The following is a 121,896-nucleotide window of genomic DNA, read 5'->3' as shown; positions in this document are numbered from 1 at the left end:
GCAGCATTTTTTACTACCAGAATACAGGGGCTGTCATGACACATGTTTTGGTTGTAGCTCATCTGCTGACTAACACATCACATGTCCCAAGAACAAATCCATGTTTGACTCTGGTAAGGCAGCACAAGCTGCAAAGACATGTACTTTTTATGTACAGATCAAGTTTCTCCAAAACAGTGGCAACCACTATTGTAGCTGTCTCACACTGAGTCATCTGGAATATCAGGAGCATATTCACAAGAACAGGAGTCAGCTGCACACACACTCTGTGACTTTCTAAGAATATTTTGGGAATTAAAACTCCAAAGGCTATGCCTGAAAAATCATTTTAGTGCATTAATTCTGATAGTTCAGTTTGGTCACAGTCCCAGGTTTATTATTCTGCTAAGAAGCTGATGATTTCTTCTCAAAAGCTGGGAATAAAGTCTGTAAATAACAGAAAAATTTTTGAACATATAAAACTATATATGAAGACAAAAACTGTGTACCACTTCAGGTCATAGCATAACACCCATCCAACCCAATCTGGTAAGCATGAAATAATTGCAGGGAACACTTATTTGCTAATTATACTTAAAACCCCCCCCCACATTATTCTTGATTACCATATTTATTAACTCTAAGTGGAAAAAACCCAACAAGTCTTAATGGATTTGACTCATTACCATACATACTGTCTATATTCCCTGTTTACATAAATTTCAACTGAGAAAGAAAAATTATACATTTTAAAAGAGCAGTTTCTAAATTAATTTAATAAACAAACTTCCAATAAATTTTGAAAGTTGGAAGGAAAGCTTTTTCAAGAGTTATAGCTCATGTTTTCTGAAGTGAAAACACTTGATGGAAAGCACACCTGACATCTGACTTCATACACCTCAGAGGTTTTCTATGTAGTCTTCACTAAAGTGTACTTACTAAATGTTTCACAGTATCAGAGCATGAGCTCCTCCATCAGCTTTCAAACCTGTGAATTAGGTACTCACTATAAACAAGGCTTCTATAAAAGGACAGTTCAAATACAAATAAAAGAGGGCATTAGTAGCCAAGTTTCTTTGGGAGATAGACTGCATTTGGTTCTAACTTAAGAAAGAGCAGCAAGCAAAAAGCATGGTAATCCCTTCTATTATTTGAAGCTCTTCAGTTTTAAGAGCATTTGTAAAAACAGACCTGATTATAACAAACTGAGATTTGCATAATTAACTTTGAAACTAAGCATTCTTAGTGATAAATGCATTAAGAGCTGAAATAATGTTAAGACAAGCTACTGTTTGTCAGCTTGTCAGATATGTGTGCTGAAGCTTCCCTTCTAATTACAAGATGTTTAGTACAGCACAACAGATATTTTAAAACTAATACAGATGCTGGAATGTTTCTTCAATTGTAGTGCACTTTGTCTGAGAAGATTACCATGACAAAATATGAAAAGGAAAGAGGACAGAAAGCAAGGATTTACAGACGTTCTAATTTTTCACTAAGAAATTCTTCCACACTATCTGTATTCCACTTGAGGATGCTCAGCTCTTCTGCAATGTTCCCACTGTCGTCCAGCAGCTTTAGTACAGGGTCAGAACCACGCACGTACTGGGGGAAAAGAAGAAAAGTCAGTTACCTTGGTTGGCAAGTGCATTCTCCATACTAACACTGCCCCTGTTCTCAAGTGATTTACATCAGTTCAGACTTCTGACTTGCATTTAATGTCAGAGGCAGGAAAGTAGAGGAACAAGTCAAATGAAGGGCGGTGGGTGTCAGAAACACCTCCTTGCTCTCCATGGTGCACTGCAGCAGTTAATGCATGTGCAGAGGGCAATGCCATTGGCCTGGCTTTGAAGGAGGGTATTTACTCCAACTGTTTTAAGTTACCAAAGCTAGTTTGATAATGAATGACTTTTCTTATATGATCAACAGCCTTTTTACCATTTTAGAAATTCTGGGTCACTTTAACAGGTCAAAGTTCTACTGTCAATTTCTAATGTAATCACATTCTTTCTTGCTGTGTTGTATCTGCTGCTACTGTGCTTTGCTGGTAACATAATTCTTCAGTGCTTCTTAAACCCACTAAGTCCCAAAATAAGTAATGCAAATAAAAGCTTTTAACACTATCAGAAAGCTCTGACCATTTAAGTTTATGGAAAGATTTCCTCAGGAGTATTCCACTTTGCTCAGCTGAGCTAACCTAGTTGGTTTTACTTAATGAAGCTAGTGGAACCTCTATTGAGTTTTCCAAAAGTCTTGTGAAATAAACAGATTAATTTGCACTTTTTTTTTCTTTTAGTACTTGATACCAGTTGTAGTCTAGACTGCTTTGATGTTCAATAAATCTACAAAGTTAAAAAAAAAAGAAACAGTCAGACATACAGAAGGAGAGAAAGCTTTTGAAAGAAACTGGAGGACACGGAGACATGAATGCGTGAGACAGACAGAGGAAATCTGTTTTACACAGAATCTGCTGTTGAGAAGACAAATCACTTATTGCAGCCATGCATAGCTATAAAGTAATTCCAGATGGTGCCATGTGGGCAATAAGATGGGAGCACAAGATGTGAGAATCAAGATGTGCATCTTAGAAGTACACTTGAAGTTCACACAGGATTTTAAGAGAAAGGTGAAGTCTTAGATTAGATCTTGAAACCAAAGAATTGTTTCAACTTAAGGCAGTGCAGTTTATGCAACTTTGCATATATGCAAGTCATAAGAAACAACATTCAGTACATGCATTTCTATAAAGCTGGATATCTGAAGTATATAGAGAAAAATCAGCACAATAGAACACAGCAAGGGAATTCTAAGAAGGAGAAGAAAAATCCAAGAATCACTGAATATATCGAAATGGCAACTCTGCAAGAAAACTAAGGGAGAACAAAACAGGAGAAAAAGAAACTATGACAGAATAGCTTGAGTAAATCCAAGATATCTATAACGTAAGAACAGAATATAAACATTCCTCAGATTCTTTTCCCATCTGCTGTAATAATATTTTTTTCTTGGATTAAAACCAGCCAACCAATAACAAAATAACCCAAAACCTCATAATCACCAAACAATTAGTACAAGTTACTGAGCAGTAAACAAATCAATATTACTAGTAGGAACTTGCAGTGATTCACACTGGCAATGCAAATATATGTTCTCTACTAAAGGTTTATTCGATCAGCAAATAGGGAACAATCAACAGGATTGTCTCCACCAAAGCTAGTTCTTCTCAACATCACAAACAAAAAGTTAGGCTACTACTTACCTTGATTTGCAGTCCCCTGAAGAGTTTTGGCTTATCACTCCTGACAAAAGCTACAATTTGGAGAAAAGAAAGAAAATAAAATTCTTCTCTAATTGCATAAAGTAGATTTATGTCAAATTAGTATTCTCCAAATTATTTTTTTTAATTATGCTTTAGAAGATATTTTAATGTTAAAATCTTAATACCGTCACAAAATTAATACTACTAAACTTATTCTGCCAAAGGCACATCTACTTTTGCTGGTAATCCAAACAAGAATTCTATCTGCTCGGATTTCCCTTGAGCACTACTGCAACTGCATAAGGCAGTTTCTGTGCACACACAACTGACAGCCTTCAGCAGACTGGCCCATATGCTGCTGCTAGCAAATGTGAGGAAAAGCGTTGGAGCCATCCAAATCTGGCTGAGGATCAGCTCTGGGAGGGAGGCTGGATGTGACACCCATCTCATCAGCACACTCCACACACGCTGCAGCTCTGCGGGGGACAGGGCACACAGCAAGCTGTGGGGAGAGGTGTTGTTCTGGTGAACAGGATGGCCAATGTTGTCTTGCAGAGATGAAAACCAGCAGGAAAACAAAGCTAGAAAACAGGAAGAGAAGCTCGTATTTCCTCTTCTCTTGACAGTCCTGAAGGCAGTGGGTGCCAAGGCTCCCTGGGCTGTCAGGCAGCCACAGGAGAGAAGGCCAGGTCTGGGGTGAACTGCACCACTCTCACTTGCAGCAGGGCTAGAAGGCATTGACAGCATCAGGCCCTGTCTCCCTACAGCACAGCCCAGCCCTTGCATTAACCTCAGCTCTGAACAGACAACATGAAGTATTACAGGACTAAGTGTGAGCATAATCTCCTACTTCCAAGCACTTCACCCTAATGAATGTCTGAGTTCTAGAAATATTAAAAATTTATTTAGAAAATAACAGTCCTCATTCCTCCTTTTCACAGTCAGGCTGTGCTAAAAGCTGAATTTAGTATCTATATTGACATTAAGTGGATTCAGGATGCTCCTGTGGTACGTCAGTAGCATCTCCCCAAGGATGAACCCTGTCAGTACAGACTGACTCCTACAAAAGTACCAGCTGCATGGTAAAGTTGCTTTTTCAAGGTTAGACAACAATGAATCTCTCACAAATTGCAGTGCATCCAACTGGTGCATGGAGATGAGTGCAACCTCAGGACTAATGTTTCATACTGCTTGACAAAGTGTAGTGCTTTCCTCAGTAATTGCAGAGATATCCCTTGGCAACTTTATACCTATCTTTACATTACCTCAGACAGTTACCTTAACACTTTCTCAGCATGGTTATACAGAGTGCACTTATTTTCTTCCCTCTTTCACCAAGCTCCCAGTACAGATAAAAATCATACACACTGCTTGCTGCACCAACTACTACACAATATAAACAAGGTAAAAAAATACCAACAGCCCATGGAGCTGCCAGATGTACCAGGCCCCTGAAGAAAATGAGGCTTGTCTTTATTCCTTCTACAGGACTATGCAGTAATACCATATTGTAAGCTGTGTATAACAATTTCAAATAGCACAAAATCACCAGTACTTGCTCACATACTGCAGTTCGATTCTGATTTAAACTCAAAGACCTATTTTAAACTTCAGTGTTTCCCATGCCCTTGTGACATGTTGTCTTGGCTGTCATCAAAAGTAATGTGCAAAAGAGCAGCAAAGACATTTTTTTTCCTTTTTTAAGTCCACAGACTGTTGAAGTCTTTCTGGAGAAATTTTTCCACATTTTTCTTCGACTTAAATCTAAAGCTGAAATCAGTCTCTAGGGCTTTATAAGAAAAGAAGCTTGTAAGAAGCAGTCAGCACAGTGAGTAACTAATTGCAAAATTGTAAGAGAGCATAGTAAAATGGATAAAGTTTCTGAAGTAAATCTGAACTCTGGAACTTGACTGTAATAAAAAATTGCCTTTGGGAAGGACCTCAGGTTACAGCACTTTAAGCTTGTAACAGGTGTGAGGATTTGTTACTTGAGTGACAGATGAAAGCTTATTTGGACACAAGAGATTTCTCTGGCTGGATGAACAAGCTCACATAAAGTGGGAACAGCATTAGGTGGAAGGAGAAAGTATTCTGTAGGCAGCATTACATTCTGCCACATTAAAAGTAGCTATTACACACTTGTATCAATGTCAAATATCTAAATCTTCTGAAAGTTGAAGCACTACAGAACATTTTTTCTGAAATTTTAGACAGCTGGAACAAAATTAGTTTCTGTTATGGCATATTTATTTCTAATGCTGATCAGAGCAACTTTCTGCATCACTCACTTGAATTTGCAATGCAACAAAGAAAAACACTCAATGGACAAATAACTTAATTTGTATATTCTGAATTTTGGAAGCTAAAATGAGAAACTCAAATACTGACATGCATTAAAAACACAGATTATCCCATCAAACACTTTTTTTTTTCTTTCCACAAAAGCAGTCCTTGAGTTGAATTAGCAGCCTTTGAAATGATGGGGTTAGGGAAGTCAGATGCAGCTACAGTGCATATTTAGGGACATATGACAGCTTGTTTACCATGGGATGTGGTGCATGTGCTCCACCTTCACATTGCTCCAACAATTTCCCCTCTATACCCTGACATCAACATTACAGTCCTGTATTTAAATGGTACTTGCACATCATTTCTACACCATTATTTAGCAGTTTGGTGTTTAATATTAAATCCTATCCAAGCTATCTTCCCATTTTATTCTTTCTGTAGCAGCTTTAGAAATTTTATACCACAGAGAAATGAACCTTTCTCTAACCTATCTGTGGGTGAGCAGGAGAGACATTTTCCACCAAGACTTGTGTAAGATGAACTCTGAGCTCAGTGCCATGACATCAGGTTCTGGTGAATTCAACACTGGACCAGAAGTCAGAGCTGTTCTCAGACAGCTTTGCAAAATCACTTCACCTTGTACTCTGAAAAACCATGAGCAGTACCAAAGCAATTCTCTTGGAAGGCACTCCTGAAGTGTTCCTGAAGAGAAGGGAGGATTGCCTCACAATCAACTACAGCTACAAGGTCAGAGAAGGATCAAGTGTGTATGAGCCTGGCCCCCACTAAACGGTGCTTTTAAAGACCTAAAAGCAGCCCTTACCTATGAACACAGTGCAATGGAGAACTCACTGCTATTGTTAAAATGTCCATTTGTTTCCATACAAAACATAGAGCTGTAATAAGAAAGTCTGTGGAAACAAGTTTGTTGGAATCAAATCTCAGAGCCAGGAGTCAAAGAACTGTGGCCAAAAGGGCAAGTCTGTGTGTATGCACACACACGCGTGCACTATTCTGAGGTGCAGCAGGACACAGCATAAGGGAACTTCCTGACCCAAGATGGACACGAACATCTCCCCAAGCAGAACAAACACAGAACACAACTCTATTTATTCTGAGTTAACTTGAATAAACAGAAAGCAAGTGTAACAGTACTTCAGATAACCTAAAGGGTAATCTGCTTTCTTGGCTATGAATTACCAGACACAAGCTGTCTGAAAAGAAGGAATTTTACTGGAGACACGAGTTTGTGTGTAATGGTGCAAAATTTTACATTAAAAAAGGCACAAAGGACTTGACCATACAGACTTGACCATTTTGTACCTGAAATAAATTTGAATTGAAAAACATTTTACTGAGGCATTGCCAATTATCAAGTGTTAAATCCATGAAAAAGAAAAGACACCAAAACAAAAGGTAGAGTAAGAGAGGGACATTTTATGAAGATGGGAAATTCCACATTTAAATGCCACCAATAGCAGAGCATTGCTAAGACAATTGGCAATATTTGCTAGAAGTGTGAATATGTAAATCACTGGGCAAGACAAAAGCATTAATGCCTTCCCTCAGACATTTGTTTTGGGGACAAATACATGCTCTGCAATTTTGAAGATGGTATGAGTCTGCTTCAAAAGTTACCATGAAAGCTGAGCAAAAAGACTGAAATACAGCACACAACAAGCACTTATTTACATTTTAATGACTGTAGCTTTGCACCTTTTGGGGACTTCGGTTTGAGATAAAAACTTGAATTTAAGAATTCATATGGCACATCAATAACTACTATTTGTAGTCTCTTAATCAAGTTACAATGCAGCTGTTCATGATTTTATAAAAAGCACCACATGCTTTCAGAAATGAATCCAAGACAGAGATCTAATCAAGACTGAAGAAACTTCAAAAAATCCCAAAGACAGGGTATTTTGTCTAAGCAGTTGGGCAAGAGACATTTCTGAAACTGAAGGGAAGTATTGTTTTATTTTGTGTGTCATCTGTTCACCAAAGATTATGAGAAAGCAATGCATGTCTCCCACTACAGTATCTGTATTTCTTAGCTAGAGTTTTAGTAATGCTTTTGTCTGTGCAAGATTTAAGGTTAATATAATTTTCTAACTTTCTTTTGTCAATTTTTATGAATTACAGATTAAAATAACTAGGAAATGAGTGATCTTACCTCATACAATACAATCCCATAGGAAATTACATTTGAGTAGCTAAAAGACTCCCCTTAACACTTGGAGAATTTGTGATGTAAGAGTGCTGACTGACTGAAATCAGAGGATTTAATGTAGCTGCACATTGCATGAGTTCAAGGACCTTGTTTCTAGAACAGATTTGCTGGGAGCACATCCATTTCTTAACTCACAAGGAGAGGTGAAAATTATTTTATTTAAAAAAAAAAAGAAATGAGAGAAACATGAAAGGAATGTTCAATGAAAAAACACAGTCTAATTCAGTTTTTTAAACAAACTGGAAAGAATGTAGGAGTCTAAACACCAATCTCCTATCTCATGGTGAACAAAACACAGCTGCCACTGAAAAGTCAACTTAAAACAAATATGCTAGATTAATTACTGACCCAGCTAATTCATTATTCTATTCCAGAGCCTGTTTTATGGATATCAACCAAAAACCATCACTGTGTTACCTGGTATAAAGATATTACTTCATCTATGAATCTTGTCACTTAGGTTTTTAACATTCTACTTTGATGGAATGCTTTTAAATGACGAATATTTAAGAACAGTTTTATACAGAACAATTTCAAAATATATGTAATATATAGGAATTAATTTTACAGTCCAGCATTTATAATAAAGCAATTCATTTTTAAGGAAAACTTACCAGTAAGAATATTTCAGTACTGAATTTAAAAGGGGCATACAGAAATGTGGTCTGTTATCAGACTTCTCACAAGAAACTGTATCTGAGAAACCTAACAGGCATCCTTGGCCACATTCACAGAAGTCAAATTTAGTAGTTTGGTGTGACACTAAATAACATCCAGTGTGGTGTGATACAAACAACAACATCCAATTCAAGACTGATAATCTTGCTGAAGACTTTTCCAACCTTTTGCTGAGGACTAGATTTTTGTCATCACTTCTTACTCCTTTGCTTTCCTAATATATATACAAATATATATATATGCAAATATATTCTATATGTAATGATTCTCACATTTCAGACACATGGGTATATTGAACAACTGTTTATAGCTAAAGATTATATAACCAGTAATTTTAAAAGAAACTTTGATAGAGAAGAACTGAGCAACCACAGCTTCTTCCAATTGTGTAACTTTTACAAACCTTTATTAATTCAACTGATTTCAATCCTTAACTATTTTAATATGTGAATCTCATAATAAAAAAATCCAACCACAACAAAAAAACAACAAAACAACATTGTTAATCCTTTAGCCAAATAAAACATAATCCAGATGTAGCCTGAGACACATCAAGTCTGTGGGACCAGCCAAGTGACAAAACAATTTACACAGGTACTTAAAGGTCAAGATTTCCAATTACATAGAGGAGTAACATACACTAATCCATGTAATTCTAATATATACACAGCCCTGCAATTAACAATGCCATTTTGTGTGTACTCTGGGGAGAAAAACCAAACACATCTAAACAAACTCTAACAAAGCCCTCACAGAAGCTATGGGAAAGGATTCAGTTATTTGTGATGAGACATTGCCAGTGAGGCTACACAGTTCAATGAAGCCTTCAAAAGCAGCAGCGTGACCTTCAGGCAACCTAACTTCCATAGCAAATGTCCAAGTGAAAAGATGAAATAAAAACACTTCTTGAATGTAAATGTCGTAAGATAGAGACATTAAATACTGTTTCTGTTAAAAGTTAAAATATAGGACAAAATCTGGGTATTCTGAGATTAATATTAGTGTGAAAAAAAATACAGGCTGAAAGAATATACTCCAGTGCTTTTAAAAATTTCTATTCTTCTAATACATATCCCATCTTCCAACCTCTTCTAATACCCTAGCTGTAAATTTGGTTAAGCTTAGATTGAGTAACTGCAGAAATTGGTGATGAAACTGCAAAAGAGAAATTTAAGTTCACTACTCAGTCATTTTCAATTCTTACTGTACCAAATCAAAACTGGTGGTCAAAATAGAGAGCCTTTTTAAAAAACAATGAAATGTATCCAGCCACTTTAAAAAGTAAAGATATATGATTAATGGAATGGAAATATTTGAGGAGGTTTAGATAACCAAGAATTGAAAGGAAAAAAACTAGTCACAATTTTCAAGTTTTCCTTTTACACCATTCCAAGTCTTTGGAACATGTTTCAAAGTGTGCACACAGAAGGAATAGAGGGCCATTTCCTTCAAGACCTGCACATGAAGATAACTGAGGACACAATGCAGGCTGGAGTCAGGCTAAGAGGTTAATTTTTCCTTCAAACCTATGGCTCAAATGACATCTTAACTGAAATCCAGAACCATAAAGCAGCAGAGTGAGTGGGCAACAACAGTTGGGAATGTTTATGTTTGTTCATTTGAAAGTCATGGAGATAATATGGACTCCTGTGCTAAGGAAGTTAATCTCCTCAAGTAGGACAAATCATATAAAGAATTCTCATTTTGACATTTTATACAGTGGAAAAGAGGAAAGAGCTTTGCTCTGGCCTCGTAGTCATTCAACTCAGCTGTGAGGGCAGAGGTGGCAGGAAAGGATATAATGCAGGACAACACATGTAAATTGTAACCTGATTTAAAACCCCTTTTTTCCCACTGTTTGTCAGCCAGGCTTCAAACAGGGAGGTATTAATGCTTTCCACAATAGATAGAGACATGCAGTTTGTGCAATTTTAAATTCTAAAGCTAGATTAGTACTCATGTCCAGCTATGTCCAAAGTACAGTATTAGGGAGTATGGTATTAGGGTCCTCAATACAGGTAAAAAAAACCAAAATAACCATAGTACTGCTACCACCTTAGCACTTCCCTAATTTATAAGAAAGTAGAGTTTGAAATTTTTCACAGATTCTTTTCCTGCAGCTTCCTCCCACCAGACACTGATGGTACTGATTTTTCTTTCACACTACTGTATTCCATTCCTGCTAGTTGACTGTCATTATCCACTGATAAAACAACTATATGGCAGGATCTGTGAAAATAAAATCGTTCCATAAGTCCACAATATAATTTAATCTATCAATTACTGGAGACCAGTTTATGAGCCTCAGGTAAATGCAACTTTACTGATATACTATACTGAATTTATGACTACTTGTAATGTACTTAAAAGTATCTTTTGTCATTCAGCTGTGACAGTATGTCATATTTGAAGGAATACTAGAGGCTTTACTTACCCTGGACTTGAGGGAACCTTCCCAATTTTCATCCACATACTTCTAGGACAGCTCCTGCATAAAGCTGTAATAATAAACAGATGTCATTAATGACAAAAATAATCTAAATTACTAGTTTATTTATAGTGTCTTATCTGTTGAACTATTTTTCTTTGAGGAGACAATATGCTACTCAGTTGTGCTAATTACAAGTAAGATCCTAGACAGAATCACAGATCCAGACCTGTTTCTGATTATGCAACAACTGGCCATTCACTCAAGATACATGATAATTTTCATTCATTGTACTAAAAATGTAAAAACAAACCAAAAAAAAAGGATCACTTGAGATATACTGTTGGTGTATGCAAAGTTTCATTTAAAAAAATGCAATTGGACATTAAAATGGGAATTATGGATTAGTAACAGGAAAACTGTATCTTCCTTCCCAAAGATACTAACAAGATCTCATGAAATGAAATTTTAGTTTCCACTTTAAACCTAACTTGGACAGTGAAATACTTATAATAAAGATAAGGCAGTGACTTTAAAGTTCCTATTTGGGCTATTGGTTGATTTTAGTTAATTGTGTTTACAGAAAGAGGATAGATCACATTAACAGGCCTTAGGTGAAGTAATATGTACAGGATGGGCTAACTTGAATACTTGCACTTAGATATCAATCACTTCTATCAGCTAGGCAAGATACTCAGATTCAATCTTCTTAAAATACAAGTTAATTTCAATTTTATATAATATCTAAATTTAAAACCCCTTCATCTAATTATCTTGCATACTGTCATATTTTTAGACTATTCTGTGATTTTTTTTTGCAACATGCAAATGATTCTATAGTTTGCTGAATCTTAAATAAATTAACAACAGATTTTCCAGCTACTAAAATAGAACTTCATACTCCAAAGTTAGGCCTTTTAATATTGCACATAGTATATATACTATGTATATAACACTGTATACAAAATCACATCCTTCTAAGCCTTAAGCCCCCACTGTTTATAGATAAGCAAAGAGAATGAGCTTAATTTAAATTTTTTTATTTAATTCATTACCTTCCATAGACAATTAAAACCTCTGCTTTCATGTTCTTTTAGACAGTGTTTTCATAACAAATGTGCAAATCTGGGTATAGAAAAATATAACTTTACTGAAATTATATAAATTCGTACTTCACTTAAAATATGAACCGTGAACACAAATAATTTAAACTAACCTTCATGAACCACTCTGAAAAAGCAAACCACACATGATATGACACAAATCTTAAAGACAATTTTATTAATGTTCTGTCATCTATCTTATGGAGGCATTATAGACAGCCAGAAATATATGTTCATCTCTGAGGATTCAAATTCTGACTTGGGGCCAGCTCAGTATTTGCTGAAATACTATGAATTAGAACACAAGAAATACTTTAATCATTCACAGGGAAATTACAACTTCTCTCTTGGCGTTAACTAATCAATAATCATTACTTCCATGGGAAATTGAAAAGAGAATGTTACACTGCATTATCTGTTCAGAATAGTATCTCAGAAATTTGCTTAAGTACAGATATATTTTCAACTAAACATTGTATTTAAGATAAAAACCTAAGACTAGACTGCTAAAACCCAGAAATACTATGAAACAATACCCACGAGACCCTAAATACCAGACTTTTAAAAATCTTTTTCACCACCCAAATTAAGGTTTTAATTAAAAAAGGCAGTGATAAACAGCTCAGATACTAGCTTGCATAATTAAAATGCCTCTGGAATTAAAACATGAAGTAATTACAAAGATGGAGGAAACATGGTACAGGAGTTCATAAACTTCACTTACCTTGTCTCTTTGTGATTTAAAAACAAATGCTCAACAGTTCTATTGGTAATCCTACATTTAGATTTTTTTTGCACACTCACTAACCCACTGAACATTTATACTGATTTCTCTGATACACACAGTTATCTGCATTCTTCTATCAAGAAATCAGTATAAAGAAATAGACAAAGGAATAAACAGCCATCTAGCTAGTTAATTAGCTATTTTATGCAAGTCTATCATAAGCTAAGTACACTCACATTTAGGACAACAGTAAAAGTATTTTTGAGCATTTTTGAATTCTCATTACTGCAAATTATTCTTAGTAAATTTTCCTTCCAAACAAGAATTTGTATGGCACAAAATCACTGTAGGAATCTAAAACATGTAAGACATTTTGTAACTACTCACTACTCCTAGTTTGTAACTTCTGGCCAATTTCTGATAGAAATTTAACAAAGAAAACAGCTCAATCAGTGATGTCTCAATTTTGAGCTTGTAATTCTGCCATAATTGAAACCCAACTGTTCTGGTACAAAAAGGTTTAGATTCATGCTGGGACAAACAGCTGCTTTCTCAATGGCTAGACCACAAAAAAAGAAGAATCAACTGGCTTCATTTATAACTCTAAACAAAGGTGTCTTTTGCAAAAACACCCAGGTTTATTTGCATCACTTAGCCTACCACAAAAGCCTAGTTGTTAATATCTACCATCTCATTGTGTCCAAAACAGATGTTCTCCAAATTTCCTTGTGAAGGCAGTCACTGTGTTCAAGTATTAATAAGAATGACATGTATCATTCAGCATGGAGGCACACAAACATCTCGAGTCAGTTCATTACACAATGCTTAACTCATCAGCCAGTTCATTCTAAAGTAATGCTTCACTTGTTTTAGTGCTCATGAAAGTGAGTTTAGTACTAGAAGCAATGAAATAGACTTCCTAACTATTACTGGTGTCCATGTTAATATCCAAAACAAGTGCTGATTCATGTCTGCATCTATATAAAGACCTTAGCTTTTTGTACAACATTCTAATAGCATGTTTTCTAAGGTTACTGGGACAATATCTGAACTCTTCCCTCATCTTTTCCAAAGCACCAACTTGAGCTCAGTTTTATTCAAAGGTTTTTGGAAAGCATCTGAAACTCTTTAGCAGTTCATACTGATGAAATCAGGATGGCTCTTCACAATTAAAAAGAGACAAATTATTGGTCTGCTTTAATTATGAAGGAGGGTGCTAATTACAGCAGAGTAACACCTTTTTGCATAAGAATTGTGCTAGTTAAAAATATGCATTGTAAAAATAAGTAACTTTAACGTACACAAAAGAAAACATTTCACCTGCTATTAGGAAGAGAATTGAAGCAAGACACAATTCCAGCTGTGCTTCATTTATACATTGATATGGTATTGTTACCACAGTTACTCATGGTGAAGACTCCAGGAGAAAAGTGACATTCCTGCCACATAACCATGAATGTTTACAAACAAACAGGCATTCAGACCACATTGAATTGCAAGAAGTGGTATTGAACAGAGATTGCTCCTTGGCAATAAAATTATGTTAGATCAAAGGTCACAAAAAAAGTTTAATAAAATTCAGCAGTTATACCTAATTTTACTTCTATGACATATATTTTGTATGCTGCTTTCTTCTAACTATTGATTGGGGTGACCCTGCCTGACACAGGTTACAAGGTGTCATCCAGGCTGGATTTGTACAGCTGTTTGTAATCAGCTGTCAGTACCAGCATATCTTAAAACATGAAATAAAACAGGCTGTTAAGGCAGAGCCACAAAAGTCAACAGCTACTTTAGGGTACCTGGATTCTCTCTGATATAACTGTAATGTCCTCTCCAAATATCAAACAATTTATAAAATATCGTTAAGTTCTGAGAACAAGCAGAAAAGCAAACTTATGACTACAGCTAAACCTCTAAATTTCTCACTTGCCTCAGGTACAAGATTATCTTCCACTAAATCTTTAGTAACAACTCTCTCCAATGTAAACAGTGTTTTAATGAAATTCACTGCAATTTTAGTTTCATATTATGATATAAGCAGGTCTGCAGAAGACAGCTCCTCATCTCCTATTGACTTCAAAAACTTTCAGAAAAAATATGGATGTTTATTCTTAATGGCCAAAGTTCCTTGTTATATGCAAAATGGAAATACTGAAAAAACAGGTAAATTATCTATTTTATGAAGGCATGCATCTTCATTTTTTACTGTGTTCCATTGACACACTCAGAAAGCAAAACAGGTTAATTAATACTTGTTCGTCTGAGGAATTTACAATAAAAGAGATTTTGTTGAAAGTTTCTTTTGCATTTTTCCTAAACTGTTCTAACCAGCAGTTAATTTGTGACTTTTACTAGGAAACTAGTCTTCTAAACTAGAAAACTTTAGAAGAATATACACTGAGCTACAAACTATAAAATATTTTCTATGGGACAGAATGCACTTATATGGACAACTCAAGGTTTTCAAAATCACTCCTGTCTTTCCTTTCCCTGAAGGCATAATATGAGTAACAATCTGTGGGTTAACAGAGAGGAGTCAGAAAGCCTCACTGCCAGGAACATTTTGAATTACTGCTCTGTAATACAGAAAGCCAAGAAAGTCATTGCTACACACACACATCATTCTGAACTGATGTCATCAGTAAATTTAGCAACAAAGCAACTTCTACCACTGACAGCTCATTATCCTGTGAAGGGAGATACTAACTCTAAATAAGAGTGTGGAAACAGAGTCTAACAGTCAAAAACCCGTTTTGTGGATCAGTGCTACTCCTGTGATTAGTGGATATGTATTACAGGCAAGTTCCTCTGAACAAAGCTGAGCAGAATCTAAGTTCTCATTTATTTGTGGAGAAGGAAATTCTGACTGAGTATAAGGGTGAAAAAAAGTCACAATGATGGTGTTTAAGCACTAAAATAATTTACCAAGGATGACTGTATAGTCTGTGTTCTTGGAGATCCTCAGACCCTTGAGATTTGCTTTGAGTAGGACACTCAAAGAAGACTTTTTATTCTGTACATACAAAATATAGTTGTGCATTACTATTATATTCTTCAGTATATAGAAAATGTGTCATCCATCACTACTTCTGGTGTTAAATGACACCTGCCTTGCAGGATTCTATAAACATTTATGCTGTTTAAATCCAATAACCATCGAAAAGCTCCAAGCTAGCTTCTGCTCCTGGTAGCCTATTTTTATTAACTTTGGTTACAGCAATGTTTGGTGTAAGTTAATGTGAGCAACAGATCTGGCACAAGGGTGACAGAGAAAATGGAGAAGCTGAGCAACCACCAACTTGAGACCTCTGGAGCTGTCACGAGGAATAGGTGGCTGAATACCGAGTTTGAGTGGGGGTGGAGAGCAGAGTGGAATGGAGAAGGGTGGCAGAAAAAGGGCTCCTATGTACAGGCTCTCACTTGGACCTACTGAGAATTATGCAAGCGAAAACGTACAGACAGCAAGTTAACAGGTCAAGTTTCAAGTCTGGACTCTACCATCTGATTCTATCTAATCACCTAGTCACCTCTAGAAGTAGAATCCCTGAACATGTCTTTTATTTTCCAGTCTGTGTTTTTGTTAAAAAATGAAGCATCTTAGAGTTGCAAAGAAAACAGTGAGAACAGATCTGATGAGATATTTGACCTTGTGCACTTCATTAATTTTGACACTTTTCCTTTTTTAAGTTTCTTCAACAAATGTAGAGTCAAATGCCAGTACTTTATCTAGATGAAGGTCAGCCTTAATTAGCTAAAGCTTTTCCATTGACCAGCAGATGCACATCAACGACTGAAACTCACATTTAACAAATTTGCACTTTTAGTCTCCCTAACCTTTTTTTTTTTTCACTGATAAGATCAGATAGAGCTCTTCCATGGGTAAGGCTTACCCTATTACAGACAGATAATGTATTTTATCTTAGTTTATCTGACAGAGATGAACACTTGGTGAATCTGAGCCAAACAGAAGGCAGTAAATTTCTGTCTTAGGCATTGACTAGTTACTTGCACCTTCCTTATCTAGGACTTCTTGTCAACATTAATTTTCATTGCCAATAACATCATGTACAGAGGGAAGGGAAAGAGTGTACATGGTAAAGTTCTTCAGAAGGACATCCACTGCAGCACACTTTTAACACAAGGAATGGTTGTGACTAATATTTTGAAGCAACAGTACTGGCTTTAAGAGACTTTCTCAATTAGAGAGAACAGTATAATCTCAGATCCCCTAACTTCCCTATCAATACAGCCCATAAAATCATTCCTGTATCAAATATCTGGGACACTTAGTTAAAAGCAAACTTTGAAAGGAAATCATATGACATATTAGTCTTAATTACAAAGTTCTGATTATTTCCTTGAATGTCAAATAAAATATGTTGTCATTGAATCACACTATTTTTGAAGTCACACTTGCCAGAGAACCAATGAATTTGAACCACTTTTGAGTATCATGTTAGAAATAAGGAATACAGCGAGGTAAAAATGCAATTTGATTTTTTACAAAGTATTCAAGACACTTTACAAGACACATCAAAAGACAGAAAAAGATGTGGGTTTTGAGAAACAGCTAGAAGAAGTAAACTAAAATTCTAATTAATTTCTGTAAGCATTGATATGACTTACATCTCTGAGATGTCAATGAATTCTAAGCTGTTCTCTGTTTTTAACCATTGAGTCAAAAACCAGAAGTTCCAATGAGAGTGGAAATACTAATGTTAAAAGCCTCTGGCAGAACAAGAAGGCAGTCAACAGCAATTTGCGTGTAGCACTTTAATTAGTGTAATGAAAAGAAAAAGAAACAAACCTGAAAAATGAATGTAAATTGGGTCACACAGGAATAGCCTGAAGCATTAAAAGCACTTCAAGTTATTCTACTTCCAGCAATTATTTGAGTTTTGTAAACTATCTTTTGAGTTTTAAAATGTAAGTCTGAACAAGAATGTCACCTTATTCCTCCTTATAATTCGTAAGAGCACATTTAAGAATTCTGTGCATGTAAAAGGGTGGAGTTTTAAGAAAGCTTTCAATTTGTTTTGTTTTTTGTTATTTTTTTAAAGAAGCACCTAGTCATGACATCTGGTGTCATGTTTTCTAAGTCACCAAACACTAACATTACAATACAACAAGTTCAACACATATTAGTGAGCAAAATATATATTTCAAAGCTCCATTTAGATTGATAACTTTTATGAGTTGTAGCAACCCTGCACAGTGCAACTGTGAAATTAAATGTGTTGCAAATTTTATCACAGAGTTGATTTTTAAAATCAATTTGGATTTTGACATGCATATATTGTTGAGATAAATCTAAGATTGCAATATACAATTAATGGAATATGCTTATAGCTATGTCTGAAATAATCACACAGCCTAAGTGAAGCTGCAGATGGAGTGCAGCTATTTTCAGCTACTGCAAAATATGGACAATCTCTCCTGCTACTACAATTTCACGCACAGTTAGCTTCACCTCCATTTCATCCTTCTATGTTTTACACACCAGCAGTACTCTGCATCTGACAGACTGAGACTTAAAACTTGCAGCTGTCTAAAGCAATACTGTTTAAGCTGGCTTCTGAATTAGTGAGACTGCATACAAAATCTCTAGAGGCGGAGAAAATAACTAAAACATTTTTTCATTTTACCTACTGTCCAATTATGAAGTAATTAAAATATTTCACTGGACAGGTGTCAGCAGAAGTTCAGAGCAAGAATAGCTCATAGCTATTTTCCACAATTCACAAACTACTGGACCAATAACAAGAGCAGGATTAATAAATACACTTCTTTCAAGGCTAAGAAACAGTTCAAATCTGTAACCATCTCATTTGAGGTTGCACTGATACTATGCAGCATGAAATATTTTTAGGCCTGAGGGTATTTCACAGATCATTTATGAAAAGCAGAATTATGTAAAAATTCTCAGATAGATGTGCTATTACCTTTAATTTAAAATTCTCATTTAGAACTCGGGCCCAAGTCATGCAGTAAACTAACTCTTGCTTTCCCTATTTCTAGTATTTGCCATGTAATTCCAAAGAGAATAAAATTAAAATCCTGAAGCATGTCCTGGAACTGCATTAGCTGGCAAGTCTGTTTGTAGCACAGACAACCACCGTGCTGTGTCCCTTCATGGGAAGCAATACCTGCTCAGGTAATGAGCCAGCTATGTCACGAGCTGGGATCCTGGTTCGGGGAAGAACGATTCCTGTACTTGGAGGATGTTCAAGCATGGAGTCACAGCTTTAGCAAAACCCAGAGCACCACTGCTCTGGAGCTCAGCAACATGCTAGGCTGCTAATCACAAAGCCAAACATCTTACATTGAGATGCAGGTTTTCAAAGTAAGATGAAAAATTCCACAAGCAAGAGGGTTAGGAAAAAAAAGCCTTTAAGAACTTTTAACATTCACTTTTTACTATCAAATTTTCATCAGAAAGATTTCTGTGGCAACAGAGAAAAAAAACAGGGAAAAGGAAAAACTATAGCAAAAGGCATCATTCAGTTTTCATAGTCTGCATATCTAGCACGAAATTCTTGTTTAGCAAGAAGCTACTAAAAATTATATTGTTAATTTTTATGTAATAGTAAAATCTCAAGCTCAATTACAGACATCTGTTACAACCAACACTATGTTAAAACACAAGTCAATTCAAAATGTGGTGGTTCTGAATACAATCTGTTAAGATAATATTAAGTCTCCAAACACTAATTTTCCATGGGCTAGTCCTCAAGAGAAATTACTGAATATGAGCTAAAAAAAATGTAAACCTCCGAACAAACACCAAATCTGAAATATGCATTTCAGACTTTTACACCAGGACAGGAAGCCTTGCTGCTGCTGCCAGCTCAACTGTTACTGAGCCTGCTGGAGACCCTTTCTATTCTGCCACTCCCTGTTAGTACATTTGGTTAGACTTTATTCTGAAACTTCAGGTTTTGTTTGTATGCCTATGTACAGATATGTACATATTTATATATACATATGTATGTACATGTAAAAGAACTGTATATTTCCCCAGAGCCAAACTTTTCTTTATAAGGTTCATATATCTAGAAAAGAAAAAGCCTTACATATCAAGTCCCATAAGGATTGCATTGAAATATTACTTTGTTAATGCATAAAATTTATAACTTAAAGTGTGCCAATATTAGGAAACTACTAATTTAACTATGAATTCTCTGCAAATCTCAAACATACGCTTCTTGATACTTAATATATTGTACCTAACACTGTAATCAGTGTTTTTATTAAAAATTAAAGGCAGACTTTCTTTTTTAAATATTAGGCTGAATTTAATTGACAGGACAAACTTGCTAGATTTCCTCATTAATTTCATTAGATCAATTATTTCATTATCTCCTAGCCATTAAAAATAATTTCAGCACCTCTCATCCTTGAAACCTCTACTTTCTTTATGATTGATTTGTCTTCACTATATTCTAAAACACTCTTAAATTACCACATATTAGAAAACATACTCTTTTCAAGAACTCTAAAAATTCCTCATTGGTAACATACCTCAAGGAACACAGATATTTATCTACTATAGATAAAGGAAATGTTTTGCCTTAAATGGATTGAAGCACAGCATGAGCTCTGAGAGAGATCATTCTCTCAAATAAAATATCCAGCTCTTCTCACTGCTGCAGGACGGATTTGAACAGTCCTGCTTCTGTCAGGTTTGTGCCACTCCAGGAGCTGACCTGGAAGCTGCACCAGCTTTTTGCTGCCCAGGACTGAACTAAGCTATCCTGGCCATTATACTATGGGCCAGTGACCAAGCAGGAGCTGTCATCAAGCACCTCTCTCCTTATCCTCTTCTTCTGCCCTCTTCCAATCCCATGTACCTTCCTTTTAAAAGAAGCTGGATGTAGTTCCCAAGTATGGCCATGCCACACCAGAGAAGGGCTGCCAAAGAACCAAAGATGCCCCTGTTGGTACAAGGGCATTATTTTACATCAGTATGCCAAGTCTGCAGATCTAGACCCCGTAGATGTATACCAGGCTATGAGTAAACGCTGCATTTTCCTCTTGAAAAGATAATCCAGATTCTCATTCATTTTTTTAAATGAAAGGTCTCATAAACATGAAACGTTAAATTATTCCACATGGGATTTGGTCCAAAACTCACCTTTCTAGTTTCCAGCTGAGCTTCTTCTTGGCAGCACTCCCTGCAGAACGGATCCAACTGATTCAGATTGAACTGCCCAAGAAGATTGCAAGAACTGCACAGCAAGTTACTGGAGAAGCCCAGCTCTCTGCAAGCTTCTGATGACAACTGTGCTCCATAAACACTTACCTGAAAGTCAATACAATGTTACACTTAGTATTAATTTATTTTTTTAAAGATGACTTTAAATGCTGCCATGACTAGAAAGAATGCATTAGTATCTTGTGACTGTTTTACAGTACTGCCTAAATGGTCAGCCCAAGGGTTCAAACACCGTCCTACTGAGAAGGGTCTTAAATGAGCAGGGAATTCCAGACACTCATAATATGTACACTCCAAGGTATCAGACATAAGGCCAATACTTTCCTGGGTTTTTTTTTTCGGGTTGCGTGTGTGTGAGAAAGAACCAACCAAAACACTAACTGTATATGAAAGCAAGTAAAGATTTGATGCCTGAAGGGGCTACCTAGAACAGAGTAAAGTAGGTGTTTATTAAAAAGGCCTTCAAAGGACACACCTTGGGCAGTACAAGAGCCTGGCCGTGGCTACACCCAAGATGGACAATGGATCACACTTTTTCACACTTTTATACGTTTTGGTCCATTTACACATTGGGGTTAATTGTCCAACTACAGCTCCAGGTTATGAAGTTTCATACTCCCAGATTGCTCTCCTCAATTCGCTGTTGTTTACACTTTTGGGGCCTGAAGCTGCAACTGTGTCCTTGGTTCTCAGGCTGGAAAAGGATTGTTTTGTCTAATTAAACTGTGGAGAGTACTTGCTTACACTTCATATGAAGTTCAGAGTTACATACTACTGCAGTACAGAATCTGGAAAATATGAAATCTAGAACTCAAGTCATCAGGGTCCATTACATAATAATTCCTCACTCAAGTGGTTTTCGTTAAATAGCAAGCTCAAAACACCTTGAAAATAAAACTCAGGATAGGTAAAGGAAAAATAAATAGGAGAAAGTCTCTCTCCCTCGTATTTTTACTCATTTTTCAGTATCTTAACTGTCATATTTTCCTGAAACAATAAATGCACTAATCATAATAAATGTTTTTGATTGGGACTAGAAAAAACCCTTCACACTTCAAAAAAATAATTTCAGACACTTAGCAAGTGATGCACCTCATTTAATCAGCATTTCCTCTTTCAAAACTTTGGATCCAAATACACGCTATAGTGTTGCTTTGTTTTCACACCAAATAATTTACTACATAAAATAAAAAAAGGCAGCACCAACACAAACTGTTTTAGGAAGAAGGCAGAAGCAGAGCCCAGCCTCCGACATAGAAAGCAAAAGAAGCGGCCACGGCCGCAGGAGCGGGAGGAGGCGCCCGCGCCTCCCGCACCAGGACACGTCTCACGCCGCCTCCCCCGCCCTCACACCCGCTCGTTTCCCAGGAACTGCAGCCGCGCTCAGCCCGAGCGAACGCGCCGGATCCGGCTCTCACCGCCTGCAGCCCCAGCAGCCAGCAGAACCAGCGCCGCCCCAGCGCCCCCAGCTCGGCCGCCGCCACCGCCATCTTGGTGCCGGAGCGCCCCTGCCAGCGCCGCTGGGGGCCGCGGAAGGACCTCGCCCATGGCGGGTGACCGACACACCGCCTGAGCGGGAGAGCACAGACTTGCTTCCAGCTCGCAGCACCACAAGCGGAAACTGCTAACCCAGAATGTCTTACAAAATTCTACAGCAAAGATATTTTATTCTGTTCAGAGCAGTGCTTCGCAGCGACGCTGTAGGAACTGCCATTCCCCAACGCTGGTCCGGCATTGCGGAAAGCACCCCGACTAAAGCCCTTTCCCCTTTCTCTCGGGAGCTGCTGCCAAGCGGCGCAGCGGCCCCAGCGCGGTGACTGACAGCCGGTCCAACCAATAGCACCGTGCTTTCCCCGCGGGCAGTGTGCCTGCGCCCAACGGCGTTGGGCGGATGGGCGGGACTGCAAGCAGCGCTTTCCAAGCAGGAAGGGGCGCCTGTAGGCGGGACATCGCCCCGCTCCGGCGGCTCAGAGCGGCGGGGGAGGCGGAGCGATTTCCTCGCCGGGCCAATCGGACTGCGAGAGGGGCGGGGCCGCGGCAGCACCGCCCAATGGCGGAGCGGGGGCGGGTCCCGCCGCGGGGCCCGGCGGTGGCGGCGGCGGCGGCGGCAGCGGCTGCGGCGGGGGCGGGGCCGGGCGCGCGGCCGGGCGTTCGGTTGCCGAGCAGCGCGCGCAGGGCGGGCGGGGCGCGGCGGGGGCCGGGCCGGGCCGGGCCGCGCGGGAGGGGCGGGCGCGCTGCGGGCCGTGCGCGCGGCGATGTGAGAGCGGAGCGCCGGGCCCTGTCCGCGCCCCCGGCCGCGCTCCCTCCGTCCCTATCGCCCGCGCCGGTCTCCGCTGGCCGGGCCCCGCGTTATGTCGTGATCCCGGGCGGGCGGCGCTGCTGCTGCTGCTCATGGGGCTGCTCAGGATTATGCTGCCGCCCAAGTTGCAGCTGCTGGCGGTGCTGGTCTTCGGGGTGGCCGTGCTGTTCCTGGAGAACCAGATCCAGAAGCTGGAGGAGTCCCGCGGCAAGCTGGGTGAGCGGCGGCGGGCGCGGCTGAGGGGCCCGGCCGGGCTGCGGGAGCTGCGGGCGCTGCCGTGCCCGGGACCGATCGCCGCGGGCCGGCCGCTCTGCAGAACGGGCTGTCCGCGGCAGCCTTGGCCTCTGAGTTCATTTGTTTGTTCTGCGAGATCGGGAGAGCTGTGAGAGGTCAGCGCTGGGAAGGCGAGCGTGTGTGTGGTGTCTGGACGGGTTTTGTCAGACGAGGCGCGGTGCTCCCGGCCCTGGGCAGCGGCCGGCCTGCCTGCGCTCCTCAGGCACCTGGCGAGGCAGGAGAGCAGCAGCCGTGCTGCCCAAACAGGCTGGTTCTGCTGCTGCTGCAGCGAATTACCATCTTCTGCACATCTCGTTTCTGATTCAGACGTTTTACTTACGCTTGGCACAGTAATGGAAAGCACGGTGTAAAGAAAGATAAAGATACTGCTCGTAATGACAATGAGTAAATTATTTAACTCTAATTTAATGTAGGATGTTATTTTCAGCGTTTACTGAGTGTAGTTAGTGATTTCCTAGACTGTCACTGAGCTGTACTTCAGTGAATAGCGATGAACTAGAAATCTTTTGTGTAAAATTTCTCCTATTTTTCCTGCCTTAAAAGGATATTTTTGGGGTAATATCTGCCTGGCAGGTAACATCTTACTTCTTGATCTGTTGTACATAAGGCTTCAGAACTTGTAAAGATTTTACAGTGCTTAATTAAGAGTCTCCAGGATGTGAAAAAACACCATTCTCAACCTAATTTGTGGTGCCTAGGAGTTGTGAAAACAGAGCTCTGAGACTTCTGGTGTATACAAGATAAGGAACTGGTTTGCAAACATTGTAGATTTGCTTTCTCCTATTATTTGACTGTACTATGATATTTAAATTATTAACAATAGTTAATAGTGTAAGTTTGTAGGAAGAAAAGTGCACATCATGTTCCTTCTGGTGTTAACAGTAGAAGTGGATTTGATTGACATGGGAAGTTTAACAATGAGTTTTTAAGAGTCCGCATAACTTAATGTTGAGCTGTATGAATGCCATTGGTATTTTACTTCACAGCATTTCTTTTCCACTTCACTCTCTCTGAGCTGCATATTAGTGATTAGGGCCCTGGAAATTGCTGTGGTTGACTGCATGAGTTGAGGGAGGCCCTTACTTTGCATACTTCTCAACTGAAAATTCTTGCTAATTATAATCGAGGCATTTTTTTTCCAGGGTCTTAATAACTCTCAATAACTAAACAAACTTTTGAAGAAGAAAATGAATGGAATTGGAAGATAAAGCAAGCAAGTGTTGCCGTAGTGCTGAAGGTTCAGTGGTATTTTGTGTACATCTGCTTTAAAGTGGTTCATAGCCATGGCTTCAGTGCTTCTGTTGCTGACAGTGTGTGTTACTTTAGGGGAATCTACCTCCTGGCATGAAAAGAATAACATAATATGTGTAAGAATGAAGAATTTTGCTGGTAAAACTTTTTGCTCCTTAATATATGCAATGGACATGTTTAACTTACATATTTAGAGAATTAAAATACTAATACTGCTTTGGGACAAGAATCTAATTACTATCTTCTGCTAATTTTATTTCTTAAGGAGAAAGGAAAACTATTGTGAAGTTTCTTAAAAGTAAGATGGAAGGATTTGCTTTGTGTGCAACTTACTGGTGGCTCTCCAAAACCCGTGGAAGGAAGGGGAAAAGGACTTTCTGCCGCGGCTTTGAACTCAGATTCCAGTTTTTAGTGTGAGAGTATGCTTTGTTAAAAAGCTTCTAGCTGTCTGAATGTCTCTTTTATCACATCTTTGATATGTATTTTGTGACTAGCAAATATTAAGATTTCATTACGGATCATTTTTACCATCATGATTGGTTAGATTTCTCCTGAGCTGCATTATGGAAAATGGTTTTCTCTGGATCAAGGTTATTAATTGGCTTAATGCACTTGAATGCTAATTTTTCTCCCTGCCCCCCTAAAAGAATGGTGTGGGTGTGTGTGAAGTGATGCTTGATTTGAGGGTAAGGATGAAGTAGCTCTTTTGGTCTTTCAGTTGTGTTTCAGTGGGGGCTTTATGTCAGAGGTCTCATTGCACGGTGTTTGGGGACTGGGTTTTGAGCTATGCCACGTGTTTGCATTGATACATCATAAGACAAACTGTCATTTTGGAAAGTTCTTGTAACAGTATTTGTTGTGAGTTTGATCAAAAAAATGATCCAGCTGGATGTAATCCATCCCTATCTTCTCTTTCCTCCATAATTTTGTGATTTATTGGTGGAGAGAAGGAAGAGGGAAGTTCATATGTGTTCTAGTTCTTCTGTTAAAATAATAGTGTTTTACAACACCAAGCACTAGAAGCACTTCAATTTTGGCCAAGGAAGTGGGAGAAGACAGTATCTTATTTGAGGGTTGAAGTCTGTAGGATTGATGAGAGAAGGTGAGGATAGGACACGGAGAAGGATTGCTTTTTGGTGGGGTGGGGTGGAGGAGGGAATTAAATAATGACACTACTTTATAGCACTTCGGTGATGTTTACATATTGCATTTGGAGAAAGTCTGTCTGAGAAACACAGTGTACCATAACAGGAAAAGCAAGGACTGAAACTGCTTCAGATCATGTTGAAAAGCTTCTTAGCTGTAATGTGGAAGTGTTTCTTCTGTTAGATGATAAACAAAATAATGGCTCATACCTGATAACTCAGCACCTTGAATTCGGTGTATAGAAGTCTGCCATTTAAAATAAGTCCTTCATATTTTACTTTTTCAATTTTTTTGTTTAAAAATACTTAAATGATTTGAAAGGCTAAGGCTCTTTTAGTTAGTCCAGGAAAGAAAATTTAATTGTTGATTTATTGCCAAATTAAAAAACAAATTAAGGTAGTTTCCTAGCATATGTGACCCTTGTTAGGGTAGTATCTTTCTAAACACTGTGTGCCTAAAAAACCACTGTTCCCTTGAAGTTAAAGGATTTAACTTCCCGATTATTAAGTCTTATGCTTTATGGACATACAAGGTTTTCTGCTTTTTTGGGATGATGAAATGATAGGCATTTCATGTTTCCTTTATTTAAAAATAAAAAATCTCCTTTCTGTAGGCCTGGCTGTTGCATGTTGTTGGAAAATCTCTCAGAAAACTTACTAAGTTGTCCTAATATAGCATGTTCCTTAGCATATTGTTATTTTTATAATCGAACATTTATAAAGAAGGACATAAAACATTTATAAAGAGGAGTTTGTAATTGTTGGCGGGTCTGGCCACACACAGCTATGCAAATAATTTCCCAGATTTTTTCTAAATATTGCCCTGTTACACAGTAATTATTATTTGCTGCTGAGTAGCCCAAGGCATTCCTTCAGAAGCTGTTTTATTGTATACTGGGTTTCCTGAAATAAGCATTGGAATGCTGCTTCCTTAGTATGTCTCCATCCAGTGGAACTTTCTTCCACTTTGTCTTGCTGGTTTTATCATACTTTTTCACATGGTTCCCTCTTACCATTCCTTTTCACCATGCCTCCAGTTGTCCCAGAAGGTTTCAGAATAAATTTTAAACTACTCTCGTACTATGATTGTAATTTCCATTGAAAACTGTGATATTGAGCAGTTGTATGAATTTTGTCCTACTTTTTATTTATGTTGTTGTTTGTGTTTTTATATTTCTTTATAAATTTTCGGGGAATACATGTTGCAGCTGTTGGTGTTCTGTTTTCTGTGAGATTGGTAACATCTGAACTTTGACTAGTACAGAGTCATGCACATTCCCAAGCACACACCAAGGCAGCTCGGACTTGCTGTTGTGGTCTGTGCCTTGATCTCATCCCCTTTTGGTGGTACCCCAACAGCTGCTTCTAACAGTGGAAATAAGGGGCATGACTTTCTAAAATATCTTTCCCCTTCTGAAAGGCTGTATGTGATAAACTGCAGTATTGTTGGACCTACTTTGCAGGCATTGTGCTTGTAGTGAAATTGCTTGGAAATTTGGTGATGTGCTGAGAGCTGTGCCTTTGCTTCTAATAGCAGATGCTGTGCTGAAGAGTTATTTCAGGGGATATTTTTGTTAGAGAAATTTTGAGGGCAGTTCTGAGAGATGAAGTGGACTTGAGAAAACAGATAAAGCACCTCCAAGTCACTCCCAATCCCTCCAGCCATGGGCAGTGGATGAAGTAATCAGTAGGTAAGGCACTCTATCCTTCTGGATTCTCCATTGAAAAAGGCCAGATTTGGGCCAGCACATATCTGTGTTACTTAGTAAGGCACAAATTTAAGTTGAAGAGCATGTAGAACTACAATACCATTCTCTATTGAAATACTGGAAAAGAGACATACTAGCAGTTACCTCTTTAGGACAGAAAATATTTGTGGGGACAGTCAAAGGAATGTGAGTACCGTGTTCTTCATTTTGAATTAATGCAATATTAAAAATTGGTGATGATAGCTGTGAGATAGTTTAGCTGTTAATTCAAGGCTGACAACTTCAAGAGAAGGTGTTCAAATGAATTCTGCATCCTGTTCTTCCATATCATTGTTTTTTTACTTAGGAAGATAGACTGGGTTATTTCAGTAAATGAAATACATGGCAGGTTTTTGCACTGTGCTTAGAACTTTGAAATAACTGGAAATCAGAAAAAACTACATTTGATGCCTTTATTTTCTCTGTGCTAAGCAACTAAAACAACAGCATTATGGCATAATGGCATGCCAGTGCTCACTTTGTTTTTCTTGTCTATTTTCTACTCTGAGCATGGCAAAAGTAAGTGACATTTTCACATCTGCAATATACCTCTGAAATCCTATGATTGGAAGTTCCTATGTCTTTTTTTTTTCGTTAGCTCTCTCTGAATGCTACTATAAATATACTGCCTGTCCAAAAGAGACCTTGTTAAACTACGTAAACCTTGGATTTATTGTAATAGATGAAACCATTGCTTTCCAGTTAATCATGGTTGCCAAGGGAAGTTGAGGATGCCCCATCCCTTGGAGTGTTTAAGGACAGGTTCTACATCTCTCTGAGCAACCTGCCCATGGTGAGGATGTTGGGATTAAATGATCTTTGAAGTCCCTTCCAAAGCAAGCCATTCTGTGGTTCTGTATACATGTGAAGTGAAATAAATGGTAGAATTTTTTTTTCTTCCATATTTCAAGAGGCTGACATATTTGAAGCTGGATTTTTTTTCCCTTTATATAGCTTTGTATTGCCACTGGCTGTTGAAGTTAGGGACATTTGAGCAGTTCATGAAGAAGTAATTTCCATATCTACTGACTGGAAGCCATGAGTCACTCACAGCTAGACTTATTGTGGCCAGACAGGGTCTTGTCATCCAATAATGAGCACCTTCCCTCAAATTCTTGCTTCTCCTTAGGAAATAGATGGCTTTTGCATATGGAATCCTCCATGTATTATCGCTTCAGTGGATCAAAAGACAGTCTTTTTGTGTAACTGTGTGCAATCTGTAGTTTTTGTCACTTATCTAAAGTGTATTTAAACCTTGTCAAAGCAGTATTAAAATAGTGGTAAGAGCTTTGCTTGAAATCTGTTTATGTATCTGAAATACTAGCCTGGCAAGCATAATGAGAGTTCCACACAGTAGAAAAATAGCTGAACTAGTACGTGTATTTGCATTATTTTTTCAACTGGAAATAAAAGATAAAAGACTGAGTGAAAGAACTCCAGTGTTGAGAGAGGGATCTGAAATTTGGCCAGCTGGCTGCAGGCTTTCATAAATATGTACACACTCTTAGCTTCAGTCTGGGGGACAGGCAGTATCTTTTTCAAGCCCTCAGCTTCATGTGGTGCTCAAGCCCACCCATTATGTTAGAATCGCCCACTCCTGAAAACCTGTGGCTCTGTGAAGTTGTTGTGCTCAAAGGCCAGCATCTTGAGAGTGGTGGCATTCAGAGAAGTGTTCACTCACTTAGAAGAGAAAAGCAAACTTCTTTCCTTGCTGGGATTGGCCTAGCTGGTTCTTTATTCACCCCCCAGCTCCTCCCCAGTTGACCTTTTAATTTCTAGAGAACACAAGTCCCTCCATTTGTCATTCCTATCAGTAATTACCTGTATCAAAATAACTGCTAATGCTGATTAACATTGGTATGCCCAGGTGTAGGAGAATAGTTTGTAAGGACAGTGCAAAAGGCAGTCTTTCCCAATGAATTACAGCTGTATTGATTGCTGAGGAGTGGAAACAGCCTTGCCTGCCAATGAGGATGGGTGTTATAAAAGAGAGGGTCAGCTAGTCCAGAGTTGCAGTCAGAGTCCCAGAGACTGCTGCAGTTCAGGGTGGTGGCTGCTGGCTGTGCTGTAACGGAGGCAGTAGGGGATGTGCTGTTGTGCAAGGGACAGACAAGGTTAGAAGATGCTGTGTGAGACACAGACAGGGTTAGGTGGCCAGGTAAAGGGCAGGTTAGGGTTAGCCAGAAAGAAGGGAACTTGCGGACAGAAGGAGTCAGTGCTGTGTGGAGCTGGCTGTAAGAAAAGGAGTTACCTGAGGGAGGTTCAGTGAGAGAAGGCATGAAAAGTTTTTAATAACGGAGTGGTGATGGTGCCAGTTGTGTCTGTTTCTACATAATTGCTACAGCCAGGCACTTCCCTAAAGATACCGTGTGTTGATACTTATGGAAATGTTGCACACATTTGCAAGGCTCTGTGTTGGGAATATACTGACAATCAGGATATCAGTACTGCAGGATATGTCCCTGAGTGTCAGGGACTGCCTTCATATTGAGTGTATGTATGTTACCTAGGGATTATTTCATTGTTGTAGTTAAACTTTTTGAGGCTGTAAATTAAGAGCATACTTTTACTATACAGGTATTGATTGCAGATGTGTCTGCAGAGAAGCTGCATCCATGTGTCTTTTTATTGTCTTTAGTATTCAGCCTATTATTGCTGTCCTTACTTTCTATAATAATGTCCTACTGCTATAATAATTATTAGTCAAGCTTTCTGGTACTGATAAAAATTCTTCATGAGTAGCTAGAAGTCTAGGGCAGTGAAAGAATTAATAAGATAATTAAGTTACAAGAAGTATTTGGAAAGAACTTTCTATCACTTTGGCCCAGTCTTTGCCTTCTTTTTTCTTGTCCACTTTTTATATCTGGTTAGAGTTTAAAATGACAGCTGACATCCTCTTTTTTTTTTATCAGCTTGCTGTTTAATTCTGAATACTAATTTGTGTTGAAACATATGTAAAACTTAAGTGCTGTTTTGATAAAACAGCTTTTGATGATTTTGAAGTGTTTATGCAAACCTTGTGCATAATTGCTGTAAAACTGTAAAGTGTGGGGATGGGTTCTTAGGTTCCTTAAATCAAAATGTGTATATTCTCTTGACTTCTGTAGTGGCTTTTCTCTCAGACGATCTTATTTTCTTTTTTCCTAATATATATAAAAATACATAGAGAGTACGGAGTATATAAATTTATCATATATAATCCTTTGAAATATAAATAGGATCTGTGTATATATTCCTCACTCTCATTGTCTATATTTTCTGGTGTTGTAATATAGGACTGATTTTTCTTGGACAGCAGGTTGAAAGTCCAGTAGCATTTCATTTTGCTTTGAACAAGGTGCAGAAAGGCAAGCAATTGGACAAAGCTAATGCTTATGTATCTCACTTTCTGCGAAGTGAAGGGGGAAATCCAGTTTTGTATGCTGGTGTTGAGTGAAGTGTTTCACTGGTAGAATCTTATTCCAGCTGCCCTTCCCAGTGAGAACTTCAGAGCCAAGGTTTTTCAGCATCACATTTGCCAGTAAGCCTTCAGCAGTGTGCACTGTTAAAAAGTGTGAAAATATATTTTTCCTGGCAAATATATTTTTCCTACAATATAATTATATTCTTGATGCATTATCCTATGAACTGAGAAGACCATAACACTAAAATGCTTTCCCATAATCAAAATAGTGCCTTTGAGAATATTGAATGTCTTAGAATTTGCCCCTCTCCCCCCTTTTGTTTTAAACTTAAACCAAACAAAAGACCCTTACAAAGCCCTCCTCCTTATCTGAGAATAATTTAGTCTGTTTTAATAGATTTTGTCAGAGTAGCAATTTTGTATTGTTTGTTGATTCTGCTAACAAGGCAAGCTTTTGAAGATAAGTACCTAATAAATAGTTTGCTGTTTTATGATGAAGTGATTAGATCTTGCTGTCCAATTTGATGACTTCAAACTGTGTGTAGTGGGATTGGACAGAGTATATTTTTAAACTCCATTTCACTTAGTAGATGTATATTTGCTGTTTGAATTCTTCCTGTCATGAAGATGACCTTTTGGTGTATAAGCATTTAGCAGGAATTGGAATGGTTTGTAAATTTACTGTCTTTCTATTTTTATCAAAACAAATATTTTTTAAAAAAATACTTCTGAGTGTCTCTCCCTTTGCTGTCCACATTGTTATCCAATGTGCTAAGTTGTACTGCTGCTGTCAGTTTGACTGAGAGCAAAACTTGCTCTAGTGTTTTTTCAGAGCCTCTTTAGGTTTAAAGTTAACTTCAACAGGAGTGCATTTAATATTTTTGTTTGATCAAGCTATAAAAAACACCCCATAAAATTTCTGACATACTGTTTGATTTATATCTGTAAACAAGGGCTTATTGTCTGTGTGGAATGTGTATGCAGTAGTCAGGTGTTTTTGGCTAAAAGTACCAGAATGTCTTATCTCCTGGTGGGCTAGTAATGTTTATTCTAGTCCTTGGACTGTCCCACAATCATGCATTTTGAGCCAAAAGCACTGGCTGCACGACCAGAAATACCTGTCTAAGCTTACAGTAAACACAGCAATGTTCATGACCTGTCATGTCTTGTGCAATCTTGAATTTTGTCTTTGAAACTATTCAGTGGCCAAAGCAGTTAGGGTTATGTAAAACCTTCTACACAGAATTCAGTTGGAGCTACTTTTATTAAAAAAATTTGAATTTTGAGGAAAGGAAATCTGGTGTGGTTAATGAAGTAAAATTTCTACCAGTCATAGAAGGGCATAAGAGGGCTGGAGAAATCACAGAACTATTGAAGTTAGCAGAGGATGTATGAAATATTCTCCCAGCAGTGTGCCTGACACTCTGGTAGGAGTGTATCACCCCAGTGATAGCCAGGGTAGTAACCAGAGCTCCTCCAGCAGGAATCAGAGCTTGGAGCATGAAGGTAAAGGACTTTTGATTTCAGTTGAGTTTAATGCTTTGGGCCTTGAGCTGCAGAGATGGCATATGTTTGCTTCTGGATAGGAAGGGATAGCCATTCCTTCTCCAACACAGAAAAAAAATTGGTGCAGGATACTAGTCAGGCTTCTTAGTTATTCCTGAGGTGTGTTAAGTGAATTTGGCCTAAGGGCAAATTTATCTTGTCAGATGTAGAGGAGAACATTAAAAATTACCTTCTAGAGAAGGTGAGAGAAAGAAGGGAGGAGCAGTGCAACCTTTGCATTTGTGAGCTACCCAGAGTCTTTCTGATCCCAGCAAAAACCAGTGAGTATTGGGGAATATGCTTATTTTCAAGGCTGGCTTTACTAGTTTAACACTCTGAAATGGTACTTGCTTCTGACTCCTGTCACTTTGTCATTTACCCTCTACAATGCCATTAAACCCTTCTCTCCATTCTGATATGAAAAAACAGCATAAAACTGAAGTATTGGTTTAGCACAAAGAAACGATAAATCAAACAGCAGAACATTTAAATGTGTTCTCTTCTGGTTTTCCTGTCTGTGCTTTCCAAACCATATTCTGAAAAATATGGTCTCGCTGACATGCTTGTGGGGGCATTTTTATAAACATTTGTGGTTGCTGGAGCAACCCAAACCATTGTTTCTACTGATTTTTATATGCCTACTTAAGTGTGATTGCATAGTGCAGATGGCAAGGCAGTCTTAATAAGAGAATTAAGAAAGAAAAATAGATGATAAATTATTCACATATCAAGTTTAAAAAAAAAGTGAAGGAAGAATGAAGATACTGAAAGATGTCTGAGGTTTTTTCCTTGTTTTAATCCATAATAAAAAGCTTTGAAAACTGAATGACTAAGGAGCATTAGTGGTGATTATGTGGAAGTTTTAAGTATGTGCACACTTTGGGGATGGAAGCTTGTATCAAGGTTGCAGTTGAAAGCATATATTGTTTTGCACTAAGTAATGATGTGTAATAAATTTCTTAAACTGGCACTGTAAAATATTCATACAAGGTAGTTGTTTTGCTGGAAATGATGAGAAAAGGTTTTAAATGTTAAGTGAGATTGAAATTTTAGTTTTCAAGAATGAATGTAGAAAAATGGCAAACTTTTTTTAGACTTGCTTCTTCTCATTATGTATCTTAAAACAATGTGGAAATAAAAATAACATAATGTACTTTTAAGTATGAGAACCTGCTGAATGTCTGACAACATGACGTGTAAGCAACAAAATCTGTCAAACGTTCATATAGCAGCAAGAATATGAAATGAAGTGATTGTTCCTACATCTCTTTTACTTAATATATTTTTGGTGTTTGCATGTAAATATCAACATGAGTTGGCATTCTAGAGATAATTACTCTGCAATAGAATGTATATGAGCATCCTCTCAGCCAGGAATTATTTGGATGAGTTTTCTGGCCTTGACAGAATTGCTTGTCTACAAACTCTGCAAATTCTCTTAAAATCCTTCAACCTTTGTTGTAACAGGTTCCACAATCAAATAGGAACCTAAAATAGCTTTTCTTTAGAAAAATGCCTAGTCCTTATAAATATGGATCAGGCAGGTCTACCAGGTAATTTAAAGTTTTACTGATGGATAATGGTTAACTAAGTAGAAAACTAAAACCATATAAAGATTGTAACAAGGTTTTGACCAATGAAAAAGAACGATGAATTTGAGGAACTAAAAAAAAGCCTATGATGTTTAAGGATAAAATGCTTTGATTTCAAACTTGACTAATCTTGTTCTATTTTATAATTTCAGTTGCATCCTTTATAATTTTCCTGTGATATGTAATATATATGGTGATTTGATTTTAAGCAACTGCATTCTGTCCAAGATGGAATGTGGTGTATTTTAACGAGTTGTCTGTGTATCTTCATCCTAGGGAGACCCTCATAGAGGTTTTGAGTGTTCTCTTTGGTTTCAGTGCAAAGTATCTTGGCTTTGGGCAATTTAGGTAAAAAGAACTTCATGATTTGCAGATAATTATTTTCTTAAGTTTACCACTGTTTGATCTAAGTGCATGGTTAAAATTAGCTAAAAGTATCACAGTGTTCCTTGAAAAGTGTGGCACTTTAAATTATTACCAAATGCAAAGGAGTTCTATCATCCAAGAATTGTTAGCGAGTGCCAAAGAGCATGTGAATTACTTGCCAAATGCATCCTTGGTAAGTGTAGCTGTTTTTCTCTAACAGTTTATTTAGAAAACAAGTAAATTTACTCTTTTCCAAACTATGACTAAGTTTATTGCAATCATTATACATCTTTGTGCTATTTTTTTGTAGTACACTGCTCCTTGATAGCAGTAGTGATCTTACAAATGTAAAAGTTGGTTAGACTTTTATTTTTTAAATAAAAAATAGCCTGATCTAAACCAATCATTTAAAATTGCACTTCAGTCCTCACTAAGCATTTTGTCACTGTAACCTCGGTATTCATCATGGAGGGCTTGTTACATGAAGTAGTTGTGTTTCCAAACTATAATCAGACTCACATTTTCTATAGGATAGTGGTTAAAGTATTAACTGGATTCTTAGCAATTTGATTTTGAGGTAGGCTTGTTTGATCTGCAGGCTTAATTTAGGTGAAATTGCAGAATCACTGGGTTGGAAGAGGCCTCCAAGATCATTGGGTCGAACCCATGCCCTGCACCTCAAGTAGACCATGGCACTGAGTGCCACATCCAGTCTTTTTAAATACAACCAGGGATGGTGACTCTACCACCTCTCCAGGCAGACTGTTCCAGTACTTTATGTTTTTTTACTTCCAATACTTTAGAATACTTTGGTTTTTTTGTTTTTGTTTTTTTTGTTTGTTTTGTTTTTTTTGGTTTTTTTTTTTTTTTTAGACAAGGGATTATGTCCAAAAAATGTCAGTGTAATTTGTACTTGAGAATTTTACATGGTAAATGCTGATTCTGATGGCAATCTTGTGACTAGTGGGTTTTATTTTGTAAGAGTTGGGATGAAACTGCATTGACACTTTCTTCTATAATTGGTTGATAAAGAGCTAGACTTTGTGTCGGTGTAGAAATGACTGTTGGTGTTGTTTTGGGGGGGTGTTATTTCTGGGTTTTTTAACATGGACATCCAAGAGTAACATTTACTAATGAAGTGATATTTTCTAATGAAACTTTAAGATTTCTTGCCTTGAGTGGTCTAACAACCACTGGATCAACAAAGTGCGCATGACTTTCCTTGTTTCCTTTTTATGCTTTGTGAGCCTTGGCTATGATGCTAGATGGAACAACAATTTTATTGAGCTTTCTGCCATTTTACAGGTTAATTTGTGAACCTCTGACTGAACAGAACAACTTTTACAGACTATAAAGGGCAGTCTTTAACATGTAGTAACAATCAAATAAAAGTGTCTGTTGGGCAGCATAATTCTTCCATATTTTAAATAGTCTGTATGTGATGTATGTGAAGCAGGAGGAAAGTTGGGGCTGCAGGGCCTTGGGATGATTCACAGTAATACAATGATGACGTGATGGCAGGAGGTTACTATTAATGGTGTGGGTCACTATGGGCCATCAAGCATGGCAGCCTTCAGTAGCTCTTCTGCCTTTACTCCCCTCTCTGTGCAGTCACAAGCATGTAGCTGATCAGCTTGTGTATGTGTGGAAATGAGTCTTTGTATTTTTAAAATACCTAAAAGAACCATCCTAATACAGAAACAATACAGTTTGTTTCATCTGTGTCCTTTCACAAGTGTATTGCAGGTATGTGACATTACAAACTTGTATGTGTACAAAAAGCCACTGTTTGCATTTATATTTGAGTTTAAACTTGGTATTTCTTAACAAAATTTGATAAATGTTGCTATGGACTGCATAAATGTTGCTGTAAACTATATTGGTGTCCTTGTGCCACCTGACAGAACTGCTTAGTCTGCCTTACCCTGTTGAAGCTACATGACTTAGGTTTGAATGATCCAGGACACTTGCTCAGGCCACCCCAGCCTCTCTGGGAGCATCAACTTGGCTCCTGTAAGCCTCTTGCTGATCAGCTATTTGATCCACAGATTGCTTGTGTTCCTGAAGTGCTGCATTTATGATGTAGGTTTAAGCATGAGTCTGTTCATGATGTGTTGTTCTGAGATGACTACCAACAGATTTACAGGTCTTCTTTCTGTGTCATTTGTTCCATTGTACTTCACATGAAACAAGGAGAAATTTCTTCCATTGAAGTCCTGCAGCCATCCTCGTGCAGAGAGAATCTTTATAGTTGGGCTTAAGTGATTTAATGACATATTTTTAGTTATTTGTCCATATGGATTATTAATTATTAAATAAATTATGTTCAGTATGCATTGAAATAAAACCTTTATAGAATAAGGTACTTTTTATATTAATTGGGAGTAAGCTTATTAAACTAACATTTCAGAGGAGAGCATATGTTGTGAAGACTTACCGTTTTGGGGACGGTGTATAATTTCTGTGCTGTACCTCATCATAAAGTCATGCTGTTAAAGACTTTCCCATGTTTAATGTGTATATAGACAAATGTGTTATGCTTATTATTCTATTCCTTAAATAAGCAGTAGTCTGTCAGTCTTAGGAGCTCACTGGCTGTTTCAGGAATTTAACCTGCTTTTGACACTTCCATGGCTTTTTCCTGTGAGCAGCTTGAATGCCACTTACTCAGCAGCAAGTAAAATAAAATCAGCTTAGGAGCACAGCATATAGTAAATGATGCTTGTAACAGAAAAGGCATGTAAAATTGCCTGTAAGATGATAACATTTCATAACCTTCTTGAAAACAACCTCTAATATTGACTTTTTCCTGTATTTTATCTCCCTGTATCTGCAGATATGAAATGTAGTCTTTCAAGGAGTCTTATTTCTTCGTTGAAGTCTTGCTATATTGATCTGAAACCACAGAACTGAAATTGATCATATTGTAACAGTATTCCTTTTTTAATGACAATATATGAAATTATGTTTAAGTGGAAAACTTACTGGAATTTCTGGGCCAGTCAGGGAGGGACTTCATTAAAAACCCCTTATAAGGTACTGCAAATCAAATACTTCACTAACATCTGTGTGCACGGATAGCAAACCTTTGTAGACAAGATTCTTGGAATCAGACTGACAACTTGCTTCAGAATGAAGTGATGGGAGAGGAAAGATAATGAATAATCCTGTATGAATGAATACAAATTTTTGTGGTTTCTTTGTGGTCTGGTGCTCCACTTATTGCAGGCAACTAAGGAACACGCTTGTTAGTGCAACTTTACGTTTCTCAATAATGATACATATAAAAAACTCTAGAACAAGAGACAGTTTCTCTTTCTCTCCTGCTCCCTTTTCCAGGTGATGAAATTAAAAGCCTCTGTGTATTAATTATTCCCCATGGTAACTGTGTTGGGGTTGTTGCAAAGCCTTACTGCTGCTCTAAAAATGTTGTAGGTTTAATAAAGTCAGGACAAGCCTTACTGCTGCTCTAAAAATGTTGTAGGTTTAATAAAGTCAGGACTTCATGAGAACTTTTCCCTCTCTCTGAGAAAAAGAGGGTGAAAAATTTTGTAAGAAAACATACACAAAGTCTGGTTCTGAAAACAAAGGAAGTACAGAAGGTCAGAATAATAGTGTAGAATTTTTTATGCTTTCCAGTCTCACTTGTCCTTTACCTCTACTCTCATAAACTTGTTGCTTCAGAACATGGCAAAGTGTTTGTAATCCCTCAGAGGAAACGAGTTTGTTACAAGTACCTTTTTAAGCTAATTTAGCCTGGGCACTCAAATGTACAGCACTGTATAGGCAGTAATACAATTACTGTATTTTTAGACATAACAGCCTGCAGGGTGAGGACAGACAACTGAAAGATGCCAAGAGTCTGTGCAAGCTTGGCTTTAGGGAAGAATAGCAACTCACTAGGTCCAAGCAATTTAGAGCCTCTTAAATTTACAGTCTCTGAACAGATTTTTCTATTTTGAAAACTGTGCAATATAAATTGAACATTAAATCAACAAATAATATAATTGTAGTTGTGTCTGCACGAACCATGTTTTTAAATTCTAATGTAGTGAAATGGAAAATGGGTCTCAAATCAAACAAACAGAAAACCCATTATAAAAAACTGTTTGAAGTTCTGAAAACTTTAAATGTGCAAAATGGTTGTTCTTACCCAGTGCACACAAAAAACAGTTGGTTAATAATTTCACAAATGGTTGGGAACAAAATGAGTTCAGGATGATGTGCTCTCATGTGTCATAAATTCTTGCAGAAAGTGGTGTTATCAGCAGAACATAAAACTCTAAATAGATATATTGTTGCATACAAATTATAAAGGCAAGTTAGGCACAGATTTACTGAAATGAGATAGGACTGGACAGTGAATTTCATGTTCCTCCACTTTCCGATTGCCTTTGTGATGTTGCTGTGTTCATCCCAAAAGAAATTGGTATTGTATGGTTTCACAGCACTTTCACTGAGGAAGGACAGTGTTGCTGCCAGGCTCACTGAAGCTGTATGGTCTCAACATTGTAACATGACATAGTAAAAGTTTTTCTAGCTATAGTTTAAAGTAAAAAAATCACAGTTGCTTGACCAGTCTTCAATAAAGCCACATGGTAGGGTTGGTTTAAATCTGGGGGATTTGGTGTCTTGTGAGGAGTAGACAGTTGTTAACAGTGAAACTGATTATCTGGAGTATCCTTCTGCAATTAGATTTCTTAAGTTTCTAATATAATCATGCTGGATACAGTGGTACTCAGGGAGCGCTTTTGCATTTTGTTCAAGTGTATATGCACATTTAAACCTAAATTCTAAAAAAGTCTGTTTAAAAAACAAACAAAAAGTGCTATTGTTTGGGAACAGTTTTAATATATTTTGAATAGCAGAGTTTAAGTCCTTGAGTGTTAGGGCTGTGTAGGCTTTTGAAAAATAACCACATAGTGTGACCTCTGCAGGTATCTCCTCATTTACATTTGATTTCTGCTCCTAATGCTTTAGAGAGAGGGCTGAATGGTAGCCGAATGAGATTTGTAACGTTTTTTAAAAGTCTTTCTAGGTTGTTAATTACCTAGGAAAAAGTCTGAATCTTTTGAAGACAATGATTAGAGTTGTTGCTTGTGTATTTTACTGAACATGAATTCATAGTTTGAGCTTCTGATCTGTACTTTCCTGTTTGTTTAGAGATTATTGTGCATTGTTAGATGATAATGAGCTTTTCAGGGGAAGAATCTCATAATACCAGGTGACTGGGTAATGGCAGGTGAAACTTGTCATATCTAAATCTATTAAGAGAAAAACAATCCCAAATTTACATATGTAAAATTCTGAATTGGCTGTCCTCACTGAGGCAGGCTTTCTTGGGGTTTCAGAAGTTATCTCTATGGAAACTGCTGATCAAGTCTCAACAATGATCAAAAATGAATGTTAAAAACAATTTATGAACCACATGAGAATACTTAGTTTACTATTGGATGCAGCAGTTCTGCTGTGTTGGTCGTTTTTGTCCTTCATCATGGAAAAGGGTTATAGCAGACTTGGAAAAGATCTGTGACTGCTGAGAATAATTAAGGAAATGAAGTGACTCCCTATATGGGGAATGATTAAGTAGACCAAAGCTCAGCAGTCTTGGGAAAAGGTGTCAGGAAAGGAACGATAGGAATCAGTAAGTATGGATAAAGTGAGCAAGGAATCCCTATTATACAAGTACTAGGAAACAATCAAAAATTAACTATTGCTTAATAGCCTCAGAAATGCTGAAACAAACTGGTGAACCGTAGAACACAATGCCACAGCTTGTGAAATGATCAGTGAAATGCTTAGAAGAACTAGGAGTAGAAAAATCATTCATCTGAAAATTCATTAATCTATGAAGTTGCAAGTAGGTGGGTGATTTTAAGTACATCAGGAGCATATAATCTTGTGCTTGACCTGTTTTTGTCTTCTCCAGATGTCTGTTGGCCTTTGTCAGAAACAGGGTGTTAGAGCCTTGGTCTGAACCAGTAAAGCCCTTCAGGTAATGTATGCACCAGGACACTTCCTTTAAGTACCACGTGTCCCTTAGTATTTCCCTATTCATCCTTTTCAGGGTATGCCTGACAACTCTTCAGCATTGTGCACATTTATAGCTTTTACCCCTTCAAAAGGCAATTAAAAACCTCTGGTTATCATTAGTCACTTAAATTTCAAGCCAGATCTAGGAAAAGTTTAGTCAATCCATTTCTTCCAGGAAGGCATGTATTCTTTCTTTGAAAATATTATCAAGAAAGGGAGCATTTTCCTTGTTTTTTTTGGAACCTTTCAGTATTTTAAAATAAAGCCACAGTTTCTTAAAATCTGGATATGGTTGGTCTCTTCTTACAGCTGCTGGATCTTCCTGTGTTCTCTATACTTCCTTCTCACCACCCTGCAGTATCTTTCCCCTGTGAAGGTACTTACATCCTGTAATCATCTCGCTTCTCAACCTCTCTGAAAAACTAAATGCATGGAATTCCCTAAACCTCTCATTGTAAGGCACCTTTCTGATTCTTGAATCATTTTTATGGCACTTCTGCACCCTCATAGTTTTCCACTGACCACTTTAAAATGTGGGCAAAATCAGTATGGAGTGTTTCAGTAGCAGCTTCATCCCTGCCATGCACTTCTTTGTTTTTCTCTGTTTTGCCCTCCTGACCCATCAGTGGATGCTGTTTGTGATTGCTTATGCAGCTGCAGTAGCTGGTTGTGTTAGCAGGATACCATGTTCTGACATTTCCCAATTTTACTGACATCAAATAGCAGATGGAACTCTGATACCAGTAGCATTATATGAAATTGAAAGCAGGGGATTTATCATATCTCCAAACTAAAATTGCCAACTAATATTTGCCTTTAATTTATTTGCTAGATAATAGCAACTTAATTTGTAATCAAGATACAGAGGTTTTATAGTATGGAGATAATAGTATAGCTAAAAGCCCCAAACTCTGAAGAGTTGATGCTTGCAGTTTTTAGTAATTTATTTTACTGGTAGGAAAAATCTAGCATCTACCGTCTATCAAATACTGTGAATATATTTAATGTAGAATTTCTAGTTTCAGTCCAAAGTGCCAGTTTCACTGGTATGGAACCATATTTGTTCAACTGTGCTGCTTTTATTTTTGAGCAGTTTTCATGCTTGTCCACATGATACTTGAGGATTCAGAAGGATTTCTTTATAGAAGACAAATCAGGAAAAAAAACAGATTTTAATTTTAAAGGTCTAAGTAGCATTTGGAGTGTGTTTAAATGTGTATGAATGTATTTATTTGAAACACTGCATAATTCCCAGTGTTACAACACTGAGATGTGATAGAACACATTTTAGGATGGGTGATGAATTACATTCTTAGTGTCCTGGATGGCATAAATAACATATTAAGATAACATTTTTCTGCATTTTTTGTAATTGTACAGTGAAAGATAAAGCAACTCACACTTTTTTCCCATGTTTTGCTTTTTTTTTTTTATTCATATTGACATTATTTCCCTTAATTTTCCATGGGAAAGTACTCAGGCTTTTTAGATTTTATATTGACCAGTCATACTTCTTATGTTTGACTATATTAAATATTTGAAATGTAATTGCTTCTTGAGAGGAGGGCAAGTTACTTTACTGCCTCAGTGTTTTGATTTCTTTTTGTGATGTTCTTAAACTGGAGAATGGAGTAATTTGTAGCTTGTATATCATTTCTATAGCTGGTATTCTCTTGCATTCGAGCTTGGAAACTCTTGTGGTTGTATCTTTACATTGAAGGCAAGTTATGTATTGTAGTAGCTGCTTTACACTTATATTTGTTTGAGAAGTGAGCTCTTAAATTTTAAGAATTGTTCCCATGGCAAAGCAAGTTGCTGTCTGTTGTTGCTTCAAATGTAAACTTCTATAATTATTGGTGAGTATCTATGTTCCTAGCTTTGAAGTCAAGAGCTTGAATGCAGTTGGGAAAGTAATTACCAACTTGTTATAAAATGCTCTCTTTTTTATGAAGAAATATTATTGGACTGCTCTTTGCTTGGACTGAAGTTGTGAGTCTATATTGAGCACCCTGAGAGATAAGAGGGGATATGCTTTGTGCCCTATGTAGATTTGTTGAATTATGGAGAAGTAGAGCAGTTTATACTTCTGTTAATTTTTTTTGTCAAGTTGAAAATATGGAAACACAGACAATCACAGTTGTAATGCCAAATGTGAGAGCAGTTGCACTGCTTTATTTATGTAATGGTTTTGTTAAAGTTAAGCAGTATTTTGCAATCTTTGGGTTTTTTGTTTATCTGGAGTCCCGACCATAGCTCAGTCCTTCGTCAGTGTCTGTTGAGGGTGTTTTTACAAGAGCATGTGTATCTGATGTCTGCCTGCAGTACCCCTGTGTGATTGAACTTGGAACCTCTCTCAGTTATTGTTGATGCAGGACTAATGCACAACAAGCAGTTTGCTGTGTTAATAAGCAAGATTAAGCCCAACTCATGGCTTTATCAGAAAAACGGAACCTTAATTTTTAGGGTGAAATCTTGTTGTAAATGGAACTGTTTGGGCTGGAGGAAAAAACATCAACCAAGTATACTCATAGTAGCTTAAATTTGTGGTTATTCTGGATTGCAAGCATGTTTCTCCACAATGAGAAGTACATGGCTTGCATTTTGCTTTAATGTTGAAATCATTCAGTTTCTCTTAATTCTCACAGTTTTTAAGAGTAGGAATAGGTAGAGAACTTAAATGCATGCAACATATGGCTGAAATATCACACATACTAAAGATCTAAAAATCAAAGTTACTGTCTCTATGACAACTGTAGCTGAGCCAAAGAGTTCTTTTCATAAAGACAGCAGTCATGCACAGAGAAAGTTCAGAGTCTGGGAACCTGACTCCTAGCATGCTTTGGGATCCACATATAGATCTACAGGGAGGTGCTATTTATGTTTGTATCCACTTGGGACTTAAGAGTGTCACTTTTCCCCCACTTCTGCCTACAAAACACACTGATGGGAGTAGAGTGTTTTTGTGATGTCTAATTGAAATGTCTGACATGTTGCAGATGGGAATTGCAAACTAAGAAGTAATGCAGCCTTGGCAAAGAGGAGTTTTTAGTGGAAAATGGGAGGATTTCTGTTTTTAATTTTGTGGGCAAGGGATGATGAGGGCTTTGACCTGTGGCTTTTGCTGATCAGAATTGTTTGTATGAGTACTCATAACCAGAGTCTTTCTCTGCGAAGACTGATTACTGATGTTGATTACTGGAAAAATTTGGCTATTCAACTTTTTGGCTGTAGTGCCACTCTATTTTAGTCATGTCAGGTGGAAATCTGATTTTTCTTCTCTCTGATGCTAATTGTTCATGTCACAAAATAGGGAAAGTGAATCTTCTTACAGATAATAAAGATACTGAAAGTGAGTGAACCAATACCCTATGATGAGTTCTGTATAACCACAGGATTGTACTGTTGTATTTATTGTGCTTAACTCCTATTTAATTCAGATTTTGGATTGATATCCGAACAGAAGTTTTGAGATTAGTTACTATTTACCCTATTTTCAGTATCCAGACATAGAGATAAATCAAATGTGGATTAAGCAAATCTGTCTGCAAGTCATTTTGCTTCATCCAGGCTACCCAGTAGAGAAGCTTTGTTTCACCCTACTGAAGCAAATATTTCCAGTCATTTTTGGCTTGTTTCCAATTTAATCAAAATATGTTTAGATTGCCTGTTTTATAATTTAAAACTAGATAAAAGCCCTATTACTTAAAAAGGGAGTATAATAATGATCCTGTAGAATACCACATAGGCCCCCCACCCTTCCCCCAATTAAAAAGTTGCACTTTTAATTCATGAAAACTCTTAAAAATGTAATTGAACTTTCAATAAACCCATTACTGTAACTGGTTGCCATTACTTTGATTTGAATAGTTCAAACCTTTTCTACTGGGACAGCCTGTATAATAATAGAACTGTTCCTTTTTTCTGCTCTGGCTTCTCTATATTAATGTGTCTCAGTGGCGGTAATGGAGTTTGATCATTGTATTTCTGGAATACTAATTCAAGAAAATTTAATCCCCTGGTGATACGACTTAGCCTTTCCTAATGTGCTGTTATAAATCCACGTGAGCTGAGCTGATGGTGGTTGGCAGCCAATGTTAGCACAGTGGATGGAAGCTAAGTGTATAGAAATCCAGTGCCTCTCCTTCATAAAGGAGCTCTGATTCATATTCCCAGATGGATTTTGCTATCTTGTTTTAGCTGATTCTCTGCCTCTTGGGCCTGACCTTCCAGTCTGCCAAAGGTGGAGCTGCTTGGCACGGAGCTGTTTGCACTCCTCAAGGAGTATCAGGGGTACTCCTCAATGCTTGACATGAACTTTGGGCTGGAGCAGAAGGAGAGTTCCAGCTGAAGGAAATGCACAGTACATGATCATCGGGCTTTGGATTGGCACTTGGGTACGTCCAGGCAGATCCATCACTGACTGCTTATTTGAGGGGATTGGGGATGGAGATAAAGAAAGACTTCACAGTTGGGGCATGGGCAGGTAAAGTGTCTGACTAGATTTCACTAGTCAGGAATTTTCAGATACAATATGAATTCATAAATCCCTATTCAGGAAAAAAAAGAGCATCATTAAAATACTAGCAAAGCTTACCAACAGATTTTATTCTGCTTTCCACAACTTGAAGAACGTTTGTGGACAGTGCCACTTAACTCTGTTCTTAAGTCCAGTGCTTTGTGTTAGCTATGAGGGAACTCTCCTCATTTAATACATAAGAGGTGAAGATTGCCACAGAAGTTCTAAGTTGGTTTTTCAAGTGACATTGCTTTTGGTGACATATATAAAAATGGAGCTGTATTTCCTGACAAATAGGTTTATGGGGTTTTTTTTTATTACTTCAAATAACCATATATACTTTAACTTCTGTCATTGAAGTCTTGGCTCATGCATCAGATTTGAAATTGAATTTGTGTATGGCACTCTTGGAAAAAGTGCCACCCAAATGAAGCATTTTTCTTCGGTTCCTTAAGTGCTACAAATGTATCACAGGCTGAACATAAATGTCACTGAAGTAGAATTCTTAAATACCATTTTCAGAAGCGGTACACTGGAAAATATGATCTTTCACTTAAATTCTTCTTTACCTCCAAGTCCAGGTGAAGTTCCTCAATTCCTATAAAGTACACAAGGCCACATCACAGCAAGTTGCAGGTTTTCTGAGCAATGCAGGGTTGTAGATTGTGCAGGCTCCATCATCCATCACAATTCTGCAGATAGTTGTATAAAAGAGCATAATTTTTTCTGTTCTTTGTTTTCAGTTTTGCTGGATTTCATAATGGACTTTTCATGACTGGCTTCCCAGGCTCTATTTTGCAGATCAAAAGTCTTTTGAGAATATCTTATCTCCTGTTTTAGCAAAGAATGTCTACTTGATAAGCATCCATTGAAACTTATCTTTAAATACAGAATTTAAAGGTCTGTTAAATGGTAAAGCATTGATTAGTAAGAGACAAATCCTATCCTACCCAGCCTAATTTGCAAGTGAGAGGGATTGCTAAGAGAGAAGTTACTGGTATTGACAGAACTGTTAGCATTGGATTTAAGTACTGAAAGCATAGATAGGCCTGAGTTATTGTCTTGGGTCGAACCTTCTGTCCCTGAGGTTCTGTATCTGCAGCATTTTTGCTTTTCTGAGGTGTTACTCTACAAACTGCTACTCCAGCAGATCAGATTGTCTCCCTTGGGAGAATAAGTTTTTATGTATCTCTATTTATGTATCTCATCCCTCTAAGACTTCCATACCCTTCTATTTTTGTGGGGCCTTTTTTTTTGGGGTGGGGGGGGGGTTGGAAGAGGGGATGGTTGGGTTTTTGTAATTAGGAAAATACAGCTGTTTAACAATTACCAATTACCAATGGTTTCAAACATTCCAAAAAAGTTGGTTTTTTTTTTCTTGGAGGAGGCTGTAAATGAGAACAGCTCTTAAACCTTCCACATCCTCATTCAGGATGTTATTTAATATGAGGAGTAATTTTACAATTTGAAATCTATAACTTTCTAATCAGCATTTGTGAAGTCTGTACAAAATACCTAAATTCAAGCTAGATTTTTGTCCATTAGAGGTTTAAAAATGCAGGATGTCTGGATTCCAGACCTGTATTCTACATTATAAACTGAAAGATAAGTACAATACAAAAACTTTCTCTTCTGTTGTTTTAAGTTGCAATGTGAACATATATAGTGGTTATCTAAGTAGTTGCATCTTAGAATCTTATTTAGAAGTGACATTTACACATCAAGTTGCTGGTATTGATGTAGTTCTGCCACCACCACTTTGTACAGTGGGATCATGGTACGTTAGTACTAGGAACAGATTTTTTTTTTTTTTATGATGTGGAACTTTTTATTTACAAGAATTCTTTCAGCGAAGTCTATCAGGCTTCAGTTCTGAGCAGAAATCTGGTGATAATCTGATTCATTAGTCTTAAAGCGTGTCAAGGTTAGGTGAACCATTAAAAAATAAAGTAATAAACCACAGGCTTAAATAGTGAATGCTACATGTTGATGTAAGCTGGCTGGAAAAATAAATTTTGTAATCTTTGGCTTTTTGCTAAAAGGAATCCTTTATACAGATGTAGGCCAACTGCTTCATTATTGTCTGGTATAATTGGTACAATCTTGCCAATTCTATTTTGGAATTTGGAAGTCTGAATGGGACAGATATTTTGAAATATCTTAGAATACTTATATTATCTAATGCTGATTTTAAAAAGCAATTTGATCTTGGCAAGATTAGCCTGGGGCTTCCTTGAAGCTAAGCTTGAATAATGAAATATTTAATGCAGAGATAAATTGTGAGGTTTCTAACAATGGTCTGGATCAATCAAGATCAACTTTTTGCTTAGTGAGTTGTTTTCTAGTGGTGGTCACTATCTAAATAATGCACTAACTTGGCCATAACCTTATGCCATGTGAGTTTATGTCCTGGTGGAGAACACTGAATGAAGCTTCCAGCTTTGTGGGCAAAGACTCAGAACTTCCACTGCTTGGAAACCACGTTGGATGGAGCTTTGAGTAGCATGGTCTGGTGGAAGCTGTCCATGGCCAGGGGTAGTACCTAAATAATTGTGAAGGTCCCTTCCAGCCCAAGCCTTTCTGTGATTCTGTGATGTTAAACCATTGAAACTAATTGTTCTACTTGTAACATTGGAATCACTTAAGAACACGCTGTGCTGTGACGTAGGATCCCCCTCATTAAAAACGTAAGGGTTCATAGCTGTGGTATTATGTTGTCAGCTTAAATAAGGGATGTCCAAGGAAGAAAGAAACAGGAGAAAGGGGTGAAGATGAACACAGTTCATCTGAGGAGTGTTTAAGCCTTCCTTCACTAGTCTAGAATGTGGTTTTAATTGGTAAGGGGAAAGAAATACTTGTGAGCAAAGAACAAATTAATAGGAAAGGAGGATATTTTAAAATAGTTAGCCTGAAAATTATCTGCTGGATAATTTCCCCTTCCTTTCAGAGTAGAAATTGAAAATATGAAGTGTGCTTTTCTATGGTGTCTGACTTGATGTAATACATCTTTTTAATTTCTGGTTTAGGACTTTACAAATCTGTGGTTTTAGAAGCAAAGATATGAGGAAAACAGGCCTTTAAGTCTGCATGTACACCAGAACAACTTATTAAAAACAAATTATGTGTATTTGTTACCATTGAAAAAACAACCCAGCTCATCCTCTTGTGTCCACTTTTGCGGTCTTCCTTTGTTATTATATTTCTGGCTAATAAAATATATACCTTATACAGTAAGTTTGGGCTTATTTTAGTTTATAAGATGTCATACTAATGATCTAGATAGTGTCTGCACTCTCACAGTCATGTATATTTGAAATAATCTTGTATAGTAAGGCATTAATATGCACTCATGACTCCTGCTGTTTTGGTGATACTCCCACTAAAATATAAGTAACTTGCATTACCTGTGGAATATTGCTTAACATTTGCATAAGCATACATTTACCAAATTGTACCAAGAGGGAAAATGCAGCATAATCATATCATAATTGCATAATCAATTCACTGTGATTATATTTTCTCCCTTGATGCAATTTAGTAAATGGGAGTTTGGGTGAATATGAAAGACTTTCTTGCTTACTATGATGTGTTCAGTTTGGGTGGCTTTTTCAGTTCAGAAATGGTAAGAAATATTTTTTATATTTAGTTTAGTTAATGACACATTTCCCTAATGACCTTTTCAGATTGTGCAGGTATTTTCATGAAGATTAGATCGGTTTCTGATGGTTTAAGTTAATGGATTCTCTACTGTCCTAGATGTCATAGAATTATAGCATTGTAGAATCACAGAATGGTTTACATTGGGACACCTTCCACTAGAGCTTGTTGCTCAGAGCCCCATCCAACCTGGCCTTGAACACTTCCAGGGACAAGCATCTACCTCTTCTCTGGGCAACCTTCCCTAGTGCCTCATTGCCCTCACAGGAAAGAATTTCTTCCTAATATCTGATCTGAACTTACTCTGTTTGAGCCATTCCCCTTTGTCCTGTCACTTGTCCTTGTAAAAAGTCTCTGTCCATCTTTCCTGTAGGCCCCCCTTCAGGTGCTGGACAGCCACAATTAGGTTACCCTGAATCCTTTTCTTCTCCAGGCTGAAAAATCCCTATTCCTCTTCCACCTTTCCTCATAGCATAGAGGCTCTGTCCCTCTAATCATTTTGGTGGCCTCCTCTGGATTTACTCCAACAGATTGATGCCCTTTCTGTGCTGGGGATCCCAGAGCTGAACACAGCACTCCAGGTAGGGAGTACTGCCTGCTGTAGGAGGCTACTCCACATGACAGTAACCAGAAGAATATGGAAAAATTCCTTAATGTAGATTTTTTTCCACTAGCATTACTTTGATTATTCAGCATTACTAACATTCCTTTACAGTAGCAAGTGTTGTAGGAAAGCTTTGAGCAAAAAAGGTGGCAAAAGGAGTTTGAGATCTGAAAGTTACTTTTGGTGTATGGTGGAAAAACTATTTCCTATTGTAATACAGAATAAAACAAGAAAATAGCTTAAATCTTGGGAATAGTAGTATGACTAAAAGGTACTTGTCAGGTAGATTATCTAAGTGTAGTTTTAATCTCAGTGTGATTTTTCTTAGTTGTGCATGAGATAGCTCTGTTAAGAATTTTGGAGTATTACTGGCTATAATACTGATTCCTACACACTGTAGTGTATTTAGGATTTTGTAGTGTGCTTGTGTAGGATAGGGCATAAATTCTAGCTGCAGTTAGTGTAACGGGGATAGATGTTCTTATGTGGGCAACTAGCCAAAAGAGCTAGAATCCTGTCATGAAAGTGTTTTTGCTATTTCAGTGAGGTGTAATCATGTGGAGGTGGAGGAGAGCAAGTAATAGATATGTAGGTATCACAAGTGCCTTATAAATTAACCAGATGCTCTTGACTTTGAACTGTAGTGCTATTTTAAATTTTCAGTTTTCACACAGGGTAAGATTCTAGGGCTTTGTATATGTCAGTAGATGTCACTGAGAAGCTCTACCATTAAAAGCAGAATACAAAGTCAGCTGAATATGGAGTAAATCACAAGACAGTCGTAGCTTTGCTGCCCTGTTTAAGCAAGTGGGGAATGAAAGCTCTGCTCTGAGGAAGGTAGTGACTAAATACATAAGATCAATAGCCGTGCTCAGAATGGGTGGATGAGTGTTGCAAAGATGCAGTCATCCCTAAGCAAGGACACACATTGTTTCTCTTCATGCCCTTTGACTTGCTACAAGCATATTGAAATACAGAAATGAAATTTGCTTACATTTCGATTAAAATGTTTGTAACTTATGTAATGAAATAGTTTTCAGTCTTTAAGGTTTTTTCCTGAAAGTTGAGACATACTACAGAGAAATACACAAGAATTTTTTTAAATCATAGCTTAAGTTTTTTGGTTGGTTTTTTGTTGGTTTCTTTTGGGTTTGGGGGCAGTTGTTGTGTTTTGTTTAGTTTGGCTTGTTTTTAATTAGTTTTGTTAAGACATCTTGACTTTGCTGTACTCTATTTCCACGTATCCGGTAAGTTACATTTAATGTTACAGTGAGGTAGAGGAGGGTTTGAGAATGAAAAGCAGGCTAAAATCCAGACTTATTATTTATTAATTCTTCAATGTTCTAGATGTCTTAGGGATGTTCTTTGACATTCATTATTTCTGGCAGCAGTGCTGACTTAGACCCCACTTCTCCTTCCCATGGTGCTTGCTCCAAATCTGTATAATCTTTGTGGGATACAGAGGTAAAGTGAATCAGACTTGTTTTACCATGTACTAAAACTGGTACTTAGAGGTATAAGGACTGAAAGAACCATGGAGGATGTGGATATTGCATTAATAGCTGTATATTGGTCTTTGGTTTTTTCAGTTTCACTCCTTTGTTTCTCTGAAAATAGGTACTTGGACATAGAAGCTGGTTGCTGAAGTATCATTGCTGGACATTGGAACCAGAAGTTACAAAGCTGATCTTACAGTAGGGGTAGCAGGAAGATGGTAAAAAATATTCCCTGAAAGTATTTTAAGAGTGTATGTTCTGTATATATACTAAGGAGAGTATAGTGGAAGGTGTGCATGATACAGGAACTCAATTGAAGAGTGGTAGGTACAGAGGATAGAAAAGTTCCAAGGATTGGTGTTGATTTCTAACTGTCCTTTGTCTGAAATTGTCATGTTGTTAGTCACTGGATTCAAGACCACATGAAAGCTGGAAGATTGCAGTTCAGGACTCAGGAAAAAGCTTTAATTGATCTACAATGTTTTCACTTCAACGTTAGATGTGGGTTATTCCCTGTTTCCTCGTCTGTGGAATGGTTTCATACACCTTGCTGTTTTATCACTGCTGCATCTGCCATGGTAAGTGTTCTGTGGGAAGTCAGTAGAGATGCTCTACAAAAGCTTTCTTGTCCAGCTATTGGATGAACAATCTTTCTCTTCCCAGTATCTGAAGAAGATAGGGAGCTGGAAAACTGGCTGACATGCACTTCAGTTTCACAAAGGACAGTGATGGTTTTGGGGAAAAGGTGCAGTGGTTTTAGGAGTTAGTTGGGCTGCATATTAGAGGCCTAAGGCCTTCAGTTGGGAAGGTGTGCTGCAGTCTGAGTTGTGAAAGATTACTTGTTCTTTGCATATCCTGGGTAGCCAAGAAAATATATTTGTCTCCAGCTGGCCAAGTGATTACAGCTTTTCTTTAAGGATTTGCACAAAACTGCAGGCATCTGTCTTTGTCATCTTTAGACTTGATTACTATAGCACATGTTTTCTCAACGTACTTTATGCCTGACATTTTGCTCTAATCAGCATTTTCAAGTGAAACTGCTTGTAATCAGGCTTGCTAGACTAACATGCTCTGTATTTTGCATTATTTACAAGTTTTCTTTTGGAATTGTTTCGTATTTGATTATCTGACATTACATATATGTCCAAAGACTGACTTTATGGAGCATATATTGAAATATATCTAGGCACACTAGCAGCCTACTCAAGTCTCCAGAGCCTGAATCTTACTGTTTCTAGGTCTTGATACATGGACCTGAACTGTCTCTGTAGATTCATAATTTTTTTAGCCTCCTTGCTTACTGAGATCTCTTCCATCTTTTGTTTTTTTAGCTTGAACAGAATTTCCTTAGTTGATTTTTGCATCATGCAGCTGGTAGTCTCTTGCAGTGACTTTGGATTAGAATCATACAGTTTTTTAAGCCTCTGAAAATATTTGAAGTTCTGCACTTACTAATAAAAAAACCTTTAGTTTAACAGCAATAAAGGTAGAAGAGCCTAGGGATTGTATCTGATGCTGCTTGCATTCTTCAAAATTATATCCATGGATTCTTTATGCACAGCTGCTTTCACCACCACAAACTCTCCCCACCCCACTACCAAGACCCTCAAACCAGGTGTCAGACTTTAAAATTTAGTAAGGTCCATGAAAAATAGTGACTGACAGTAGAAGAAGAAAACAGCCAATTTAACTGTCGATACTTTGAGTAGTACTTCCTTATATGCATAACCTGAAATACCTTTATGGCTCTAGCAGGTTAAAGGGAAATGCAACAGTATAAACAGTGTCTGAGGAAATAAATAAATAGCTTGCCAAATAGTCTGCTTTATTTATGGCCTGACAGCTTACTTGTGCAGTTGGACATACAGATTTAGACAAGCGTATTTGAGGAGGTACTTTAGAAATACTTCTCAACACTGGCTCTATAGAAAACCCATTGACCTGTAAAAGGATGCTGCAGAGTGCTGTATGTTTATCTGGATAGTAAATGTATTTTGTTATTCATTACTGACCCTAGCTATCCTGAAGATTTTTTAATGTGTGCTTTACTTCACTCAGTGCTTGCAGTCAAATGCTACTCAGGTTTCATCTATTTAAGGTAATGATAGCAAAGAATGGCCCTCAACATTTGGTCACAAGAATGAAGATACAGAAATTCTGAAAATAATCTGATGCAAATAGTGTCTGCATTTGTAGGACAGTGCTTTTGGTTTAATCTTCCCCTTTAATATGTTGGTAATGGGAATGTCCTTGACCTTTACCTTCCCTTGGCTGAAGCTTGTTACATTTTTATCATTGTTTCTCTGCATTTTCTTTAGATACCAAATTACTGACTCTTGTTTTTAAGTCATGTGAACTGATTCCCTCAGTCTCCAGAAGAAAGTATTTTGAAAAAAGTTCCCCATCCTGTCTTGTAACACAGAAACATCTCTGGTGCATCTATTGGTAAGAAACGATATGGGAAACAGCAACTATTTTTGGGGAGGGAAAAAAAAACCCTAAAACATAATGGAAAACAAAGAAGAAAGAAGCAACTCCAGTTTATGGCTATAAATACCAACAGGAAATACCTGGTTAAGGAGCTGCTTGGCCACTGCAAAGTGATTGGATTCTAACATATCTATGAAAGAGATACTCTGGATATTTGCTACAAATAGATAAGTGGCCTCTTACTCCTGACTCCCATTGCAGCTTTTTCTCGTTGTTTCCTGTAACTAGAATGTCAGCTTTTCCTGCTGACACATTCACAGCTGATTTGCCTAGAAAAAGTGAAAAAAAAAAAAAAATTAAAAATTTATTATGGAATATAAATGGAAATATGTTTATTGATGTAAGGGAAGAAGATATGAATAAAAACAATCAGATCATATTTGCTGTGGAGTAAGACTTAAATTCTTAATAGAGTTTTGGATTATAAAGTTAAATTAGGTGGCTCTTGCACAAAAGGAGATGAGATGAGAGGAGAGACCTTTTGTTTTATGATAAACTTTAATGAAATTCCAGAATACATTGACAGGCCCTTCAGTGCATCAACAGGGCTGCACTAAAACGCTTGCTGTTTTCCTTGGGGTATTTTCTGTTACTTGAAAATGTGCAGCAAGCTAGTCATAACAATATTTTCTCATGAGAACAGTGGTGAACTAAGGCCTGGTTTTTACATTGACATTACCAGCTTAGCTTTATTTTGCTGCCAGAGAAATTCAGTAGACTTTGTAGTGATATTTCAAACTATATTAGTTGTGCTGATTTGTTGGTATGGTGCATTATAATACCATTAAATTCTTAATAAAAAATTAATGTAAATAATTTGTCTATAGTACTTAGAAGTCAACTGGGGCTGATTTGTATAGGCAGAGGTTGCCTACTGATTAATGGCATTCATTCCAGTAATGCTGTATTTGTTTTAAACAATAATTGAGTAATTATGTGCAGACTGCTAGGTATAGAAGGTGATTCTCAGGCAGATAAATTATAGTCCTTGATCTCACTGATTTGGTCTGCTGTGGGCTTGTTGCTGCCTACTTGTAAATGTTTCCTATTAGATTTGTAGAAAAACCTGAAAATGAGGAAACTGGCCATAAACTGGTATATTCCTCTAAATATGAGGTATTATGATAAAAATTTACTTTGGGGGATGTAGTTCCAAAACAATTGATTTAGATTATCAAGTTCTTAGAGCAGTAATTGTTTGAGAAAGCTGAAGGGTTACAGCTTCTAAGGCATTGTAGTGAATGTGGAAGCTGGGAACAGGAGGGGGTTATCTTCCTATCACTGGACCCTAGAATATTTTGAGTGATGAAATAGTTTGAGAGACCATGTATTTCCAGAACCTAAACTTCTATGATTTCATTTTATGAAAGTCTGATTAGTTAGTGTTGTATAATTAATTGCATAAATGAGATTACATATTGATAGCTTCTTATTGTAATCAGCAAGAGAAACCTACTGATTGATGATAAAGTGTGGTCAGTATTCAACATGTTTTCAGATTTTTATTAAAGCTCTTGATTCAGATCTTAATTCTGTGAAGGGAGTAATGTACAATGGTATGTGAGCATAGTTTTAAAAAATTTATCTAATGTTTAGTATATGATTTTATTCAATGCCATCAAGAAGAAAAATCACAATGTATATGCGATAGAGCAGATCATATTATCAGTCATGAAAACTGCAACAAACATCACATGGTGTCAGATCTTACAGAGTTTGCAAGTCTCAAAGGGCACTCAGAAAGATACATCAAAGTACGTGAATTTGGTATATGTACAGTCACAACTGTGTATTAGGTGTAGTCTGCTACTCCATTTTTCCATATGGAAGCCATGTTGGTGGAATTACAATATGAGGATGAATTCTCACATAATTGAGATAAATGGATAATGTCTAATTGCAGCATAAAATGGTAGCACTGATATCTTGGGCCTTACTCTCAGGGCAAACTACAAGATGTCTAGGTAAGATAAGTCTGATAATTAAAATTTAAAATTGTGTTGAATACAACTTGTGCTTGCTGGAATACCCTTTATGAACAGATGTGCAACAGTGCTTGTGTCTTTATACAGGTACTGGCAGCTTGGTCCCATGCTAATATACTCTGAAAACCAGCTATCGTTTTATTCTCAAGGGGCCAAATTACTACAGTTAACTAAACACAATAATCTTAATCTCTAAATACTTTGGAAAGTGTCATTTCTTGTCAGACCTGGTACTGCAGGGACTGGATACTTCCTCACCTGGTTTTTTACCCCAAGTATATAATTTTGTGTAATCTGACACACACCAGAGAAATGAGTAGGGAAAGGTAAAATTTTAACAGCTGTTTTTTGTTTTCCTGATAGTTGTGTGTCTGTCATTTTCAAAGGACACTGAGTGACTAAACAGATTTTGATAAGGTATTGTACTTAATACAGTAATGTAATTGAATTATGTACACTGAGTAGATAACTCATTGCTATCTTGACCCTCTGCAGTATGCAAGATTCAAACCTAACACAGAATGTCCTTTTAATACAGCCACCTCAGTGTCAAGTGCCCTAACAGGTAATTTAATGCATATTAGACAACAGCATTAGTTGCAGAGTAGGGTATAAGATGATGCTGCAGCAAAATAAATTCTGTCTAGCTATTTGATAAAATATTCTGGTGAAGAAGTAAAAAATAAAATGTGCATTCTGGTATGCAGTTGAAGTCTTTCTTCTGAGAAACAAACTTGAACAAGATTTCAGGACACCCTTCTTGAAATACCAGCTGCTCTTTTGTGTCAGTCATCCCTACAGAGAGCTCTGATACTGGTACTACAATTGAGGTCTGAGCCCAGGATTTATGCAGTCTGGCTTTAAATTCTGGCTGGGGGCTGCATGTGTGCATGCATGGGCAAATGCCTTTTTTGTGCTATGCTTCCATGTTTATAAAATAGAAAGATTAATTTTCCAGTCTCAAAGGAGTTTTGGGAGTTTAAATCCATAAATTCTGGAGGCATGCAGGTTTCATGGTGGATGTGGTCATTGTGGTCATTCCAGAAACTTCAAAGATACAAGAAAGCACCACCATGGACTAAAACCATCTAGGTGGTCACATTACAATGATGTTAAGGATCAGTGTATACTAGTTAGGTACTATTCAGAAATATGTTTTTCTTTACTTGTAAAAATCTTTCATACAGAAAATACTTCCTTTTAAGAGTGTGCCAGCTTAGAATCCAAAAGCTATAGATAAATGCAATGACACTTTCTTGGTATCAGCAGTGTTACTCTTTCTCAGTAGTTCTATGAAAAAGTCTCTGTTCGACAGTGCAAACACTCTCCTTGCTAGAAATTTAGGCTTTGAGAACAATATTAATTTAGTAAATAGTTGCACTAATTTCTCAGTTTGATAATTAAAGTGTGATGTAGTTCACAGAAGCGAAAGAGAAATAACAAGACTAGATTCCAGGGCGTTTAAAACAGCTCTGTTGCAACATTCCAGCCCTTTGTGGTACTCCAAAAGGGGAAAAAAGAATCACTGTAGACTTGGAAAGATGTTTTTAGTAACACAGTTGGGTGCCACAGTCTTGTTAGGAAGAGGCCAAAGGAAGGCTATGAAGATGGTGAAAGGCCTAATTAAGCCCTATGAGCTATCAGAAACTCAGATTTGTTTTGGAGAGAGTCAAGTTCTGACCAAGTACATTCCCTCTGATTATTTCCCCAGTTATGGAATCTGGGAGGGTAGCAGGAGGAAGGAGCAGGGAAGGAATGACTGCTTTATGTTGACCAAACATGAAATCTTAGTGCCATATTTGTGGAGTGCTTAAAAAAGTTCATTCATGTTCTTTTGATGTCCTAAATGGCTTCCCCGATGACATCTGTGAAGACTTTTATAAGAACAAACTTCAAACAAGAACCTGTACTTATTTTTCTATTTTTTCGGCAACTGATATTCTCTTTTTTTAATGTTAATTTAAAGCTGTGATAAAGCACATTGTCTATTTAATCTTTATAAGTATATTCACTAATTTTGATTTTTGTTTTCTGATGCAGAATAAACATTGGACTAAACTCTAGCAGTAGTAGTTTTACTGTCTATTGTGAAAAACTCCTGCATATTTACATTTTTTAATCAGAATGTTTTACAAACTTTTGACTAAGTTAATAGTGTTGGTGGGGAGCAGCCAAAAAGTTCTCTTATCAAATATGCTGTTTCACAAAATACAAATCAGGCCTTCACTTGTCATGTAGCAATGTATTAAAGTTACACATTTAAAATCACTCAAAATGTGAGTGTTCCCATCATTTTACCCCACATTAAGTTTCAGATCTATGTGTATTTATTGTAATAGAAATTTGTGTTAATGTAGTGCCTGACTCCTAATGAATAATTAGCAAAAGAAGTGGACTGACAGTTTCTTAGCATATTGTGTTTGCATCTTAATGAACATTTTCTGCTTGGTCATGATCAAAATAGGAATACATTTACATAATGTTAATCAAGTACTTGTTATTAACATTTGGAATAGGGCAGGTCTTAAATTTAATTTTTACTGTGTGCATGTCTGTAACACGAATTTAACAACTAGTTTAAACTACAAGCTGCTGTCATGGTGAAAACTGATGTTAACTATCCCTACTACACGTTCCATATTAAATGTTCTTTTATGATGTTTTATAGATTGATATTTTATAACTCATTCCTATTGCTAGCTCTCTAGACATAAATCTTATGTGAACTTTCCCTAATCTTTCTCAACCTGTTTAATTTAGAGGATCACTTTCCATTTTTAGCTGTTCATGGAGTCATAATTCTCTTCTGCTGGTTTGGAACCACTTTTTTTTGGAACCAAAAAGTAACAGGTGCTTATAAAGATCAGTGAAGATTTTTGAACTTGCATCCTAAAGGAAGCAGGTTGTTTTTGTTGGGTTGGTTTGGTTTGGTTTCCTTTCTCTATTGTTCAAGTAGAAACCTAGTCAGCTTAAAGCTAAGAGAAACAGGAATTTATGTAGAGGTAGAAATAGTTATATTTAGACAAGGTGATGCCAGACCTCATTTGTTTGCTGCCTTCTGTTCCTTGTAATGGCATTTTGCATAAAGAATTATGAAAGGAGGCATAAGAAAATAATTTGTAACACTCTCAGTTAAAAAGAAAATGTCAGTCACAGGCAACCTTTATTGGCTATGTAGTTTTGGTGGAGTTTTTTATGGTGGGTTTGTTTGTGTTTTGTTTGGGTTTTTTCTCTTCGTATTCAAAGAGTGTTGTGTATTTCATTGTTTTATTAATGGACAACCCAGAAGTTAGCATTCATCTTTCCAGAATCAAGATGAGATTTTGTGATAAGTGTATCTTGGCTCCCATGGAATGTTTTGGCTTAAAGATAATGTGGCAGAGCACAGGGAAGTAGAATGGAAAAGTGAGAAAGGTGACACTATAGGAATAAGAAGTAAGACTGAAAAAACCCCCAAAGGATCACTTTCCTGCTTCTGTGGCAGTGTCTTTCATCCCTTAGCACTTACTGTGCCCATAACAGTACTGCTGGGCCTGCTTTGGAATTCCAGTGCCATTCCTGTGCTCTTAGAATCAGGGCTCAGTTAATGCAAGTCTTACTTTTCCCAGTGATCAATTGTCATAAAAATCATGCAGACAGTATGAAGCAATTCTGTCCCTGAACTTGGTTAATACAGCTAGAAACCAGTTTTCTTTCAGCTTCTCACTGAGGTAAGCCATCTGCTGTTAGTGTTAAAAAAGACCATTGGGCTGCACCTTTTATTCTACAGTAACCTTGCACAATTCACTTTCTTTTGGATAAATATCATGTCTGTGCAGCTGTAGGACAACAGCAGGGGATAAAAAGGAACTGATATCAGTAATAGCAAAACAATGATAACTTGCTTTCTCTTTGTAATATTAATCTGTATATAGTGACTTTATTCCTGTGAATTGTTTGATTAAAGCCCATGAATTCACTGAGAAAATACCAGTTTTTCTTTCAGTTGCCTTTGTGCAAAACAAATAACGGTGTGTCTTTTACCATCCCAACCTTTTCTTCTTAGTTGAAATGACTGTGACGTTTCTATAGCATCAGAACTTAGACAAAATGCCTTTCTCCCAGATCTCTAACATTACTTTCCAGATGAAGCAAAAATCATAAGAGGATCAATCTGAGAATCAATCTTGGTCCCTGGGAGGTAAATTTTGCTGTATTATGATACAGCCATTAAAAATGTGCAGCAGTCCTTGGTTTCTTTCAGCTCTTTTTTGTGTCTTCATTGAAACCTCTGTCATCTGTTGGTGGTTTGCCATACTGGCTTAAGCCACTGATGGAGGTGACAAGAGGCTGAGGAGGAGCAGGCACATAGCCCATGCCTCATTCCTGGTTCCTGTTAAGGGATGGTGCTTCTCAGGCTCTGCTGTCTACCTGAGCTCTTAGGTACCATAATTGAGAGGCTAAAGGAGTTGACAAATACTGCACTGGCATCTGGAATTCCAGGAAAGCTAAACAAAAGCAGGAGACACCTGTTATCACCTCTACTATAGATACTTCAAAGGAAGCAGACATTCTGGTAGTAAAGCACAGGTTTAATGACCAGCTTCATAAAGATAACTGGGTTAGATTTTACAGAGAATTTGACTGGTGTATAAAATGTACATATTAGCTGAAGTTATATAATGAGAATATGATGGTGTGCTTTGTTTTGAGAAGGAACAGCAATGTTTTAATTGTCCAAATTCTTTCTGAAAGGACATGAATCAACAGTTCACTATGGTGAGCCTCTGCATTCATTCAGTGCTGGGAAGAGCATTGCAAGCTGATATGAGAGTTGCTTCCAAAACAGATATTGACAATGGGCTCTCCTTGTGAGAGAAAAAGAGATTATTTTCACTTTGGCATCAGCATTCTAGTGTCTTGAACACATTCTTTCAAATATACATGAGCACATTTAATTTTTTAGTGACAAAATTTTTTCACTCGAAGGACGTTCTGATTTTGGTGCTACAAGATTCTCTGCTGGGTATCTGCACTTCAAGGATGGAGAAATTGATCCCTTAGCATAAGTTTCATTTGCATAAGTATGCTGTATCTATGTTGCATGATTATAGACCACCAGTGCAAGCACCAGAATATTACATGTCTGGAACTTGAAAAAAAATCTTTTAATTTGACATTTTTGTATTTTTTGTCAGTCAAGGATTGATTTCATTTTACAGAATAGTTGAAATGATGTTTGAAGTAGAAGCCGTTTCAAGCACCTAGTCTGTATTAGTCATCTTCATGTTGCTATATCAGTGTTTTATTCTGTAAAATAATTTTTCATTCTCTTTTTTTGTTTTTTTTTCTGTAGCAAAATATGGGCATAAAAATGCATATGACTAACTTGGGTTGAGAGATAAATCTCAAAAAATACAGCATGGAGCAGAAAAATGCAACTGAAATAAACCCAAATAGTTTCATTTGCCACAGCATAGTGATTATCTAGATCTTGACATTTATGAGAGCTTAAGAATAAATACTTCCAAGTGATTTGTTTGTCTAGTGTTCACAGTTTCTTCAGGGTGAAAGTGAGATTTTTTTTTTTTATTTTTTTTTTTCAGGAAGTGTACATGGATTTCCAGAGGTAAATACCTTGTGGAACATTACTGTGGTTGTAGAGAAAAGGGCTGGCGTTTCCGCGCTGTTTGATTCCGCACCGACCCCGCGGTGCGGTGTCGGCAGGAGGCGGCTGGGAGCGGAAAGGCCGGGCTGGAGGGAGGGCTGTGCGGCCTCGGGTCAGCCTGGCGGAGCGGGCCCCTCTCGAGTGGTGGCTCCTTTTCCTGTTCCTCTGAGCTGCGGATTTTGTGGTTTGGTGCTGAAAGACAGCGCCGGCCAGCCCGAGATGTGGCTCCCAGGAAGGGAAAAGGAGAGAGCGGCGCGGAGCCGCGCGAGGCCCGAGCTGCAGCTGCTGGAGCCGCGGCTGGAGCGCCGAGTGTTCCAGCCCCGCTGCCCCCAGGTCAGGCCCAGGAGAATCTGCTGGCTTGTGTCGGGGCCCTGCAGGTTCTGCCCTGTACCTGTTTTCTCGCCGGTTTGGGGCTGGGGGAGGTTCAGCCTTTGTTTTCCCGTGTGCTGCAGGCCCCGCGCGGGGCCAGTAGCCTTTTTCCCTTTGGGAAGCCGCACTGGGCGCTGTCTTTGGGAAGCGTTTTTGGTTGCTCTGTGGTGAATCCCCTCTTGAGGGTAAAATGCTCTTTTATACACTTTTATTAGTATTGTTGTGGTTATTGTGTTTTTTTCAGTGAATTGTGATTCCATTTTATAATCTAACCCAGTGTTTCCTCCACTATCCGAAGGACGTGGGGGATAGGGGACAGCTAAAGGCGTTTAATTTTCCTGCTGCGTTTTTAAGCAGAATAAACTTAAACAAATTAAAGTTGAGGTAGCAGATTTTGGCTAAGGGATAAAATTTGTGAAATGCAAAGTAAAACAAAACTCTTCTTTTAACTGAAATAAAACCATAACTTTTGTGTATTTTCTATAGGTGTGACTGACCTGGGGGAACTGTCTAACTGCCATTGTCTTAATCTGGAGAATGCTTCTGCATCAATTGATAATGTGGATCTTCTTAGATCACAGTAATAGTTTTTCTGTCCCTAAGTTGTTTGGCTTTATTCCCTGTTACTTTATTTTTAGTTGTTAATGGAAACTAGGCAACAGCAACTTGTGTGTGGGCATCTTAACATTTAGGTGTGTTTAGGACAGAGGAGTAGGAGCTTCAGAGGGTTTATGAAGCGCTGGGGAGATTTGACACTGGAAACTGAACAGCTGCAGGCTTGGTGCTTGAAATGACACCAGTGAGAGGTGACAAGGTGTGTTTGAGAAGACACTGATAGCTGTGAACAGAACACAAGTAGGGCCATTGTAGCTGAAAACTCAACTGTGAAATTCATTATGAAGTACTTGGCATAATCATGTACTGATCAGCAGATTTTGATGTTGGTGACAGGGACTTACTTTGGGTGGTTTCGGTTTTTTTTGTTTTTTGTTTTTGTTTTTGTTTTTGTTTTGTTTTTGGGATTTGTTTTAGGGTGTTCTATAATTGAGTACTAGGTCCTCTTTACCCTACAAGAAGTACTCTATTTTGCCAGTGGCAGTGCTTTGAGAAGAAAGGAGTTGGATGAAATACTGTTCCTGTTTAGTTTACAGGTCTGCAATCAAAAAACTTGTTTGCTGTTACTTGTGTCTGCCACACACCACAGGTATCAAGAGTTTTGAAAGATCCTCTAGTTCCTCTCTTGGATGTATTGGAGCATGCTAGTGAACTTTCTCTGAGTAGACCGGCAGCTCTGTGTTCTTGGTTCCTATTCAGTCTCTAATAAATGGGCAAAGAAATACCTTGAGTAATTTTATAATAATAGGTATGTTCTGTAGAGCAGAAGTTTGTGCTTGGAGGGAATTTAAGGCAAGCTGAAGTGATGCCTCCAGTGTTCTCATCCTGTTCACAAGCCTTTTGTATGTCATGTTATATTACCTCTGAGCTGGAAGATACTAAAACAAAATCCATTAGGACAAGACCTAACGTTATCTCAGCTGCCTTACCTATAAAAAGATAGATGGAGACTATCATTCTTCTGATAGAGAAAGCCACATGTCCATTCCCCCTCAGATTCCTGCGGCTTTATAAACAAATACATGTTTATTCTTTGATAAAGCAGCCATAGAAGAAAGGCTGAGGCAATAGATTGCATAAGCCTAATGGCTGGAAGATGGGATCCTCAGGCTGCTCACTGCTTTCTGGCCTCAGTGTGTTCCCATTCAAGTCTATTAAAAGCTGTCTAAAAAGACTTCTAAAAGCTTTTGAAACTGCTGAATTTTTTTTTGTTTGTTTGGAAGTAGCACTACTTCTTTACCTCCGGTACATCTGGTTAACCATCAAGAGTATCTGGTGTTCTTTCATTGTAGTGTACAGGGATATATTTTTCTGCTCCCTAATATGGTTTCTCACCTATTTTAGTGGGTAGTGGTTTTTTTGTTTGGTTGTTTTTTTTGGTTTTGTTTTTTTTGTTTTGTTTTGTTTTTTTCTTCCCTGGCTATTTTTATTTTAACTTCAGTTACTAGAACTGTGGTTGTGTTTTTATGGTGATTTTCAATAAACCTTCAGACTCCTTCTCTCCAGTTTGGAGACAAGTTCTTACTCAGCTGCATAATGTAAAATAAAAGGAGAACATTGTTAATTATGAATGACTAGGCTTATTAGCTGTGTCCAGACAAATATTGCAGAATTCTGGTGCCCTTCCCAAGGGTAAGTCTGAGATAGCTGTGAGCTGCCAGATTTACTTTGTGTAGACTATTCCCAGCTCTCAGTAAATAATAATGCAGAGTTCTTTAACTTTTATGCAACTGTACGTGAATTTATGTACAAATAAGAAATTCTGGATTCAGTGTTGGCTCTTTAGTGGAGTGTGGAGTAACACAACATACTCTATTTGATAGCCAACTTACACGTTTTCTTTCCAATTCTTTTCCTTCTTTCCTGTGTTTAATGCAGTTTAACCTCATGAATTCAGTACATGAAATGGAGAATTAAGTATGTTGTCTTGGTTGTGCCTGAAGCCCTAAGTGTTGTTAGCCTGGAGTAATTAATAGTAAGGCCCTCCAATACTCAAATCATTTTGGAGGTCATCAGTGATCTTGAAGGTTGGTTTGTCTTTAAGATCATTGAAAAGAAGGAAGTTTGTATATTCCTTTGCTCGTGTTGTTTGTGCAGAAAGAAAAATTAAATTAAAGAAGCTGAATGTGTAGAAGAATATGACAAGCTTTCATTGGTAAATCCATGAAGAAAATAGCAGCTTCAGTCTATGTGCAGACTAAAAATTTATACTACTATTGATTTACATGCAGGAGGAAACATTCATGTGGTACTTAATATGTTCTGAAGTTTTATGAAATAATATTTTGGAGATCTTTTTAATTTTGGGATAGCGGAAGTTACCAGTTTTATCAGTTGTGAAATGCAGCTCCCATGACCCAGATGAGATTTGTACCTTATTCCCCATTCCTGTTGGATAGCATGTTCAGCAACTGATAATCTCTGTATTGTGTTTTAATAGCATTAATATTTACTTTTCAAGTCCTGGCAGTGAAGCAGAAGGTTCTGATTAAGTGTAGTCCAAGACAATACTGTATTTCAAAATAGTCATATTGATTGCAACAGCTGATGTTGCATTGCCCTTAAATGAAGGGAGCAGTTGATTTTCATACTAATTTTTTATTGTATACCTTAATCTTTGCTACCTGAGTTTCTTTCATATCTGAATAATATAAACAGTGTTTCCTATTCTAGCCAAGACCGTTCATTATAGCTTATAATGGGAATGTTTAATACATTTTTGGCCTGTGATACAATAATCAGTTCTGACAAACCTTTGAAGCTGTATAGCACTTCAATAGCTTCTACTGATTTTCAGCCAAAAGTAAGAATTCATTCCTGAGAAGTCTTAATTTTTAACTGTAATTGAAGTGTATGTTCTTTCATGGGTAGTTTATTGGTTTTCATCCTGTATTGTGTGCCTAAGGATAAAAACATAGGCATAAATAAGATTATCTGATATGTAAGGGACACGAAAATATGTGGATTAAAATAGTTTGCTGTTACATACATGTCTGTTTTTTTCAGTGATTTGATGTTGGCTAATGGAAAATGTTAAGCATATTTCCTTCTCTTCTTTTTATATAAATTTCTGACAGGAAATCTGTAGCTAAATATCACTTTATGATTTCCATCTGTTCGTGTATAATAGTGTCTTATAATGCAGTCCAGATTGGTGCCCAATGGAAATGTCCTATAGCAGGAGATAGGCTTTGAAGTGATTGTTACACATACTAATTATTTTCTTAAATGAGTACTTTATATAATTTTGAAGACGCAGAACTCATTTTAAAGACAGCTTCCTTGGTGCAAAAATTCCTACTAATTAGCAAAGATAGTGCTTCATCTTTCTAGTGACAGTATTTTTTAAAAGAAAGGTTTACATAGTGGTACTACCATGGTAGAATGAGAAAATAAAATGCATCCTTAGATTCAGGTAGGCAACAGAAACAGGAAAATTGCTGAAATATTTCTTAGTCACAAATTTCTGTGATCGCTGTAGTGTGTTCCTCAGCTAGTGAGGACTAGATTGAAGAGAATTTATTGCAACAGATACCTTTTTAATTCTGAGAACTCGGGTGATTTAGACAAATTGATAAAACTGCTAAAGCTCTAGTTTTTTCAAGGTGTGTGTCAGCATATGCTTTACAATGAAAATTTCCATCCTTCCCATCTGGGAAGAAGGACTTGGTAATGGGAACCACGTGTTCTGTATGGTGAGAAAACAAGACAGCAAATATAAAAACCTCACCTGTGTTATTCATGCTCTTTGTCACATCAGTCTTGATCTTTGCACAATTGACTGTAAATCATTGCAGGGGATTGGGCTAGATGACCTTTAAAGGCCCCTTCCAACCAAGCTATTCTGTGATAAATGGTAAAATATTGTTACTTTTCTTTTTAAACTTTGCAATCAAGTTACCTTAAAATACCTGTACTGCCTGAGAGTTTCCTGTTTTCACATGTCATGATAATCTGAAGAATAGAATTAACATGACAAATAATTTTAGTATTTATGAGTTTAGGACTAATTTAAGGACAGCTGTATTGTGTGTTAAATGAGCCAGGATGCTGTCTGTGACTTCCAAATTGAGCTGAAAGTGCCTCTGAGAGACAGAACTGTGCTCAGCCTAATGAGGTTTAGTTTTGTAACAGCCTAAATAATTATAAAGAGCTCTCACTCCCTGAAAAAAATGTTTCATGTCCATGGTGAATTTCCTTTCACCAAGTTTGTTGCAGTTGTTTTAGTGGCATGAATGTGAGTTTCTGGGGTTTTTGCAGCTCAGTTGTTAGCAATTCAGAGCTGTTCTCAATGGGTAAGCTGGTTTCCTATGGTTTGCCTCCCGTGGCTGTGTGCTTTGCACAGGGTGACCCTTCACAGAGGAGCTGGGAGTATTCCATCTCAAGTTGGGAACTTGGAACTAGTCACGTTTGTAGTCAGTAGGGAGTGTGTCTCTGTCATTTTGGAAAATGAAAGCCATTGGATTCAACTGCTTTTTTGATGAATATACTGGATGAGTTTGTATCTGGGCTTGTTCTCAAATGCTTCTATCTCAAAGCAGGGATTGTTCTCAAATGCTTATATCCACAACAGATGTGCAGAGACAGCCAGTCTGACTCCCGTGGCTCCGCTGGGCCAGACAGCGCCGTTCAGCTTGTGTCAATAATGACCCGGTGCAGGCACAGCGCGGCTCCTCGCATGGCAGAGACTTCTGCTGGGCTCTGATGCAGTCACCTTCTCCTCAGAGAGCAGCAGGAAACTCCTTTGCTTCTACAGTGTTGAGAGGCATTATTTAACAACAGAGCCTCACAGTGACTAAACCAACTCTTTTTCCCCCTCTGAACAGCTGGAAGGCACAAAACCAGAGCAGAGCTGTGACAGCTCAGTGCTTTTTCATTCAACAGGAAATGTTGTTTTAAAATAGAACTTACTCTCTACAATTGTAAATAACAGTTTTTCAAAGTCAGTATATTACAGAAATTGTACCTCAGATGAGTAACAGGCTGAAATGGTTCATGGGGCATACAAAATTACTGAAGTTCCAGATGCTAAGTGCCTCATGTAAAGTCAAGTGAAATTTCTACTACCTGTTGTAGTTGCAGTCTTGTGACACTGGCTACAGAGAGGGACCTTTTCCATAGCCTCTGGAATAATTGGCTAGTACTTTAACCAAATTACCATTCTTATTGCGATTTTTTTTTTTGTATTTATTGGGAATTTTTATTTATTTGGATAATATGTTCACATTTGGATACACGGAGGGGAGGCCACTTGTACAGAGTAAACTTTTACATTTGACATAGTTTTGTGAAAAAAATAGCTATACATATGTACTGTGGCACAGCCCTGTGTCTTGCTTGAGAGTTCTTATCTTCTCAGCTGGTCACAGGCTAAATAGTGTACAGAGATGTACACTATCTGATCAACAGCAGTTTAGATACAGAATTTCCTTTTGATGAAAACGGACTTGTTTTCTCATTGATAGTGTGATGTATAAAACATAGTGAGAATTTTAACCCTGAGTCAGTTTTAACCCTGCATATTGATGTCAGCCCAAGATATCCTTGCCTTCCTGAGAAGAAGATAATTTGGTATGAACTAGGTGTCAGGAGAGGTGTGAAAATATTTTGAGGTGGTTGTTTGGAAACTAAGAAGTTACTTTAATCTAGGAATGTAGGAGTAATAAGACTTCAGAAATTATTTTAATATAAGCAAGGGAGGTTGGTTTTTACAACTTACGTACAGCCATAGTGTTTCTGCCTTTCTGAGGGTAAACTGAATTGGAAAAGAAGATAAAAATGGTAGATATAGAACAGTAGCTGAGGAGTTCAAGGATGAGAGTATGCAGATTTTCAGTGTTTACTCTTCATGGAGCTTCCTTTGCACCACGTCATACTGTGGAGAACTGTTGCCTGTTGACTTTCCCTCCATCCTTTCTGCCCAGACTTGTGTATAAATTGTTCCTGCCATAATATGTTGTCTTCTGAGCACTGTTTTCACATGGGTAGTTGCCTCTTTAACTGCTGCAATTAAATTTGCTGAGTATCATGAGTCAAAGTTCAGTTTATTTTGTTTCCATTTATTTATTTTTAACTTTATTTTATGCAGTGATGTTACCACAGTCTGTATCATGACAAATCCTTTTCAAGTTACCTTCTGCTCACTCAGTCTGAAGAGCAACTTCACTATTTAACATCTATCTGGAAGATGATGTGCCATCAAAATTCACCAGTAGTATTTTTTGCTTTGAAGTATCCCAGATAAATAATGCATTTCTTACAAAAACTGTATCAATCAGTAAGTGTGTCCTCCCACAGAAGTGTATAGTAGTGATTTTGTAGCCCCTCCCCCTAGTAATGGTTTGGATTAAAATATCTTTCTGATTTAAAATTCTGAAGTAGTAACTTCCATTTCACATAGCAGAAGGGAAGACTTGTATGTTTTTTCATACATGCTTTACTTGAATCACCAACACATATTAATATATATCTCCTTACGTGATTGCAACTTGTTAGCATAAAAATGAAGTTTTGAACCTTACTATGCATATATGCAAAAATAGTAATTGAGGCTTATGGAATTTGAGGATGGAGGCTTAATGCAACAGCAAGGGCAATTTGAATGGTATGTATAGAAACCATTGATGGTCACTGGAGACTTAAACCAAAAGCACCTCAGGAGAATTTGGGTTCATGAATGGAGATGTGAAGAACAGAGGGGAAATGTTTTAGATGAATTCAGTAGTTTCCATACTGGCATAGAAAGGAAGTGTTATGACTGTACAAATTCTCTGGGGAAAGCTGACTTCAGACCAATGCCTGCACCTCTGATGAGGGCACAGACTTCTCAATGTCAATTGGGAACTCGGACTGTCAAGTTTCCACAAACCTTTTCTTTACAAGAGAGTTTTAGCATTGCTATTCATAGTCATTCTGATAATGTAATATTTCTTTAAAATCAAGTTAAAATATCATCAGTGCCTTGGTATTGACAGCTAAAAACAGTTCTGCTCTCAATGGCGGCAAAAGGATTATTGCCTTATAGAGCTCTGCAGGTTTCATTATTAGAAATGGGTTAATGCTAGATTTTAGCCTATTGACTATTGTTGGAAGCAGATTACTTTCCTTTTATAAAATAAAATCAGATCTGACAACTGTAAGTCTTAATGTCTGCAAAAAGATAATCTGACCAAAAAAGTGGGTGTTCCTAGTGTTTGATTTTTTTTTTTTCCCAAGACCAGTCAACTCTTTTGCATGCTGTGCAATTCTGACTGCTAACAAAACAGTGTGTAAAGCTAAATCCACTTTCTTGTCATAAAATGAGTATTTTAATGAATTTGAACTACCAAAAGAGAATCTAGATTCCTCTTTTTCTCTGGAATTACTGGGGGAATTATTTTTGACTTTTATTTCATTGGCATTGCCTTACCCAGCATAACATTCTGCAGTTCTAACTTTTAATAAGTTCAGTGATGTTATGTCTTCTGATAATGAATAGTTATGCTGTATTGTGGTCAGGAAACATTGGCAGAGATTGATGAATACAAATCTATTGTATCCCTTACTGCTGTGGGACCAAAGTAACAAGCAAGGGGCTGGAATTGTTTTTTAGCTTTTTGTAACAGCTGCCTGAGATGCAGTTGAAGGCATTGTTTGCCCTTTTGTTCTGGATGAATTTTCTTCAAATGGTCCTTCTTGTTCAAAATAAGATTTGGGAGAAGACCAGAATATTTCTCATGCATATAGGATAATAATTCTTTTTAATTAAAAAGCTTAATCCAATCTAAATCAGGATTAACACCAAGAGGCTTTCAATGAGCCAGCTGGCTCTCTTGCCAGAGAGAAGTTTTTTGTTCAAAACTACATTACTGTACACATCACTAGCCTGGACTGTTTCTGTTTTTACCGTGCCCAAGGTAAAAAAAAAGTGCCCTATCACTCTGTCATTAAATGAGGTCAAGCTCTTGCTTGTGTAATTTTGATTTTGCTAATCAGTGTCTGCTGCAAAGAAATTTATAGTATGTTGATACGCAAGTATTTGAAATATGATTGCCTCTGTTTCTTAGCGTGGAGAAGATGGTGGTGGAAGGTTTGCATTAGCTGGTAGTTGTCACAAATGTTCTGTAATGCATGGTTTTGAACTTGTATTGAGGATTTCATGTGGATTTCTCTCATGAAAGTCCAGCTGAACTTCCAGAGTAGGACCAGGGAAGGTACATGTTGAGAGGGCTCCTTTGTAATGTTCCCTCTGTGGGCTCCTTGAGTCCCCAGGGCCTCTGCTCCTTTGAATCATCTGAAAGTCAAAGGGGAAGGGCTCCCCTTAAAGCAGGTGATTATTTCATTTGTGAAGGAACAAGGTTCATATTGCCTGTATTTTTATTCCTAGTTCTGCCTGAGAATAGTTTGGACTTAGGTGTGAAAAGGGGAAGAATACAGCAAGAAGAAGTTTCCAGAAATAATTCAAAAGTTTTAATTTAATGTTTGTTGTAATTCTGGCATCTAATGAAAAATAGGGGGCTTTTGTACTTTCATATACTTAAAATGGCTTTGATGTTCCTGAAATGTATTTTTAAGTTGTCTATATGTTAGAGCTTATCTTTATTCATGCTTATCCTTTTGATCTCCATTGCAGATGAGGTCTTTAGGCTGCAAACCTTAGATTAGAAAAAAAGCAGTATTTTTTTAATCTATGTTAATATTCTAGCTGCATGAAAAGTAGCAAATATCTTGATTAACAATTCACATTATTGAGGGAAAAAAACCTCTTCTGATTTCTATGCCCTGATATAAAGCAAGCAGGGTATAGAATTAAATTGAAGTTCTTAAATGAAGCTAAGACCACCATAAATAGTTTCCATAAAGAAAACAAAAAAATATAATCAAGAGCTTATCTAGTCAGTATTTTTGAAATGTAATTTAAATTAATTCTGTAATGGCTTAACAGCCGTGGGGCTCAAGCAGCATGCAGGCTCATTTCTGTTTTTTTTAAAACTTCTTTCAAAAACTTCTGCTTTACACAAACTCCTATAACAACATTAAGGTTAGAAATCGTGTTTATCACTGTAAATTCTCAATCTATACATAGCCAGTGTCAATTCAGCAAATATCACGCTCTATCTGTTGGTGCTACACAGAGTTCTTGTAGGGTTATTCTTGGTGCTCTAACTTCCTAAGATTCCTAGTAAAATGTTTGGCTCTTCTACCTTAACCACGTCAGCTGCCGTTCTCATCAGAAGGCAGTGCTGTTTGCTGTCTTCCTTTTTTTGGCTGCTACACCAGATGGCAATAGCTTGTTTTCCAGATTAGGTTAGTTTAGCCAAGATGTGTGAAGACAAGCAGGGGTATAAGTGCAATATGTTGCAAATAACAGTGTATCTTAGCAATTAGTTTTATTAAACCTGATGGTGACTTATTAGAATACAGCATTGTCCTTATATATATCTTTCAATTATTTTAACAGATAGTTTAGTGATTCTTTTTGCTTTTTTTGCTAGTCAATACCCTTTTTAACAAGTAAATTATTATATGATGACTGCAGAAAGCTCCTGTACTAATATAAATAACATATATATATATAAATAAGCACCAGTCTATAGGCTGCCTCACTAAATAGCGTCAGACACTCTATATTGATCTTGCTTTTTTTCACTGTTTGAATTGGATTTTTTTTGAAGGAGTGACATGCATGTTTGTATTGTGGAATTCTTGTGACAACTGTATGTGTATAGAAAACAGTTCCATTAACTTTTCTTGCTAACACTGTAGACGTGCATTAAGATGTTAAGGCACTATAAATAAGAGCAAACCCTGCTGGTATATACTCAGCTGAGGTTTATTATTTAGAGACTAAGTACCTGTTTTGCAACTTATTTTTCTTTGCTTTTATCATAGTCACAGTGCTTCATAGCAGTTTGCTGACAGTTTTGGTGTTCTGAAAAGCCATAAACCTTTTCCTTGTGTGATTGCATCCTTTTCTTTACAGCTATCTGTTTGCTTGTCCTAACGAAACAATAAATTGCAAGTGACTGAGAGAAAACAAAGATGAATGGTGACTGTTGTGTTTGTTCTCAAGCTAATTCATCAGCTTGAATTCAACACTTGGGTCAAGCAAAACAGATAAGTCTGAAGTTGGAAAGCTTATGCAGCTGCTTGACATATGCTTATTTTTAAATATACTACTACATCATGGTGCCTAAAGATTTTGCTTCTGGAGATTTTTACCTAACTTTATGGTTAGTATTATGTGTAGTGTTCAGGAGTCATAGCAGTGATGCTGTAGTTAGAGTTGCAGGTGTTTAAGTATGGATCTTTTGTTTTAAAGCATGTACAAATTTTTGAAAATTTCATATTTGGTGGAATTAAGTTCTTACCTTTTTTGTTTTATTGGATGATGTTTTACCAAAGTATTTGCTATAAGCTGTATTATTTCTGGGAATAACTATGCTTGTTGGGGTGCCTTAACTTTGATTTATGGATGCAATTCATCTAACTTCCCATGGGATTTTGTCTAGTTTTGCCCTCCCTGGGACCATTTGAGATGCAGGCCCTTACTGGTCTTATGTATTGCTAAAAGACAGGTTGATTTAGTAGTACATGCATGGTATGCCTGGTCTTAAATCCAAAAAGAGCCACAACATAGTCTTTAGTTAAGATTTTTTGGTGCAGTGAAGTGCTGGAAGAAAAATATACAAGGCTGTATGTTAACTGTAGTGTTAAGGAAAAAAAATAAAGCAAGAATTTGGTCAGACCCTAATCTCTCTTCCTTAACAAAATTTACAGGAAAATGAGAAATGCAGGTTCTGATGTTCAATCCAGGTTGGATGTTCACATGGGATGGTGATTTCATTGCAAAGGGTAAACCTTTTGTTTTTTAGTTTAAAATCAAAGCCTTACCAATATTATTCACTACTCAGTATGCTTCTAACTTACATGTTCAAAATAAAGTCCTGGCAAAAATGCTGTCTTGAAATAAAGTGACAGATACCAAATGCCAATGGAACTGTAGCAGGCTTTTCAGAATTGTTCCTTCTAATTTTCAGGCAGCTGCTGTGTTAGATTCCAGTTAACGATCTCATGCCTGCTTGGTTGTCTGTGTTGGGATTTCTGAGGGAGAGTATTTTTTCTTTTAACTAGTTCCAGTGAGAATTTGTTGGAGTTTAAAGATTGGCGTTTGAAAATAATTCTCTTCTGTCTGGTCAGTTTTGAAGTGCAGAACTTTTTCTTCTGTTCTGAAAGTGCATTAACCACTATGAAGGAAAATGGCAATATTAGTGACTTCTACTTGGCCACTAAGCTACTGGAGTTTATTACAAAATACCTTTTACACCTCTTTCTTTTCATGTATTACTTGAAAATAAACAAGCTGGGGTAAAATTTCTAAAATTAGTCAATAGAATTTCTTGCTGCTAAGGCAGCTGAATTCTTAGAAGGGAAAGAAAACATGAGGTTTTGACCTGACTGAAAAAAACCTTTAAATTACTTCTCTGGTATTATTTTAAGCTTTGTACTCTGTTTCCATCCTGGTTTGTGCTTTGCATGTGATCTTTGCTTGCTGTAGGTCAGAACTGGGTTCAGAGCGCCTATGTGCTAAGGCTGTCCTGAATTTGAAGACTTTTTCAAGGGAAATGTTAAATTAAAAGTTTTAGCATGTATTTTATAGGCTGTTTGAGACAGCTAGACTTGCAAATGACACCACACAGTCTTTTTTATCTAAAATGTAAATTACTAAAATACCTTAAGGGTTAAGATGTTTTTAATTAGGAAAGTTGTTCTGAACTATGCAAATAAATGTGAGAAGAAAGCAAAAGGTCCAAGTTACTCTAAAACAGAGTAAGTTATGGCTACTGCATAAAGCAGTAGTAGCATTGCTTACCACAGGTATCATTCCCTGAGTGGTATCATTGTTAACCAAAGTTTCTGGAGCTGTGAAATGATTGGTGGTAGTGTGTGTGAGGGGCTGGGAATGCAATAGAAAACCATCTGTCTACCCTTTAAGGGCAGTGAGCTGCTGCTTGTACCAGTGTTCTTGCTCAGTGTGTTCTTGCTTCAATGTGGACTGAAAAAAAAAATTAAAATTAAATTGCAGTTTTGTTTCTTAGAGATTTCTTTTATTATTTTTGCCCACAAATACATGTTGCTCTTTAATTCATGAAGTTTCTGGAGAAGCCACGGTGGTTCTGCTCTTAGTAGGAGTCAAAACTAGAGCAGACTAGGGTTGTTATTTATAAAAGTCTTTGAAAAAGTTGGTATGTTAATATTGATACCTTGCACATATTTAATTTTTAGATACTTTTTATTAATTCAATTTATATTTTGCCTTCAGATTTAATTTGGTATAGTGACACAAGTCCTCCATAGCCATAAATTGTCATAGCACCATTGATTCTTTCTCTTCTTCTCTCCATCCCTGAAGTATTGATATCTTCGTGCAGCTTCACTTTGGTTTGTCAGTCGTGTGCTGCTAAACAGCTCCCAGAGGAGGCCACATTTCAGTGACAGATGAAGGCTCTGTGTATATGGTGGGTGTTGAAAATGATTCAGAACATTAACTTTGCTACAGAATTATGATTCAGTTTTAAGGTGTTGTTCAGTGTTCATTCTTCATCAGAGGAGAATGGAGTCCATAGTGAGTAGGTTTACAGTCCTGGTTCAGTATTTAGGCCAGTCGTGTTTAATGCAGCTTTTGGGCAGGGAAGCAGCCTGAGAACTGCTCGGTGCCTCAGGCTACCAGCTGCTTGCCTAATTGGCCTGGGAGCAGAGTGGAGAGACAGCTGAGACACCAAGTCAGCTTCGGTGCTGTTCCCAACTCGAAGAAACTTGCTTGCTGGTTTAACGGGTTATCCAGCAGTGTAGATACACAGCAACAGTTTGCTCAGGGGTGGTGCTACCAAGACTAGCTGTCCACTTCCTTCACATCGAACCAGTGTGACTGAAGTTTGAATCCATGTCTTTTTCTTCTGTTGGGCAACACTTGAAGGCTGCTGAGCTAAAATTTATTTTAAGACTGAGTCTTTCCTCATCTGAGTGGGAGCTTTCACAATGAAGCACGGCAGGCATGCAAAATGTAGTGAAGAGAGAGCCTAAATAATATATCTGTAGATACATACAGAAGAAAAATAGATGTAGAGGACAAAGGATATGGTTTGGGAAAGTAGAGCAGTATACTCTGAGATGTTCTTCAGTTATTTGAACTTCATTTTGACAGCCAGAAAGGCTCTAAATATGTCTTTCATTAACTGGTAAGTGCTAAGTTAGAAGGTAAAGAATTTCTGATTTTGATAGATTTCTTTGTTCAGAAATCCCAGGAGATTCTTCTGCTTATGTGAAAAATGTGAGGAATTTGAAGTGTTTGGTTTTGTTAATCTCTTAAGTTGTTAAAATCCATGACACACTGTTTTCTTTGGGAAGATTTTGTATGCAGTTATGCAGTTAACACTTGGATTTCAAGTAAATGCTAATAAGCTTGTTTTACCTGAGACATTCATCTGTTTGAATGTGCAAGGAATGTAGACTAATAACTACTTATGATCCCAGTCATTTGTTTCTATAATTGTTTAAATATTTTTCATTTGGGTGATTTGTTTCTGTAACTACAGTTCAGCTGGTTTTCAAATATTTTTAGAAGTACGTATAGATCCACTGCATTTTCACAGGTGATTTTATTCGTTGACATCCTTGGTCTGTCCATTTCTCTCCAAGTGTTTCTTGTTATTAACTTTTGAACTTGTTGAGAAACTGCACTCCACTTCTGCTTTTGTTTTTTTAACTATTGCAGTTATTTCAAAAAGATTATCTCAAAGATCAGCTTTTGTTTTAGTTTGAAATTTAAAGCCTCCTTTTTTATTTTTTTTCTGTGATAGGACTGGTCTGTACACTTCAGGCTTGTGCAGGTTCTGCTCCTTACTTGAGTTCTTGCTTTCCCCTTGCCATGGGAAGCCGAAGGTGGTTGAATGCAGTATTGCATCCAATAGCCTTTCTGCTAATTGCATCCAATCATGCAGCTTTTATATCTTATGCATGGTCTTTAAAGTGCCCTTATCACACTCATTCTTGAATCATCAAGGTTTAAAATACCTCATTAGAGGAATACTTCTCATCAATCCTCTTGCAAATCATGTCTCTTCCTCACAAATGTTTCTCTCTTCCATGTAAAAGACAAAGCTCTGTGCCAGCCTTTATCAGCTCTGGGGTTCTGTGCAGCTATGATTCAAATCTAGTTTAGATCTACTACTGTGGTGTAGAAAATACCAATTAAATTGGTTTCATTTCAGCCTCTCTAGGTGGTATTCAGTCTCTGTGTAGCCTTGGGCAGCCACGTGGTTAACTATGTTCCCTACCAAATGCTTCCTCTAATTTATTACTGGCAGGAAGGGGAGAGTTGCCAGCCCCATTTTGTTGTAGCCATCTTCACAGAGATGAAACCTGAGTCTGTTGCCTCATCTCTTTCCTAAATAGGATGTTTGCCAGCATTGATGGGAGAGGTAGCAAATGAGAAAGGAAGGAGCAAAAACTGTGACTGATGTAGTGGGGAGCAGCAGATGTCATGTGGAAAATTGAGATATACTCAATAAGCATTTCCTACAAACATTTTCATACTGAGGTAACTTAGTTATGGGGTGTGAGATATGAGCATATGAGAGACTGAATGAGTTTAAGCGTTGAAGCATTTCAGACAGATGGAAGTTTGTGGTTTAAGACAATTTACGTAGAATTATAGGGTAGGCTATTCACAGCTTGATGATTCTGCTTTAAAAGTGATTTTATGTTCTAATTAAAGAGATTTGGTGAAAGAGAATAGAAGGAGCTGGGCTAAAGAATCAAGGGAAGTAAAGGTCAAGAGCCTGCTGTGTTAAAGGCAAGTCATCCAAAAAGAGCTATACCCTGTAAAAGAACATAATACAGAGAATTACAAGTTACTCCTGTGATAACTTACACTGTTGACAAATGCAAATTTCTTAGAATACATTATTAAAGGCAGTATCACCATAAATGAATGAGGAAAAAGTGCTTTGACATCTGTATTACAAACTATATTATAGTACATACTTATCTGGAACAGAAAAAAACCTGAGTCTCAATCAACACATAGTATTTGATCTTCCACAGCATAAAAAAAGCAAAAGCTGTAATACTGTGTTTTATTTTCCAAATAAGCTTTTAGCACATGAAGCAATGTTCGATTACTGAATATTTTCCTTTGTATAAAAGGAAAGGTGGATTATTTGCAAACTATTCACTCTGCTAAAGTGTGTTGTACATAGCCTGCCTTTCCGTGTTTCTTTCTTTTTGATGAATTTCAGTATTCAGAGATCACTCTCCTTAACGTTACCTGTTTTCTAAGCACCTCTTGCTTCTATTCTTGTCTAACTTCAAATTAATAAAGCTAATTGAGTTTTTGCAACCCCATTTATTGTAATGCTTTACTCTTGGGACTTGTGTCAATTGAAGTAAAAACCCAATGGTTTCATCCAAATGACAGTGCTTCTCCACAGTCAGTTGGCTGTGCTCTATGGTGTTGGCAGTTCTGCTATTTCCAGAAGACTCATATTCTTCAAATTGTTTATTTCTTCCATTATAATTTTTAACTAGGGTTATTGTTGAAATTGTGGGGTATTTCGAGGATGTCACCATTTTCATAGTGCATTATAGACTTTCCTTTAGAGATGATGACTCTAAAAACAGTGACATCAGTGCGAGTCACAGAGTATGGTCTGTGTTCCCTAAGCATTGTTTTCTAGGCTTTGTATTCTGTGTTGGACTGCCTTTCATTCTTTTTTTATTGATGAAGTTTTGTTCAGGTTTGTCAGAAATACATAATACAGCAAGTGTTTTGTTTATTGCTAAGGAATTACGGCTTTTCACCAGATTGTGTTCTAAGGTTTAAACTTCAAAACTTGGTGGCACTTTACATTGAAATTTTGTATTTTTCTTTCTTAACAGAAAGGGCTATTGCAAGGCATGAAGTCAGAGAAATAGAGCAGCGTCACACAGTAGATGGTCCCCGACAAGATGTGACACTGGATGAAGAAGATGATGTGGTGATTATTTACAACAGAGTACCCAAGACTGCCAGCACATCCTTCACAAATATTGCCTATGATCTCTGTGCGAAGAACAAATACCATGTTCTACATATCAATACAACCAAAAATAATCCTGTTATGTCTCTGCAAGATCAGGTAAGCTGCTGAATTTAGGATGTCCCTATGAAACAAGGGAAAAGCACAGGAAAAAAGTGTGCTATTGCAAATCTGGGTGATCTGATGTATTTGGCTTTTTTGTCACATTTTCCGATATAAGTGAAATCTAATGTTTTCATATTTTCTTTGTAGTGAATTAATATTATTTCTTAATAGGTTTAGTTTTTTGCTTGGCTACTGGAGGTGGTGAGTGTCTGTTTATTGGACAAAAACAAACCTAAAAGGGGGCATGACTAGGGTAGAAATTATCTTTGTTGTATAACTGTGGCTGTGTAATACAACTTACGTGTCATCTCCATCTGCAATGAATGCAGTCTTAGGCAATTTGCTCTCTGAGTAGTGCAGGCACTGTGCCATGCTGTCAGGGCTAGACTTGTGTCTGTGGTACTGGGGCTGGTCAGGTCTCACAGGTGATAAAAAACATACAGAAAAGTGCTTTTAAATAGCTTGCACTGCAAAGGATGGGTCACTTTGCTTCCTTTAAAAGTTTTCACTAAAATCACTGTAGTACCAGACTAGAAATGATGACGGCTACTGTATTTAAAAAAGAGTATTTTAAAAATGTGATGAGGGTTCAGTGCTGTGTTTTTGTTAGGTTGGGGTGAGGAAGTAGGTTTATTGGTTTATTTTTCTTTAATATTTCCTTGGCTGTCATGAGTGAACTTGCAGGGAATCCAGGTTAGAGATATGAACAATCGCTGTCATCATGCCTGCCTGTAAAACGAATGTGTCCGGACTCTCTACTGCTGGTTGTGTGCTGATCACTTAAGTTGATATGCAGCAGAGGCAGGAGCTGCTCTGCATTGCAGCATGTCAGCACTGAGCCTTCCAGCTCCTCTAAGTGCCTGTCTGCAGGCCAGAGCAGCTCAGCCAGCTGGACTAGGGCAGGGGGAAGCAGAAGCTCAAGGCCCTCCAGTTCTGTATGTGAGAGAAAGGTTGAGGTAGGGATCTCTGTGCAGAGGAAATAATGGACTTGAGTGATACCAGAATCTGTTTTGGGATAGTGGGGTTGTGTTACTGTTGAGTATTTCTTCCTCTAAAATAATTTCCTACATATGAAGATGATGCTGTCATACATGATTACTGCAATTATGAAGTCTGGTAGCCATCACTATGGTCCTGTCCACTGTGTAGAACAAGGACTAGAGACCTGTGCACTAAGAGCAGAGTGATATTTCAAAAGATTTAATAAGCCTATATCTGTTAATTAAAAATCATGCTCGAGTCAGTCATACTTAGTGCTGCACTTCCCACTAAATTCTGTTTCTGTCAAGGCATCTCTTGAAATGGAGGTCTGTCCTGAAGGATAGGAGAGCTACTCATTGAATAGGTGTAAATTAAACACAGGCTGCCTTAAATTTCTACTTCTGTTTGAACTTAATTCAAGTAAAATTTGTTCTTTGCTGGCTTAGTTTTATAGAAGAGAAACTCTTCATCTTCCCTGTAATAATAACCTATTGAAAAATGAAAATCTGTCTATGCTGAGCTTGTACACAATACTGTCAGTCCTACCTTCATTTGATACTATGTTCTTGTCCAAGGTGGTAAATTATGTCATTTAATTAGATATTTGATACTGTTTTTCTTTGATGGCCATTAACTGGGAGATGCTAACAGTGAAGAACTTAATATATTGCACAGTTGTTTAAAGATGCAGAAATAATTTTTCATCTTTACTACATGGAGATAACAGTTTGCCATTGTAAGTAATAGTGCATAATTCTAGAGATGGCAGGAATACTGAGGGTAGTTGATGTTTACTCTGTGTGGGCTTGGATTAGCATGACATATTCATATGCCACCTTCACCAGTATAGCTCATTTGGGTGCATTAGGTGTATATGTTCCAATAGTAAAATACATAAACATATCAGAGAGACAAAATTGTTCTGTTCCTGATACTGTTTCTTAAAGCTGATCTCCCTAAGCAAGGTGAAGATTGCCTTGGGTCTGGCAGAAATTAGTAAATTAGTGAACATTCTTTTGTGAAGTTTTTCTGCTGTACTTTTCCAAACTACTGTAATTCTGTAACAGATTTTAAGTTCTCTGCCCATATGTGAAACCTTTACTTCTTGAATGCAGTATGAAAAGAATGATATTTAAAATCCACTCCAAATATAGTCTGTTTCTGATCTGAGATAATCCAATAAGAGTTCCTAACATCCATTTTAGTTTCAGGTGTAATTTGTCCCAGCAGCCCTCCTTTCCTTTGCAGCATCTCTGGCAGCAGGATCCTGGGAGCTGCCCCTCTTTCCCCAGGTTGAGCCTTTTCTTTGCAGCAAGCTGGGTGCCATGGTGCCCATGTTGCATTTCTGACCTGTGTGGTCTGTAGTAGAAATGCCTGCTTTTCCCAATGGAATAGGAATAGCTGTTTGGTTGAGTTTTATTTGCTGCTTGCATGTTTAAGCAGTGACACCCTGTCCATACAGGAATGCCCGTGTTACAGCTATCAGGATGGCATACCAGCCACACAAACATTATTGGTTTTGTTGCATGGTGAAGGTGTCATCTAAAACATCTAAAATTAAATGACTGTTCTGCATTACCGCATGTGTTCTTGATACATGATTTAAAAAGTGGCTGTGAGAACATTCTCTATACTGTTATGAATGTTACAGTTATCCAGTGTTTCAATCCCTCAGCTTGCTGTTTTCCAGGATTTTTTTATCCTTCAGTTTCTCTCTCAAAAGAGCAGCATGAAAATATATTATGTTGCTTCCAAGTGCATTCTAAAACAGTTGGGGTCTCGGAGGAGTGCACAGTCATAGTGGCTTTAGTGGTACCTATTTCCTCTGCTAGTGCAGGTTTCAGAGGCTGTCAGAAGGGGAGCAAGTGAAAAGGCTGCAGCAACTCTGTTAGAAGTGGAAGTACTTTCGTGTGCTCATGAACACTTAAGAATTTTTCTTTTGGAGTTAGATGGTCTACTGAGTACAAGAATGCATGTGTGCCAATTGTATCTTTCCTTCTGAGAAAGAACTCTTAGTGCAAGGCAGGTATCCTGGCTGTACTGTGGCTGAACTGGTGAACTCAATCTTTCCACCATCTCACAGAATTGCTTCTCAACTGTCTGTCCTTGCCTTGAGCTTGCCTTGCCTTGTGGTTGTTCATGGCATGCAGCCAAAGGTGTGCTGCTTGCGTGTTTCCAGCATTCCTGACCCTCTGATTCAGAGCCCAGACATGTTCTTGCACACTAACTCATACACACACTCAGAGACACAAGCACAGTCACATGCAGCTCACACACCATCAGATACACTCAGACACACTCGTGTGTGTGTGATTGTGAGTGACTATGGGCACGTGTCTGAGTGTGCATGAGTTGATGAGTGTGTGTGGTCAGACTGTAGAGAAGAGGGACTGATGGTTGCAGTTAATGGACATAGATAAGAACTTACAGCATCACTTCAATTTGCACACATGGCTTTTTCTCACAGTAGGTATGCTGGCTGGGTTTTTCCTCCTTTTGGCTCACTGGGACTTGTTTTAAATTCCTACTGTCCTAGAAACTGAATGTGTTTAACTTACCTTTCAGGACATCTTACGCCCCTAGAGTATGTTTGATCAGGCTTTTTAATTCAGTGAACCTCAGCTGATTTCCCGCTTACTAAAGGCTGTGAAGCAACTTTGTAGCTGATGATATAAAAGCACCATGAAACAACTTCACAGGAATTCCATTCACGTCTATCTGAACTTTTAAAGTCACCTCAAATTTTATTCAATTGGGCTCAGTTGGAGAAGCTTGCTCTGTCTCTTGAAAGCTCCAGTATCCACTAAGCCCTGAAAAGAAAGATAAAATTGATCATATTTAACAGTATGAAGCAGTGAGCAATATTCATCTCTGACCTAAAATGTGTGAATCCAGACTCATTAGGCTGTCTGTGACCTGGAACAATTCTGGCTTTTGGAATGCTGCGAACTGTGGGAGGAGAAAAAAAATTTCTTGCCTCCAAGCTAGTAATAGGTGTTAAAATCTATAGTTCTCACAGGCTCAGCCTGTTGCAGGTCCATCTTATAACACACCTGTGACATTGCCTTAAAATCTTCCTAGCCTTCTCTTAGCTTGGCTGGTGTTAGAGGCTAGACTATCCACTGTATGTTCATAAAAATTATTTCCATAGCATACAATAATACTGTAAGACAAAGGCAATGAAGGATTTTTGTAACTGTTACTGAAACATCTATGATTTGATGCCAGATACTGGCATGGGGATCAAAGCAAAAAACTTGGGATTTTTTACTTAATATTACCTTATGTCTAGTCCTAGTCTATTAGCAACTGAAATCTAGATGGTGAAAGATTTCAAAAAGCTCATTTGTGAAAACATAAATGTGCCCTTTAATATGTAGGCTGCACTGCACAGCCTAAATAGCATAACCGGTTTACTTGCAGAGTTGTATCAACCAACCATGACATTTTGGGGTTTGTGGGTGAAGGAAGGAAAGGTGATATATATTTTGTATTTAGGAAGTATCTTTGCCAGGTAAAGAAATATTTATAGCTGAGGCTCTCCACTGAAAATACCTTGTCATTAATCTTGGAAAGATACAGTCAGAAGTGTGGTTTATTTCAGTAGCAGTAAAGGTGGTTCAACTGGATTCAAAGTCCCATAATAACAGTTTGTGCTATGGACAAAACTTGACAGAAATCTAATGCAGTTTATGAAACACCACTGTGTAACATTGTGCAGTGCTTTTCAGCTAGGTTTGCCACCGTTTTCATGTGCAATATATGGTTTAAATTTTGTAATGCCACAGACTGTGAAATTTGTACACTGAAAAACTTAATGTTGCCTGCTATTAAAAAGTAATAAAAGTTTCTATTATCTGAGAGTTCAAGAGCCAGTGTTTAAAGAAATAAGTACAGGTTACCAACCTCTTAAATCGTAGACCATGGGTTTTGCACAATTGAAGGAACAGCAGCAGGCCAGTCTCAGCTCTTCAAATCCTCAACTGGAAGGTTATAATAAATAGTAGACACTATGCTTCAGGACACACTCGATCCACTTGACCTTACAGAATGTTAGTGTGTTGTCTTGAGATCTAAACTTTTCTTTTTTTTGTCTCACCTCAGAATCTTTGTGGTTATCTGTGTCTCTGTATAACAGAAAAAATATTGCAGATGTGCAGAGATCACTGTCTTTTAATTCACAGCCTCAGAAATGGCCTATCTTTGTCAGACAGTTCAGGCAGTACAAATTTATCATCCTTTCTTTATTATCCAATTCCCTAGTTTTAGAATAACTTTCAGTTACATGCTTTGATGTTAAAATATTCTGTTCATCTGGTAAAGCCAAGCTCTATCAGAATTTGCATGTCCCACTTAATTTGATCACACACTTTGGTTGTGGCATGTGTCTTCTTTTGTTTTTTGAAATGTAAAGCTATTCCTATTTTTGTGGAGTTTGCCAGTAACTGCTCTATCAGCCCTCATTTAAGGGCTACTTCTTGCTTTAGCATGAAAGTTTCAGTGAAGTGTTAGGCTTAAGATGACTGTTCAAAATAGCAAACTATAGATCTGATTTACATTGCATGCATTTATAACATTTCTGGATTACTTGGAGGAGCAAATAAGCCATCAGATTAGTTCCTTATGTTCCAGTAAAATAGGTCTAAGAACATGCAGTAAATCTGGTACACTTTTATTTGAGGGACTGAATATTGATGAGACAATTCTATCAAATGTGTACTTGCACTTCTGCTGAAAGAATTCTGCATTCCTTTCCAATTACAAATAAAATGGACTGATGAACATGTAGATACTTGTCTTGGCTGATATTTTTGTGGTAGATTTCCTTGAACTGCCCTTCTGATTGCTGTATTGTGCTTTTGTTTAGTTTCTGGTCATTAAATTCTGATGATCTAAAATCAGTCATCTGTATGCTGCAGGAAAGTATTTTAGGTGGCACAAATTTTTTACTAATATTCAAAAAAGACTTTTTTTATCCTAATGCATTATAAGATTAAAACCCGGGAAACACAGGGTATGGGGAAATGTAATGAGCCGTACAGAAATAGTTTTTGTTGCCCACTTTGGCAGGTCCGGTTTGTGAAGAACGTGACTTCCTGGAAGGAGATGAAGCCGGGGTTTTACCATGGCCATGTCTCGTACCTGGACTTCGCCAAGTACGTTGGGGCGGCGGTGCCTGCGGAGCGCGGCGGCTCCGGCCGGGCTGCCCGCGCCCTCTAGCGTCGGGCCTGGCTACTGCAGCCTGCGAGAATCGGCGGGGTTGGGGGGGATCTTCACCCATTTCCCGTTTTCTTGCATGATAAAATTTAGCCAAGTCTCATTTAAAAAAAAAAACAAAACTAACGTTTACATACTGGGATTAGTATTCCTTGTCTTAATTCCTAGCTTGTTTTGCTGAAAATCATCGTTTTTTTGTGAAACACTGGCAGTTCTGTTTTAGGATTGGCTTCCCATTTAGGGAAGGTTAACATACCTGTTCTCAAAAATGCTTCATATAAAGCGTAACATCACCTGCTCTAAAGTTATGTAATTCTTCTCTACCTTAGTATTACTTTACACTTTATGGAAATACGAAAAATTGTATTTTGAAGTAGTTTTCTGGTCTATAAGAGTTTGACTTGCTAGAAAAAGCACTGAAATAGTTCTTATGGAGTTAAATGCTACTTCTTCTAAAATTAAATTAAATAAAATACTGTAAAAATCCTCCCACTGACTTCAGAGGTTCAGGATCATATCTTTATTCCCACTTTCATGTTTCTTTTCTTGTCTTATTTTTGCTTCTGGATCTAAAACTCTGATCCTCAGTAGCTCAGTCTTATGAAACCTCCAATTGAACTGACAAGTCAGTTTTGCTTAAGATGCTTACTAGGCAGTGCTTCATATTGCACCTGGAGCATGTGGAAAACGATTTAAAATTGAAAGTGGAGTTTTCAAATCTCATTACATTTGACTGCACAAATGAGAGTGCAGTCCACAAAAATTTGCTGCTTTTACCTCCTGCTGATGGTCCCTCTTTAGTGTTTTTACGTTTCTATGCATTAAAGTATTTAATTTTTTTATGTAATTCCTTTTGTTTAGTCATTCCTTTTAATTACTCATTCTGTCGTGTACTCTGATTTTTAATTTGAACTTTTTATTCCAAAGAATGAGATGGGGAAGTGAGACCTGTGCAGATTCCCAATATAGTACATTATCAGAAAATGATAAAAGCTACAGGAGTAGCTAAAAATGACCAGTGGCATCAAGATTACAAAAAGTAACAGGCAAAATCAAATCAATCAAATAAAGTATTTCAAAACTCATTAGTTTCCTTTTTGCGAATTAAATTAAAATGCTTCAACATTAATAAACACTTGACCTGTAACTGCTTTCTGGTGCAGTAAAGCTGAATGTTATTTTATACATAGTATTTCATAAGGCTGAAAACATTTTCAGATACTGGAACTCCTAAAACAAAGTATTTTACATCTAGAAAGCATCTAAGCAATTTTACAGATTTCTTTCGTCTGCATCTTCCCTCCAAGACTGTTATCCTTGTCTTTGTTGTTTGTTATCCTCTCACCTGAGTGATTTTTTTTTTTTTTTTTTCCCCACAACAGCTTGCTTTCTCATACTTTGGGTTTTCATTATTAAAATAATATCTTGAATACGCTGGTTGTGCTTGGCAAGGCCCACACCTTTAAGGCTGTGAGGTATGTTCTTGTAATGAACATTCTTAGTTAGTTAAGAAGTGTAAAATATTTTAGAAGAGTCAATGCTTCCTTATACATGGACATCAGACTTAGGTCCACTGTCAAATATCAGAATTACCTCTTAAAATATGCTGAAAATTAAAGTACTGGCTTCCATCAATAACTCACATTGAGTTCAAGTTACTGTAATCAATCCATGTAGAAATTATGGTAATAAAAGTTAAAATTTTTTCCCCATTCTTTTTGTCTTCTAAAATTTTTTTATCCACTCTTATTCCCTATTTTCTCTGGCAAATAGTTGGGAAACAAAAGTTCTTTGACAATGCAATTGCCAATTCATTAATATTATTATTAATCAAGATACAGTAGTAACTTATGTTACTAGTAGGTTACTGTAGCTGACACTAGTTCTGCAAGCTGGCGTGCAAATGCAGGTGATTGTACAATCCAGCACAAGCATTTCGAAGGACTCTGACATCTTCCTTGAACCCACGGATCTGTGCTGTTCAGCAGTCGAGTCTGCTGCTGTGTGGAATGGTTTGTTACAGCTTGCTCGGCATTTGCAGTAGTCTGTGGAAGGGGACATGTGCATGTCTCATGCACTTCACTGGACCTTAAAGAGGGTGCAGTTCAAAGCCTGGACTTTGCATCAGAATGGTTGAAACATTCATGCCCTCTACTCAGCAGACTCTGGGAAGTCAGAGCTGGCATGCAGACAGATGTCAGCAATTTTGCCTTTGAGTGCTCCAGTCTGACTCATTGGTACTCTACTGGCAGCATTGGAGAATCAATTGCTCTTTCTGTAGTCTTTAACAATTTCTGTCTGTAGTGCTTGTTTTTGGCAAAAGCAATGCCTGTTAATTGTTTTTTTTTCCTAACTTCCTTCTTTTTCCCTTCCTGATTTTGCTACATTTCTGTTCTTCAGCTTTTCAACTTAATGTTCCTCGCATGCACAGTATCTGGTAGTAAAATTTACCTCTTTAAAAATTGTAGTACTGTATCTTAAAACTGAGTGCTCTGTTTTAGCCAAGCTAGGAGGAATGAATGGCCCTCTTTCGATGCAGAGCTCTTTGCCAGTTCACATAGAAACAGAACTTTTTTTCCAGCTTCTAGCTTTACTTCAAGGCACTTGACACACTTGCAATTTCCATTGTGATATTTGGATGCCATAATTATTTACCATGGCATGTCTCAAATGGAAAAGAAAATAAAGCTGAGAAATGTATTGTGAAAGATGACTTGAACATAGATCACTGGAAGGTAGCATTTGCACATAACAGTTTGGTGGTTTAATTTTTTTCTCCTGTGTCATATGAGCTTACCACCTCATTTCATCAGCCTTCTATTTGTACTGGAGTACATAAAAATTTGCTTAGGGTCAATGTCTAAGGAAAAATTTAATATCTTTAGACAGAGAAGTTAATATGGTTACAGATACTATCTTAGGCTTATATTTAATAAGCATAGCTGTATGCATTCAACCCAGGCAATGGAAGGGCTCTGAGCTCTGTCTTCTTCCTGTTAATGTCTCTGACAACTGGAGACCTGCCAGGAAAACCACTCATAGCATTGCATAGCCCAGTTTATAAGGGCAGCAACTCAATATCAAACTTCCTTGTGCTTATTATAAACATATATGTGGCTAATAAACTAGTTAAGGCATTTCTACAGTCAGGATGGTTGTGAAAATATTTTTAGTATCTATTTGTGTGACAATAGGTCTGTTTTGTTTGCTTCTTTAATAATAAACCCTTAAAATCATAATCTTAGGCAAACTGAAATTGAGCTTACTTTCACATCCATGCAATTCACTGGATATGAGGATGGAAAGAAGTGATCATTAAACTTCCTCTCACTACCATGTATTCTGTGTATAGATTTCAGTTGTAGCAATAAACGCAGGCTTTTACATATTAGATGAGAAGCTTTGATTTGTCCTTTGAAAGATGTTTTTTCCTCTTTTACTTTAGATTTGGTGTTAAAAAGAAACCAATTTACATAAATGTCATAAGAGATCCTATAGAACGCCTAGTTTCTTACTATTACTTTCTGCGCTTTGGAGATGATTACAGACCAGGTCTACGGAGGCGAAAACAAGGGGATAAAAAGGTAAAGTACACCCAGTAATATATCCTGAACTTACTAAAATTAATATGAAAACAACTTTTAAAATGAAAGCCAAATCATTCTTTTATCAGTCTCAGTGATAATGGTGGATTTGTAAGTTATATTCTCCATTTCCTGTTGATACTGGAGTGGAGCATGGCTAGTTCTTTGTACTCTTATAAATTCACTGTATGTTGCAATTTGTTAAAAAAGTTAAATAAACTATTTTTTAAAATTGTTATCAGATATCTAGAATTAAAAAATTAGGCTTATCCTCTCATGTAAAAAGGCTGCATCTCCTTGTTGAAAGCTGTAGAACTGCCGATGCTTTGGCTTTGTTCTTTATTTTCATAGAATTAGCAACCCAATTGATTCCATTTTTTTAAAATGTAAACATTGCAATGTCTTTTTGGAAACTGTGAAGCATGATACATAGATTTCTGAACTTCCTCCTTGTGTCTTAGGTGAATGTAGACAAGTTTAGGTTAGCACATTCAAACATTGACTACTAATACAGTATCAGGATGGCAACGTCATTCAGGGTCCATAATGGATTTGTTCAAGGAAGAATCTGTACATCCATTCTCATGGTTTGCAGTATGACATTTTTCAGGCATGTTGGTTTGGATTTTTCTTATATTGGGAAGAAAAGCAGGGTATTATGGTTTACAAAACTGTAGCTAGAACAGTGTGAAATCCTATAAAATGTAATGAATTTTTGTACTTTACAGAGCCAAACACTTTATACAGTTTCAGTGATGATATTTTCTTAAGCTGATGATTTTTTTCTGTAGTGTTGACAGTTCAGTGTAGTGCTGTATGCATACTAAGAGACAATGAAAAAATAGGCAAAACTCACACTAAATGCAGCTTGAACACCATAACAGCTAATAAACATGAGTAATCCTTTTTTGTGTTGCCCTCATCCAAATAGTGCTTTTTAAATATTGGGAGCAAACTATTCCTCTTCTGAGGTAGGAACTAACTGCTCCTCTGTTACTTAGGATTTAGCGCCATCTTCAGCTACTGCATTTCAGTTTGTCCTGGTATCCTGCAGCACAGCACCATAGGAAGAGGAGAGCTTCAAGAATAAATTGAAATTAAGCTTAAAAATTGTCTTTATGGAACTGGTTAAACAGACGAACAGGTGATGTGATTTGATATCATAAGGGCATTTTTAGAAAGAGAGATAGGATCTCATCTTTTGTAGCCTGTCTTCTTCCTGCTGGAGATCAGTCACTTGGAAAGCTGAGCATGCTGCCAAGTCTGAGCTGTTTCTAGGACATAAAGCTTACTAAAAAGAGTGAAATTTAACAGTGTCTGTTTTAATTTTGAATTATAATCCAAACAACCTGGTTAGGTAGTCACTGGGAAACGTGCCAAAAATCCTTAGTATTGCTGTTTGGTAAGACTGCTCTGTAAGCTTTGATTTGCTGGGAAAAAGGTCAAATGCATTCCTGTTTATAATGCTTGCAATGCATTGCATTATTAATTTTATGTTTTTCTGTTGAAGATATGATACCACTTTATTTAGGTCTGAGAGGCTTAGTTGTTACGCAGATTTAGCATGTTCTGTAAGCATTTCAAGTTCATTTGAAGTGAAATTGATTTACTATATCAAGCTCCTGGCTTCTTTCATTTAAATCAGGTAGTAGTATTTTTCTAAAGTGTCCCGGGGGAACTGTCCATGTATAAATGATGCAAGTTTTGCATACATTAGTTATAAAATTCAGTAAGCTCAGAAATGGATTGAGCTAATTGTAGTGTCTTTATTCTAGTATGTGTTATAGTAGATTCATGAAAAGCTCTTCAAATGAAAAGCAGGGAAGGTCAGAAATTACTTCTAGTGGAAGTCAGTTGTACCTTTATTAGTGAAATGGAATCTCAATGTATTTTATACTCTTGTTCCCTCCTAGTCCATACTATGGCATTTAAATAGAAGAATTCTTAACTAGCTTTTTTTCTCTACCCCTGTACTTCCAGTCATAGATAGCTTGGCTCCAAATGCAGAATCTGTAAAGACAAGGGTTTCTTAAAATAAAATCTCTGGATGGAGCAGCCAAGGTAGATGCATAAGAGGAAGTGTGGAAGGAAGTCTGTCCTATTTCAGCTTACTTAGAAAACAGCTTGCTTCCTTTTGCTTATTAACTGTAAAATGACCTGCAGGTACAAGCAAAGAAATCTTTCTCTGCACACATACTAGTTCGTTTTTAGTATAAACATTCATGATTTAAGAGATGTATTTAACAGTAGATCAGTGCAGAATTTCCCTAGAGAACTATGCTAGAGAAAGCATACCAATGTCTTGTTTTTCTTCTTAAGCTGCATTTTTATCTATGATGTGTGACACGTACAAGCTATTCTAAACTCAAAGTTCAGTGTGAACCAAGGCACAGTTTACTCCCTGCTTTGGCATAGTGTCAATAATTTTTTCGTATTATCTCATAAACTTCACCTCAGAACAGAAGCAAATTGTGTTGTCCTTGTACTTAACCCCAAATCATTACAGAAATGTGTTTTTACATAGTCTTTGAAAATAAACTTGTAATTATACTGAAGAAGCTATTTATAAAATTGTCTGTGTGGTCTATTATTTTTTAATATATCCTAGATACAGCCCTTATATCTTGATTAGAAATATCATAAATACTTCCTTTATGGCGACAGAGTAAAGCATTTGCAAATTCCTTCCAGTGCTAATGAAGTTCCTATTGTAACTCTGTTACTGCACTTGAATCACTGTTACTACAGCTGTGTACGTACTCAGCAATATTGTATGGAATATTCTGTTAGGCCCTGAACAACTTCTTTTCAGTTCTTCTGATTGCCAAAACAAAATTAGCCTCTGAAATGGCAGTTATTTGTCATAAGTAAAATGTAATAGAACATTGTTTAATCTAAAACACAAAGATCCAGCTGTTGCAGGGTCACACAATTCCTGGTGGCATTTGATGCATATGAACATCATATATGTGTTTTTCTGTCCCCACTGCATTTAGTAACTAACCAGTTTGAGATGTGTGATACCTATATGAGATTTTAAAGCTTAGCTCAGTTTTGTCTTTGTTCCAGACCTTTGATGAATGTGTGGCAGCTGGAGGTTCCGACTGTGCTCCAGAGAAACTTTGGCTTCAAATTCCATTCTTCTGTGGCCACAGCTCAGAATGCTGGTAGGGAGATAAATGTAGCTTGTTTGTCAAGTACATCAGTGCTGAAATCTAAACTCTAACAAATTTCAATATGTAGTTCATTTGATAAAAGTGTGCACTGGGCAGAGTGAAGCAGTGGATACTTGAGTAATGTGTTTTCTGTTGAAAATGGATTTACTGAAATATTTTTGCAGTTCTTTAAACTACATGTTACAGTTGCAGCATGTTACAGTACTGTATCTGCAGTGCTGTGAGGGAAAACATATGTTTTCAATTTTAAAAATAATTTTTGCAGCTTTAGAGTCTTGACATTTTTCTCTCATGTCATACTACAGTATCCTTTGGAATGGAGATATTTTAGTTCAAGCTCCTAAGTTCCTGGGGAGTACACAATAATTGACATAAGGATAAATTTATCTTTTTAAACCTTTACCAGATATCCAGTAGTTAATGATACTTAGCAGAAACTGAAACAAAAGCAAATAGTGTCCATCTGTCAATGCAACATATTTTATAATGGCAAAGACTTTAAAAAACTCTTTAGCAGAAGAAAAACCCTAAAAACCCCATACTTTATTTGAAAGATGCTGAGTGATATCAAGGGCAATTATTTGTCAGAGGTATTGTTCATTCAAACACAAGCAACTACTTGGGAGCTCCTCTTTTGGTGCTTGTTGATCAGACCTATCTTCTCTCTGGCCATGTGGAGAAGCAGAGAAATAAAAAAGGTGCAAAAGGAAAGGTGTGTTCTTGCCAGATTTCAGGTATCTAATGTGAAAGTGGAGACAGTATTAATATTGAGACAATGTAAATCCTCAAAAAATTGCTTGAATTGAGGCATTAAGCATATACACACACCAGGGTATTTTTGTTGAAACTCTTAAAAGTAGAGGAGTCACATTTTTATGTAAGAACACAGATGAGAGAAACTGGAAAGGGAGATGAAGTTAGGAGCAGTTATAACTTGGAATAAGTCCTGCCTTTCCTATACAAATGTCCTCTTGTGAAGTAATCTCCATCTAGGGACCAAGGATTGTTGGCTGACATCAGAACTTGCTGTAATTGTTCTCTGTCATTTTAGGAATGTGGGAAGCAGATGGGCTTTGGAACAAGCCAAATACAATCTGATTAATGAATACTTCCTAGTGGGAGTTACTGAAGAGCTTGAAGACTTTATCATGTTACTGGAGGCAGCTTTGCCCCGGTTCTTCAGGGGTGCCACAGAACTGTACCGGACAGGTATTTAAATACTTGATTTCCATGGATTTTTTTCATCCACTTACTGCCTTTTTTTTTTGTGAATTCTTTAGATCTAGATTAATAGTTTTGAGTCTCTGCCAGGTTTGTCTCAGCTGGATGATTCTCCTATAGAAGAAACAAACTGCTTTTCGAAGATTCGCAGTTCTTTCTTTCTCTCTTTCTCTCTCTCTTGGGGATAGGTAGTCCAAGTATCCTTCTGCCTTACACAACTTGTAAATATTTAAGTTTGGAGTAAAGGCAGGTGTGTAGGTATACTGCATGTAACATTGTCATGTGTTTGTAACAGAATATTTTTGTAAAGTTCCTCAGTGGCTTCAGTTTTGTAAACTGGCTGATGTGGCAGATTTCCATTTCCTCAGAAGCCCTGCTGGAATTAACTGTGCTCAGTGCAGCCTGGTTGGCTGAGCAGTAAAGCCTGAGGGATGCAGAGACCTAAGTAGATGTTTATCTTCTGGGCTCCTAGCTACGACAAGTAGTTCAGTTTCTAGGAGCTGGCCATGCAATTTATGATGAAGAAAAGATCTATCTTAGCAGGGCTTCTGTCTGCAAATAGATGGAGAAAATGATCTGATGTACAGAGCCTAAATATGTAGTATTAACAAGTTAATTACAAAGCAGCAGCACTCCTTGGGGAAAATCTGGTCATCATTTTGGTCATCTTTGTCTTAGAAACTCTATGCAACAGGGATGCGGCTTATGTATAATTTATGATAAGATTATAGTATCCTATTTAGATGAGAGAATAATGGTTTAAATGCTATTAGTAGAGATTATATTTTGATTAGAAATACTGTTGAAATCACACAAAAATGAGATTTTTTTTTTTTTTTTTTTCTCTTGTATGGAGAGCTACAGAGAGCTACACCAGAATGGGAGGGGTTTGGTAGTCTGAGTTGAATATAACCCTCCCTGGAGGTATTTAAAAGATATGTAGAAGTGGTGGAGGTATTTAAAATCGTGCAGGTGTGGCACTTGGGGACGTGGATGACTGGGACTTGGCAGGGTTAGGTTTGTGGTTGGACTCGATGACCTTAAATGTCTTTTCCAACCTAAATGTTTCTATGACTCTGTGAAAGAAATACCTCTGCAGTTTCTAAAATTCTTAACATTTGATACCAGATTTACATCTAAATAATTAATTTTGAAAGACCAGTTTTGCTTCAGGTTGATTATATGGACTAATCTTATTTCTTAAATGAATGTCCATTCCCTGGATTTACTAGAGCAAACAGGAAGAATTGAAAGAATGGATGCAAAATTCATAAACATTTAGTTAGAGAGGCTGCAGTTTTCCAACTCTGCATGTTGTGTTAATAAATTTTGGATTAAAGCCTGCTTCTTCTAATCAACACACTGAGAGTATAAAAATTCTATAAATAACAAAGGACTGTAAACATTTTTTGAACACATGAACTTGAAAGTGAAGTTATTGCTTTCATTTTGCATTTAGGAAAGAAGTCGCATCTTAGGAAAACAACTGAGAAAAAACTTCCCACAAAAGAAACTATTGCCAAGCTACAGCAGTCTGAAATCTGGAAAATGGAGAATGAGTTCTATGAATTTGCACTGGAGCAATTTCAGTTTGTCAGAGCACATGCAGTTCGGGAAAAAGATGGAGAATTGTATATTCTGGCTCAAAACTTTTTCTATGAAAAGATTTACCCTAAATCAAACTAAGAATGCTATACTGTTAGATTTATGGACCTAAATCTTTGGTCACATCATCATCTTAGTCCTCAGCCATGGAAACTAGATTGCTTGTAGACCTCCAAGACATTTCTTTATATGAGGAAAGTGGGTTGTGGATCACCTCCAGGGCTTTGGATGTAGCTGTGTTGGTAATCCAGAAGCAAAGGCTTCATTTCTTTTATCTAATACATTCAGTGGGAGTCAATATCCTTAACCTGAAGAAATCAACACTGTAATTCAGAGCAATTAATCCAGAACAGTTTTATTTGAAAATATAAAGAATCAAAAAAACACTTCTGTTGATGCTCTTTTTAATTTTCAGAGCAATTTATTTTCATTTATACTTCTGTGAAGAGGAAATAACTTTCCCCAGCTTTTAACATGGAAATTTTGGTTGTATACAGTATGAGTAGTCCTAATAACTGGTTGACATCTGTGCTTCGTTTTTCGTGAATCATGTCATGATATTAATTGGAATGGTTAATAATGTTCTGCTGAGAAATGCTGCTGGAATTGCCCATATTTATATATGTGGTTTTATTAAAAAATTACAACTTCTCATTAGTGTTAAAATGTCATTTTCACATTAATATTGTAAAAAGTTAAAGAAACAGAGCAGTGAGGTTTTTATTTTTCTTTTTTTTTTTTTTTTTAATCACCATCACCACTGACTGAGGTTGGGAAAACTACAGAGAGATTTGGTATTGTCTGCAGTTCTAGTTGATCCTTACAGTGGTATAAAAATTGTAAATTCTTAAGTTTCTCCATGGATTCTTTGTAATAATTGTAAACTGAGGTATTGGTGAATCCATATTATGACTCTACTAGTGAGCTGTGGTATGGCTAGGGTTTTCCTACTACTTCAATACTTTTATCTGTAGAATATTTTTACTGAGGTGCTTTATAACGTGTTTTAAAGCATTGCATTTACAAAAGGAGTAAAATGCTGTAAATACTGCTTATTTTATGTATTTGGACCAAAAGGTTTAAAGTAACTAGTTTAAAGTGGGGTTTTTTGCACCAGTTCTGTTATGTGTGAAGTGAAAAACATCACATTTACTTCCTGGTTGCATTAACTGTTGGACATTGCTGAAACACACTTCAGTGACCTCTCTCACTTCAATACCAGAATGTTTTCCAGGGATTCTCCTTACAGAAATGTAGTCTTCATCCTTTTATTAGGGTAAGAGAACAAGAAGAAAAATGTCATGTGCAGTCTGGTTGGGAAAGATGCAATGAACTTGATTGACATAATTGTATTTCTGTAACTGCCTTACGTGACTGTTGTAAATTTGTGAGTTGCCATTATTAACAATGTGAAACACCTGGCAGATGAAGTAAATTGAAATTTAAGAACAGATGTTTGGGGCCACTGCATTATAGTAAATGGCCGTGGAGCACTGCAAGAATTTTTCCTATTGAATTTTCTTAAAGATACGAATATTTACACAACTTCCACCTGCCTTTTCTTAAAAGTGCTTTTCACAGGATTTGATTGGGAAGGCACTGAGGAGACAAAGAAAAGAATGGTGGGAAAGGTTCAAATTCTTAAGGTATGATGCTGAAGGTTTAATTTAAAATTACCAAGTGGAGTTTTTTTAACCAGCTTGTTCTTTTAATGAAAACAAAGGAAATGGAAAATGGTCTGTGAAATGGATGTCTGCAGCCAAAAGCAACAGCCCAATTACAGGGAGGATAACGAGAGACTATCAAGTACATCTTGCAGTGTCTTTGTTTTCTTAGATTTTTCCCTTCTGATTTTAAAAATAGATCTCTCTTTGTTCTTCCCAAATAATCAGGGAAGTTCCTTCTCATAAGTTACCATTTATATAGCATTGACCATGCATAAGGCTTCCTGTTCTAGTTCTTGTCTGTTGACATCAATAATAATGCCAGCATGTTTGGATATAGGATGTGTTGGGTCACACATGAAGACATGTTTCCTAGCTAATTAAATGAACTGAGGAGTCATACACAAAAAGTAGTTAATGGAGATCTAAAAGTTTTCATTGAAAAGCAGACACTTTTGTTTTAAAAGTAAAATAAATGTTTATAATTCCAGGAAAGATTTCCACTCAGTGATAGTTTCGTTAGATTTTTTTTACTATGTTGTTTTCCTTCAGAATAATTCAGAGAAGTTGACCTTCAATCTTCTTCAGAATTTTCAGCAGAGCACCTCAAAGAGAGCTGAAGAGCTTGCTAAGTGAAAATGCAAAATATTCATCTAAGTAATGAAATAGGTACGTAGACAAATGCTTCTCTATTGGCAAGAAAACAATAGACAAAACTTCTACTGATTTCAGTAGGATCTGCAGAAACTTCTATTCTTTAGGCAGTTCTGAAAGTTGTGTTTCTTTTTTTTTCCTTCCAGGATTTAGAATTTCTTAAATTACAAGTCTCCAATAACAAAGCCAATAGAACAATGCAATTTTTTTTACTTTTAAAAGAGCAATATATTTTTTGTAGTTCATGTAGGATAACACACTTTATTTAATCAAATATCACTTCCTGTTCTTTGCTGTGAACTGTCAAGGTTGAGACAAGTAAGAATTTTAGGAATATTTTTTAGAAATGCTAGCAACAATTGGAGTGGTACTCGCTCTAGATGTACTCAGAAAATGTGATCATCTGTAGAACACAGAAAGAACCAAGACTGTCTACTTTTATATGTAGTGCATCCATTAATGTCAACTGTGAACTTAGAATAATTTGAATTTAGAGCTATCAGCTTGGATTTCCTAAAAGACAGTTTAGGAAAAGAAGCTTTACAGATTTTTATTAATCTGTTCTATTCATCTTCTGTTTGGAAACAGAAACAATCCAAGTTGTTGCCATTAAAAATATTTTATGATATATAAATATGATTTATCTCATTTATTTTCCCTTAATGACTCATAGAGAAAAGCAGCAATATGTGAATTTTTGTTTTTGCAGGTTGTATGATGAGTAAACTACTATGCAGCCTCCTGAACACAGATCTTTTAACTGAAGTCACTGTACTCTCTATAGAGGAGTGAGATTGGCTTTTTTCAGGGCTAAGTTCATCTGAAAGGTGCTGAAATGCTCATGTATCTACATATAGTTGAGAGTGGATTTTGTTACCCTGTTCAGTACTTAGTGTACAAAAGTATGCCCAGATTTTGTGCAAAACTCTAGCCCTGTTGAAACTCTTGATGTCAGCACGAGGCACAAGGTCCTGCTGTGCTGGCAGGAGAGCAGCAGTGGTTTCAGCTCCTTCCTTTAATGATTCTGCAGCCACACAACAAGAATTTCACTTTTATTTTGTTAGTGCATCTATAAGCAGACCCAAGGCCAAGGTACACAATGTCCTCTGTGCTTGTTCTGGTTGGATTTTCTAGCAGTCTCTTTTATTGGTGTGCTGATCATGGCTTCATTTTCAAACACACATTAAAATTTATAGTTATACAATGTAGGAGATGGAGAACTAGCCCATCCTAGTCATTTGAAATGCCTCTTCTGGGTATTTAATTTTTCTGAAGATACCTAGCTATTTTTACATTACAGGAATAATCTTTTGCTTATTGATGATCTCAGAGTAGTTCTATCTTATATTGGGAAAAATTCAGTTATTTTCTTTTACACTTCTGTTAAAATTTTCCATTAATCTTACCTGGCTTAATGTGTGTGTGTATACTTAAAGGTGTATGTGACAGAAAGGTGTGTGGATGATACTGTCTGAGCTGTGCTGCTTAAGCAGTCAATGGGAAAAGCCTGATTCAAGTGCACTGCCAATCTAGCTCTTCAAAATTAGAGCATATTTTATGACTACTAGAGATTAAACTTAAAAGTTTAAGGCTGCTTAGTTGGAGGGATGCTTCCTTTGCTCTAAGCCTATGCAACTGTGTAACCTTTGCAGCAGTATTTATAGAAAGAGCCTCTCTTCTGAAACTTTTCTGGAGCATAATTACAAATGTTCGTACACTTGTACTGTCTGATACTTACATCAGCAGCTTTCTGTAGCTTCTGCAAAAGAGACAGGTTTGTGAGCATTTCTAAAGCAGTACTGAATGTAATTTTGAAAAACATGGATTGTGCTTCATGACCTTTTTCTTTTTAAACACACACACAGCTAAATAGTGCCTTTTTTCCTCACAATCCATGTTGAAGATGCTTGCTCCCACTCACCCTCCGTAAATTGATTCATTTGTGCAATACTATTCCAACTTGAAACAATTTTGTCACAGCTGTTTGAGAAATTATCTCCATTTTTCCTCACTGTGCTGCCAGCTTTCTGTTGTTTAAGTGTTTCAGTTGATTACCTAATGCAAATGCTATAAAATAAAACACCCATTGGGAAGGGGAAAGAAAAGAAGTCTGGTGTCCTGTCTTAATATTTGCATGTCACATTCTCATGGAATGCTTTTTTTCTGGAGCATGTTGTTACACAGTATTGTGAACTTTGTTGGCAGCTATTATGATTTTGGAGGGGAGAGACAAGCTGGAGTGCAGCTTGTCTGTAATAATTTCATACAGCTATAACCAAATATATTTAGAGGCACTTAGAACTTGCATGGGCTTTGTGACCAGATATGTTTTAAGTTTGCAGGGAGTATACACTGTGCTGAAGGTGACAATGAAAAGTTCTTAATGTTAAAGCCAGGATTTGTAAGAACAGAAAACTGGCATTAAACCAGTGGATTGATACCTTTGCGCTTCCCTGCCTGAGGAAACAAATGACCGGCCAATTGCTGTGGTACAGGAACACCCTCAGTTACTGCAGTGCTCAGAGTGGTGTAAGAACTTGAGTAGACTAGAAATGTCATTTGCATTTGTAAGCAGAGACTTAGAACAAGAAAATAGCATTGGTAAGCTGCTGTTTAGGATTTCTGAGACATACTATAACCACTGCCCTGTAAACGTTTCTGGCTGTGTGTGCTATGGAGCTGAACATCACCTGACCCTGCCGAGTTTCTTGATGCAGTAGTTCCTAAATATGTAGTGATTAGCCTTGACAATTACAAACCATCATGCAATTACTTAGCAACTTCAGCTTGAGGATTTTGATGGCTTTTAAATCCCCCTTTTGTTGAAAACAGATTTTCCTTGCTCCTGTGAATAGAAGTGATAGGTGTAATTGTGCTCAGGAAACAAAGTCTCCCTGCTTTCATCAGCCAGGGGAAGTGGAGGAAAAAAATGCCTATGTAGAGGACTTCCTAAGGTCACTGTACCTGTCTCTGAAATGATGTAGTAAATAGAATGGCAGCCAAGAAAAGTTGCAATACAACAAAAAGCTTTATTTAAAATGATAGTAGCTCCTCCTCTGAAATGAATTACTGTAGTGAATGTGGTAGGTATTGGTTGAACCATTTTTTTTAACCGATGCTGCCATTTTCCCAAATAATTAATATCAGCAGTTGGAATTCATGGGAGGGGGAGCAAGAGAAGGGAAAGGTGGTTTTTGTTCCAACCATTTTTTTCCCCAGATCCTGTATTTTCATTTTATTTATTGTTTGCATCTTGAAATTGATTTCAGTATAATTTCCTTACTTTTTAATAAAATAAAAGAAGTTGCTAGTGAATGTCAAAGCAATACCCAGATGTTTTCTTCAAGCACAAGTCCCCTGCTATGACCTCCTCCCCCAGCTTCATTACCACATAACACAGATGTGGGAACTTTCAATAAGAGCTAATTTAAAGGACTAATAATACTCTTTATTAAAAAAAACCTCTACAAAGAACACCTGTGGCCTAAAAATGAAGGCTTTGAGACCTTTCACCTTGTCATAATAACCAACTGCATCCTCATAAAAATGGAAAATACTGTGATAAACATTCTCTGCCCATTTTCTGCACACTTACGAGGCTGATCCTGAATCCATTCTCACGTTTGCTACACAGACATTAACCTTTCGTAATAAATATGACTGTCAAAATAATTGCACAGAGAATAATCTTCATATTGAAAAAAAATTAAAATCTGGAAACAAAATGGGTTAAAATGGTGATTCATGGAAATTGTGGTTATAGTTCAAGTATACAGGTATTGTATTCCTCTGATGTTTTAAGAAATTATTCACTACTGTGCTGTATACATGCATGTGTTATTTCAAACATAGTTTCAGTATTAATAACAAAAAACCTTGTTCTGTTTTGAAAGAGAAACATTCCTAATTTGGTATGATAATTTGAATGCTCTGACTCTACCAGAACTCTGAGTTAGATGCAGCAGTTACTGGAAAATATTATAAACCGTCTCTTTACCAAAAAAAGAAAAAAGCTAGTGTAGAGACTAATGGCCTAGAGGGCCTAAAGGCACTATTATAATCTTGACAATTATTGATTGCTGTTTTTAGCACAGAATAGAATTTGGAATCCTTAATCGCCTTTATTTAGAGTTTAATAACTTTAAAAATGTTGTATGACTTGGAGAATTGGCAAGAGGAGAAGGAATGCTAGAGACTTGTGCACTTACAGGCTGGCTTTGTCAAGACTGCCTCACAGCAGTGTGTAAAATTACACACTGGGTAAATGAGTGTAAATACAGGCAAACATCATGCAAAGCAGTCGATATGGAAGGAGGGTGTATTTATATCTGTGAAGACACTCTGTAAGGAACAGAGGAAAGTACAGGCAGAAATATAAACCACTATATTGCAGTAATTGCTTAAATTAACAGCTGTGATGGCTATCTGGCCTAATTATCTGCTTTGGATCTTCAGTGCCTGCTCCTGACTAAATTTATGAACTCGAAGCTGCAGCCATCGAGGCTGCTGCTATTATAAGCAAGGCCTGTACACTACCAAATGAAATGTCTCCTATTTATAACCCAGACCTACTTCCCGCTCTTTGCTCCACTACTACTTACAGCTAAACTATAGATCTGGAAAAGCAAATTACATTGACTGGGAGGCTCGTGTGCTTCGCTTCTTGAAGATAAAATAGTAATTGCATGATAGAAGTCAAATCCATAAAGTCTGGGAGAAAGCAACTTAACGTTCAGATTATGTGGAGTAAAAATGCTGCACTTTTTTGGTGTCCAGTCAGAATAAGTTCACTGGCTCGGGCAGATTTCAACAACACATCTGTTAATACTAAAGGCTACTTCAGAGAGGTGGTTGGAAACCTGACTTTTACTTTCAGCAAAAATGACTGTAAATGTTTTCCACAAAACTTTTCAAAAAGGTTTTCGAGGGTTTTTTTCATAAGACAAACAGGGAGTTTTCCCCATAAAACAGAGCAAAACAGGAACATATCAGTGCCCTCCCCACACCAGCAAACATTCTTTGTCAGTGTCCTTTTATTTTTTTATCCCTGAAATGCATGGAAAAATATGTATAAGTGTGTTCAGTCTCTTTTCTCAGCTGTCTCTATGAGATAGTGTGCTAGTTTTTGTTCCTTCACAAGCCTTCAAAAGGGCAAGTCTTATCTTGTGGGTATTGTTGTGGGGCATGAGATCACACTCCAGTATAGAGTTTATCAAACTTGGTGTTTACTCAGGGTCACCTCTGAGAGCCTGGTGGCAGTGGAGGTCCCTGTCCTGTGTGTGGGGGCAGCACTTGTGTGTAGTGCTGCATTATCCCGTGTGCTGCTGGCAGTTTGCATACATTTACCCCATGTATCTGGTGAGAATATTTCTTTTGGGGGGATATTGTTTTCTTTTTTTAGACTGTGTGCAGGAAAAGTGCCTGACAAGATGAGAATTAGGCTGCAATCAACAGGTTTTATTGAGCAAGCTTTGCAGTAAGCTTATGTCTATCTTTGGTTCTATACTCCCTCCTCCCCAACACACCTAACCAGGAAGATTTGAGAAAAATTAGGAGTGAATTACAAGGCCAAAGGCAGCTTTTGAAGACAAGACAAACCTTGTAAGTAGTCAGAGGCACAGGCAGATGTGTGAATGTGCCTTCAAAACCCAGCCTCTTTGTGTCTTTCAGCATCTGAGTACAGTTGGGGCTGCACTTAGTTCAAGTACCTAGGAAACAAGTTTAGAAGAGCTTTCTGCAGTGAAAAATCCTGATGTTAAAGTTTGTTGCTCCTTTGACAACAGAGTTTTCCAAGGCAATTGTGTACCTTGTGACAGAGAGGAGGGAGAAACCTGATGTCATCATGGTTTATCATAGATGATCACATATGGTTGTTCAAATTAATTTCATCATTTCATGTCTGGCTTATGTGTGGTAATTTAAACTCTTTCTTGTCCTGTATCATATGCATGAAAAACATGTGTTTAAAATCCAAAATAGACTCTCTCCCATGCCAATCTCATTTTGTTTATACAAATTCAAATAATAATTGAAGATTGGAAGTCTTCCTGTCTAGTTCCAAAGGTAATGCAGAAGACTAGGAAATTGGAGACCTGGGTGCCACAGCCATTCTGGATGTTCTAAAATTTATTGAAGTCTGTGATACTCTATAGCTAAAAGCAATGCAAACTAAATGTTGTGATATTTGTTAATTTTCAGGTGTGGAGCCTGACTTTAGCTATTTATGATGACTTGTAGTTAGGTAATAAATTGTTCATGGGTTGTTTTTTTCTCAGATTGAGTAAGTATTGTAACTTTCTAGGAAAGCAGAATATATAGTTTTGTGACATGGTATTAACATTGCAACACTTTGGCATCTGAGTTTGTAATTTTTGACTTTATTTTTTAAAAACCACCTAAAAAAAACAAACCTGTTGTTTCATGCCTTGCTACAAAAAATATATATACATTTCTAATAATTTTTAAAAAATCATTTCCTCTTCATATTCTCTTTTGTAATCACATCTGCTAGAAAAATGTGTGTTAGAAACATTAATCATTTGGGAACCTTGTGTCTAAGTCTTTGAAGACAAAGTGCTGCTTCTGCTGACTGTAGACTTTTTTGCCCAGGGTGGTTTCCTCTTTCCATATAAATCAAAAAACCCTATACTGCTGTTCTTCCCAAATCAGCTGGGGGCAGGGGGAACCCACAAGGAATAAATATCTGGTTTTCATGTGATGTTACCACCACAAAAAACAGGCCATCAATAAAATCTTAAAGGATATTTGAGAAACAAAGTTTAAGCAACGTAAATTAAAAACAAAGCCAAATTTTCAGCCTGCCTAAAGCTGGTACAAATCCTTACCCATGTCACTTCAAAATTGATAGGATTCCACTCTCTGAATGTCCCTTCAGATTAGGAGTGTTTCTTAGGGTCCTGCAGATTGGTTTCTAGGCTTCATCTGCTAATGCATAAACTCTAAGTAAAGGCATCAAATAATGAGATTTATTAGCATTTGCTAATGTCTCAAATCCCTGTGAAGAATATCTGGAGATGGTAAAAACTGACTGCTGGCTGAAGACTTGTCCGTTTAAAGGCAGGAGGAAGGTTAGTTGTGGGATATTGGTGTCAGGTTTTAGGAATTATGATTTTCCAGTCTTTTAGATGACACAGAGCATAACTGAGAAGTTTAAATAACTCCCCCACAGTTACTCATCAGAGACAGATGTGCATGTGCAAAGCAAGTAGACAAACACAGGTGCCAGAGGTGAGTTGCTGCATCTGGCACATCTCATCTTTCCGCTCATCTCTGGGCACCTGTTGTCAACATCATCTGTCCAGCAAAGAAAAGTCTCTCCATCAGGTAAGTGCTTTCTTTACCTGTTTTGGGGCAATATGGATGCTTGTTCTTTGTAGATCAATTAGATAAAGAGCTGTGTTAGTATTATTGCACAGAAATGTTTTAAGTGGCACATAAAGCAATTGTGCTGCAGATCCAAAGGAAGCCTGTGTTGGTCAGAGGCATAGCCATGTGGCTGCCAGAATATCTGCTTAATACTGGGTAGTATTGAATAAAGTCCCCTTATCTTTTACAATGTTTTGGTTAGAAAATCTGGTACTGTTGTCCTGTGTCAGAAGTAAGGCACTGAAACTCTGGTGGGGTTATGTGTCTTGAGAAGCTGCATCTTCTACTGCTGCTGCTACCTGTGTGCAGCCTCGCTGCTCTCCCAGCTTCAGCATGGCCGGGTGGTGCCTCAGCAGGGCTGCCCTGTGCCCAGGAGGGAATGGCTCTCAGGATTCCCCTCTCTGCTGGCAGTGAGAACACTGCTGCCAGCTGTCAGGTACAGCAGCCTGGAACAGTTTGGAGAATGAGGCCTAGACCTGGTGGGTCTGCCTGCTGAGCTGTTTTGATATTGATCTTTGGTGAGATAACAGTAAGACTGGGCTTTTCACTGCACTCCTAAGCCAAGAGTGTGGTGTCTGCAAATACAGCAGTGGTGTTGGTATATGTGAATTGCCTACAGCTAGCAAAAACACTGCAGAGCCAGGAATTCAGACCTCCTGAGCCCTGCACAGGCTGCTCCTGTCTTTTCGTTAATCTTCTTCCCATATAACTTTCTACATTGGCATGACTAATGTTCCCAATTAATGTGTACTAACCTCTAGCATTTTAAAATAATAAAGTAATAATTTATGTCTTAATACGGAATTTAATTTTTGTACTTGCCTGTCACATTTCAGACACCATGAAGGGTCAAAGAACAGGTGTAGCTGTCAGGGCAGCATTGTATTTTGTAGCACTGCTCGTAAGTTATTTATCCTTCAAACTTGCTGTTGTTGGCCATATGAGGGAACAAGATTTTGTTATTTGGGACTCCAGAATGAATCCTAGGCCCTGAAGCGGGAAATAAAGCAACATACAACTACGTTGTGAAAGTTGTAACTAACTTTTTTGACTGATTTGAGAAAGAGTCAGAACAGGAAAAGTTGTCTGTGCTGGTAGCGTTAGTGGATTGCAGAGCAGCAATTGTGCCTGTTTTTCTCCCTGCAGGTCTGATTATTGCTTCTGAAGTTTTATGTGGCTGGAGAAAAGAAATGTCAAAATTACCTTCTTTGTTTGCCCACTATATTAACCACTTTTAAAAATAAGGAGAAGAAGGTCAGAGGTGGTGATCTGATCCTTTTGGACAGCTGTAGCTGTTGGGAAAACGGTGTTTCAAAGCCCCATCTTTAAGCTAGCCTTGAGGTGAAGTATGCAGCTGATGGAAGGAATTGGGGAGACACAGAAAGCACTGTATTATACAGAACTTTCACACTTCTGTTCCCAGACCGACATGCCTCATGCCCAAACTCTATCAATATTTAACAGGGTAAAAAGAGGTTATTTTACTTCATTTTGAAAAAGAAAGCAAGCATCTTTCCCTGCTCTAACAAGGACTAGTCATACAAAATGACAGCATGAGGATACTGGTTTGAGATTATGCCAAAAAGCCCTTTTCACTTTTCACTATGCATTCAGGCCTATGTCTAACTAAAAACAAGCTCAAGAGCACCTGTGCCCTTACCATGAAGTAATGCTGTCAACAGGAATATTATCTCCCCCTATACTCCAGAGTAATACCAGTGGGCCATAAATACATGCCTGTGCAAATTGAGGGCTAGAACATCACATTTGTTTTAGACAGCAGCGCTCCTAGGGCTTTCCATACTTGTAGGACCACTGCACACTTTTTTGGAACTCTGGGCAAGTAACAGGTTTAACCTCTGCCCGACTACTGCTGCAAAGACCTCTGTAGTGTTCTCCCCATCCTTGACTGCCCACTCTGTGCTTTGGTTTTTGAAGAGGAGACCTGCTCTCACAGCCTCTGAAAGTTCTCCCCATCTCCAGCAGGGCTGGGGGTAGGCACCCTTCACAGGGCAATAACTACTTTAAAATTAACACGTATCTTTTTGCACTTGCTGCAATTATTTAGAAACCTCTTTGTCAAATGACCTACGTTAAGCCAAAGAGCATATTACTAGGGGTGTGCTAACAGCACCAGCGCACTAAACCACAACTGACAGCCTGACCCAGTGCTGTGCTTTAAAAGGGCAGGGCCACAGCGTTGGAGTTGGAATTCTGCTTTAATTAGGCCATTACCTGACCTTCAAAGCTGTATTTTGTTCCTCCTCTGCATGCTACGCTGGAGGAAAGGCTGCTGGAGAAGACAGGAAGAGCCCTATCTGATCGTTATCAGGAGCGGATGAAAGCCATGCATTGCCTTTTCCTTTTGACGTGTGCAATTAGTTTGGCTTGTGTGGAAGAAGCATGTCAAGGTAAATGGCTGTCTCTGTCCTTCCCCCTGCTGATCCCTGGCAAGGTCCATCATGCAAAAAGCTATTCAATCACCTGTTGACAGTGGTATCCCTCTCATAAAACCTGATTATACACCATAGTGAAGTACCTTTGCCCAGTGGTGGCCTGACACTACCATGGGCTGTTTTACAGGCTGAGTGCACTCTAGCTCTCCTCATAAAACTTTGTTTGAACCCATTTGTTTCTATATCTCTCTGCTCCCCTCCCCCCTGCCCCTCAAAATAAGTTTTTCCATTTTTATGGGAATGGAAGAATCTTTGCATCCAGGGCACGTGACATCTGTGTTGCTCACCAGGAGCATGCTGCTGTTACCCCCACTTTGAGCAATCAATCCCCACCCTGCCAACCCAGCAGAGTCCTACCCCTCTAGAGCTGCCGCCTTTGGCCTTCTTGTTGGAGATGTTGTGTGTCTCCTGAGTTTGCCCTGACTTCTCTGTTGTCTTAGGCAGAGATCTGTGCTAATGCACTCTACCTTTGGGAAACCAGTGAAATCAGTTCCTGCCTGGAACTGCTGCTGGCTGCCACCAGTGCTCAGCACAACAGGGGACAGACCCTCCATGGCTGCATGTTGCAGATGGTGCTTAAGAAAGGCAGAAGACCTGTTTCATATTTGGGTTGGTTTTGTTTTGTTTTGTTGTTTTTTTTTTAATAGGCATAAGAATTTATTTTCTTTTTGAAATTCAGTTCACTAGATTTAAGTAATCCTCTGATTATGAGAAATGAAGTCTAAAGCAAAGAAATCCAGTGCAAATGCTGAGAGAGAGTTCACTTTTAATTCACCTCTTAGGCCAGTTGCAGCAACATTGCAGAGGGAGTATGCCAAGGAAAGGCATTAAGCTCACTCTGTATCTATATCTCAGAAGCATGTGCATGTGCCTTTCCACCACTGCTGGAGGGGTGGCCCCTTGCCGTGCCCAGCGTGAGCCGTGGTCACAAGTCTCCGGTCATACCCTCCATCTCACTGCAGATTTCCTGTGTGGTCACGGGAAAGTCATTCTGAACTCGTGCTATCTCCTTTGCTTTGACCAGAAGTGCTGCTAATCCTTTTCCTTCTTGTGAAGTTGACTGTGCATGAACACCGACTGTGTGGCAGGCCAGTGGCTGCCAGAGCAGTGTCTGCCCAGGACTGTGGGGATGGTTTTATCTGTCCCCCTTTGGGTGCTGCACCTCAGCAGATGATGGTGATAATACCAGTGCTCCCCAGTGTCACTTAGATCACAGAGGACAATGTTTGAGAGAAAAGTTTGAGAAAATCTCGTTTAGTCACAGAGGCTTTGTTTCCTTCTCTAAGCAATATTTGAAGGGTGATGGAGTAGCAGTTGAGTTAATTAGGGGACAGAAATTAGATAATGCGTTACAAAAGAAGGGATATTCAGAGATGAGCACAATGGAAACAGCGCTGGATTTTTACTATTATGTAGATAAAAGAAGTACTATTATGTACTATAAGAAGTACTATATTTACTATTATGCAGATAAAAGAAGTATTTAGCTCTGGTTTATAAAGGGGGGGAATGAGGCATGGTAAGATCCAGTGGCTTCCTGGAGGTCAGACAGGAATTTTTTTTTTGTTGGCACTAACATATGGAATGATTTGGCCAACAAATGACCGAAGTCCTGAGCTGCCAGAGAGCCCTGGAGGGTGATATCTGAGTGGGATGTGGCCGTGCTGTTCAGACCCCCTCTGCAAACAGGACTTCCAGCCCCAGGCCGGGGCGGCAGCAGCAGCAGGAGCTGTGTCCGTGCTGAGCTGAGCGGGAAGCGGCGGCTGTGGACAGGCTGCTCGCTGCCCCCGGCCCGTGCTGGACGTTGCCTTGGCACAGTCGCACTGACATGGCCGGTAATCATTCACTTTTATCATGAAAAAGCCTAGTCTTTAATCAGATGATGTGCTAAGTTGAATCTGCTGAATTCATTCTTGGTGAGGCTCTGGAGTGGTAGAATCACCATCCCCGGAAATGTTCAAAAGTACAGGTGTGGCACGTTAGGACATAGTTTAATGGTGGGCCTGACAGTGTTAGGCTAATGGTTGGATTCCATGACCTTAGGCGTCTTTTCCAACCTTAATAATTGTGTGATTCTACGGAGCACTGGCGGACGGAGCTGTGGGGCTCGGCAGGGACAGGGCACTCCCGCCCCTCTCCGCTGTGTGCTGCGGGCTGTGGGGCTCGGCAGGGACAGGGCACTCCCGCCCCTCTCCGCTGTGTGCTGCGGGCTGTGGGGCTCGGCAGGGACAGGGCACTCCCGCCCCTCTCCGCTGTGTGCTGCGGGCTGTGGGGCTCGGCAGGGACAGGGCACTCCCGCCCCTCTCCGCTGTGTGCTGCGGGCTGTGGGGCTCGGCAGGGACAGGGCACTCCCGCCCCTCTCCGCTGTGTCCTGCGGGGCTCGGCAGGGACAGGGCACTCCCGCCCCTCTCCGCTGTGTGCTGCGGGCCGTGGGGCCGGAGCGCGGAGGGGCGGGCAGCCCGGCCCTGCCCGTGCCGCGGCCTGGGCGCTGTGCGCTGTGCCCGAGCGGCCGCGAGATGGCGCCCGAGGAGCGGGCAGGCCCCGCCGCAGCGCGGCCCTGCCGCGGCCTCCCCGCGCTCGGCCCGCGGTGGCGGGGAGGCGGCTGCTCGGGGTGGCTCGTTTTAGTGCTAAATTGAGCCCAATTATTATAGTTTAATGAAGGGCTGCTTCAAGTTAAATAATGACCATGGCATTGTATTTATATGAATGAAGAATTAACCTTAAAAGGTTGCCCTTCTCAGAAAATGGATTGCATGCTTGGCTCTCTCTATTGATTAGTTTAGGTATTTAAAGTGCTGCATTTTATCTCTCTGGCCTCCCGATAAATTTGTCATGATGATACTTAAAGGAGCAAATTGACGTTGTTTATTTTCACAAACCTTTTTGGCATATTTCTGGGGCTTCTTACAGCACCTTTGAGCTATACAGTATTGTGTGAAGGAACAGTGATAACCCTTCTGCTTAAATAAGCGTGGCAGTCTAACATCTCTGTTGAGCTGAAATGCCACTGAAAAGGATGCTGCAGTGCAAAATGAGTATTGCAGTGCAGCTGATGGAGTGGGGTGAGCAATCCTGAGGAAGTTTTCAAGAGGACTGGAGTCTTCCCATACTAAAGGGCTCATGGGTGGGCTTGTCAGAATTTCTGTTCACTCCAAAAATTGGAGATAATTTCTCCTACGAGGCTGCCAGTCAACGGGAGCTATCCTAATAATTGCAAAGTACTTTAATACTGAGTAGCGTTAGGGATTTTTAATGTGATGTGCAGCTAAGCAAAAAGAGACAGGACACATGCATGCATTTCTGCATTACAGATTTCAGAGGAAATAATAGGATGGCATAAAGTTTTAAAGTGAAATATGGGCATCTAGTTTTCCTACAGAAGTTTTTAAACCTTTTTAAATTTACTCCAAAAGTTATGGGGAAGTGGGGTAATTTTATGCTGTGATGCTGAAAGTCACTCCCCTGTGTCCTGCTGTGGAAGCACCATTAGCTGTGCTTGTGCCCCCTGACATGGGTTGTTTCCCCACTGGTGCTGAGGGAGCAGCCTCAGCACTGCCTGTCCCTCATTGCTGTTTCTGGGGACGGGGCAGGGCTGTGCTGTGTCTCCCTGTCCCCAGCAGGATGACCCCACGGGTGGCTCTCACAGTGGCACAGGGAGCCCCTTGTTGGGGAGCGGGAGGTTTGCAGGCCCCTGTGGGGAGTCACAGCAGCATCTTCACTCCCCACACTGGACCAGGGTCCAGCCAGCCTCCACCAAGGCTCCTGTTCCCACAGCTGTCAGTCTCTAGCCTGCTCCTTCAGTTATCCTCTCTGGCTCTAGTTTACAGATCTGCTTTTGGTCTCTGAGTGAGCGATCGCCACCCCTTTCCTAACCCCATATCCTGGCTGGCAGTAGAAATATGTGCACCACTTAAATTCCCCAAACAAAAATGGAAATGGAAAGTCTTGGGTTTAGTTGAAAAGAACAGCAAATTCTGCTTGCAATCTGTAATGCAATTAGTGTTATTTGACTTGGCAGCCGTCGGAGGGCCTGCGTGGGCTGTAGGCTGTGAGGGCCCGGAGTCAGCCTCCATCTAGGAAGAGGACTTTGGAGGAACTCTCAGTAAATTTTACATCTGAAGTCTCTCAGTGGTTTCTCTCCCCCATATCCTCTTCCCTCCACCCTCGGCATTCAGATGCTGCAGCCAGTGGTTCTTTCCAGCCGGGAAGGGGTGAAGTCGGCCGGTCCTCCGGCTGCCGCCCTGCTCTGCGCCCCTTCCAGCCCCCCCGAGCGTCTGCATCCCCCCGCCCGGCCAAAGGAAAATAATTCTGGGTCAGAACTCACTGAGCCATCTGTGTTTCTGAGGCTAAATTATTTCTTACAAAGGAAATAGCATTAGGTCGGTGTATCTGGCTGCTAATTGCTTTAACTGGCTGAAAAGATTTCAGTCTGTTCCTGAACTGTTTGTGCAAACTTAACGGAATAGTGATACCTTCAGATCCTGCCCCAGCCGCAGCCAGAACATATAAACAAGTCTTCTGGTACGAAAAGCAGCACAAAGTTTCGAGCTATGCTAGCAGAGGTTATGAGAGACAGGAAGTTATGGGCAAATTGATTTCACCACTGGGAAACTTGGGATTTTTTTGCCCACCCCAAGTAATGACTGTAAAGCATGCTAATGCTATTCAACATTAGTGCATTAAAGTGTGGCCTTATTAATTCAAGCCATAAAGGCAACAAAATAAGCTGTTAAATTTAAAATATAATACATATATAATGAGAAAAAAATGTGTGAAAGCTTTATTCAAATGAAAATGCAGAATTGTTAGAGCTAGTGAAGTATCTTTTGTGCTGAGTTTTGAACATATGTAATAGATTTAATTATTAATTTCTCCATTGTTCTATACACACAGACAGGGTTCAAGGCACAGTCATTCTCTGGCTTTCATGGATCTAATTTGTATAATTATTGTCTGAATAAAGAGATACTCTGATTCCTAGCTCGCTTTTTTCCTCTCCTAAGTACTACCTCACTGCTCCTTTCCAAAAGGAGAGCACCTGCCAATTCTTCAGGAATCAGCTGATCACTTCCAGTGATGAGACACGCTCCCAGTGACATTCCTTTTCAAGCCTTTTTGTCTAAATGAATTATTGTGCATACTTTTTAATTTTATTGAACAAATTAGATTTGTCAAGGTCTAGCTTTGTAAATAAATAGCTAGAGACACATGGATGCATATTGCTGCTTTTCAAGGTCTCCTGTTCTATTTATGGAAGCCAGATGAATATGAAACAAAAGAGAAACTTTTCTCTAAAAGCAATTATCTTTCTGCATTCCCATCAGTATAATTATATTGCAGGGAATTTTAAGAAGTCATACAAGTAGAATTGAATACTTAAAATCATGGCTGGATAGTTATGCAACATCTGAGTGGAGCATCTTGCCTTAAGCTAACAAAACATGCAGTGGCTGTCTGTTCTCTTACCCCTTTACACCTGACATGTATGTGGGTATTCATCAGAAAATAAGAACATTGTGTTGTTAAAACAGGGCATCTTCTTTGTTTATGGAAAGGCCTTCTCAGATGGCAAAGGAATAAGGCCCAAGAACACATAGCAGGGTCCAGACTGTGTTGGTAGAGGAGACTGGTAAAAATCATTATGTTGACTGTGCTTAGAGATAAACTTTTTTAGGAAGCTGCAGTACTGGCAAATAGTTTGTAAAAAGTCACATCTTTCTGGATGCAAGAGTAGACAAAGTTTGCCAGTAGAGTACTTTTTTGTTTTTTCATTATCAAGTTTTTTTAAAAATATAGTTGTCTTTTGCCTTTATTGGGAAAATGCTGTCAGACCACCAAAATAAAAATTATGGAGGGTTCTATAGGTTCTTTTACACTCATGTTAGAGCAGAAAGCTCAGCAAGACCAGCTGCAGGGGTACTTCTTAAGGAGAAGTACCAGCCTTGAAAAAAGCCCAGCTAAAATCCTTCTTCCAAGACAAAGAAAAGGGGGTTCCTGCAGGAGGGATCTGCTGCACTGCAGTTCATGTCACTTGCCTTTGCAAGGAGGTGCTTATGGAGAGGTGAGGACATGATAAAAAACCAGTCCTTGTTTTAGGGAGTGAAATAAAAGGGGCACAGTATAAATATATTATGTTTCCAGATTTGAATGTGTAACCTGTATCTTTAAGTGTATATTTGCATTTAATACCAGAAGCAGACAGATGTATTCTTTCCAAATAGATTTTTCCCCTTACGTCCCTTCACTCCTGCTGTATCCAGGGTTGCTGGCTTTTTCCTTTGCTCTGCCACCCCTTTTTCCCTCTTCAAGCGTTTTTTATGTCAAACAGAACCATATAAATTAAACATTTAAAACTCAGCTATGAAGAAATTATATATTTAACCTGACCTTGGCAAATAGCTTTAGTAAGTCAGGAAGTGTTGGTAGCTGCCTGTGCCATGTCAGATGGCACAGAGCTGCACACCGAGAGGTGCCCATCCCACCAGGGCCAGCTCCATGCTGCACACCCACAGCAGCTCCAGCCCAATGTTTTCTTTTCTGTGAAAGCCATTTTGACTGCCATGTGTTTGCACTTATTTCCTTTCCGGCTCTGTACATGACTCATCCGCAGCAGGATGGAGGAGCCAGGGCAGAGCTGGGCTGCCCAGGAGCTGCTTTCCTTGTTCACCAGCCCTGTTTTGGGCTGTTTTCTGGAAGGCAGTCCCATGGAGAGGAGCAGTTCTCCAGGCTGCAGGAATTAACTTGCTGTGCTTGTGTCAGCTGGGCTCAGTGTTGCTTTGCAGGGCAGGTACACAAGGACTCTCATACCCTTCCCATACAAGAGACAGAGATGCTTTTCCCTCTGTAAAGTGATGCAGCCAGCTTTTATTTACTCTGGCTTTAAACCTTGCCATTCTCTATAGGTTACCCACTAAGCATCCTGCTGCAGGTCTAACACTCCTTGATTTTAGTTCAATCCAAATTTAACCTTTTCTTCTTTTTCCAGAAGTCCTATTGGCACCAGAGTTTTTTTTGCATTTGGCCATGGGCAGGGTTGCAGTAAATGGTTTCCTTTCTCTTCATTCTGGGACCCTGTGCCAGGGAAGAAGGTATGTTTCCATGTGAGGATTCCTCTTGGGAAAGACTCTTACTTTTTGGAGGGGCTATATTTGAACCATGATGGTATTTTAACTGACTTTTGTTTTTAGTAAATTCTCCTCCCCTATCCAATAATCTACAAATCTGTTACCGATCAGAATATGATACGTATCCTCAGCCAGTTTCAATGGGGGTTACTTCTATTACATCTGGCAGTGTGTCCAGAAGGGAGAAAAAAAACTCAGCCAGAATTAGCTGCACTCAAATCAGCTGAATTTTGGATGCGTTCAACCTTTTTGGCCAGACTCATTCTGGTTCATGAGAAGTAATTATCTCTTGAGCATCACATTAATATTAAAGATCCATAGGCATTACCGTTTAGGCAATATACCTTCCCAGCTCCAAAAAAAATTATGTGGGATAATTGGTCTGAACATGCTCCAAATGTGCATATGTCTTTATTTATGAATTCCAATGTGGATTGTTTGGGAGGATAAGATGGAAAAAGGAAAAGCAGGCAAAAATGTTGAGACCTCTTCATCTTCCTGGCCATTTCTGTTAGGACTAGTTATAATCCGCTGAAAATGAGTTGTGAAAGCTAACAGTATGTAAATAGCATATGCTACAAACACTAAATCCCTTAAAGTGATACTTCTGATTTACACCTTTCTCTGTTTCTTAGATCAAGGTATTCATGGTAAATGCAGTTTGTGTCTGCTTGCAGCCAGGCCAGTAACTGCAGATCCAGGTTTGGGCACTGATGGACCTAATTCCTAAGGATGGCATGAAGTTGCACCCCAGCTTCTGCCTGCTGAAGGAAAAATTGCTCCTGAAGCACCCAAAATGCTGTTGTCTGCAGGTTATCCATCAGCTGGCAGGCACCAAGTCCCAGACCTGGAGGTGATGCTGGCTGTGCCATGTCCCAGGCTGCGGTGGCCTCAGGTGTTGAGGCGCTGCTGGCAGGGAGCGTGGCCGTGCCCTGCGCGGGTGCTCTGCCCTCGAGCCCCTGGGCACCCCCATGCTGACACACTCCCCTGCCTTCCATTGTGTCTGTGACACCTGGGCCCATGCTCAGGTGTGCTTATGGGTACACAGCTGGTATTCCTTCGCTCTTCCTTCCACTGGAAGAAAATTCCATTACTCCACTCCAGCCAGCAATGTCATTACAGTAAATAGAAGGAGAACCTTTCCCTTACTGAATTCTTTAGTGTGTTCAGCTTCACTCAGTAGGGGAAAACAAGTCTATAAAAGTGCCACTAGTTTGTTTTAACTTCTGCATGTGCACCCACCTCATTTTCACGCCCTGGAGAGGGGTGTCAGACACAGCCTGGCTGCCTGAGCAGCCATGGACTGGCCCAATTTCCTGCAGAGTGCCGCGAAGGCCATAGATATCAACTTCAAAGGTAAACAATTACCTTTTATTATCACACATGGCTTTAGCTCTACCAGTTTCAAATAGCACATAATCACAAGTCTGTGATAACATTTACTCCTGATGAGAGAAAATTCACCAAGTACTAAATTGCTGCTGAGATGACGGGAACATGAGCCAGGCACGAATTAACTGCTATGATGAGTCAGCAGATGTTAATGCCTTGCACCATGCTGGAGACATCTGCTGAGCCGTCCACTCTTGAATCATCTTAAATATTTCTGTTATTACCCCTCCAGGAGGAAGCATCAGAGAACTTTTGTGTCTCTGTGTTATATATGCATAAGCTATTTTAAAATAAATATATGCAGGCACATAACAAGTTTATGCATTTAGGTATGTAGGTAATTTTCAGCTAAGGGAAGGATGAGCAAGTAGCAACTATTTAAAGTAAAACATGCATGGAAATGCTGATAGCAATTGCCCACATTTGGTGTTTGAAAAGTGATAGCTTTGCTTAGTCGTGGGTCTAATGAGCCTGGGAGGGTGACCTCATGTCTGTGCCATACACCCTGAACCTTCATGCAGACCAGCCTGTCCAAGTTCTCAAAGTAGGAATTACAAGTTTCTAAGGGCTCACCCCATATTTTGAAAATTAATCCCTCCAGAACAGCTGCAGGGTGCTATGCTTGAGTGTATCATCACTTTGGCTTTTCCCAGGTTTTTTCCCATATACCCAGTATGTCAATATGTGGTTAGATAAATGTAGTAACTAGGTACTATCAAGACCATCAGATGAATCCAGTGGAGAGTTGCAACTACCCTCTTAAATGAGATCTTTTTTCACTGAAGGCCTTGCAACTGTGCCATAATGCACTGTCCTCCTTCTGCAGTGGATTTTCAGTAGATGCTAAAGGCAGTGATGTATTAGTGGGGGTGCCAAAGGACTGTACTTTGGACAATGTAATCATTGCACAAAGGAAGAGGCAGAGCTTTTATTTGGTAAATCTTTTGTTGCATTCAGCTTAACTCACTGCAGCAAAACAACACACACTTGTTAAACTCAGAGTGTTTTAAAGTACATTGTCTTTTCTGGCTTTAATTTAAACTTTTGCATACATAATTACCCCACTGTATGCACATGAGAACTGTAGTAATTCAGTGCACATTGTGCAAAGCTGCATTTTTTGAAACTCCAGCTCTCTGAGGTCTGGAGGTCAAAAGTTAATTCTAGTGAGATGTGAGAGTTCTCTGTGTTTGCCAAAAAAAATTGTTATTTCAAGCATTCTGCTGTCTGAGTGTCACTGTTCCAACTTGTGTTTATAAGGTTTCCCCACCCCCTGAATTTTCATATGCAATTGAAAAAAACACCACCCAACCCACGGAATATGTTGTGAAGCAGAGTGAGAGCAGGCTTGGCTGTTGCAGAGGGGACATAGAAAGCACAGGCTGACAGTGGAACTGGTGCCTCCCAGTGTGGCTGTGGGGCAGTGAGACCAGAGAGGCTCATGCTGTCCATCCTCCCTCTCCTGGACTCCTCCCTGCTGCTGCTGATCCCAGGCTTAGCCCCCACTCAGGCAAGCCCGTGGCTGGCTGCCATCTGATAGAGGTGCTCAGAGGCCTTGTCCCCCTCTTCTTGGGGCTTGGGATGGTTGCAGGTACCTGCTGGTCCCCACTCATGGGCCTGAGCACATGAGGTCTTCTGAACTGATTCATTGCTAAAAGGCTTAAAATAGCCCAAAGGAAATGACATGAATATCCACTGCGTGCTGGGTTTTGCACTCAAACACTGCTTTTTTCAAAAATTAGCTCTAACCACTCGTCTTGAGGTGCCCTAAACTAACAACTTAGTATTTAAGGAACATTAAGGGGAAATTAAATTAATCTAAACAGTAGCTACGTTTCAGGCTTCTCAGTAGTGGCTGCACAAAAGTAAGGCAGTGTTTTTAGAGCAAATAAGAAATCCATCCTTTGAGGATTGGTTTGCAGTCCTCCAGAATTTTCCATGAGGTTAATAACCAAGTGAAATGTCCTGGCAGGAATGATCACATTCTCACTACTGCCCAGTCATTACAATGGTACATAAGGAGATTTCAAGTAAGTCACAGGATTTTTCTGCTACTGTGGAAGACAATGAGTCTCCATATTCAGTTGAAAAGCTTTCTCCCATTTTGCTTAGCATACTGAATTTCTTGGGCACAGTGCATTAACTCTTCTTGAAGTACAAAATGGAGAATAGAACTGCCAGAACATTTTTTTCAATGGTTTCCAAAAACTATGGAATTTCCTGCCCAGCTAGATCAGATCAGCCAACAACTTTGTAATTGCTAAAAACAGCCTGTTGATTTTCCTCCCAAGTGTTTCAGCTGGCCTGGCTGAGCTTTTTCTTTTCCACTGTCTTGAGATGTTTCTCTCGTTGTGCACTGTACTGTATTTTTATGGTCAACATATCCTCTAGCAAACAATTTCAGGCTGATGGCGGAAGGGAGATTGGATTCAGGTTAGAGATTTGAGCCCAGGACAGGGAGCCAGGAATGTCTCAGTTCCTGAATCAGATCTGCCACTAAATCAGGAATCCACATAAAGCAAAGCCACATGATGAGCAATTGTATGTTGATTTGACTTTCTTTGCAGAGGAGGAAGTGAGCGTTTGAATGCAGTTCTCTTCTTGGCATGCCTGCTGCAACTAAAGCTGCAGCTACAGGTGGCCCGTGAGTGGGGAGCATGGAGCAGGTTCCTTCCAAGGAGAGGCAGAGATTGGTGAGACTGCTGTCTAACTGGGACCAGAAGTTTTTACCAGAGTGGTACTTGGACTGACATCTCAGTGGTAAATGCAAATAAATTAGTTAAGTATGCCTGCATGAAATTTTCCTGCTGAAAAATTCATTCTATAAAAGCATTTATACTGTATTCTTTATTGTCAGCTAATCCAGCCCAAACTCATTAAATGGCAGTGTGTGGGTTACTTGCTGTCAGTGAAATTATCAAAGGCATTTTTCAGCTGATGCACTGGGAAAGCATGTGCTCCGATGCCAACTAAAACAATAACGAGGAAATGTTATGATCAGACTTGACCAAATGACCTTTCCTATTTTAGATTAGTTCTTAATTTCAACACAAGGGTCATCCTGTGAGAATAGTCACAATAAGTCACTGCTCACCTCTCACATGAAAAAGAAGTGACTTATTAGAAATCTCACTGTACTCATTGCAGTTAATGAGATGTGGAAAGCTTTATAATTTGATTTGCTGGACCATATGCTGTAAAGGGATACTGCTGATTTCATTCCTCCACATTTAATTTAAGCAGTATGCAATGGCTTCTTCGTATGGCTACTTATATAATAAAAATTAACTTGGAGTATAAAAAAAATAGACCATTGTGGGGTTTATTACTCTATGCGGTTGAGTTTCAAGTGTTTTTCATTGAAACATCTGTAAGTAATGTGTAGGTCTAATTTTAAATCCTGGCAAATATTTTCCATTTAACATTTGGTTTTACTGACAGACTTGGAGTGGTGGTTTTCAGAGCTTGTCAGTAACAGATACGCATTTTTAAAGATAAACAGTTTTTTAATTGAAGATAACTGTAACCCAATACCTGCTTTTCCTACCCCTCTTGTATTTTAGTGGTTGCAAGCAGCAACACAGACACTCATCCGCCGTCCCCCAGACCTTGGCCGTGGCAGCAGCCCTGCAGTGGTGCAGGCTGTCCCTTGGGGGCTGCTGAGGCACAGGGAACCACCTGGACATCCGGAGATGGGCTCACTAACCCAAGGGCAGTCATGAACTCCCCAAGACTGTCTCTTTCAGAGATGTCCCCTTAGGTATTTTGCAGGAAAAATCACCCCTGGAGGGTGGATCAGGGCCCCAGGTGGGGCTTGGCCTCCCGCCGCCACTCAGCAGCAGGCGCTCCACTCTCAGGGCCAAGTGTGCTCACTAGCACCGCAGTGTCTCACCGTCACTGCTTCACCCCAGGTTATTTGAGTTTGGGCTGCAGACAAAATGAAACAGCTCGAGTAGGCAGGCTGGCTGCACAGCCCATAAAAGTGGAAACTGCGCTGCCTCGTCAGCGGACGTCGCCTGGCCCGGCGAGGCTCGTGCTCCTGCAGCTCCTGAGAGCCAGGGCTCCAGCTGGGCTGAAGGTGGTGGTGGAGATGCCCAGTGTGAGGCCATGAAAGGTCAGTTTGGAAGTAAAAGTTAAGATCATTTTCAAAAAGAAGTCCTGAAAGGCTAGAAATGTGGAAGAGTCACTGGTTTCACCTAAAAAAAATGCCACAGCGTTATTTGCAATTAGTGCCACATTGTCCACAATCTCTAAATGTAAAGACCGTGTGTGCTTTAATTCTGTTGGTAAAACTTGAGATCAGGCCAAGAAATCTTGTGTATTTGCTGCCCTGAGCCGGGCCATAGCCCTGCAGCACTGCAGGGTTCCATCAGCCACTGAAACACCGTTTTGTGAGGTGCTCAGTAGAGGGATGGGGGACACTTATTTGTGTCCCCCTACTCCATCACTCCCTCCCTCTACTTTTTACTATTTCCTCACCATGATTTTACAAACAAGTTTAATCCTGCTTTCAATGAGAAGTAATAATAATAGTGCATTATTCCCTTCAGACCCAGGCTGTTGTCTTACTGAACTCTGAACTGCAGCACAGAAGATGGGATTTTGGTGCAGGGGCATTAGCCATGGCGTGGGTCTGTGGTGTGGGATGCTGGTGGGAGGCCAGCGAGGGGCACTGCGGCAGCCAGCAGGAGCACAGGGACCTCCAGGCTCCCACAGCCCTGTGCTGAGCCTCCAGGAAAGAGTGTCAGTGTTACCTAATTTAACAGCTTTTCATTTAGAGAGAAAAACATGTCTTTCCTACCAAAGACAACCCATTTAATTTAATTTGGAGACTGCCTTTAATGCTTTGCGATGGTCTGTGGTGTGGGTTCCACAGCTGAACTGAAGGTGTGTGTTTGAGCCAGCCCTCTGTGCCTGGGTCTGAATCTTCTTGGTAGAGACCCTGACAGGGATTGAATCGCAGGCCCTTCATGAGTTGACCTCCACATTAAAAAAATAATTACAAAACCAGGTTTCAATTTTAACACGTCCCTGTTTTCTTTCATCAGAAGTTCTGAAATGCTTCTGAGGAGGCTGGTGATAGCTATAATCTCAGCCACAGTGATTTCTCATAAACATTGGGAGAAACTGCAGCTTTACTGAATATAGCGTCTGTTTTAAATGGCTGGTGGTTCACTTGGTTTTAATATGAGTACAAGCACAGAGGCAAGTAAAATCTAATGAAAGTGCTTAGAAGATTTTGTTTGGATACCCCACAGCAGCCATGGTTTATACTGAAAGGGAAAAGATTTCTTTATAGCCAGGTCTGCAGAAGCCAGAAATTTAATTTTGCTCCACAACTTATTTTATTGCATTTTTAATTTTCTCTTGCATTACCCTGACCCTTTTCTATAGCTTTTGACGCCTGGTGCTTAATTACTTATCATTAGCAATGTACATGGGGGCCTTCCTGCATATTTATAAATGTGATCATTAGTACATGGGAAGACAAAGACTTCTTTAAGACCGTCATTAGTTATTCTGTTTTCATAGAAATGTTCATTAGAGAAACTACCCACCTGGTTAAATAATTATAATTAAGAATTGGTAATCTCCTTTGCATTTTTAACTTGATCTTCAGGATGCGTGTGCATAGCTAAAGGAGCCTTGTTTGGACATCTTACTGTCTTTTGTTTTTGATTTGAATTGTCAAGCAGATTTAAATTATGTGTTTTGGAACTGTGCACCCTATAGAATGATTTATGGAAAGATAGGTTATTAAAAAAAAAAAAAGCAGAAAGAAAGAAATCAACCCTGCAATTATCTCTGAATTCATTAACTGTGCACTGGCAGCAAGAGGTTGTGTAAGCCATTTACAGTAATGCACAGTATGGAGTTAAAACAAAATGTCACTGGAGCCTGATTTCCCTTTCCTATCTGTGATACCCATGTAGACACCCAGACTGCGGGATAACACTTGCAGAAAGGTATCATTTCCATGTCAGGCTCAGGCTCTGGTGTTACTGGGGAATGCTGACAATAACTGTGATGGTGTCAGTAGTCCTGCTCCCTGCCATTGTGGGGAGCTGCTGGGGAACCTGTCTGAAATGTGTGTGCCTGCCCATCTGCTGCACCTGTGGGGCAGGAGAGCATTGCCCCACCATGCCCATGTGGGGCACAGGGAGGGCTCACCTCTCAGACACCGAGGCTATAGGAAGAGCTTGTCAGTGGCATAAATATCATCTGTAAACAATTAAGCAGCTACTGCTCATTCAGGGCAGTTCTGAGAAGCAAAGGAAGTCTGCAATCAGTTATATCTCCAATTACCATAAAAATATATTAGCCATTCATTCATTTATTAATGATTCATCAGTTAACCACACATAATGAGCAAATAATTAGCAATGCTGTACGGTTGCCAAAATTGAAGAAGTGTTGGCATTTTAAAGATGAAAGGTTGCATTTATGTAAAAAGTCGGGTGGTGATAAAGTTAATACAGAAGATAATTATAAAAGTGGCTGTCCTATTTTAGAGGCTGAGGTCCCACAAAACTTGCCTAATTGAACCAAAATTAATATTCTTCAAAAGCACGCATGTTACTGGTTCCTCGCTGCTGCATTTAGTGGGAGATCTCCCTTCAGTAAGGTACATCACACAATACAAGTTAATAAAATGCCAGACAGCAAGACTGCGTTCTTTGTTTGCTCTGTTCAGGGCCTTGTGGAAAACAATAAATTGCATTCATGTCAGCCGAGGCCCATCCCTTTGCTAATTACCGTTTGGTGCTGAAATGACTTCTGTGAAATTGGGAGCATGAAGAAACACACAGCCATACAAGGGAGGCTTTTCAGGCAGCGGCAGTAAATGTGAGATAGGCCTTAGGCACACAGATGTTGAAACAGTGAATTCCCCTACAGATTACACTAATGGAAACCCTGTCAGTGTAAGTCAAATCTGGGGTCTGTGGTCAAAATCTAATTAATGTTCCTGTACTTAAAAAGGATATGAATGCCTGGAGGTGATGGAGAGCACATAAGAAACTTGCTTGTTTGTAAAATTGCTGGTGTGGATGGCAACCGCCACTGAGCCCTTCCTTAGGAGGTAACACCTGCTACAGGAGCTGCATGCACTGCTGGCTGTGGGCGCTGGGCTCAACCCCTCTTGCAAGTCCTGCACAAAAATGGCCCTTGGCAGCTGGCCCACGGGGAATGTGGATAGCCATTGCTGTCATTGAGCACCTTCTCTTCATTCAGCATGGCTGCCCAGAGTAAAACTGCAACGCTGTTTAGGAGGTACCTTAGCTGACAACATAAGAAAGGACCGGCTC

At 38.4% G+C, this 121,896-nt stretch overlaps 2 protein-coding genes across 3 annotated transcripts; one reads left to right on the top strand and one right to left on the bottom strand.

The window, feature by feature from the left end:
* Positions 1 to 591: 591 nt before the first annotated feature.
* Positions 592 to 22,718, bottom strand: SELENOF (selenoprotein F). Its single transcript, XM_056498164.1, has 5 exons — positions 22,330 to 22,718; positions 20,831 to 20,998; positions 10,870 to 10,933; positions 3,239 to 3,288; positions 592 to 1,584 (listed from the first exon to the last, which is right to left on the bottom strand). The coding sequence occupies exons 1-5, from the start codon at positions 22,399 to 22,401 to the stop codon at positions 1,453 to 1,455; spliced, it is 486 nt and encodes a 161-aa protein (XP_056354139.1). The 5' UTR covers positions 22,402 to 22,718; the 3' UTR covers positions 592 to 1,452.
* Positions 22,719 to 23,099: 381 nt separating this feature from the next.
* HS2ST1 (heparan sulfate 2-O-sulfotransferase 1) lies at positions 23,100 to 94,567 on the top strand. Of its 2 annotated transcripts, none has more exons than XM_056497645.1 (7): positions 23,100 to 23,426; positions 77,885 to 78,123; positions 84,181 to 84,266; positions 87,773 to 87,911; positions 90,981 to 91,078; positions 92,139 to 92,296; positions 93,768 to 94,567. In XM_056497645.1, exons 1-7 carry the CDS (start codon positions 23,303 to 23,305, stop codon positions 93,992 to 93,994), a joined length of 1,071 nt encoding a protein of 356 aa, XP_056353620.1. In that variant the 5' UTR covers positions 23,100 to 23,302; the 3' UTR covers positions 93,995 to 94,567. The 2 variants fall into 2 exon arrangements, with proteins under 2 accessions (XP_056353620.1, XP_056353621.1); XM_056497646.1 differs by lacking the exon at positions 23,100 to 23,426 and adding an exon at positions 24,652 to 24,741.
* The last annotated feature ends 27,329 nt before the right edge of the window (positions 94,568 to 121,896 follow it).

This window comes from Oenanthe melanoleuca, chromosome 8 (assembly GCF_029582105.1).
Source record: "Oenanthe melanoleuca isolate GR-GAL-2019-014 chromosome 8, OMel1.0, whole genome shotgun sequence".
Taxonomy (NCBI): Eukaryota; Metazoa; Chordata; class Aves; order Passeriformes; family Muscicapidae; genus Oenanthe; species Oenanthe melanoleuca.
This window is presented reverse-complemented; position numbering and strand designations above follow the sequence as displayed.

Excerpts from the sequence above, each read along its gene's own strand:
- HS2ST1 (XM_056497645.1), top strand. The coding sequence starts at position 23,303 with ATGGGGCTGCTCAGGATTATGCTGCCGCCCAAGTTGCAGCTGCTGGCG. Across the intron at positions 23,427-77,884 it reads GGAGTCCCGCGGCAAGCTGG|AAAGGGCTATTGCAAGGCAT; the intron begins GTGAGCGGCGGC and ends CTTTCTTAACAG. Across the intron at positions 84,267-87,772 it reads TCGTACCTGGACTTCGCCAA|ATTTGGTGTTAAAAAGAAAC; the intron begins GTACGTTGGGGC and ends CTTTTACTTTAG.